Source organism: Episyrphus balteatus, chromosome 3 (assembly GCF_945859705.1).
Source record: "Episyrphus balteatus chromosome 3, idEpiBalt1.1, whole genome shotgun sequence".
Lineage (NCBI taxonomy): Eukaryota > Metazoa > Arthropoda > Insecta > Diptera > Syrphidae > Episyrphus > Episyrphus balteatus.
This window is the reverse complement of record NC_079136.1, coordinates 15,376,266-15,520,444: the sequence shown is the minus strand read 5'-3', so window position 1 is coordinate 15,520,444 and position 144,179 is coordinate 15,376,266. Positions and strand designations below refer to the sequence as shown.

Here is a 144,179-nt window from a genome sequence, read left to right as displayed (position 1 = left end):
ATAATTTTATGAACAATCTTCAATGTATATCTTTCTTTATTACATTAATCTTTTTAATAATTAAAATACAATTGTATACTACAATAAGTTAACACAATAAGAAGAGTCAATATTAGAAGAGTTATAAAATTCTTTTGTATTTTTACTATTTGATTTAAGAGATTCGAATTTAATTCTCCACTGGTCGTTGTCGCACCCCAAGTAACAATTTTACTTGCATAAGGTCCATTTTGTTCGATTCGACAAGCTATAGTTTGTATACGTTTAGTTTAAGGCTTACTAACGCAAGTCATCCATTTTGGGAAAAAAGGAGGTCTCTTTAAGGCTATCTGGAAGTGTTTAGAAGAAGCCTTGTAAATATAAGTTAAATAAGACCTTTATAAGACCTGTTTGAACCGTTCTTAAGAAGCCTTCTATTTTCAAGTGACAGAAGGCTTTCATAAGACCTGTTCCAAGAGGTTCTTGTAAGTATGCAATGTTTTCATCTTTCAAGTATGCAATGTTTTTTTACCAATAAGTATGCAAAGCTTTTATCCTGCAGATATGCAATGTTTGTATCGCTTTAGAAAAAAACATTGCAGTTTTATGTGAGGTTTCAATTAGGTCCTTTTTTTCCACTCATCTTTAATATTCGAGTATGGTCTACTGGTAAGGTGGTGGTACGTGGGATCGATTCCTGGCCGGGCCATGTGATGAAAATAAAAAAATTGTGTTCTTTTTCAATTAAAATAATATTCTCATCATTTCAGAACAATAGAAAAAGCAGTGGAATTTCCAAAAAAGGAAAAGAAACAAAATAGGAAAAAAATTTAAATAAATAAAATAATATGTAGAAAATACAAAACAGAAAAAATCAAAAGAAAATAAAAAAAAAATTGAAATAAAATAAAATTCAATTAATTCTTTTTTTTTATGCATTTTCTACAACACCAAAAACAACTTCTATAAGGCCTTATTATAACATCCTACGCAAGTAATCCGGTTTGTGCATTAGATAAACCCTCTGCAGAAAGACCTCCGTAAGGCCATTTTAAACTGTTTGTCACAAGCTATTAGCTTGTGGATTACCTGTGAAGGAAAGTCCTATGGTGATTCTTAAGGGTACCATTTTGCAGACTGTGCAACTTTGGTATCTAAATCGACTTTATATTTGAATTGTGTATTGGATTTGTATCTGCTAGTGAAGCTAGCGATAAAAAATTTTTCGTAATATGATCAATTAGGTGACCGGACGAATGAATGATGTGGCAGTTTGACTCATATTGTTTACAAAATCTAGCTATAATGTTTTATTTGGAAGAAAGAAATATACGACCATTAAATTAAAATAACAAAGGGCAATATTTTCAAATTATTTTCAAAGATTATGATTTATGAATCGTTAAAAGCGATCAAGTATACAAATAAATTTAAAGATTTTATTTTTAAAGGTTTCTAGGTGGTAGGCACCTACTTACTTCTATTGAACTTAACAGATCTTATTACTTCTCTACTACTGTGGTTTGAAATCCTGTGTCGTCAAGACAAAGATGATATTGATGTAGAAGTATGCTGAGGGTTACAGAGCAACGGATTTAAGGTTTTTTTTAACTTTCAGAATAAATTGATGATAAACCTTTTTCTCTTAGCTCCCTTTGAGCTGTCAAACTTTTGTTTAACTCAATAATGTTCAATAAGCTGGTCTATTTCCTGGTCAGCCTCTTCTGTTGTTTTAAGAAGGTGTTTCTCGGCTTCCTTACGCTTAAACTTGCTCTTTTTAAGCTGTTTCGTAAGTTCTTCTGCCTCTCTATTTTTTTTTTTTTTACTTAAGCGTGTACGGCTTTGACGTATTTAGTAACGATCGCGTCAGTCGATTCTACTTTAGTTAATCTACCCCACTGAAACGTTAACTGAAAACTGAAAAGTTTTTTAAACCTCAGGATTCAAAACTTCCCTTAATTCCGTGAAAAGAAATTCATTCACCGACTTAAATTGTCGTTTTTTTTCCTTTTTAAAAAACTCTAACTCATCTATTAGATCGTTAAGTTGAGTGTGGGCCATTAATTAACGCCAACCAACAGATCTAATTTTTGTAAAAAATCAAATAAAATCAAATACGACAACCTTAAGAGAAAAAAAAAAGAAACGAAAACTGTGGACTAAAAATTGAAAAACTAAACCGTAAGTAAATAAAAAGAAAGAAAAAAAAAATCAATTTGATAGGTACACAACATTGTTTTTTTTTTTTTTTTTTTATAAGCACTTATAAAGAATATAGGTACATTTTAGTCTCTTATGACCACAAATAATATTTTACACCGGTTTTTATATTAGATTTATAAAACTTTATTTAATAAAAATTACATTTACTATTAAATAGATTGGAGCATTTATTCCAAGCACACTTTTTGAAGGACGAGAAAACAATGGAAGAATAAAAAATATTTCTTAGAATGGATGATACTGAATAAAGAATAGAAGTTTCCTTAGAGAGAAACTTTGTAAATTGATAGTAACTATGGGGATGTGTTCGGTTTAAGAGATTTAAGATTTTAGAATAGCGAGTTGAAATTGATAAAAAAAACGAAGTTCGCGGACCGGCTGCACACGAAACAACCGACTTCTTTTAGTGTTTTCAAAAGACAAGTCTTATCGTGTCATTTCGGTGGTCGCAGACCCAAACATTCGCAGCGGATAATTTAAGAGTCAGCATAATTGAATTATTGTATTATTGCACTTTGATTGACTCAAAACAATATCCATAAGATGATACTGTATTGACAATCAAAGTGAACAATACAATTGAAGTGTGCTTTCTCCAACGGACGACGATTTCCTCTAGTAGGAATGGAAGGAGACACAACACATTGAATGTTGTAATACCATATAATTTGTATCGTTTACCGGCGGCGTACCTTAGCCAGTTAACCTCAGCATCATCGAGCTCTTCTTTAGACAAGAACTTCTCGAAACTTTGTTTGCGGTACAAAAACCGCAAGGCCCAGCTAATCACCCTCAGCTAAAACTATCACAGCTCACGATGGATTCCATTAGCTCTTTCTGGTTTTTGTCACTATTATCCTGTGCTACTTTCGACATCTGCAATGTCTCTACGATTTTCAAGAACAGGCCCATTTAGTTCATTGGTCCAAATCGATGATGACTGTTTTGAATTTTGTTTTCCTTTTTTTTTATTGAAAGTATTTTTATTACTTTCTTTTCTATTATTTATTATTATCTGGAAACGTGAAAACGGATCTATGGGTTTAGGTGGAGTCTAAGATGTTCGTAAAGTTCCTCAAATGATTTTTTATCGCTAAAATACTGTTAGAATAGTTGTTTTTTATATTCTTCAAAAGAACAGACGACGGAGAGTTGTTTGAAAAGAAACAAAGTGTTTATTTAAAGTAATTCTTTATTTAGTAGCTTTCCCTACGTTAAAGTAGCTAAATATCGTTTACTACCGCTTGGATAGTGTCTCATACTTCTATGAGCAACGAAATCTCTTAACGATTTAATTATATCAAGTGTCTCATCACATGAGAAAGAAGAGTTTTTGTATCTTTGTTTCAATTGAGATATGAAGGAATATTATATTCGTTCAAAGTTTAAAATTTTCGTTCAAAGAATGGACTCATCAATTTTCTCTATTTAGAGTAATACTTTTTGAAGGGATTGATTTATTTCCTTTTCTGATGGTTTGCCCAATATAGAGTGATCATTGATTTTTTTGTACGTCCCAAAAGTGTCTGCTTCGCTAAAGTTACTGATTTTGCGTTGGTATTTGATTTGATGCCGATGTGAAGACCTTTATATTGCATAAGCACTACATATAGGTAAAAATATTGCTGACGCCTTTTTTTGAGGAGCACTGCCAAACTTATCACCTATCTAGATTGTTTGAAAAGATATGTACGATGCCTCTTAGTTAGGTAAATTTATTAATAACCGCGTATTGTTCATAAGGTTTTTTTTTTTTCAGGTGTCTTGCTGTGACTAAGTGTTAAACTGCATATTCATTTAATAATAACATACAACAAAAACTATATTTGTATCTATAGGGTAGGATGGTATAAGAGTGCGCGGTTGATAAGAGTGCGCAAAGCGATTTTCTACGGTTTGAAAGGGAATATAAGACTGAATGCACTTATTTTGGAAAGATCTAAACGAGTTTGATCTGCTGTCAAAATTTCATGCAAATGTGTTTGTAAACAGAGGTGCTAGTTAAGTTTAAGTTTTTTAGCACTTTTTTTTGCAATTTTTCTTGCCAAATAAATTAAATTTTCCGCTTAACAACAAAAAATAACAATAAACAAAGTATGGGACATTGAAAAGTCGACAAAAAGAAACATTTGAGGAACACGTAAGATTGGTCATAAAGTGCATTGTGAAATACATATATATTCTTCGATTACATGTCTGAACGTGTAAGAGTGCGCACCATGATGATGTATAAGAGTGCGCGGGTTAAAAAAGCAGTAAATGCCATCCAAGGCTTCAAAATAACTGGCATTTGTCCATATACCAGCAAACAGCAGCTAGAAAAAGCAATTCCAACCAAAAAGAAACAAAATACAAATTTAAAAAAAAAACAAGCGAATGGAAATATTGAAATTTTCTCGGAACCATTAATCGAAGACTAAATTGATTGTTCCTCATGCAAGGAGGGATGGGTTGAAAAATACTCTGTTTATTTAAAGATAGGCAGTTTTATTTGCGACTTTTGTGCGAACTTACACCTGTACGCAGCTGCGCACTCTTACAAAATAAGCCGCGCACTCTTACACAATAGTGTGTATAAGAGTGCGCAAATGACCTAATGTGGTATTTTCTTTATAACTATTGAATTAACACATTTTTGTTACCAGTTTTAAGTTTTTTTCGTTGCTTTGATTATTAACTAAAAACTATACATAAAAAAAGTAACGAAGAAAAAATAACAAAAATAATAAAAAATTATTAAAATTATTTTTATTTTAAATGGAGTGATTGAACATAATTCAATATAAGTTCAAGTGACCTCAACTCCAAAAATTTATAAAGCGTTTCGCCCAGGTACGACAGTGGGCTCATCCGTTAGATCTGTCGTACCCTTACTAAGCAGTGGCGTATTGAGGGGGGGGCTCAGGGGGCTCAAGCCCCCCCCAAGCCTTCAAGATCATGTTTTTATTTAGCTGATTTCTGCAAAATGTACATGATTAACTGAAACTTGTTCGTAAATCTTAGAGATTTAGAGGCATCACAGATGCTCGAGCCCCCTCCAAATTCTGAAACGGCTGTTTGGGTTTGTTTGAGTAAGAGCCTTAGCTGACGATGAGGGTTGTAATAATTTTTTTTTTTTCAGATTTTAGTCCAATTCCGAATTCTTTAGATAATTTTCTTAGTATTTTGACGTCCAATTACATTACCGTTAAATTTTTGCAATACTTCTTATGCATTCTCAAAACGCCGTATTTGATCATATATTTACTTTTTTTTTAATAATATTTTTTTCAAAGATATTGGAAATAGAAATTTTTGATATCTCAAAATCTAAGTGGTCAACAGGTTTCTTTAAGAAAATTGCAGTTTGCGCTTCCGATTTGGATTAAAGAGCAACATATTACGAAAAAACATATATATTTCGAATTAAACATCAAAAAGACTTTCATTCAAAATTAGTTTTTGAGACTTTCACGTTCTGCATTTCACTTTTTGCGAATTCACTTGCCGAAAGTGAATTAGGTGTTCTGCATTTTTTCACTCATTTAGATTTTCTAATCGAATTCAATTCACTTTGTTTCTGTTCGTGAATTTGGGGGCCTTTTTCAATGAATCTGCAATTGCAGTAATTTCACTAGAAACAAAATAAAAATGGAAGATCCTTCAGTTTTGACAATTAGAAGCAATTTCGAAGTTTTCAAAACCGATCGAAATGAAGAATATTTATTTCATTTCACGTGAAATTGAAAAGTGATTTGAATTCACTTTCGTTCGAATTGCGGAACATGGCCGCATATAACGAAAATATTGGTGAGTTTAGCCCAAAAACTCTTGACGTGATAGGAATAAATCTGTAAACAGTACATGACAAAGTTCGAACGAAATAAAGAGTTTTTTTTTTTTAAGGATGACTCACCTCCTTGCTGTTTAAACTGTTTGGGACACAAGAACTTTGAAAAATACTAGGTACCTACTCTGAATGTGAAAGGGGAAGACAATAGTACGAATCTGTTTAGAGCAGTATAATGCTACTTTATCACTTTCAGTACCGCAGCACAGCGTTTAAAGGCTTGGCCACACCGGAGGGTATGCGGTAGAGGTACGGGTAGCGGTAACGATATTTGTATGAAAAAAATTCCACATCTGAACGTTGATATGTCAGTTTGGAATTTTTTTCATACAAGTATCGTTACCTCTACCCGTACCGCTACCGCATACCCTCCGGTGTGGCCAAGCCTTAACTCTCGATGAAAGATTAATAAAAAGAAATGAAATTTTTTTCGCACATTTACTTTCAAAAAATGTTTGAAACATTTTCCAGCCCCCTCCAACATTTTTTCTGGATACGCCACTGTTACTAAGACGCCTTATTTTGGTCGATGATTACCGACACTATATAAAACTCACAGCATGAATATACTGTGAATTATAATATTCTAAGGGAATTTATTTAAATTCAGACACTTAGAAAATGTATGCCCACTGCCGTACCTGGGCGAAACGCTTTATAAATTTTTGGAGTAGAGGTCACTTGAACTTATATTGAATTATAAAAAAAGTAGTTAAATTCTTTTTGTTATTGTTTTATTTGGTGTTTTGTCTAAAATGCGCACTCTTATACCACCTTACCCTATTTGACAATAATATGGGACTAACAAAATATCTCGTAATAGTTTAAATAATTGCTATTGCAAAAAAAAAAAAACAAATTTTACTTCAAAATTACATTCTAACACAGATGAAGAAATACGCTTCTTAATAATAACCCCAAAAATATATATAAAATGTCTATTTTATCCATTGTTTTTTTAATGACAGATGTTGGCTGACTATCAATACAATTTACTGCAGAAACCTGTGTGTCACTTTCGCAATTGTTGCTTATCCTTAAAAAAAAGACCATTACTTAATAAGACAAACAACAAAGGCCCCAGGTGGCTACCCTGTGGTACACCAGAATTAAGTAAAAAACATTTAGAATGTTGTTCACCTATAAAAAAAAAATGGTAGGAAGATAAATATGTCTATTTAATGACAGCTGTGTTGGCTGACTATCAATACAATTTACCGCAGAAACCTGTGTGTCTCTTTCGCAAATGTTGCTTATCCTAAAAAAAGACAATTACTTAAAAAGACAAACAACAAAGGCCCCAGGTGGCTACCCTGTGGTACACCAGAATTAAGTAAAAAAACATTTAGAATGCTGTTCACCTATAAAAAAAAATGGTAGGAAGATAAATATGTCTATTTAATGACAGCTGTGTTGGCTGACTATCAATACAATTTACCGCAGAAACCTGTGTGTCTCTTTCGCAAATGTTGCTTATCCTAAAAAAAGACCATTACTTAATAAGACAAACAACAAAGGCCCAAGGTGGCTACCCTGTGGTACACCAGAATTAAGTAAAAAACATTTAGAATGTTGTTCACCTATAAAAAAAAATGGTAGGAAGATAAATATGTCTATTTAATGACAGCTGTAATGGCTGACTATCAATACAATTTACTGCAGAAACCTGTGTGTCACTTTCGCAATTGTTGCTTATCCTTAAAAAAAAGACCATTACTTAATAAGACAAACAACAAAGGCCCCAGGTGGCTACCCTGTGGTACACCAGAATTAAGTAAAAAACATTTAGAATGCTGTTCACCTAAAAAAAAAAAAAATGGTAGGAAGATAAATATGTCTATTTATACATTATATTGACTTAAAATTAAAGCAAAATTCACAATTTTTTTGTTTTTATAATGGCGAAGGTAGAGACCAATGTTTTTACTCGTGCCAGTTTTAGATTCTTAAATAACAATTTTTAATTTTAAAATTAAAGTCCTATTATAACAATAATTTTAATTTGTAGCTTAATTGTGTAAATGTTGGTTGGAAATTCTTACAAGAATGAATTTCATTGATCTCTTTCAGTTCTTCTTCGTATTTATTAAAAAAATATCTGATTTAATTTTTCGAAGGCTTCGCCTTTGACTTGTTCTTAAAAATACAGTCTACTTGTTGAAATGCATCAATTTCTAGATCATAGTAAATTCCAGTAAATTTGTAGTTTTAAACTCTACTTTACAAAAACATGTTAAACAGGATGACATCATCCTTAAACTTGATGACTCTAGAAAAGAAAACTAAGTCTAAGGATTTAATTAATTTGGTTTTTGATCCTGCTTAGTGGATTTAGTTCAAAATAATTAAAACAATTTAAAGAAAAATACACTTCTTAATAATAACCCCAAAAATAACTTATGTCAATTCTATCCATTGTTTTTTTTAATGACAGCTGTGTTGGCTGACTATCAATACAATTTACTGCAGAAACCTGTGTGTCACTTTCGCAATTGTTGCTTATCCTAAAAAAAAGACCATTACCTAATAAGACAAACAACAAAGGCCCCAGGTGGCTACCCTGTGGTACACCAGAATTAAGTAAAAAACATTTAGAATGCTGTTCACCTATAAAAAAAAAATGGTAGGAAGATAAATATGTCTATTTAATGACAGCTGTGTTGGCTGACTATCAATACAATTTACCGCAGAAACCTGTGTGTCTCCTTCGCAATTGTTGCTTATCCTAAAAAAAAGACCATTACCTAATAAGACAAACAACAAAGGCCCCAGGTGGCTACCCTGTGGTACACCAGAATTAAGTAAAAAACATTTCGAATGCTGTTCACCTATAAAAAAAAAATGGTAGGAAGATAAATATGTCTATTTAATGACAGCTGTGTTGGCTGACTATCAATACAATTTACCGCAGAAACCTGTGTGTCTCTTTCGCAATTGTTGCTTATCCTAAAAAAAAGACCATTACCTAATAAGACAAACAACAAAGGCCCCAGGTGGCTACCCTGTGGTACACCAGAATTAAGTAAAAAACATTTAGAATGTTGTTCACCTAAAAAAAAAATGGTAGGAAGATAAATATGTCTATTTAATGACAGCTGTGTTGGCTGACTATCAATACAATTTACCGCCGAAACCTGTGTGTCGCTTTCGCATTGTTGCTTTTCCTAAAAAAAGACCATTACCTAATAAGACAAACAACAAAGGACCCAGGTGGCTACCCTGTGGTACACCAGAATTAAGTAAAAAACATTTAGAATGCTGTTCACCTAAAAAAAAAAAATGGTAGGAAGATAAATATGTCTATTTAATGACAGCTGTGTTGGCGGACTATCAATACAATTTACTGCAGAAACCTGTGTGTCACTTTCGCAATTGTTGCTTATAAAGCGTTTCGCCCAGGTACGACAGTGGGCTCATCAGTTAGATCTGTCGTACCCTTACTAAGACGCCTTATTTTGGTCGATGATTACCCACACTATATAAAACTCACAGCATGAATATACTGTGAATTATAATATTCTAAGGGAATTTATTTAAATTCAGACACTTAGAAAATGTATGCCCACTGCCGTACCTGGGCGAAACGCTTTATAAATTTTTGGAGTAGAGGTCACTTGAACTTATATTGAATTATAAAAAAAGTAGTTAAATTCTTTTTGTTATTGTTTTATTTGGTGTTTTGTCTAAAATGCGCACTCTTATACCACCTTACCCTATTTGACAATAATATGGGACTGACAAAATATCTCGTAATAGTTTAAATAATTGCTATTGCAAAAAAAAAAACAAATTTTACTTCAAAATTACATTCTAACACAGATGAAGAAATACACTTCTTAATAATAACCGAAAAAATATATATAAAATGTCTATTTTATCCATTGTTTTTTTAATGACAGATGTTGGCTGACTATCAATACAATTTACCGCCGAAACCTGTGTGTCACTTTCGCAAATGTTGCTTATCCTAAAAAAAGACCATTACTTAATAAGACAAACAACAAAGGCCCAAGGTGGCTACCCTGTGGTACACCAGTATTAAGTAAAAAACATTTAGAATGTTGTTCACCTATAAAAAAAAAAATGGTAGGAAGATAAATATGTCTATTTAATGACAGCTGTGTTGGCTGACTATCAATACAATTTACTGCAGAAACCTGTGTGTCACTTTCGCAATTGTTGCTTATCCTTACAAAAAAAAAGACCATTACTTAATAAGACAAACAACAAAGGCCCCAGGTGGCTACCCTGTGGTACACCAGAATTAAGTAAAAAACAATTAGAATGCTGTTCACCTTAAAAAAAAAAAAATGGTAGGAAGATAACTATGTCTATTTATACATTATATTGACTTAAAATTAAAGCAAAAAAAACATTTAGAATGCTGTTCACCTATAAAAAAAAATGGTAGGAAGATAAATTAGTCTATTTAATGACAGCTGTGTTGGCTGACTATCAATACAATTTACTGCAGAAACCTGTGTGTCACTTTCGCAATTGTTGCTAATCCAAGACCATTACTTAATAAGACAAACAACAAAGGACCCAGGTGGCTACCCTGTGGTACACCAGAATTAAGTAAAAAACATTTAGAATGCTGTTCACCTATAAAAAAAAAATGGTAGGAAGATAAATAAGTCTATCTAATGACAGCTGTGTTGGCTGACTATCAATACAATTTACCGCCGAAACCTGTGTGTCACTTTCGCAATTGTTGCTTATCCTAAAAAAAGACCATTACTTAAAAAGACAAACAACAAAGGCCCCAGGTGGCTACCCTGTGGTACACCAGAATTAAGTAAAAAACATTTAGAATGCTGTTCACCTATAAAAAAAAAAATGGTAGGAAGATAAATAAGTCTATTTAATGACAGCTCTGTTGGCTGACTATCAATACAATTTACCGCCGAAACCTGTGTGTCACTTTCGCAATTGTTGCTTATCCTAAAAAAAGACCATTACTTAAAAAGACAAACAACAAAGGCCCAAGGTGGCTACCCTGTGGTACACCAGTATTAAGTAAAAAACATTTAGAATGTTGTTCACCTATAAAAAAAAAAATGGTAGGAAGATAAATATGTCTATTTAATGACAGCTGTGTTGGCTGACTATCAATACAATTTACTGCAGAAACCTGTGTGTCACTTTCGCAATTGTTGCTTATCCTTACAAAAAAAAAGACCATTACTTAATAAGACAAACAACAAAGGCCCCAGGTGGCTACCCTGTGGTACACCAGAATTAAGTAAAAAACAATTAGAATGCTGTTCACCTAAAAAAAAAAAAATGGTAGGAAGATAAATATGTCTATTTATACATTATATTGACTTAAAATTAAAGCAAAAAAAAACATTTAGAATGCTGTTCACCTATAAATAAAAATGGTAGGAAGATAAATATGTCTATTTAATGACAGCTGTGTTGGCTGACTATCAATACAATTTACTGCAGAAACCTGTGTGTCACTTTCGCAATTGTTGCTTATCCTAAAAAAAAAGACCATTACTTAATAAGACAAACAACAAAGGACCCAGGTGGCTACCCTGTGGTACACCAGAATTAAGTAAAAAACATTTAGAATGCTGTTCACCTATTAAAAAAAATGGTAGGAAGATAAATATGTCTATTTAATGACAGCTGTGTTGGCTGACTATCAATACAATTTACCGCCGAAACCTGTGTGTCACTTTCGCAATTGTTGCTTATAAAGCGTTTCGCCCAGGTACGACAGTGGGCTCATCAGTTAGATCTGTCGTACCCTTACTAAGACGCCTTATTTTGGTCGATGATTACCGACACTATATAAAACTCACAGCATGAATATACTGTGAATTATAATATTCTAAGGGAATTTATTTAAATTCAGACACTTAGAAAATGTATGCCCACTGCCGTACCTGGGCGAAACGCTTTATAAATTTTTGGAGTAGAGGTCACTTGAACTTATATTGAATTATAAAAAAAGTAGTTAAATTCTTTTTGTTATTGTTTTATTTGGTGTTTTGTCTAAAATGCGCACTCTTATACCACCTTACCCTATTTGACAATAATATGGGACTAACAAAATATCTCGTAATAGTTTAAATAATTGCTATTGCAAAAAAAAAACAAATTTTACTTCAAAATTACATTCTAACACAGATGAAGAAATACACTTCTTAATAATAACCGAAAAAATATATATAAAATGTCTATTTTATCCATTGTTTTTTTAATGACAGATGTTGGCTGACTATCAATACAATTTACTGCAGAAACCTGTGTGTCACTTTCGCAATTGTTGCTTATCCTAAAAAAAAAGACCATTACTTAATAAGACAAACAACAAAGGACCCAGGTGGCTACCCTGTGGTACACCAGAATTAAGTAAAAAAACATTTAGAATGCTGTTCACCTATAAAAAAAAATGGTAGGAAGATAAATATGTCTATTTAATGACAGCTGTGTTGGCTGACTATCAATACAATTTACCGCAGAAACCTGTGTGTCTCTTTCGCAAATGTTGCTTATCCTAAAAAAAGACCATTACTTAATAAGACAAACAACAAAGGCCCAAGGTGGCTACCCTGTGGTACACCAGAATTAAGTAAAAAACATTTAGAATGTTGTTCACCTATAAAAAAAAATGGTAGGAAGATAAATATGTCTATTTAATGACAGCTGTAATGGCTGACTATCAATACAATTTACTGCAGAAACCTGTGTGTCACTTTCGCAATTGTTGCTTATCCTTAAAAAAAAGACCATTACTTAATAAGACAAACAACAAAGGCCCCAGGTGGCTACCCTGTGGTACACCAGAATTAAGTAAAAAACATTTAGAATGCTGTTCACCTAAAAAAAAAAAAAATGGTAGGAAGATAAATATGTCTATTTATACATTATATTGACTTAAAATTAAAGCAAAATTCACAATTTTTTTGTTTTTATAATGGCGAAGGTAGAGACCAATGTTTTTACTCGTGCCAGTTTTAGATTCTTAAATAACAATTTTTAATTTTAAAATTAAAGTCCTATTATAACAATAATTTTAATTTGTAGCTTAATTGTGTAAATGTTGGTTGGAAATTCTTACAAGAATGAATTTCATTGATCTCTTTCAGTTCTTCTTCGTATTTATTAAAAAAATATCTGATTTAATTTTTCGAAGGCTTCGCCTTTGACTTGTTCTTAAAAATACAGTCTACTTGTTGAAATGCATCAATTTCTAGATCATAGTAAATTCCAGTAAATTTGTAGTTTTAAACTCTACTTTACAAAAACATGTTAAACAGGATGACATCATCCTTAAACTTGATGACTCTAGAAAAGAAAACTAAGTCTAAGGATTTAATTAATTTGGTTTTTGATCCTGCTTAGTGGATTTAGTTCAAAATAATTAAAACAATTTAATGAAAAATACACTTCTTAATAATAACCCCAAAAATAACTTATGTCAATTCTATCCATTGTTTTTTTTAATGACAGCTGTGTTGGCTGACTATCAATACAATTTACCGCCGAAACCTGTGTGTCACTTTCGCAAATGTTGCTTATCCTAAAAAAAGACCATTACTTAATAAGACAAACAACAAAGGCCCAAGGTGGCTACCCTGTGGTACACCAGAATTAAGTAAAAAACATTTAGAATGTTGTTCACCTATAAAAAAAAAATGGTAGGAAGATAAATATGTCTATTTAATGACAGCTGTGTTGGCTGACTATCAATACAATTTACCGCAGAAACCTGTGTGTCTCTTTCGCAATTGTTGCTTATCCTAAAAAAAAAGACCATTACTTAATAAGACAAACAACAAAGGCCCCAGGTGGCTACCCTGTGGTACACCAGAATTAAGTAAAAAACATTTAGAATGCTGTTCACCTATAAAAAAAAAATGGTAGGAAGATAAATATGTCTATTTAATGACAGCTGTGTTGGCTGACTATCAATACAATTTACTGCAGAAACCTGTGTGTCACTTTCGCAATTGTTGCTTATCCTAAAAAAAAGACCATTACTTAATAAGACAAACAACAAAGGACCCACGTGGCTACCCTGTGGTACACCAGAATTAAGTAAAAAACATTTAGAATGCTGTTCACCTATAAAAAAAAAATGGTAGGAAGATAAATATGTCTATCTAATGACAGCTGTGTTGGCTGACTATCAATACAATTTACCGCCGAAACCTGTGTGTCACTTTCGCAATTGTTGCTTATCCTAAAAAAAGACCATTACTTAAAAAGACAAACAACAAAGGCCCCAGGTGGCTACCCTGTGGTACACCAGAATTAAGTAAAAAACATTTAGAATGCTGTTCACCTATAAAAAAAAAAATGGTAGGAAGATAAATAAGTCTATTTAATGACAGCTCTGTTGGCTGACTATCAATACAATTTACCGCCGAAACCTGTGTGTCACTTTCGCAATTGTTGCTTATCCTAAAAAAAGACCATTACTTAAAAAGACAAACAACAAAGGCCCAAGGTGGCTACCCTGTGGTACACCAGTATTAAGTAAAAAACATTTAGAATGTTGTTCACCTATAAAAAAAAAAATGGTAGGAAGATAAATATGTCTATTTAATGACAGCTGTGTTGGCTGACTATCAATACAATTTACTGCAGAAACCTGTGTGTCACTTTCGCAATTGTTGCTTATCCTTACAAAAAAAAAGACCATTACTTAATAAGACAAACAACAAAGGCCCCAGGTGGCTACCCTGTGGTACACCAGAATTAAGTAAAAAACAATTAGAATGCTGTTCACCTAAAAAAAAAAAAATGGTAGGAAGATAAATATGTCTATTTATACATTATATTGACTTAAAATTAAAGCAAAAAAAAACATTTAGAATGCTGTTCACCTATAAAAAAAAATGGTAGGAAGATAAATATGTCTATTTAATGACAGCTGTGTTGGCTGACTATCAATACAATTTACTGCAGAAACCTGTGTGTCACTTTCGCAATTGTTGCTTATCCTAAAAAAAAAGACCATTACTTAATAAGACAAACAACAAAGGACCCAGGTGGCTACCCTGTGGTACACCAGAATTAAGTAAAAAACATTTAGAATGCTGTTCACCTATTAAAAAAAATGGTAGGAAGATAAATATGTCTATTTAATGACAGCTGTGTTGGCTGACTATCAATACAATTTACCGCCGAAACCTGTGTGTCACTTTCGCAATTGTTGCTTATAAAGCGTTTCGCCCAGGTACGACAGTGGGCTCATCAGTTAGATCTGTCGTACCCTTACTAAGACGCCTTATTTTGGTCGATGATTACCGACACTATATAAAACTCACAGCATGAATATACTGTGAATTATAATATTCTAAGGGAATTTATTTAAATTCAGACACTTAGAAAATGTATGCCCACTGCCGTACCTGGGCGAAACGCTTTATAAATTTTTGGAGTAGAGGTCACTTGAACTTATATTGAATTATAAAAAAAGTAGTTAAATTCTTTTTGTTATTGTTTTATTTGGTGTTTTGTCTAAAATGCGCACTCTTATACCACCTTACCCTATTTGACAATAATATGGGACTAACAAAATATCTCGTAATAGTTTAAATAATTGCTATTGCAAAAAAAAAACAAATTTTACTTCAAAATTACATTCTAACACAGATGAAGAAATACACTTCTTAATAATAACCGAAAAAATATATATAAAATGTCTATTTTATCCATTGTTTTTTTAATGACAGATGTTGGCTGACTATCAATACAATTTACTGCAGAAACCTGTGTGTCACTTTCGCAATTGTTGCTTATCCTAAAAAAAAAGACCATTACTTAATAAGACAAACAACAAAGGACCCAGGTGGCTACCCTGTGGTACACCAGAATTAAGTAAAAAAACATTTAGAATGCTGTTCACCTATAAAAAAAAATGGTAGGAAGATAAATATGTCTATTTAATGACAGCTGTGTTGGCTGACTATCAATACAATTTACCGCAGAAACCTGTGTGTCTCTTTCGCAAATGTTGCTTATCCTAAAAAAAGACCATTACTTAATAAGACAAACAACAAAGGCCCAAGGTGGCTACCCTGTGGTACACCAGAATTAAGTAAAAAACATTTAGAATGTTGTTCACCTATAAAAAAAAATGGTAGGAAGATAAATATGTCTATTTAATGACAGCTGTAATGGCTGACTATCAATACAATTTACTGCAGAAACCTGTGTGTCACTTTCGCAATTGTTGCTTATCCTTAAAAAAAAGACCATTACTTAATAAGACAAACAACAAAGGCCCCAGGTGGCTACCCTGTGGTACACCAGAATTAAGTAAAAAACATTTAGAATGCTGTTCACCTAAAAAAAAAAAAAATGGTAGGAAGATAAATATGTCTATTTATACATTATATTGACTTAAAATTAAAGCAAAATTCACAATTTTTTTGTTTTTATAATGGCGAAGGTAGAGACCAATGTTTTTACTCGTGCCAGTTTTAGATTCTTAAATAACAATTTTTAATTTTAAAATTAAAGTCCTATTATAACAATAATTTTAATTTGTAGCTTAATTGTGTAAATGTTGGTTGGAAATTCTTACAAGAATGAATTTCATTGATCTCTTTCAGTTCTTCTTCGTATTTATTAAAAAAATATCTGATTTAATTTTTCGAAGGCTTCGCCTTTGACTTGTTCTTAAAAATACAGTCTACTTGTTGAAATGCATCAATTTCTAGATCATAGTAAATTCCAGTAAATTTGTAGTTTTAAACTCTACTTTACAAAAACATGTTAAACAGGATGACATCATCCTTAAACTTGATGACTCTAGAAAAGAAAACTAAGTCTAAGGATTTAATTAATTTGGTTTTTGATCCTGCTTAGTGGATTTAGTTCAAAATAATTAAAACAATTTAATGAAAAATACACTTCTTAATAATAACCCCAAAAATAACTTATGTCAATTCTATCCATTGTTTTTTTTAATGACAGCTGTGTTGGCTGACTATCAATACAATTTACCGCCGAAACCTGTGTGTCACTTTCGCAAATGTTGCTTATCCTAAAAAAAGACCATTACTTAATAAGACAAACAACAAAGGCCCAAGGTGGCTACCCTGTGGTACACCAGAATTAAGTAAAAAACATTTAGAATGTTGTTCACCTATAAAAAAAAAATGGTAGGAAGATAAATATGTCTATTTAATGACAGCTGTGTTGGCTGACTATCAATACAATTTACCGCAGAAACCTGTGTGTCTCTTTCGCAATTGTTGCTTATCCTAAAAAAAAAGACCATTACTTAATAAGACAAACAACAAAGGCCCCAGGTGGCTACCCTGTGGTACACCAGAATTAAGTAAAAAACATTTAGAATGCTGTTCACCTATAAAAAAAAAATGGTAGGAAGATAAATATGTCTATTTAATGACAGCTGTGTTGGCTGACTATCAATACAATTTACTGCAGAAACCTGTGTGTCACTTTCGCAATTGTTGCTTATCCTAAAAAAAAGACCATTACTTAATAAGACAAACAACAAAGGACCCACGTGGCTACCCTGTGGTACACCAGAATTAAGTAAAAAACATTTAGAATGCTGTTCACCTATAAAAAAAAAAATGGTAGGAAGATAAATATGTCTATCTAATGACAGCTGTGTTGGCTGACTATCAATACAATTTACCGCCGAAACCTGTGTGTCACTTTCGCAATTGTTGCTTATCCTAAAAAAAGACCATTACTTAAAAAGACAAACAACAAAGGCCCCAGGTGGCTACCCTGTGGTACACCAGAATTAAGTAAAAAACATTTAGAATGCTGTTCACCTATAAAAAAAAAAATGGTAGGAAGATAAATAAGTCTATTTAATGACAGCTCTGTTGGCTGACTATCAATACAATTTACCGCCGAAACCTGTGTGTCACTTTCGCAATTGTTGCTTATCCTAAAAAAAGACCATTACTTAAAAAGACAAACAACAAAGGCCCAAGGTGGCTACCCTGTGGTACACCAGTATTAAGTAAAAAACATTTAGAATGTTGTTCACCTATAAAAAAAAAAATGGTAGGAAGATAAATATGTCTATTTAATGACAGCTGTGTTGGCTGACTATCAATACAATTTACTGCAGAAACCTGTGTGTCACTTTCGCAATTGTTGCTTATCCTTACAAAAAAAAAGACCATTACTTAATAAGACAAACAACAAAGGCCCCAGGTGGCTACCCTGTGGTACACCAGAATTAAGTAAAAAACAATTAGAATGCTGTTCACCTAAAAAAAAAAAAATGGTAGGAAGATAAATATGTCTATTTATACATTATATTGACTTAAAATTAAAGCAAAAAAAAACATTTAGAATGCTGTTCACCTATAAAAAAAAATGGTAGGAAGATAAATATGTCTATTTAATGACAGCTGTGTTGGCTGACTATCAATACAATTTACTGCAGAAACCTGTGTGTCACTTTCGCAATTGTTGCTTATCCTAAAAAAAAAGACCATTACTTAATAAGACAAACAACAAAGGACCCAGGTGGCTACCCTGTGGTACACCAGAATTAAGTAAAAAACATTTAGAATGCTGTTCACCTATTAAAAAAAATGGTAGGAAGATAAATATGTCTATTTAATGACAGCTGTGTTGGCTGACTATCAATACAATTTACCGCCGAAACCTGTGTGTCACTTTCGCAATTGTTGCTTATAAAGCGTTTCGCCCAGGTACGACAGTGGGCTCATCAGTTAGATCTGTCGTACCCTTACTAAGACGCCTTATTTTGGTCGATGATTACCGACACTATATAAAACTCACAGCATGAATATACTGTGAATTATAATATTCTAAGGGAATTTATTTAAATTCAGACACTTAGAAAATGTATGCCCACTGCCGTACCTGGGCGAAACGCTTTATAAATTTTTGGAGTAGAGGTCACTTGAACTTATATTGAATTATAAAAAAAGTAGTTAAATTCTTTTTGTTATTGTTTTATTTGGTGTTTTGTCTAAAATGCGCACTCTTATACCACCTTACCCTATTTGACAATAATATGGGACTAACAAAATATCTCGTAATAGTTTAAATAATTGCTATTGCAAAAAAAAAAACAAATTTTACTTCAAAATTACATTCTAACACAGATGAAGAAATACACTTCTTAATAATAACCGAAAAAATATATATAAAATGTCTATTTTATCCATTGTTTTTTTAATGACAGATGTTGGCTGACTATCAATACAATTTACCGCCGAAACCTGTGTGTCACTTTCGCAAATGTTGCTTATCCTAAAAAAAGACCATTACTTAATAAGACAAACAACAAAGGCCCAAGGTGGCTACCCTGTGGTACACCAGTATTAAGTAAAAAACATTTAGAATGTTGTTCACCTATAAAAAAAAAAATGGTAGGAAGATAAATATGTCTATTTAATGACAGCTGTGTTGGCTGACTATCAATACAATTTACTGCAGAAACCTGTGTGTCACTTTCGCAATTGTTGCTTATCCTTACAAAAAAAAAGACCATTACTTAATAAGACAAACAACAAAGGCCCCAGGTGGCTACCCTGTGGTACACCAGAATTAAGTAAAAAACAATTAGAATGCTGTTCACCTAAAAAAAAAAAAATGGTAGGAAGATAAATATGTCTATTTATACATTATATTGACTTAAAATTAAAGCAAAAAAAAACATTTAGAATGCTGTTCACCTATAAAAAAAAATGGTAGGAAGATAAATATGTCTATTTAATGACAGCTGTGTTGGCTGACTATCAATACAATTTACTGCAGAAACCTGTGTGTCACTTTCGCAATTGTTGCTTATCCTAAAAAAAAGACCATTACTTAATAAGACAAACAACAAAGGACCCAGGTGGCTACCCTGTGGTACACCAGAATTAAGTAAAAAAACATTTAGAATGCTGTTCACCTATAAAAAAAAATGGTAGGAAGATAAATATGTCTATTTAATGACAGCTGTGTTGGCTGACTATCAATACAATTTACCGCAGAAACCTGTGTGTCTCTTTCGCAAATGTTGCTTATCCTAAAAAAAGACCATTACTTAATAAGACAAACAACAAAGGCCCAAGGTGGCTACCCTGTGGTACACCAGAATTAAGTAAAAAACATTTAGAATGTTGTTCACCTATAAAAAAAAATGGTAGGAAGATAAATATGTCTATTTAATGACAGCTGTAATGGCTGACTATCAATACAATTTACTGCAGAAACCTGTGTGTCACTTTCGCAATTGTTGCTTATCCTTAAAAAAAAGACCATTACTTAATAAGACAAACAACAAAGGCCCCATGTGGCTACCCTGTGGTACACCAGAATTAAGTAAAAAACATTTAGAATGCTGTTCACCTAAAAAAAAAAAAAATGGTAGGAAGATAAATATGTCTATTTATACATTATATTGACTTAAAATTAAAGCAAAATTCACAATTTTTTTGTTTTTATAATGGCGAAGGTAGAGACCAATGTTTTTACTCGTGCCAGTTTTAGATTCTTAAATAACAATTTTTAATTTTAAAATTAAAGTCCTATTATAACAATAATTTTAATTTGTAGCTTAATTGTGTAAATGTTGGTTGGAAATTCTTACAAGAATGAATTTCATTGATCTCTTTCAGTTCTTCTTCGTATTTATTAAAAAAATATCTGATTTAATTTTTCGAAGGCTTCGCCTTTGACTTGTTCTTAAAAATACAGTCTACTTGTTGAAATGCATCAATTTCTAGATCATAGTAAATTCCAGTAAATTTGTAGTTTTAAACTCTACTTTACAAAAACATGTTAAACAGGATGACATCATCCTTAAACTTGATGACTCTAGAAAAGAAAACTAAGTCTAAGGATTTAATTAATTTGGTTTTTGATCCTGCTTAGTGGATTTAGTTCAAAATAATTAAAACAATTTAATGAAAAATACACTTCTTAATAATAACCCCAAAAATAACTTATGTCAATTCTATCCATTGTTTTTTTTAATGACAGCTGTGTTGGCTGACTATCAATACAATTTACCGCCGAAACCTGTGTGTCACTTTCGCAAATGTTGCTTATCCTAAAAAAAGACCATTACTTAATAAGACAAACAACAAAGGCCCAAGGTGGCTACCCTGTGGTACACCAGAATTAAGTAAAAAACATTTAGAATGTTGTTCACCTATAAAAAAAAAATGGTAGGAAGATAAATATGTCTATTTAATGACAGCTGTGTTGGCTGACTATCAATACAATTTACCGCAGAAACCTGTGTGTCTCTTTCGCAATTGTTGCTTATCCTAAAAAAAAAGACCATTACTTAATAAGACAAACAACAAAGGCCCCAGGTGGCTACCCTGTGGTACACCAGAATTAAGTAAAAAACATTTAGAATGCTGTTCACCTATAAAAAAAAAATGGTAGGAAGATAAATATGTCTATTTAATGACAGCTGTGTTGGCTGACTATCAATACAATTTACTGCAGAAACCTGTGTGTCACTTTCGCAATTGTTGCTTATCCTAAAAAAAAGACCATTACTTAATAAGACAAACAACAAAGGACCCACGTGGCTACCCTGTGGTACACCAGAATTAAGTAAAAAACATTTAGAATGCTGTTCACCTATAAAAAAAAAAAATGGTAGGAAGATAAATATGTCTATTTAATGACAGCTGTGTTGGCTGACTATCAATACAATTTACTGCAGAAACCTGTGTGTCACTTTCGCAATTGTTGCTTATCCTAAAAAAAAAGACCATTACTTAATAAGACAAACAACAAAGGCCCCAGGTGGCTACCCTGTGGTACACCAGAATTAAGTAAAAAACATTTAGAATGCTGTTCACCTATAAAAAAAAAATGGTATTAAGATAAATATGTCTATTTAATGACAGCTGTGTTGGCGGACTATCAATACAATTTACTGCAGAAACCTGTGTGTCACTTTCGCAATTGTTGCTTATCCTAAAAAAAAGACCATTACCTAATAAGACAAACAACAAAGGCCCCAGGTGGCTACCCTGTGGTACACCAGAATTAAGTAAAAAACATTAAGAATGCTGTTCACCTAAAAAAAAAAATGGTAGGAAGATAAATATGTCTATTTAATGACAGCTGTGTTGGCGGACTTTCAATACAATTTACCGCCGAAACCTGTGTGTCACTTTCGCAATTGTTGCTTATAAAGCGTTTCGCCCAGGTACGACAGTGGGCTCATCAGTTAGATCTGTCGTACCCTTACTAAGACGCCTTATTTTGGTCGATGATTACCGACACTATATAAAACTCACAGCATGAATATACTGTGAATTATAATATTCTAAGGGAATTTATTTAAATTCAGACACTTAGAAAATGTATGCCCACTGCCGTACCTGGGCGAAACGCTTTATAAATTTTTGGAGTAGAGGTCACTTGAACTTATATTGAATTATAAAAAAAGTAGTTAAATTCATTTTGTTATTGTTTTATTTGGTGTTTTGTCTAAAATGCGCACTCTTATACCACCTTACCCTATTTGACAATAATATGGGACTAACAAAATATCTTGTAATAGTTTAAATAATTGCTATTGCAAAAAAAAAAAACAAATTTTACTTCAAAATTACATTCTAACACCGATGAAGAAATACACTTCTTAATAATAACCCCAAAAATAAATACAAAATGTCTATTTTATCCATTGTTTTTTTAATGACAGCTGTTGGCTGACTATCAATACAATTTACCGCCGAAACCTGTGTGTCACTTTCGCAAATGTTACTTATCCTAAAAAAAGACCATTACTTAATAAGACAAACAACAAAGGCCCAAGGTGGCTACCCTGTGGTACACCAGTATTAAGTAAAAAACATTTAGAATGTTGTTCACCTATAAAAAAAAATGGTAGGAAGATAAATATGTCTATTTAATGACAGCTGTGTTGGCTGACTATCAATACAATTTACCGCAGAAACCTGTGTGTCTCTTTCGCAATTGTTGCTTATCCTAAAAAAAAAGACCATTACTTAATAAGACAAACAACAAAGGCCCCAGGTGGCTACCCTGTGGTACACCAGAATTAAGTAAAAAACATTTAGAATGCTGTTCACCTAAAAAAAAAATGGTAGGAAGATAAATATGTCTATTTAATGACAGTTGTGTTGGCGGACTATCAATACAATTTACTGCAGAAACCTGTGTGTCACTTTCACAATTGTTGCTTATCCTAAAAAAAGACCATTACCTAATAAGACAAACAACAAAGGACCCAGGTGGCTACCCTGTGGTACACCAGAATTAAGTAAAAAACATTTAGAATGCTGTTCACCTATAAAAAAAAAATGGTAGGAAGATAAATATGTCTATTTAATGACAGCTGTGTTGGCTGACTATCAATACAATTTACCGCAGAAACCTGTGTGTCACTTTCGCAATTGTTGCTTTTCCTAAAAAAAAGACCATTACCTAATAAGACAAACAACAAAGGCCCCAGGTGGCTACCCTGTGGTACACCAGAATTAAGTAAAAAACATTTAGAATGCTGTTCACCTAAAAAAAAAAATGGTAGGAAGATAAATATATCTATTTAATGACAGCTGTGTTGGCGGACTATCAATACAATTTACCGCCGAAACCTGTGTGTCACTTTCGCAATTGTTGCTTATAAAGCGTTTCGCCCAGGTACGACAGTGGGCTCATCAGTTAGATCTGTCGTACCCTTACTAAGACGCCTTATTTTGGTCGATGATTACCGACACTATATAAAACTCACAGCATGAATATACTGTGAATTATAATATTCTAAGGGAATTTATTTAAATTCAGACACTTAGAAAATGTATGCCCACTGTCGTACCTGGGCGAAACGCTTTATAAATTTTTGGAGTAGAGGTCACTTGAACTTATATTGAATAATAAAAAAAGTAGTTAAATTCTTTTTGTTATTGTTTTATTTGGTGTTTTGTCTAAAATGCGCACTCTTATACCACCTTACCCTATTTGACAATAATATGGGACTAACAAAATATCTCGTAATAGTTTAAATAATTGCTATTGCAAAAAAAAAAAACAAATTTTACTTCAAAATTACATTCTAACACAGATGAAGAAATACACTTCTTAAAAATAACCCCAAAAATAAATATAAAATGTCTATTTTATCCATTGTTTTTTTAATGACAGCTGTTGGCTGACTATCAATACAATTTACCGCCGAAACCTGTGTGTCACTTTCGCAAATGTTGCTTATCCTAAAAAAAGACCATTACCTAATAAGACAAACAACAAAGGCCCCAGGTGGCTACCCTGTGGTACACCAGAATTAAGTAAAAAACATTTAGAATGCTGTTCACCTATGAAAAAAAAATGGTAGGAAGATAAATATGTCTATTTAATGACAGTTGTGTTGGCGGACTATCAATACAATTTACTGCAGAAACCTGTGTGTCACTTTCACAATTGTTGCTTATCCTAAAAAAAGACCATTACCTAATAAGACAAACAACAAAGGACCCAGGTGGCTACCCTGTGGTACACCAGAATTAAGTAAAAAACATTTAGAATGCTGTTCACCTAAAAAAAAAAAATGGTAGGAAGATAAATATGTCTATTTAATGACAGCTGTGTTGGCTGACTATCAATACAATTTACTGCAGAAACCTGTGTCACTTTCGCAATTGTTGCTTATCCTAAAAAAAGACCATTACTTAATAAGACAAACAACAAAGGACCCAGGTGGCTACCCTGTGGTACACCAGAATCAAGTAAAAAACATTTAGAATGCTGTTCACCTATAAAAAAAAATGGTAGGAAGATAAATAAGTCTATTTAATGACAGCTGTGTTGGCTGACTATCAATACAATTTACCGCCGAAACCTGTGTGTCACTTTCGCAATTGTTGCTTATCCTAAAAAAAGACCATTACTTAATAAGACAAACAACAAAGGCCCCAGGTGTACCCCGTGGTACACCAGAATTAAGTAAAAAACATTTAGAATGCTGTTCAAGATAAATATGTCTATTTAATGACAGCTGTGTTGGCTGACTATCAATACAATCTACCGCCGAAACCTGTGTGTCGCTTTCGCAATTGTTGCTTATCCTAAAAAAAGACCATTACCTAATAAGACAAACAACAAAGGCCCCAGGTGGCTACCCTGTGGTACACCAGAATTAAGTAAAAAACATTTAGAATGCTGTTCACCTATAAAAAAAAATGGTAGGAAGATAAATATGTCTATTTATACATTATATTGACTTAAAATTAAAGCAAAATTCACATTTTTTTTTTTGTTTTTATAATGGCGAAGGTAGAAACCAATGTTTTTACTCGTGCCAGTTTTAGATTCTTAAATAACAATTTTTAATTTTAAAATTAAAGTCCGATTATAATAATAATTTTAATTTGTAGCTTAATTGTGTAAATGTTGGTTGGAAATTCTTACAAGAATGACATTTCATTGATCTCTTGCGCTTCTTCCTCGTATTTTTTGAAAAATATCTGATTTAATTTATCGAAGGCTTCGCCTTGTAACTAAAATTCCTCTAAGAAACTACACACACATCTGCTTGACATTGTTGATTGAAATCGTACAATACGGTTTTTAACTCGATGTTGGTTATTAATTTTGGGAACGCGTATTGCAGCATTAAATTACAAAAATGGGCACCAGAACATTGTCTTTATTTTCGAACATTCTGTTTAAGTCCGATTCGATTGTAGCTAATGATTCTTGTGGATAGTATTTTTTTGTATGTTGTCTGGTCTGACTGATCATTTTATATAGTTGGTGGATTTGTTTAAAGATGATTATAGTCTTGAAATGTTGAATTTTTGCTTTAAAACAAGAACAAAAGAACGAATTTCTAATAAAAGAATGCTAATTTTTTATATGGAATAAAGATTTGGCTAGTTCTAGTAATCGTTGTTGGAATCTGGTCTTAATTGTCGAAATTGGTCTGGCTGATGATTGTTGTAGCTGGTAGTTTTTTAAATATGTCCCACCGATGATTTCTATTGTCGGTGGTCGGTTTTGTTTTAAAATTTTGTAATTTTCTTGGAATTTTATTAATCCGGTGCAATTATGTCTGATCTTGCTGATGTAGATATGTATGTACATGTGTAGCAACCTGATTATTGCAAACTTCCGACGGATGCTTATGGTTATTACTAAACACAATTTTGTAGATTTTACCAACAATTTTATTGCAAAATCACGAATAGGTTACACTTCACAAATAAAAACCGCCTGCTCTCTTCGATGTTGTCAACAGAACAATTTGAATGATGTTCTCGAGATCATTGATATATTGTTGGAAAGAACGTCCCCTATACCACTTTTTAAAGTTACTGCACTTATTTTTATTTATTCACTGTCACTCTGCGTTAAAAGTTCTAGACGAGTTTAAGTTTGATTATGCCACGGATTTAGTTTTTAGTTTTTTCTCGACATTGTTTTCTGGCCTACAAATATGTCACATTTCCTCAATAGCTTCAATTTCTGAGATTTGCTGCACATATTCCTGGTTGCCAACTGTCTGGGAACTATAAAAGTATTATTATAAAACTGTTGATTAATGAATATTAATCTGCATGTATGTACTTAATTGCTAATTGTGCAATACAATTGAATTGTTCTGCTTTAAAAATGTATTGACCGAAGAGTGGTATCATTTGATGGATTGTCTTTTTTTGTAAAGCATTTTCTTGAATTCATTTTTAAAAGCATTTGCATTCATTGTTTCCACTGATGCGAAATGTTTTTCTTCGAAATTCAATCGATGAAAAATAATAACTTGTCTCGGCCTATCCAGTTTTAAATGTAAATAATTTAATTTAACGAAGAAATAAATAACAAAAATAATAAAAATTATTATATTGAATTAATTTAATTTATTTTACTCACTTCCGCTTATTTAATTTCCCACACCTGAAACACTCTTTCTTGTCATTACTCGCGTGTAAAACTCTATTGACACCATATGACGAAGATGTTAACGCGGAGCCCTTGCTTCTGTTTGAGATTTAATTTGCTCTTGCACTTGACACATCTTGATAATATCCTGTAAAGAATATTTTTTTTTAAGCATCCTTTTGTTCAAACCTTCTAGCCCGGAGTCTACGCATCAATAAATTTTTCTTTTAGATGTGCGAGTTATAGGATTTTGACTCCTAGTCTATTGTAATATTTGATTGTCCTCCTTTAGTTGTCTACAATAACTTCGAAATTCTTTTCGGGAAAGATGATGGTAAATATAACTGGTCCAATTAATGACCAGTACCTTTCTGAGAGCTAATTAAATTGCTTTCTGAATTTGAATTAATGAATTCATTATTTAAGTGGTTGTTAATTGAGCTCAAGGGCAGCCTTATTTTTGCATCTGCACTAAAACTATCGTCAAATATGACGTTTAAATTATATATAAAAAAAATCCATTAAAAACTGGATCATTAGAATTACTAACTTCTAATGGTTAAGTAAAATCCGAAAACATGTAATTACAATGTCTAATTTTCTCACATTACTTTTCAATTTTTTGTATTGCAAAGCTATCGTCAAATATAACGTTTACACTTGCTTATAAAAAATCCATTAAAAAATGGATCATTAGAATTACTAATTTCTAATGGTTAAGTAAAATCCTAAAACATGTAATTACAATGTCTACTTTTCTTAGATTAATTTTCAATTTTTTGTGTTGAGAATTAGTATAATTTTATTTTATATAGAACTAGTATTTGATCCTTGAGCCTTTAAAGCTCTGATGCACTTCACTGTTGATTTGTAGTTATTCAGTTGTACGAAGAAGAAGACAATATTTCACTTTCTTATATCATTTATATAACGGTCCAGTACTCGAGCCCTGTTCACATTTACACTATTCTAAACACAACTGGCCTTAGAGTTGTTGAATGATGAACGTATACTTGAGTTCAATTGCGGCCAAAAAAATGATTTAAACAAACAATTCTGAGAGTTTATTAAATAGCTTTCTAAATTTGGACTTCTATGAATAAAAGCTAACATCGTATAAGTCTGCCGATATTATTAGGCATAGAATGGAATGCGAATATTCTGAGCCCTTATCCGAATGGGGATATAGAATTAGTATTTGATCCTTGAGCCTTTAAAGCTCTAATGCACTTTATTGTTGAAGTTGAAGACCTTATAAGAGGAGCCATATATTGGTTATAATTGCTCTGACTCGATCCGCAACGTTTTGGATAGAAAGTCTTTCTGCAAGTATATATTTCATCATTACTTCCTTGAGGATGAACTTGCTTGTTGCTTTTTTTCTATATCCAGTATTGTCACTTCCGCATTTTGTTGCCTTGTATAGTGGCCGCGTATTTTGTCTTTGTTCATATCCGTTGACCAAGATATTTGCTGTCTAAATAGTCAAGCGCTTATTGTCATAGGTATTTATTGAAGCCTGTTAAACAGTCAAAACTGGTACAGAGTTAGGTCGTACTTCCTTATTTATTCGGGTGCAATTCCTGCGTGTCTGCAACTTCACTACTGGCTCGCATGACTTATAACTATGTAGCCGCAATGAAACAGAAAAAAAAAAAACAATTTCTTTCTATAATTGAGCCACAAGCCTCTTACACTTTATTGATAAAATAATTAAAAATAAAATATGAGTATAGTTGAGTAAGTTGTTGACTCTTTGTTGCTCATGTTACATTTAGGTCCTTGTGAATTATTTGATAAATGTCTTTAGTTTACTGATTTTGTCAGATAGGCTTTTTGAGAGCGTAGCCAGTATTTTTGGCGGGGAGATATCAGGAACGTCAGTCTTACAGTTGTCGATTGATCCACGATGGATTTAAGTCGCCTCCTACGACTGGTATGCCCTACCACGGGAATATTCACAACCTTTCGCCGTAGGAGTAAATTATTATTATTTTTGACTTTAGTAAAAGTTCTCATCTCCTATTAAGCTGGAGACACACATATCCCGGGCTATATGGCAAGAGATTATGCTCTGTTGGGGCATAGATCTTGTTGAAGCCCTTAAATGGAAGTAGGAATCGTCTCGCAGGTTTCCAAGACTAATTGAAAGACGCGTAGTAGCAATATCGTATCACATTTTGTTCAAAATGGGATTCAGGTTGTTATTAATTCACGAGGGTGTCTTGAAGGTCTTGCAAACATAATATTCTTAACCGAGTTTGTTTTTCACGTCGAGTCAACAGATATAGAGAGATTTTCGTTGGCTATTTTACAGTTTTCTTCCATCACTCAATAGAAATTTTAAATTCATTAACACTTATAAGAATAATTCCTCTTCTGAGGAGATATTTTATAAACATACTGGAGTATACTCCAACAAATATGATCACAAATTAAGATTCTCTAACAAAGACGTTATGACAGGTACTATGCAATTGAAAAAAAATATCCGGTACTCAAACCTTGTATACACCTTTTTTTTTAACGAAAAAAACCTTATTGTCGCTTTGAATTGTTGATTGATGATTACTTGACGTTCAATGGCGGTCAAAAAGTTTAAACACAAAACTCTGAAAGTTTATTAAATAGCTTTCTAAATTTGGACTTCTATAAATAAAACATGTGTGGCGTTAATAGAATAATGCAACCATTTTTGCAAAACAGATGGAAATATGAGCTTTTGGACTGCTCTATTTTTGCAGCTTAATGTAAACAATTTTCTGTAAGCGCCACTTTTGCAAAGCATCAGAACTATCGTCAAATATGACGTTTACATTTGCATATAGAAAATGTCCATTAAAAAATGGATCATTAGAATTACTAATTTCTAATGGTTTAGTAAAATCCGAAAACATAAAATTATTATTTTCTATATAATTAAATATAACAATGTTTGCGTTAAACAAAGCTAACAACGTACTTTTTTCACCAAAGCAGATGGAAATATACGCTCAGACACTGCACTATTTGCCGTGATTTTTTAAAGTAGAATGTGCAGTAAAGACTATAAGCTACAATTTAATAAAAACTTTTGAATAATTCTGGAATTTGTCCAGATTTAGAACTTATATTTTTATGATGGGTGCTATCGTTGTTATTCAAGCTTAACCCAAGTATTTGTACCCCATAAAATCGTGTTACCGAAAAAATGTATTCGATTAAACATTGCTAAGTAGCATTGTTTGTTGATTCAGGGTATTTTTTAAAATCTGTTTTCATAACAATTAACAATATTAATACTTTATTTTTTTTAATTTTATCAATGTCCTGAGTGTGGTGAATAAAATCCTCATACATGAATCACTGCACTTTACTACACAATGATTAACTTTACCACACATACCAAAGCCACTAAATTACCCAGTTGACTTTTGCGACAAGTGTAATGGTTGCATCTTCTGTATTTATAAAGATTTTAAATCTTTTGTTATGTTACCTTAGAGTTATATATTTTGACGCAACTACGCAGCTGGCTTGAGTAAGAGTACAGTAGTTCAAATTGAACATCTTCCGACCTGTTATATATGTGTTATAAATGGAAAAAAAACCGACATTTCTATTACCATCACTCTTGCTTTCAAAACTTACCATTAGGGACTTTGGGAGAATATGGTTTTAAAATAAGTCTTTAAAGAGGAAAAGATTTTTATTGTGCTTGACTTTGGTCTATTTTTTCGCTTTACAGGAAGAGGTATTTCTTCTACCTGAAGAAGTCTATAAATCAACTCACTCCTTTACAAATCTTGCATTTCCATAATATACATGGATTTGACTTTTGTGGCTACGAACGCCCAGTTATGTACAAAAAAAATTGAAAACCGTCTTGTGTTAGTTGGTTTAAACTGATGGTAGAATGTGAGCTGAACACTTTGCCTCAGCAGACAACTTGTCCCATCGAAAATTCAATTGCTAATGCAAAAGAATATAATATAAATGAAAAGGTTTTCTTACAATGCAGCTTTATAAAGTCTGACTAGGAAACGTTCTTAATTTCTAAATTCACAAGTGCACATTGTCCCTCGGCTTTTAACACCTTTTTTTTTATCTCTATGTTTTAGTCCGCATGGTAAATTTATTGAAGACAGTCCATGTATCAATGTAAAATATGGCTGGAGTCACTTTTTCGAATACCGCTGGAGAGTTCTTGTAAAGTTTTTGGAGCTCTTTGGACTGCCTCTGAATACTCAGCGAGTATTGCGTCTGTAGTCTAGGCTCTAGAGCATTGTAAACCAGCTGCATTGCAAACATAATTTTAAGTAAAGGAGAAAGTATGTTTCTCTAGTTGTGATAGCCTTAAGTTTACGCAACAGATGGTTTTTTGAAAATTCGTAGTTTCTCTATTCTCTTTGTTGCTGGTGTCACGTCGTATTTACACGAGTTCTTGAAAGTTGGTACGTGTTGAAGAAGCTTGATGACGGAAAACAGCAGTGCTGTAGGAGCCTCCTGTCGTACACGTGTTTTATATCGAGTACTTACTTATCAGGTCTCAGTGCTGTTGTAAATTCACTTTTTTCCAATATAGTTTTTGTTTTTTCTTTTTATTTTTTTAAGTGCATTTATGCCTATTTCTTTATTGACACTAAATTTTTTCTGGTCATTTTCTAGTTATTTCACTGTTATTGTATATTTTGTCAACTTTTCTCACAATATTTCACTTATTCATAATATATCATTTATATAACGGTCTGGTACTCGAGCCTTGTTCACATTTACTCTATTCTAAACACAACTGGCCTTCGAGTTGTTGAATGATGAATGTATACTTCAGTTCAATTGCGGCCAAAAAAATGATTTCAACAAACAATTCTGAGAGTTTATTAAATAGCTTTCTAAATTTGGACTTCTATGAATAAAAGCTAACATCGTATAAGTCTGCCAATATAATGAGGCATAGAGTGAAATGCGAATATTCTGAGCCCTTATCCGAATGGGGATATAGAATTAGTATTTGATCCTTGAGCCTTTAAAGCTCTAATGCACTTTATTGTTGATGACGGGAAACAGCAGTGCTGTTGGAGCCTCCTGTAGTACACGTGTTTTATATCGAGTACTTACTTATCAGGTCTCAGTGCTGTTGTAAATTCACTTTTTTCCAATATAGTTTTTGTTTTTTCTTTTTATTTTTTTAAGTGTATTTATGCCTATTTCTTTATTGACACCAAATTTTTTCTGGTCATTTTCTAGTTATTTCACTGTTATTATATATTTTGTCAACTTTTCTGACAATATTTCACTTATTCATAATATATCATTTATATAACGGTCTGGTACTCGAGCCTTGTTCACATTTACTCTATTCTAAACACAACTGGCCTTCGAGTTGTTGAATGATGAATGTATACTTCAGTTCAATTGCGGCCAAAAAAATGATTTCAACAAACAATTCTGAGAGTTTATTAAATAGCTTTCTAAATTTGGACTTCTATGAATAAAAGCTAACATCGTATAAGTCTGCCGATATTATTAGGCATAGAATGGAATGCGAATATTCTGAGCCCTTATCCGAATGGGGATATAGAATTAGTATTTGATCCTTGAGCCTTTAAAGCTCTAATGCACTTTATTGTTGAAGTTGAAGACCTTATAAGAGGAGCCATTATATTGGTTATAATTGCTCTGACTCGATCCGCAACGTTTTGGATAGAAAGTCTTTCTGCAAGTAAATATTACTACATTACTTCCTTGAGGATGAAACTTCTCAGCTCCTATGGAGCTGCATTTATGAGTATGATTGAGTAAGTTGTTGACTCTTTATTGCTCATGTTGCATTTTAATAAAATTAATCTATTCCGTAGTTGTTTATTAGTATTTTTTGTACATGTCTTTGGCTTACTGATTCCGTCAGATATGCTTTTTAAGAGCGTTGCCAGCATTTTTGGAGGGGAGATCACAGGCACGTCGCAGTCCAACAGTTGTCGATTAATCCACGATGGATTTAAATCGCCTCCTACGACTGGCATGCCTACCACGAAAATATTCTCAACCTTTACCCGTAGAGTAAAATTATATTATTAACGATTATACCTATGATCTTTGTATTAACAAAGGCTTTAGACAAAAATTTTTGTGAAAAGTTGAAATAATTATCCTTCTTTGTTGCTAGTGGCAACAGAATCAATATTATTATATTTTACAAATCACCATTAAAAATAAAAAAAAATAAAAAAACAAAAAACAAAGCAAACTACTGCTTATCACAAACCAAGCTTAATCTTCTTCTTCTTCTTACAAAAACTGCTTAAGGGTGTTAACACAAAAATTAAAAAAATTCCTGCCTTACGTAAAGGTGTTTACAAACATTTTTTCCTGCACTCCTTGACAGCTTTCACCGTTTTATCAACACTTTCAATTTCACTAGATTGTTTTTACTTCACCCGCGGTCCCTGCTCGGGTCCCAAATAAAGATTATATTATATATTTTTACTTTTTAAAAAAGCTTTATGAGACAGAACTTCATAAAATAAGCTTTGTACCCACTTATTCTATTGTAAATGCAACTGACCCACATGGGTAATGGCCAGTACCTTTTGGGCCGGTTGAACTGTTGAATGATGATTAGCTACTTGATGCTCAATAGGCACCAAAAAAGATTTAAATATAAAATTCGGAGAGTTAAATAAATTGCTTTCTGAATTTGGGCTTCTATAAATAAAACACGTGTGGTCTTAAGTCATTAACGAACTCTGGCTCAAGTGATTTTCAATGTGCACTCAAGGGCAGCCTTAATTTTCACTTTGTTAATCAAAATGATTAAAAAACAAAAATACAAACAATTTACACAATAGTAAAATAATGAATTTATTGTTAACACCAGATTACGTCCTTTCACGATAATGTCTAACTAACTACTCCTCAAAAAAAAAATAAATAAATGTAATTATTATTTTCTATATTATGTATGTAATTAAATAAAATAATGTTTGTGTTAATCAAAGTTAAAATCAAACTTATTTCTACAAAGCCGATGGAAATATACGCTCAGACACTGCACTATTTGCCTCGATTTTTAGAGTAGAATGTGTAGAAACTTTTGAATAATTCTGGAATCTGTTCAGATTTAGAACGTATATTTTTACTATGGGCGCAATTGTTGTAATTCAAGCTTAACCCGAGTATTTTTTACCCCATAAATCCGTGTTACCAAAAAAAATGTATTCGATTAAACTTTGCTAAAAAGCATTGTTTGTTGATTCATGGTATTTTTTTAATACCATTTAACAATATTAACCTTTTATTATTTTCAAGTTTATCAATGTCCTAAGTGTGGTGAATAAAATCCTCATACATAAATCACTGCACTTTGTTACACTATGACAAAATTTTACAACACACACCAAAGTTGCCAAATTATGATTATCTATGTGAACATTTTCCACTGGTTGCAGGTATGTGTTGATATAAACATAACCCTAATTTGACCATCTTCCGTTGAAAGTTCATAGTCAACGGGTAACCTTTTCTTATGATACACTTTTTTAAATCACTACACTTGATTCTTGTACCTATTTGTTTGTCTAGAATCTATATTCTATACCTTACACTTTTCTTTTTTATCTCTTTCATCTATATACTAGCTTGCTTTTAGGCTGTTTGGACGGGGTTGTCGATTGATCCGGGTTGGATTTTGGTAGCCTCTATGAATAAAAGCTAACATCGTATACTTATATTCTTCCGAAATCGTGAGTTTTTAAGTGTAATGTGTAGTGGAGACTTGAAGCTACAATTTAATAGAACCTTTTGAATAATTCTGGAATTTGTCCAGATTTAGAACGTATATTAACGTATAGTTATTTTTAATTTTATCAATGTATTGATATTATTGACACAAGTAAAACTTCTCTGGTCCTATGAAGTTGAAACCCGGGCCATGACAAGGGATTAGGCTCTGATTAGGAATATACCATTTGGTCGGATTTGGTGATGATAACACGGTGTTACAAAAATGAGGTTTTAAAATATACGAGGGCGGAGACCTATCAAGTTTTGTAGAGCTAGTCGCACTGAATACGAAACGGTATTTGAAAATCCCCTAACACCCCCAAAATCTGGAGTTACGGGCAAAAAACGGTTTTTTGGACCTTCACCCATTGAAAAAATTCTAGCTTCGACAATTTTTTACCCATTTTCCATATTTTTACAGTTTCTGATAGAAGATAAAAATACCTTTTTAACAATGTCTGGACAAAAAAAGTATAAAATGAATTTTTAAAATTTTTTTTTTCACCTATTTTTAACTTTGAAATCGATTATTTCAAAAACTATTGGTTATAATATATTGATTTAAAAATTAGAATCAAATGTACAATTTTACCTTTCGGAAATGGTATCATTTATTACTGTAAGTGTTGCCGTTGTTTTTTTAATAATTTTTTTTTATTTTGATAATTTTTTTAGAAAAATGCCCCTCCCACCTAAACGGGGAGAGATAGACCCCCTCCCAAAGAAAAAATGTTTGTATTGAGCTCCTCTACAAAAACCCGTTATCAAATCCTGGCGTCCAACTTATCCTTCTACGTGCCGAAACAACATTTTTGTTCTATACCTAAAAGTTCGAATTTCTGTATCTGGGTTGAAATCGAAATTTTTTTTTTCTAAGCCAATTTTGAAGTGATTTTCATAAAAAATACCTCGATTAGTTGGGAAATAGATATAGTTTAAGAATATATTTTTTAAATAGCATGTTGCTTTGAAAACATATACTTTAAATTGATGCCGAAGTTGGGCAAATGACAAAAAAAAATTGAATTTTTGAACTTTGACATCTTATAAATTCTAAGTGGTTTAACCGAGTTACATGTTTTATACATTGTTAAAAAGGTATATTTACATTCTATCAGAAACTGTAAAAAAAATGGAAAATGGGTAAAAAATTGTCGAAGCTAGAATTTTTTCAATGGGTGAAGGTCCAAAAAACCGTTTTTTGCCCGTAACTCCAGATTTTGGGGGTGTTAGGGGATTTTCAAATACCGTTTCGTATTCAGTGCGACTAGCTCTACAAAACATGATAGGTCTCCGCCCGCGTATATTTTGACTGTTACACCGTGTAATTGGTATATTTTTTTTCATGTAGAATCAATATTTGATCCTTGAATATTTAAAGCTCTGATGCACTTTACTGTTGATTTGTAGTTTTCCAGTTGTACGAAAAAGAAGACCTATTTAGAGGAGCCTTAAATTGGTTTTAATTGCTCTGACTCGATCTGCAATGTTTTGGATAAAAAGTCTTTCTAGAAGTAAAGAAGTTCCTTGTTGCTTTTTTTACTATATCCAGTATTGTCACTTCTGCATTTAATTGCTTTGTAGTGGCAGCGTATTTTGTGTGAATTCATATTTGTTTACCAAGATATTCGCTGTCTAAGGAGTGCAGCTCTTGTGGTCGCAGGTATTAAAGTCTGACAACTTATCGGTTTAAAAATGAAAGATTATTCAATTCTTCTTGGTTTTACAAGAATAAACAAAAAAGAACAACTTAATTTATTGATAGTTACTTAAAGACTAAAAATAACACAACATTTAAACGACTTCGAATCAATGTATAAATATGCTGAATTGCCAAAGAGCAATATTCAGGTTAAAAAGTTTTTCTTATTATTATTCAACAATGTAGGTTGAGTAATGTAAGTTATTATTTAATAAGCTAAGTTATTGGAACACTGGATTGCATTTAATCAAACCAGGTCAATAAAGAATAAAAAAAAAAACAAAGTAAAAGGGAACGAGAACGTGAACTTTACATATTAAGCGTTGCTGGGTATGTGATCCCCCCTTCGTTAGACTTGACGTTCTCCTGAACGTCACTAGATTTTTAATTTTTATTTGTTACTTTGACATCGTCGGAGCTGGTGCAGAGTTAGGTGGTATTTTCTCTGCTACAAGTTCGTACTTCCTCTTTTCTTTGGGTTATCCGGGTGAGCAATTCTTGCGTGTCTGCTTTAGAGCATTAGATAGATATATTTAACACTAACTATTCCTTGTTTCGTGACCTTTTTGAGAAAGTAAAATTCCCAATGAATACCCAGGAAGTATATAATTTCCTTTGTTGTCAGGCTGTAAGCTTGACTAAGTTTTGGCAGCCCAAAAGTAAATCGTTCAAATAAATTTAAACTTGGACACCTTTGCTTTGAATAATCTTCAAGATTCAACAAGTTAGGGCTGAAAATAACCTGGGGGCTGACGACAGGCCAAATGGAAGGAAAGGCCGATGGCTTTCTGCTATTGGCACATGAAAGTACACCTGAAATAAGTCTATCTTCGGCCTGAAACAAAATACTATCCTAGCCTGAAACAAAATACTATCCTAGCTTTAGAAATGTTTTTTTTTTTTTTTTAGATGAAAAAATTGGTACCCATGGAACCCAGGTTCACCCAATTTTGAAAAATTTTAGTTGCCCCCCTGAAAGCTTCTCGTGAGTCATCTATTTTTCTTGGTGCTCTCCTTAGAGCTAAAGGAAGTCGCACATTTGGATCGAAAGATTGGGGATTGGTGTATCTTGTAAATTTAAGTAGATCTCGTTGCCTCTAATTAACTGGCCTCAGTACGCCTTTAAAAGGACAAACAACTAGTTTTCGGGATTATGTTTAAAATTGTAAATGAAAATATACTCCAAATATACTCCACTTGGAGAAAAAAATCAAACGTATGTAGCTAAATATATCGAGAAACCTACACTATCTCCAAAAAAAAAAATCTCAATCGGACAAAATCTCCAGAAAATTTTTGACCCCATGGACAAAATCTCAAATAAATAATTTTTTCTCCCATTTTCTCCAAATCCCCAAAAATCTCCAACTAGCAAAAACAAAAACGTAATAGAATGATAAAAAAACACGGTAAGTCAAAGTAAAATCAGAACTAAAGACGACAATTTTAAAATCATAAAGGTTCTTCTTTTAAAACGGAACAGAAAAAATAAATTATGTACACAACCGTGACTTGAACCTTCGTTGTTTGACCTACCATTCGTGTGCCTTAGCAATGATTCTAATATACTGGAAGGGTACAGTGAGTTGAACTAAGCATAATCTTTTGAGGCAAGTTATCACAGCTTACAATTAAATACATATCATGAAAAATAGGTCTTTCCAAAATGAAGATGCGCAAGTTGTGTATCCAGCAATCAAATCGCGCGTGCGATTTGATTGCTTGATACACAACTTGCGCATCTGAAATTTTGGGATTTTCGCTGAAAGATTTTTTTTTTTTGTGATTTTTTCCTGGAGATTTTGTCTATACCCAAGTTTGTCTTGGGGATTTTGGCTTTTGAGATTTTCTCTTTGGGATTATGGGTTTTGGTCATTCATCACCAACCCAAATATATATTTATTTAATTTGCTTTTTCCTATGCCTGCTTAATGACATACAGTGTAGTCGTTGTCAAAGCTGGTTTCGTATTTCAATATAGTAGATGTTTATGTTTGCATAGGTATTTGTTACTTTAAATTTAATTCAACTTTTTTTTTCTTTCGAAAAAAAAAAACAGTACAATATGATTAACTTCAAATTTCCAAAAGCTGACAATACAAAGTTATTGGTTATTTTGATTTGTTTAAATTTTCTTTTTTACGATTTTAGGTTCGCGGATCGCCTGCGCCAAAGTTATAACTTTTCGAAGTTATTCTTGGGAATTCGCAGCGAAATAAAAACACAAACTACCCGTTTAACGTTTAAAATTAGACTCAACTAGTCGTGTCATTTCGATAGTCGCGAGCCCAATTTCCGCAGTGGATAAATCCCGCGATGATTTCCTCTGGTAGGTATGGAAGAATGTTATGCTTGCTATATTTTCTTTCTGCTTATTATCTCTTTCAATTTTTTGCTTTATTGCGCTCAGGCTCCTTTTGAAGAGGTTCATGTCTATTACCTGTATCTTTTTAAAGATTTATGTTCGTGAACTTCGAAAACGTTGGGCGCCAATTAATTTTGAATTGCGTTAAACAAATTTTGTTTTAATCAATAACAATAAGAATACTGCCCATAATCTCGTAAAGGCCCTAACTAAAAAATTTTCGATTTTGATTTTTTTTTGCATATTTGGAGTTAAGGCATTGTCTCTGATTTATCCTCATTTATTTTTTTAGCCTAGGTCTTCAAATACGTCAGAAAATTCAAAATGTACTTTTGATTTTTGAAGATTAACTGCTTCCCTCTATAACTCAGAACTAAGAAAAGTGTAGATGGGGCCTTTACGAGATTATGGGCAGAATAGTATTAACGAACTCACTTTGAATGCATTTCGGAATACCTACATTTATTCCATCATCAGCAAACACGACTTGTTGTCTGAGCAATAGGGGACCCGCTTGGCCATGGAATCCTGTGCCCAAGAAGTTGATTCATTGTCTCACATTGATTTTGTTGTTGCTTTCTTTTCTTTTCCTAATTCTTTAAGATATATCCGTCTAAATTTATTCGATGGCTGATTAGGGCGTTTGCATGATAGAAAGAGTATCATCGAATTAATTCCGACTTGATCAAGCAAACAGTATAAAAATCATTAGTGCCACCGTCAAGTGCTTCGAGTGACGGAGTAAGTATGTATTAACTTGTCAAAGTTGTCGACACCAGTTTTTGTATTATAATCATGTAAGAACGGATAATTAAAAAAAGTTCTTAAAAATTTTCGCAAATTTCTTAAAGACAACATAGGGTGATATATGTATCACCCCAATGCAAGGTTAAATTCGACTACCGAGCTACACGTTGTTGGGCGTCAATTAAATTTTCTCTTGTTAAATTTCTTTAAAAAAATTATTTATTGCTCAGGCCTCGTCGCCTCATTATTAAATAACTTGCACCCGTACGCCTAAAACTGTAAAACTCCCATTCAAAACCCCTTTCTTCATTTAAATATCTCAAATGTTATTCGATTCGTTTGGGTCCTAGTCCCTGGGTCCAAACACCCCTCAAGTTGTGTATGAAATATTGCACAACACTGGCACCAGTGTGCCTTAAACACTTCAAATTCAACTTTCCAACTTCAATTTTCTTTTTTTGCGGATCCATTCCCATGGATGGGTAGTTAAAAAAAATATTTTATTTTCGTTTCGTTTGGGTCTGCATCTCTGAATCTGTGAATCTACATACTTGGTTTTCCACCTTTGTTATTATCTATTTCGTTTGGGTCCTAATTTCTGTCTGAAACCTGGGGTCGAATTACTGCATACGTTCGTTAACGAATGGTTGCTATGTGTCCCTATTGTTTTCTAATAACACTGGTCAACAAGGTTTTTGCCACAAGAACCAAAATATACTTTTCTATAAATGTTTTTGATGGGCTAAACTCGAATCTGAAGTTAAAAAATATTTATTGGCCTCCGTTTTTGAAATATTACCGTTAGAAAATGCCGAAAAACGTCATTTTGGCTGTTTTCGAGGTTATCTTTTTATGTGGGGTAATTCATTTTGAAAAAAAATATAACGGTGTTTATAATAACTGGTTTTTATCTTCCAAAAAATGTTTAAATCTTTCCGATATCTCTTTTACTGCCCGAGATATTAAAAATTTAAGTACCGTTCTTTGACTCAGAAGCAGCACTGGCCAACCAAATTAAACTTTTTTTGCCACAAGAACCAAAATATACTTTTCTAAAGGTTTTTGGGTTGCTGAACTCGAATCCGCAATCAGAAAAATTCTATTAGCCTCTGTTCTTGAAATATTACCGTTATAAATGCAAAAAATGTTTTTTTTTTTTATAACGGTTATATTTCAAGAACGGAAGCTAATAGAATTTTTCTGATTGCGGATTATAGTTTAGCGCCCCAAAAACCTTTAGAAAAGTATATTTTGGTTTTTGTGGCAAAAATTGTATGCCAAGGGAGTTAAACTTTAGATTAAATTTACTTTCTCTTTGGCTTACTAACTGAAAAAAAAAAGTTCAATTTTGTTGACCAGTGAATTAAATAGAGACATAAATAGTCAAAACGTTAACGTATGAGCGTAATCGTGTGCCGTAATTCGACCGTTGAATTGTGAAACTATAAATTAAGAGTTGCACGTAATATAACATCAGAAGTAGATTTTTTAAGGACTAAAGAAGAGCTAAAATACCAATGACCAAACAAAAAAATTTCATTTTTATCACTTTAATTCATAGAAATGAAATATTAGTCATTTTGTTTACAGGTTTTTAAAGTGTATTATTTATTTTGAAATCACACACAGTCTTAGTTTAAGTTTATTTTTTCAAAAAAAAGTTATCAGTTATGCTAAAATTTTCCAAATCCATATCACTCTTTTAAATCGAAAAAAAAAAACAAAAAATAAATTGAAGAAAAAAAAAAGATTAAAAATAAAACTAAAACTAAAAATTATTAAAAACAAAAATTACTTTATTTCGTTTTAACATTACCAATGTTTAGAATTGTCTGTAAAATTTTAAACTAACTTAAAATAAAATCATAAAATGATATTTGTAAATATTTTAATATTTTCAATAACAAAACAAATAAAAAAAAAAAAACATCATGATTCTTGAGTGCTCTTAAAAAATGACATAAAAAAATATATAAAAAATTATTATCAGAGATCCCTTATCACTTGGACCAAATACAAAAGGATAAAAAATGAAAAATGCAAAAATTCAAAATAATATGTAAAACAAACAAATTGTTATATTTCACAAATAAAGAAACATTTTTATATTTTGTAAATATGTAATAATAATAATAAATGAAAACAAAAATATAGAAACCTTTTTTACATTAACTATCCCAAAATCAATAAAGCTTTTAAATATTATGTTTTTATTTAACATTTATTTTCAAACAAAACAGAACGTAGTTTTTTTATAAGACTTTATTTATACAAAAAAAAAATTTTTTTAAGTAAAATATTGTTAAATACTAAAATAAATTTATGAATATAATAAATAAATACTCAAAAATTAATTGTGTCTTGTCTTGCTTAATAAAAATGACTGCATAATGGAATTAGTAAATGTATGTTTTAGATGTAACTTTTGTATCCTATATAAATAAAATCCTTTACAAAATAGAAAAAAAAAAAAAAAACTGTTAGAGCCTAGTAACTAATTATATATTAAGTAAAAAAAAAAATAAAAATTTATTTATATATGTAAATATATTTAGAATTGTAATAAATTATAGAATAACAAAGTGTGGTGTAATAAATGTCGAAATGATCCTAAACCAAAATTTAAAATCAGAAATGGTTGTTGTTTTCTCTACAAATGCTTATATGAATATGAAAACCATTTAAAGTAAGTATAAAAAATGCAGAAAAAAAGAGGCTTATTTATGAGGTTTTAAAAATACTAAATAATAATACTAAAATAAAGATCTTTGGAACGAGTTTAGTTGTTGGATGTGCTATCAAGGCATGCAAATGATTGGGTTAAGTAATAATGAAAATAGTGGTCCATTTCACAGAAATAAAAAATAAAATAAAATGCACGACGGGGTCGCACGAACTTGCTCTTAGAGTTAAAGTTGCTTAAATTTGGAAAAAAAACAAAATTCGTTTTTGAAAAAAAATAAAATAAAATCTGAAATTAAATTGCCCTCCAAAACAAGTATGCAGTTTTGATTGATATATTAACATGCATTTTTAGAAAAAAAATTTTCAAAATCGTTAGAGCCGTTTTTTAAAAAACTAATTTTTTATAAATATTTTTTTGGAAAAAAAGTTTTAAAATAAAATTAGTATGCCATTTGGTAGAAATCACTAATCAACATCTAAAAACAAAATTTCCAAAAAGTTCAATGTCCCGTTTTCGAAAATTTGATTTTTCAAAAAAAAATTTTCATTAAAAATCCAAAAATTATTTTTTTCAAAATTTTATTTTTGGCTTATATTTAAATTATATAAATGTTTCTTCACAAAAAGTTTCGTTGAAATCGAATAAGCAGTTTCGGAGATAATCGGATTTGAAAAAAAAACGGTTCTATGGCAGGTACCGTTAATAATGATTTTCAAAAAATTTTTTTTCTATTGAAAGATAGACTTTAGCTTAAAACTAACATTTGAATTTTTTAAACAAAATCGTTAGAGCCGTTTTCGAGATATTTCAATTTTACTAAAATCGGTATATGACAAGTACCGTTATTTTTGGTCCAAAAAAATTAATTCCAAAAACCCCTCTGGAGAGTCGCCAAATAACGCTACATACCAAGTTTGACATTAATCGGTCCATCCGTTTAGGCTGTAGCTCCTTATACAGACAGACTGACAGACAGACTGACAGACTGACAGACTGACAGACAGACGGACTTCCGGGACCCACTTTTTTGGCATTGTCTACCATCGTAATGTCATGGAAAAATGTTATCTCAACTTTTTTTTTTTGTACGAATGCATAACTTGATATATAGTACCTATATCGCAAGTAAAAAAAAAATGAGCATCAGTTGTATAATGAATCACATCCAATAAGACATAACATCAGACCAGTCATAAGACATGTCATCTCATCATAAATCCCAACCAACATGTCGTCATCCATGTCAAAAGCCATGAGACATGTAATATGATATCATGAGACATGCCTCATGGGACATGTCTCACTGGACATGTCTCAGGGACATGTCTCACGGCAAATGTCTCACGGGAAATGTCTCACGGTAAATGTGTCACGGTAAATGTCTCACGGTAAATGTCTCACGGTAAATGTCTCACGGTTAATGTCTCACGGTAAATGTCTCACGGCAAATATCGTCAGAGTCATATGCTCCAAAGCAGAAATATAAATGTCGACCATTTGAAACAGAGATTTTTGTAGCAAATCGAGTGACCCTTGTGGCAGGATGGCAGGGACGCTAGATGGCGCCCCACAATAGTTAAATTTTAAAATTTGATTATTAGTAGGGTCCAATATTTGACAACTGTGGCCGATGCCTGGTTCACAGATACTAATTAACATCAATACTATAGCAAATGAAAAAAAGTCAATTTAAAGAACAAAATATAAATTTACCAAACAAAAGCTCCAAAAGTATGCAATATATTATTTTTGCGGCCTGATTATGAGAATGCGAAGTCGATTTTTTTCATCAGAATAAGTAAACCTAATTATCTTGAATGTTATTTTTTGTCGTTTTCTGAAATCGAATATCCAAACTACTCACTTTTTGTACCAAATAGGGAATTTCTGATTCATTTATTTGAATATCAGAAAAAAAAAATAGAAGAAAATACATGCTTGACTCCACAATTCCACATGTTCCTTAAAGGAATGAGTGAAACTCTAGTGATTTAAAAACTTACTATACACTTAATTTAAATAAATACAATTCGTTCTTTAGTTTGTTATTGTTTTGTACATTATTTATTATTTCTTCATAATTTCCATTATTTTTATTGTTTTTTTGTTATCGTTAGCTGGCTCGTCTGGTAGCCGTTATATTTTAACAAACGCCAAATTAGCAGCAAAATCACCCACGCAAAATAGCATAAATGCAGGTTATTCAAAATATCCTAACGAATTTCTCTCTCTCTTTTTTTCACAATGCAACAATGAAGAAATGTTCCAAGAAACAAAAATATTCCGCTTTGAATATGTTAATAAAGTCAATTCAGTCACTATCATAGTCATTTTTGCCACCCGCATTTAAAGGTCGCCTTGATTCGTCTTCCGAACCGTAAACTACTTCCTCGTCTGAATCGTTTATCATTGAAAACGCTGGATTATCTTTAGTTACAGATAATTCTATTAAAAAAACATTAATTACATTAGAAACTGAATTTAGGAATTATAAAATGATTGTGTTACCTAAAGAAACACGTCCATTCGGTGAGTACACATACGCCATAGTGTACAGATAAAAATTTAAAAGTCCATAAAAGCACATAAATTGTGCTGAACTGTGATACGTAGTGTTCAATGAGGCTACAAAATTGTCTTCTAAAATACCAAAACCGAATCGACAAGTTGTAACGGTTATTGTTATCGATAGGACGAATAGCATAAGTAATGTTAAAAATTTAAGACGCATATCTAAAGAAAAAGAAAAAAAAATTACATAAGAAAGGTCAACCAAAAAATGGAAGTATAAATATTACCAAAATATGGCATTGAGCGTAATTCTGTGTACGCTCTTAGCACCAACAAAGACAAATACATGATGTACATTACACCGGCAATGTAGAAAAATAATTTGAATCCCTAGAAAAAATTTAAACAAAATTATCATTATTAAAGTAGTTTTCGTAAGGACTTGTAAAATAACTTACATTATAGTTCTTCGTATCTACGAAATGACTATATGTTGGATCTCTCAACTCGTTGCATTTTTCCCACGTTGCTAAAACAATAGCACACAGCCAAATAGGTAAAACTACAATTACTTTGGGTAGATAAAACCGCATAAAACGTCTTTCGTTTTGTCGCAGTCCATGATAAATACAAAGCCAAAACATTAGCAGAGCACAAAGAAAAGTTGCCTGCAGAATAGCATCTAACATTCCTGGAAACCAGGAGTTAAACAAGAATATCGCGGGGAAGAAGGGATCTGTAAATGAACAAAAAAAAAATTATAATTAAAATATTTTAAATGTATTATAAAATGATAACAATTTGAGATTTCATGGTAAAGAGCTTGTTTCGTGATATTGACTCAAAGAATTTAATTAGAATTTAAAGAGCACTATTCTATTTCAAAAGTGTTTGTGTGCGAATACTAGGCATAAATTAGTAATCCGCATTATAAATTTACAAATGAATTTCTCGTTTAATATCGCAGCGCAGATATCCCATTTATTAACACTTCTTCAAAAACTTGCCTATAAAAACTTTTTTTAATAAACCTATTCTAGGCTAAAGCCTCGCCAACCACCGCAAAATACACAATAAGCAAAACTTTAATATTAGTACGAAATTACCCCCAAAATGTGCAAAGTAAAATATTTCCAAAAAAATTGCTTCTAGAAATAAACAAATGTGATTTTTAGGCTTACACAAACACATTAAGGGCCATTTTTTCACTCGAAGTTCAACTTCGAACTAAATATTTTTATCTTCAACTTCCGAATTCGGTTTTATTCACTAAAAGTTGACGTTTTCAACTTTTGATTTTCAACTCTAGAGTTGATCAACTTGAGGTTTTCTGAACTTCCGGAAAAAGTTGAAGTTGGCAAGCAAATTCGAGATTTTGTATCAAAATGTGCAACTTTTGTGTTATAAACTCGAGAGTTGAGAAAAAAAAATATATTTTGAACTTGTGTTTCAACTCTTGAGTTGAAGAAGTCAACTCTCAAATTCGCCAACTTAACACAAGAGTTTTGAAAAAATGGCCCTATGTTTAATATACATTTTTCTAGGAATAAACGCTCAAAAGGAGGAAAACTTAAAAATTAGTATGAAATATGGAAAAATAAAATAAATTCTAGAAAAAAAAAACTTTATGATTTTTGACCTAACTGAACCAAAATTTATAAAATTTGATATGATTTGTCATAAGTTTCATTCTGAAAAATATTAAAAAGTTGAAAATTGTTGGTCAGTGTTATTTATCTGCTATTTATTTTCTGACTCCATTTTTATGTTTAATAAATCTGCTGGAGCACGAGGCGATGAACTGGTTAGTTTGGTAGTATGGCTTTAGACCAGGAAAATCCAAATCGACCAAATAATTACATTACGGCAGATCTTAGAAAAAACCCAGGAACAACAAATCGATGCCCATTACATATTCATTTATCTCAAGGCAAAAATGGGTTTCGGTCAACGACACTCAACATCATGGAGACGCTGATAATTTTTTTTTTTTTTTTTTCAAATAAAAATTTTAAAAATTTTTCAAAAAAGTAAATTGGTATACTTTACGGAAGAAATTAATATTCGACGCAATAACTAAGCTTCTTAGAATCTCTCCTTGTTTTGTCTGAGGCGGGGATTATAATATAAGTTCCTATAAGGAACTTACAATAAGTTGTAAAGCGAGGACGATTTGAAACTATTTAAAATGGAAATATTACAACTTACGTAGGCGAATCTATAAATGTTCAACTTACGGTGAGTTTAATTTTCTAGTTTTGACTGTGCGAAACTACTTTTTAAAAGCTTTTAAATAGTAAAATTTAAAGAGAAAAAGTACTTACTATCGTAAAAGAGAAGTAAAGGCAGCAATATTGCCATCCACTTCTGTTCAATAGACCAATCCATTACTGGATATCTTCTTAGTGTGTGCGCATACCAGATCTAAATTGATTCAAGAAAAATTTAATTAATTAAGATTCTATTCAACTAAATCCAAACTTACAATTACAATAAATGTAAACAACAGAAATATAAAACGAAACCAAATTTCAATTTGTGTAAATTCTGGACTGTATGTCTTGAACTGAAAAAGAAAGAAAAACAATTACAATCAAAAATGAACAAATTATTATAATTTACTCACATAAAATGTAATTTCTTTAATTGTATACTTCTGATGAAACGATTCCAATCCAAGGAATCTTACTGTAATGATGTAATGCGCGTAATCAATAAATCCCAAATGAACTACTGTGAACTCTTTGCAAATGTTCCTTTCACAGTGCAAATGTCTTGTTCGATTTCTCACTCTATCTTCGGTTAAAATACTCAAAGGAGTATGTTTCGAAGTAATACCTTCGATACCGACACTAATTTGAAAACTTTTGTCATAAGTTTCATCTGAAAACACACAAACATAAAAATGCTTAGTACTTAATTTTTTATTAATTTAATTAACCATACCATCATTATTATCTGTGACAATCTTGGCAATTAGCCACAGCTGCTGTGAGTATGTCGTCATAAGTGGTGTCTTCATAGCAAACGGACCCGTTCCCAGAATACTTGTATCATTGGCTAGTGATGTGTTAGCTAAGATGCCTCTATCTGTTATTTTTGAAGTACTGGTTATAGGCGGTCCCGCCAAACCAATAACAATGCCCAATCCAAAGCACGTAAAAAAGCCCAGGAAGACCATAACAAATTCACGTTTATGCATAGAATACAGACGCATATGAACGGATCGCTCACATCGGTCATGATGGTAAGCTGGAGCAATGTACCTGTTGAATTCGCTAAAGAGATCACTAAATTGCGACAGGGAGCTCTTAAGGCGTAGAAACAGTCCGCCAGATGGCATGTGGTAGGAATATCCAAGGCCAGAGGTATCTGTCGGTGGTTTCGACATTTCGAAGGAGGCTGAGGGGGTTGGTTTATTCTCTATCTAATAATCAAAGGGATACTCGGGGGGGATACTACTTAATTGCAATATAATTTTCGTAGTAATAAATATTTCATTAATTATAGTTAATTCTTATCAGAAAACGGACTTGGTATTCCGTATGTGGATTCCATTGGAATGTTAATTACATGGTTCAGTGGCTTTTCACACTTGATAGACATGTAGGTAAACACTTTGATAAGAGAACATCCAACTTTTAAAGAAAAAGGACACTTATTGCGCCTTACTATAATGCGAAATGATTAAATAACGTTTTCTTTAATACAATAAACGATTTAAATATTATTTTACGATATTTGTATTAAATTAAATTATATTATTTCGGAGTAAAAAATGACGAAAATATTTTTGCACTTGCTTTGTGAGCATTTGACTGTGCTCTGTTTTTTGGGGATGTGAAAAAATCGATTTTTTAAAAAATCGTGTAACATGATAAACAGAGTGGTGGAAATAGGAAATGTATGGTGAGTTTACGAGGTTGTTTTGATGTAATGCGCAGATGCTAGTTTAATGTCATGCTTGTTTACGTTCGTTACTTTTTAAAAGCATAAAAGTATCTGAGACGGAAAAAGTAGTTCTAGTTCCTTTTTGACGAATAGAGTTATAATTTTGTTTTTAAAGTTCATGCGATATGTTGTATTTACAAAACTTTTTTGGTAATTTGTTTAAAGGTTCTTTACTAATTCGCAACTCTGGATGATGATTCAACATTCTGCCCAAGCTTTCTAAAACAAGATTTAAAATGATAAATTTAAATTTCCTTTACGAGACTATGACAAAACTGCCAAGCTATGACCAGGAAGACGTCTGAATTTTGAAAGTTGAGGTTATAACCTTTAATTTGACACTAATATCCCTATTTAGCTCTATGAGATGCACAAAACACTTTACTATTCCAATCGTGCCAAAATATGGACTAGAAGACTGTGGTGTGCGTAACAACTTACAATCACTTTTTGCTTTTAAAATTGCTGCAGTGGCCGTTTAGATAATATACAATATTGCTATTCTCGTCGCTTGAATTTTCAAAAATTTTGAAAAAAGACGCACGAGACGACGATTTTTTGAAAAATCGAAAAATCTTAAGCAGGTTATAAATAAATGTTTTTCTTATTAAAAATGTCGTTTCAGTCTATGTGACAAGATAGTTGCTCCTACTGACCTAGGCTCTTATTCAAAAGAATGCTTACCTCTTATAAAACTTGAGTATACATTAAAAACTGGCTATATTCAATTTTTTCCAAGAATGAGATTTTGATGCACATTTATAAAGTACATTTGTAACATAGAACAGTTTTGTAAAATAGTTTTGTAGAAGAATTATTCAAATCCCTCACAAATTTCGGGTTTTACTACAAGCTTCATATAAGACTTAAAAAGTTTTTTTCGATTCGACTATAGCAATTTTGCTTCTCATCTACTCACTTAATTTATACCACCATATCAAGTTATAAACCTAGTTCCTTCAAGTAAAAAATTGCCTTGTGGAACCCGAATGCATTGAAGGAACATAATGTGGATTAAACGAGAAAACACGAAAGTAATTCGTGCGTTGTGAAACAGGACAGTTATAATTGTAATTTTCCAGTCCATAAAACTACATTATATCATTAAAAAAAAAAAAAACCAGCTGCCACTCTTTTCCAACTCATGTGACGTTTTCATAAGTCCAAATTTTTACTTGCGATATATGCAGGTACTATAGGACAAAAGGATTCGTAAAAAAAATCGATCCCCGATATTCTGTATGTATGTATATTCCTCAAGATCAAGTCGTTCGTTTTATTTTCTTAAATTTGAGGAGATGTATTTTGGGGTTCTAGCACTTTTATAAATTACTTGCTACTTGCAACGAAAGATTTTGTTGCTGCTACCAAGAAAAAAATCGACGCAAATCAGGCTCCTTTTTCTAGCTGTTGTATTTTGTTCCTGCTGCTACATGCTCCGATATTTATTTATATTTTTAAAATATTTCACCGGCACTTTAGTTTAATTCAGTGTAAAACTCGGCCTTTGGAATGCCCTATTTCCTCGTCAAAATTGTTTCCAAAGCGGGTTAACCTTATTTAATACCTCCCTGAGCCATTATTCCGGTTATATGATAAATTGAAATGATATATTTATAACAATTAAATTTAAATTGTGAGAAGTTGCATAATTGTGCTTATCACAGAACCAGAATAGCCCCCAATTTAATAAATTTTTTATTGATATTTTCTCAATATTCTAGGTAGGTACAAAATAAGCGGCCCACAAAAACCGAAGGTGCATAAATTATTTATACGGTAGAAATTTTAACATTCATTTGCAGCGTATATAATTTATTTAAATTTTTTAATACTATTAAATTCGCTTTTAAATATTAATTGTTTTATGATATCGGGCCCAGGATATCAAAACCTGGCAGGAAAGAGGGAATAAAGGGGAAGGAGATTTATAACGATTAGAAAGAAAACCTGATTAATCAAAACGAAATTTGAGACTTTGTGTCATCCATATGAACAACATTAATTCCTGCACCTCTAGAATAACTAAAACTACCAATTTTACTATGCTCATGCTCCATATTGAAATACAAAAAATTCGGACAGTTTTTAATATACTCACCAACTTTGGAATTCTTGAAACTTTTCAATAAAAGTAATTCGACCAACTTTGGAATACTTGAAATTAGTCAATAAAATTAAATCCGCACAGCTGATAAATTCTTGATTCATTAAAATATCTTCAAGTTGTCTTTTTTGAACTTCTTTTTCAATTCTTCACATTTCCTTATTCTAGCAAAAGAATAATTAAAAATAACATTCAATTCATTATTTAAATGAAACTTATTTAATATAATTTTTTTTAACCGTCCATATGCACAAAAAGAATAAAATTTAATTTAATCCCAAAACTTAAGCAATCCATCCCATCCGGCTGTGACCACCTTACTAGGTTCATGTGGATGCCAGAGCGTACTTATGCACACACCCTCATGTGCTTGCCATTTTTTGTACATTTTTGTCGTCTTCCAATCCCAAATATAACACTTGCCATCACCATCTCCTGATATCAGATAACTCATGTCTGGAGAAAAGTCCAAATTGCATGCATAACCCGATACCATGTGTCCCGAAAAAGACTTCTTTCGATTCATTTTGAATCGATTCAGAGCAGAGAATATCACAATTTTGTTATCTAAACTCTGACAGGCCAACCATTTGCCATTGGGTGCTAATGTGACAGCAGGCATGGAGTGCATTGTAGGATCGGCAATGTATTTCATATCAACAGGAATATCCCATTCCCAAATTCGCATACTCTTATCGTCTGATGTTGTCACAAATCGTCGATTCTCATCGACGAAGGTAATTGTATTTACAGCTCCTAAATGACGATCGTATTCTTGGACAATATCACCACTTCGAGTGTCCCACTAAAACAAAAAAATTATTTAGATAACATTCAAATATAAATTTCAAAATACTTACACAAATAATCTTCTTATCTGATGTTCCAGCAACGAACAAATGCTGCTTTCCGTTGTCAGGATGGAATTTAACACAAAAAGGCATTTTTCTAGCTGTAAACCGTGACACTACATCTCCAGTTTCGGCATCCCAGAGTTTTATGTAACGATCGTATGAAGCGGAAAGAAAATGTGTTCCCTTATTATTCCAGCCAACATCTTTGATGGCTTGTCTGTGGCCAAAATAGGTACGAATACAGCGACGTTCTCCATAGACTTCCCACAATTTAACACGACAATCCATACTCCCAGAGAGCAGAAGATGAGCAGTTTTGGGAAACCATCTGATCGATGATATACCCTTTGTATGCCCTTGCCATGTGTGAATGTGAGCTTTTGGCAGAAAACACTTGGTTGGTGGTACATTTGATCGTAGATTAACACCGACGTCATGAGGAGCGTGTAGGTAGGAGCGTCCTTGATAGTCAACGGCATCTTTAACTGAAAAATACAAAAAAATAAGATAAAACCGTCGATAATAGTAATTTGTGTTTTGCTGAATTTTTCTGACCCAGAGCTTGGACTTTTCACATAAACAGAGGATAAACAAATTATATTAATATCAGCTCGAGAACAATAACTTCAATATTTTTCAAGGCCACATTTCAAAATTTCACCCAAGAGTGCGGAAAAAAGTTTATAATTACGAAAAGCATTACGAGTATTCTAAGAGTTCCATGGCAACATTTATTAAGAATGCTCCAAAAACGACACTTGTATGATAACTCAATTTTAAAGTTCAAGTAACCTCAACTCCAAATTTATAAAGCGTTTCGCCCAGGTACTACAATGGGCATATCAGTTAGATCTGTCGTACCCTTACGTACCTGGGCGAAACGCTTTATAAATTTGGAGTTGAGGTCACTTGAACTTTAAAATTGAATTATATTCAATCGCTCCACTTAAAATAAAAATAATTTTAATAATTTTTTTATTATTTTTGTTATTTTTTCGTGGTTGAATGATAACATAAGAAAGAAAGGTGTATTTGAAATAACAACTTGCATACAAGGAATTTGGAAATAAAATCAAGACGGGTAATGAGCTAAGTGGGTTTAATAAAGAATCTCTGTGCATTCGATATTGGGCTCAGAAAGAATACACTGATGAGCGTTCTTTGAAAAGCAAGTACCATGATGAAATTGTTTTAGGATGAGAAATTCAGCTAGCCATTTCGCGTGAAATTGATACTCATCACTCAATATGTAAGTCACAGAGATGGTAGTTAACGAACACAAATTATTTTTTATTATAAAAAAATTATAAAAAAAAAACGATAAAAGAGACATTATGCATGTTCGAAAGAATTCATTGCACTATCACAAATCAGTTGAGGCTATGAGAACAATAGTGGCGTAACTCATTTTTTTTCAAAAATGAGTTTTTCATAAAAATTGGTCTCTATATCTATTTTAATACAAAAATAGATTTATGCAGCTAGCTTCACTCAAAACTAGATGGCACTCCAAAAAGCGTTGTTTTAAAAAACCCTGTTTCTTAAATCTATCGTAGCTCAAAACTGAATTTTATGTCTTACGTCACTTTTGTTCTGTTTTGCACTTATCTAGAAGGCACAAAGATGATTGGGAAGGGCCTGACCAAATATGTGAATTATACTCTTGCTTAAGATGGACGTAAGCTTTATAAATTGAAGCGAAATCGGAAGGACTAAGAAATTTACTGCTCCTTTTGAGAAAGCCGAAGCATTTATCTACATTTTTAGCAACTTGAAATATGTGGTCATTCCAGCGAAGATCATCGTTAGCACATATACCAAGTGCACATTCAACAGTTTTATCAACAAATGCTATTTCAACAGTTGAAAACTTTCTCCAGCGAAAGCCGTAAAGTAGTTTGAATTCCGGGAAAATCTGCATCATGTTGTACTCTAGTCAGGTCACTTTTGGATGCTTTTTTAATATGGAAGAAGCATTCGACATTCGTGTCGAGCAAATCTAGAAGCTCTACCAATTAAAAGCGTGCTAATAATTTTATTAAAATAATTTAAAACTTCATTAACGGTGTTTCAGAGCTTACTACATCAACTACATCAGCGACCTTAAAAATCATCGTTGAGTCCGTTTGAATCTGGGTAAATATTTTGTATCGTCTAATATTATATAGTGCTTCGAGAAGTTCAATAGACCTAGAATTTTTAATGTCGTTAATGTAGCTGATGTAGTAGTTGATGAAGGTCTCAGGTCTGCAAACTAAGAGCCGTGCCCTTTAACATGTTCCTTTGCGATCTTGATGATTATTTATTGATATAAGTATCTATTTCCTACACTTGCCTCCAGAAGAGTCGAAGCCCATACGCGCAGTCTGTTCGACTTCTACCAGAGTTGGGGCTTCCATTCCGACAAAATACACTCCTGCTCGAATTTAACGCATGTCCTTTTTAATATACAGTAAATTAATCTACAGCATCATGGTTCTTCTCTCAAATGACACAAGAGTGAGCTGGTATGGAATTAAATGTTTGTGAACAAGATTTGAGAGAGATTTACTGAAGCCTCTCTTTCCTCCCGCGAAACTTCTAGAAATAGTTCATGAATTTGCCTGGGAGTACAATCTGGGGTCTATTTCTCGTCGAGCTACATTTACTACATCAGCTACATCAACGACTTTAAACTTCAATATCTCCGTCCTCACGGTAAAATTTTTCGAATTATTCCGACCTCAAACAATGTTTCCCAATATTAAATGAAGAATTACTCTTGCAAACCGCTGCTACTTTGGTTTGAGAAGGCAATTGACCAGAAAAGCCTTCTCTCCAGCAACAAAGGTGTCACAGGGGTAGATCCTACCACATGCAGATGGATTCAACATATTCTTAGTCACAGGAAAATTAATGCCACACTGGGCAATGACAAGATCAGAATCACAGCTGCAAAAGGACGCCCTCAAAGTAGGGTATCTCCCCACTTCTGTGGTCCATTGTAGTTAATGAACTGATTGTCATACTTAGCAATGCTGGATTTTATGTTCAGGGCTATGCTGACGACATTGTGATTCTCATTAAAGGTAAATTCGAAGGCACGATCTCGAATCTTCTACAAAGAGCACTCAATCTAGTCGCAAACTGCTGCCTAAAAGTTGGACTTAACGTCAACCCTAAAAAAAATACCATAGTCGCCTTCACCAGAAAAAGAAACAAACACAAACTTATAAAGCCTACTCTATTCGGTGAAGCGATAGAATTCTCAAAGGAAGTTAAATATCTAGGGGTTACCATAGACGAAAAACTCAACTGGAACTCTCATATACAGAAAACCATTGACAAAGCCAGGACTGCCTTATGGACCAGCAAATGTCTAACTGGTGAAAACTGGGATGCCAACCCCAAAATCTCTCGCTGGCTCTATACAGCCATTGCCAGACCAATTATAACATACGCTGCACCGGTCTGGTGGCATAAAACAAAACAAAAAGCAATACAAGCCAAGCTCAATAAACTACAAAGACTAGCTTGTATAAATATTACAGGAGCAATGAGAACAGCCCCCACAGCAGCGTTAGAAGTTATCACAGACCTACCACCACTCCATCTCCTACTAAAGAAAGAAGCCATGGTCAACGGCTACAGGCTCATCGCAGAAGATAACTCTAATTCCAAGATAATTCACCCTGATATTCTCACTGAATTAAATAGGGAAGAACTACTTAAAATATCTCTAGTAGACAATTGTCTCCCAAGATATAACTTCACCCAAAACTATAAGGTCACATTCCCCTCACGACATGAGTGGGAACAGAACAGACCCATCTTCAATAGCGAGTCTCATGTATGGTACACAGATGGCTCCAAAACAAATGAAGGTGTTGGGGCCGGAGTATTCGGAATGAACACCAAAACTTATCTGCACCAGAGCATGGACAGCTTCAATTCCGTATTCCAAGCAGAGATATTCGCAATTGAACTCTGCCTCAGAGAAAACTTAAACGGAGCTGTAATAAACAAAAAAATTTATATTCTCTCTGACAGCAAGGCCGCACTCCAAGCTCTTAGGAGCAATGAAGTCACCTCAAAGCTGGTATGGGACTGTATACAACTTCTACACCAGCTTGCCAGTACAAACAGAGTTCAACTCATTTGGATACCTGGTCACAGCGGTAACGTTGGGAATGAAATAGCAGACACACTAGCCAGAAAAGGTTTCGCATCTGAATTCATGATGCCAAGACCATTCTGTGGCATACCAACAAGCACTGCAAAACATTACATAAATAATTGGCTAAGAGATGTGGCTAATCATTACTGGACGCATACGGAAGGTAACAGACAAGCCAAAAAATTTATACCAAACATCTCCCACGTCAGAACGAAACAACTCCTCACACTCACCAGGAGTCAGATTCGTATAACCACAGGCTTCCTTACTGGACACTGCTCAGTAAAAAAAAACACCTCAAGACCATGGGCATTACACAAGACGATACCTGCAGAATGTGTAACGAAGAAACAGCAGAACACATATTGTGTCACTGTAATTGCTTAATCAATACACGTCGACGTCACCTCGGAGGGTATTATCTCGAAGCGGAAAACATCGCCGCTAGTTCACCCAAAAACATACTAAGTTTTCTTAACTCAGGATTTCTACGTGAACTTTAAAAAGAGGAAATCACAATAGGCTCATCAGAGGCCGCAGTGATAAGGCGAATTATTCCCACCACACCCTAATCTTAATCTTAAGGTGTCCCTAGTCCCTATATAAGACCCCTATCATCCAAGTCCTGCTATATGGTACAGAAGCATGGACTTTAACAAAGGCGGATGAAACATCCTGGATTGTTTCGAGAGAAAATTTCTTCGTGCGATTTTTGGTCCCGTATGTATGGATGATGATTGGAGAAGAAGAACTTTACGGGTTGTACAAGGACACTAACCTAGCCAACAGAGTTAAAGTGGAGCGCCTGAGATGTCTCGGTCACGTGGGTCGCATTCAGTGGCGTAGATAGCTTTTCGCTAAGGGGAGGATAGATCTACATAGTTCGCACATTTTTTTTTAAGTTTTAATGCTTCTTTGTATTGTTTTTATTATCTTTAAACTGGAGAAAGTACTTTCGGTAGTTGACGTTAAAGCCAGCAGTGTAGCTAATATCTTTAATAAAATATATATGTATATTGGGAAAGCTTTCTTCGGGGCAGCTATCGAGCGCTTCCAATTAGTTCTTAGAGGAAGTATTATTCCTTCTGATCAAATATCTTTTCCGAGTTTTTAACACAGAGAATAATATGACCACCTAAAAACTAACATATTTTCTTATTGAACTGTTTTATGAAGAAATCTTATTAAAATCAAGAATTTATAAGGTTTTTCCATAGAGATTTTTTATTATTTTCATGGAGAAAAATCTTTTTAAAAATTTTAGTAAAAATTTAATATTTTTATCAACTTGGCACTAGAACAAAAACTGTGACCAATTTTTCTATAGTGAGTTAAAATAGGTGGCAGATGTGCAATAAGAGATAGAGAGTTGAAGTCTTCAGTTCGATGGCCGACATGAATGAATTTTTTTTTTGCCAAAACCCTACAAGTGCATATAAATTATTGAAAAATATTAAATACAAAATTCTTAATGTGTACTGATTTAAAGGCGCTTTGTGTTTTTTCGAAGTAAAATGTATGATTTCCTGAGAAAATTTGATCGTTTGTTTGGGAGAAAATAACAAAACAATTATATCACCATTTTCAAACACTTTCGAAAGTGAGTCGTCTTCTGCCCGTTTAATTTTAAGTTGATCGCTTAAATCTTTAGCGATATCCATAGCTTAGACCAAGTCTAAATTCACTCTTTAAAACTCACGACTTAATTGCAACGAGAGTTGGTAAACCATACTTAAAAGCTTTAAGCTAGTCAAGAGTACTAACTGTGAGTACTAACTAGACTTAATTCAAGTAGGAACTTTGGAACTAAATTTCGGAGTGCGTTTCTTTAACTTATTTGTTCATGACTGACTATGTTAAACAATTATCGATCCCAATGGGGGGGATATATCCCCCTGATCCCCCCCTATCTACGCCACTCCCGCATTGACAACAATGCTCTAGCAAAAAAAAGTTTTCGACTTCAACCCAGAGGGACGGCACAGTAGAGAAAGACCTCGTTTGAAGAGGAGCAACCAAGTAAAAGGGGACCTCAATCAACTTGGCGTCTAAAAGCTGGCTGGGGAAGCTTGTAAGTTGGGGCCCAAATCTATAGCGGATTGTAGCCGCCTTACGGCGCTGGTCACCCTAAGTAAGTAAGCCTGGGAAATGCTAAAGGGATGCGTTCGGGACTGGAATATATCTTAAACAGAGATCAGAAATAAATCTCAACCTTTTGAAAGGTTCCTTAATAACTCTTATTTGTCGCCATTTTCAATAAAGGTCATAAAATAACCTTTATTTTTAAAAAAGAAAAATTTCGGTCAAGGTCTGAGAGAAATCTTTATTTTGTATTTTTTTATGTTTCGGTCAACCAGTGAGATTTATCGCTGAGAGCAAAAATAAATCTCAACTGCAAATGTATCAATTCCTAGAGACATAAGGGGTGCCATATGAAAGCTTATAGTCTCAGCTACTCGATAGTGGTATAATCCGGTTTCTCGATTTTTTTTTAAATTCCGAGAAAATCGAGTTTGAAAGTTGGGGTAAAATTTTTTTTTGAAAAATCCCCGAATCTTTGAACGCTCCTGGAAGCTAAACCGCTTGAGAGCAATTTTTAAGAGTGATGCCAAATGATAGCTTTAGTCATGGGCCTACGCTTTGCACATTGTCAGATTTTTAAAAAATCATCTTCCATGTTAAACCGCCACATCATGCCTATTTTTTCAAAATCGGGCTTAACTTCTTTTTTACCTTAAAGTTCTCCCGGTTTGAGAACGCGTGCACTTACAGGGATGGGAGTTGTACCACGCTACCTTTTGGCATCAACAAATTTTTTTCAATTTTTTTTTTCAAAATTCTGAAATATAGCCGTTTGAAGTTGGGCGGGCGAAAACGCTTCTGGAAGCTGAACACTTTGACCTAGATATTAGAACATCGGTCTCCTGAAATATTCGAAATTGCATTGGTTGTATCACAGTGGAAAACTCATTTTCGTCTTTAGATTTTACTTTAAACGAAAAGAGATATAATCTTGGGTCTTAAGAACTTTGAGAGTCTATTTAGTTCATACATTATTTAATACATAAACTTAGAAAAAAACATCCTTTTCATATTTATTTTTGCAATATAAAGACATTCTTGACATATTCGACATTTTCCTTTGAATTGACCATTTTTGATTTGTTTTCAGCGAAAACGGTTAAAGGTTGACCTTTTCCATTTATTTTTTTTTGTAAAAATGTCAACCGATAACCTTTATTTTGTATTTTTAAAAATAAATCTCAAACCTTAACCGAAACGTATTTTAAGCAATATGGTAACTCTCAGAGAGAAACCAATTGAAAATAAAGGTTAATTCTGAAGGTTATTTCTGATCTCTGCTTAAAATAATTATTATTTAAAGGGCAAAGTTTATTTGAAATCGAAATTGCAGTAAATAAACTTCTTTATTGCTCCTCTAGTGATTTCATAAAAGAAATATAATTAAATCGTTATAAGAAAATTATTATGTAAGTTTTTCTTTAAACAATGCAAAAAGTGACTTAGTCCACTTTCATAATCATGGGCACATATCTTAACTGGTAGACCAGAATGATGTAGCTGTGGCTTGTGTCTTGTGTCGCTGTCAAAGTTAAAAAGTATGAAATTAGTATATTGGTGCCAGAATACGTAGCTGTGGCTGTGGCAAGGAAATTCGCTGTGGTACAAGTTGAGTCGACTTTTACTTCAAGCTACAAGCGCAATGACTTTTGACGTTTCTAATGTGGTGCTCAGTTAAAATTATTTTTTTTTCAAGGCAATTGACATTTTAGTGCGCCACATAATTCTGTTCATTTTTTCTACATTTTGAGCGAATTTATTTGAAATCTTGTACCACGACGTTTTTCTTTGCTACAAGCGAATTTTCATTCTGTTCAACCAGTAAAGCAATTTTGATAAGCCGAAAACTAAAGTGAAATAAGATTCGTAGAATATTTTACAGCCAGACGTTCAAAACTTAGTTCGTGGATTGAATGAATAGGTTAATAGGATATAGGTCGTTTCAAATCAAAAGTCCTGACTCTGAGTTTATTTTCTCATTGCGACAAATTAACTCAAAAATAACAACAAATCATGCTTGTTTGAATGAAAGAAATGCTAGAGAAAAAAATAAACAAACGAAAAATCTGAATTCGTTTATTCATGATTTCTATGGTGACGATTCCAAAATAATTGAAAAATAAAAATAAGATATTTACTGCCCAATTATACAAATGAAAAGATGTGAATGGAATTTTAAGTTTTGAATTGCTATCATATAAACTGGACATTTCTGGGCCATCTTCACCTAGTCCTATAATAATATCTTCGGCAAAGTTATCACGACTGCCTTCAAATGATAAATAATTAAATAATTGTATGTTTTTTGTATTGCCCGCGGATATGATGCAAGCCCGGGAGACTTGCCTCCGCTTTCTGAGGCTAACCCAGTGAATCTCACAGACGGATCAATTAATTAAAATAGGGATATCAAGAACTGTTCTTCATTATTTCATCGTAATTTTAGAAAAAGTTCAGCTGCCTCATGAGCGAATGAGTTTTTTTTTATTTTTGCTCAATTTTCCATGGGACTTTTGATTTGAAACGACCTATAATAGAATAATGTTTAATCAAGAACTTACTGTGTAAAATAGATTTCTCTTCGAGTGGTTTATCCTCAGGAATTCGTCCGCGTTTGTGTCGCTTCGCCAAAATCTCATCCAATTCAGCTTTCTCCTCATCCGTTGGCTTGGCAACACTCTGTTCATTTTCATACCTTCCCCATGGCCCAAGAAAACCTTCGATATCTTCAGGGCAATCATTTTTCTCTTGTTTTCGTTTCTTCTTCGGTTTGGGTGACTCAAAGACCGTTTTGCCATCGGTATTATAAGCTTCTTGCAAGTCACCCACATAACTTTGACCATCGGCAGTTTCATCAGTTGATGGATCCATGGCATAGCCATAAGTATGAAAAGTACGACGCTGATTTTCAAATTGAAATGCATTTATATGGGCTTTCTCCAAATAGCCACCGAGTGTATTTTTGGCGGCACGTTCTTGATTTGTTTGATTGGGTTTTTCGGGACCTTGCACGGGTGTAAAAAGTTCTTCATATTTAGGATTGTAGAGAACTTCTTTTGTAGATGGATCAACGACACGAGGAACAGCTACCGCGCCGTGGGGAATGACTTCGGGAGCTGCACAAACGGCGAGAGTTTTGGCAACGGAATTCGTTGGATCTGCCACTGGTTTGAGGTGAATGTTGGCTTCTTCTGATGCATCTTCATCGGAATCACTTGAACTTGAACTGTTGCCATAATTTTTTAATCCTAACATTGTATTTATTCTTGTATTTGTTATAAATTAAAGAAAAGAAATGATTTTTTGCGTAGCAAAATAACAAAAATAGTAAACGTTTTTTGTCAAGAATTTCGTTGACGTTTTCGATGACACTATTTTTTTTTTTTTTGTTTGTTTGACAAATGACACTGTCGGTATGGTTGTAGAAATTCACATTTGTCGGTAAGTAGAGTGGTTAATGTATTTGATAAATGTGCGTTGATATGCGGTGAATGTTTAAAATTTTAATTTGAGTTTAAGGTACTAGCACACTGGAAATGTTTATAGACTGTTTTCACTAAAGCCCAAATTAGATAATTTCGCAAATGAGGTCAGTTCAGATTTCAAATTCAATTTTCTTTTGTGCAAAGAATTTGACATTCGAAATGAGATGATTTGCGTTATTATTTCATTTGGGCTCTAGTGAAAATAGGCTATTAAGGCTTGACCACACCTAAGAGGATATAATAGGTGTGTTTTTTTGTTTATCTATATAGATTTTGTGCAAACAAACGACATCGAGATATTTGAAATCAAAACAATTTACGTGTTAAAAACAACAAAAACTTTATCTGTATAGATTTTTGAAAAATCCAGATAATTATCCAGATTTTACTTTCTCTCGATAAAAACAGTAGTGCCAAGGTAGTTTAATTGCACAGTACACATAATAAGGTAATATATTCCGAACGTTGTCAAAATTTGTTTGTCAAAAATGGGCACCAATCTGTCAGGTCGGCTTTTAATCGCAGTAAACAGGAAATTTGTTTTTGTTTTAATTTATAAAATGTCATTTAAAAATATTATAAATTGAAAAATAACAAATTTTCTTCGTGTTTCATCGCGGAAAAGGGTAAATAATTGTTTAAAAACTAGTGGTGTGCGTGGTTAATCAGTTTTTGTGCGTTTTTCGTCGGTATTTTAAACAATTAAGAATTCGGTAGCTGACATTGGTCGCCAAAGTGTCATGTTTTGACAATCTGGCGACCAATGTCAGTTCGGAATATATTACCTTTTTATGTGTACTGTGGTTTAAGGTACTAGCACACTGGAAAGGTTTATAGACTGTTTTCACTAGAGCCCAAATGAGATAATTTCGCAAATGAGGTCAGTTCAGATTTCAAATACAATTTTTTTTTCCCCAAAGAAAAATGACATTCAAAATGAGATGATTTGCGTAATTATTTGATTTGGGCTCTAGTGAAAATAGGCTATTAAAGCTTGACCACACCGGAAAGGTATGCGGTAGCTGTACAGGTAGTTGTTTGAAAAAATTCGAAACTGGAACGTCGAAGTTCACAAGTGGAACTTCTTTCACATAATTACCCGTACCGAGCGCTTACCTTTGCGGTGTTGTCAAACGGGGAAAGCTTATAAAAGTGTTAACGGTTTTTTCACTTTTAATTCATTTATTTCTTGTTTTCAAAATTATTTTCTGTTGATTTTTCTTTATTTTAAATTAATTTTGAATTTTTTATTTTGACTTTGACAGAATACTCGATGATATTTTTCATTAGCATTTTCGTTGTTGACTTTGGAGACTTGAAAATTTTTCGTTTAGCTTCAGCTGCGTACTAGGCTTTAAGCGAGAGTACGCGAGTACAAAAATAGCATAATGAAATCTTGAACGAAAAATTTCATTTTGCTCTTCGTTTTTCAGTAGGCAGCTTTAAGGAAAAATTGGAGAGTTTTCACTCATTTGTCAGATGTGTCACTTACTTTGTATTGTTCTGTGCATTTTCCTTGATTCCAAGAGCAGTGTTGACGGTTTTTTCACTTTTAGTTTCAGTTTTTTCTTGATTTAAAATTAATTTGGATATATTTTATTTTGAATTTGACATAATACTCGATGATATTTTTTCGTTAGCATTTTCGACTTTGTCGACTTTGGAGACTTGAAATACATACCAATGATTGTGTTTTTGAGTTTGGAATTTTATAATTTTTTAATGGTTTATCAAAATTGCTAAACTAAATCATTTTCTTGTATAAAATTGAACACTCTGCAAAAGAGCTCTTGTTAATTTTTTTTTCATAAACTGAAGTTATTCACCCTACAAACAATTTTGCTTCTATAAAGCTTTATAGAAGCAATGGTAGCATCTATAAAGCTTTATAGAAGCAAAATTGTCAGTTGGGCAACTTTATAATTTTTTCTCATATTTTTCCAATTTTTTGACGCAATATTAGGTATTAAAAATTTAAAAAATTTGTTTTTCATCATATTAAAAATATTTTCAATATAACTTTGAAGATTTTATTTACTACAAACAATATACAACACTTTATTTTCACCTTATACTGTAATCTGACACTTTCAAAATTAAACTGTCCCCCGTCCGTGTCCGTGTCCGCATCCGCATCATCTATTTATAACCTTATTTCAAGTTCTAGAATTACTGGGAAATTTCTCGTCCTTTGCTTCTAGAAATTTCCTTTCCAAGAAGTAGCGCTGTTTACTTCCCCTCCAGTGGAATATTTTATGATATTCAGCATTCAAGGGATATTCATCTTTCAAGGGAAATTCCAACGGATGTGTTAGTGTTCAGAAGGTAGGTTTATATTTCTAAAAGGTGCGTTCAGATGTTGGTGAGAGAAAAGAAGGTAATATCATAAACAGAAATCCTGTATCGAGAACTGTCAAATGACAGAAAAAAAGATGGCTTCCACAGATTTTGACAGCTGTCCTATTGGGCTTTTAGGCCAAACGTCAGTGTCGAAGACAAAAAAAAACAGAAAAAAAAACTTTAGACATTTCAATTTTGAGGAAAATTGGCGTGTATTATGCATGTATGCTTTTGTTTTCCTCAGAATTGATTTGATTTGATTGGTTGGTTTTTTCTTGTACTTCTTTAATAAACAGTTATGATAGAAAGGAAAAAGACAAAGACAGATTGCTTAAAAGCCCAATTGAAATTTTTGTTGTTTGTCTTGGAAACTGTTGGCTTTTGGCTTTAACATATTAAATGTCAAAAACTTATGTCTCCATTTTGTAAAATGGCGACTAAAATGATATTACCTTCTTTTCTTATACCATGGTACGTAGTATGTTCAGACATTTGTCTTAAAAGAAGTTCAGAAATTTGTTACAATACCAATTTGCATTTACCGTAATTAAGAGATTTCTCCCTGTATTTGCATTTAACATTTAGAATATAGGCAAAGGAATAGAATTTATTGTTTAAAAAAGTACGCATACGCCGTAGTGACCTGATTCTTTAAAACGTTTTTAAAAGGAGTATTTTTTTTTTTTTTTGCAAATATGATCACGGCCATGGTCATATAACGTTACATTGTACCTGTTATTTGCTCACTCCTGAAAAAACCGCAATGCTTTTTTGAACTTTTTATATAAAGTCTAATTACACTGGTCAACAAAATTTAACTTTTTTTTTGCCACAAGAACAAAAGTATACTTTTCTAGTAGTTTTTGAGGTGCTGAATCCGAATCTGAAGTCAGAAAAATTTAATTGGCCTCCGTTTTTGAAATATTACTATTATAAAATGATAAAAAATGTAATTTTGGCTGTTTTCGAGGTTCTGTTTTTATGTGGGGTAATTCATTGAAAACAAATTTGTAACGGTGATTATAAGAACAGATATTCTTCTTTCAAAAACTGTTTAAATTTTCCCGATATATCTTTTATTGCTCGAGATATCTTAAATTTCAGTTAATATGCCAAAGAGAAACTAAACTTAATCTAAAGTTTAAGTCACTGGTCACAGAATTTTTGCCACAAGAGCCAAAATATACTTTTCGGAAGGTTTTTGGGTTGCTGAACTCGAATCCGCAGTCAGAAAAACTCTATTAGCCTCCGTTCTTGAAATATAACCGTTTTGAAAAAAAAACCTTTTTTCTGCATTTTATAACGGTAATATTTCAAGAACGAAGGCTAATAGAATTTTTCTGACTGCGGATTTCTTAAAAAGCACTTTAAAGCAGCTGATAACGTTACATTTTTTTAGGGAAAAGTTAAATGTGTGTTTTATTGACTTAACCTTGAACACGGGTGTCTGTTTCCTTGGATCTATTTTTAGATCCTATGTCTCCAAATTTAACAGAATTGGATGCGAAGGCTGAAAATGTTTTTTTTTTTTCTGAATGCAAAGAAGAAAAAAAAAATACTTGTCATTTAAATTTTTCATAAAATTTTTATTTTTATCATTTTTGTATCATTTTTTTTTTTAATTTTTAATTTTTGTAAGTTTTGTAAATTTAATTAAGACATTGTTTATTTAATTTTAATTATTATATTTTTGTTTTGATTAAAATACACGTATTGAATGTATATAATATAACACTGTTTCATCTTGTTTTTTTTTTTTTCTTTAATTAATTTATCATTTATTTCTTAATATTTAAAATCAATCGTTCTTATTTTTTTTTGTTGTGTTTTTTCTTTATAATAATATAATAATGCATCTTAAATTTTACAATCATATTTATATATATATATATATTTATATTATTTTATATATAAAAAACAAATCTCCCACAATTTTTCTTTACATTTCTTCATATTTTTATATTTATTTGGCAAGTTTTTTAAAAAAATATTTCATTATTTTTTATAGTTTACAAAAAAGAAAAACAAAAAAACTTAAAAATAAATTGCAAAAAGATATTATAACTAACCTAATGTAGAAATATATATAATATGTAAAAAAAAAATGTATGCAATTATTGCACATCAACAACGTGTGTATTTTTTCGTGTAATATTGAGTATTTATAGTGTTTTTTTTTCAATGGCAACAAATAAAAAAAAATATTTACAATTATAAAAAAAAACATAATATGATTCATAAGAAGTAAAAAAAACATACAAAAATTGCTTAGCACAAATGGGGAGTAGTTAATAAAATTTTTATTTTATTTTTTTTTAAGAAATAATTATTAAATAAAATGTCATTTTTATAACTAACATTTGTTTGTAAGGCCCTAATGCATCATCTTTGACATATAATATATATATATAACTCTCTTAGTATTCATATTTTTTGTTTTGTAACACCATTTCAATTATATTTATAAAAACAAAAAAAAAACTTTAACCTAATATACTCTGCAAAAATTTTATATTTAATTAAAAAAAAAAAAAAAACATATTCCTTATAACTAAATTAGATTTTTTGTTTATATCTGAAATAAATTCAGTTTTATAGTACACATGTCTTTGGATTTTCTAGCTTTTCTTTTGTTTTAAGTTTTCTCTTTTATTTTATTTTAAATTTTAATTTTAAATCGAAACAAATTTACAATTTTTTTTTTTTTAAGAAATTATTAACAAAAAAATTTACAAACAAAACATTAAATGTAAAAAAGATAATAAAATAAAAAAAAAAAAAGTAAATGCATTTTATAGGAAATTCTTTCAGTTGTTTTTTTGTTTTCTTTATTTTTCTCATATAAATTGTAATTCTTCTTCTTCTTCGTTGTTTAGGAAACCTTAGATATTTGAATTTATAAACTGTAAGTGTGGTAAATTTTTTTTTATTGCACAAAATGGCGATGGTTCTGAATTTCAAAATTTTAATTTTACGAAGCTGAGTGTTGTATATTTTTGAGTGTTTTTTTTTTCGTTGTTTGATTTGTGTTTTTTTATGTGTGTTCAAAACATTCTGTGTAAAAAATTTAATAGAATATTATTTAAATGGAAACGAGATATACCATACATATGACAGAGAACATTTTTAAAACTTTTAAAATTTTTAGGTCATTAATTTAATTTTATTACGATTTTATTTGAAATTTTATTTATTGTCCATTCAAAAACTTATATAATTTTATTTTTTACACATTTTTTTTTTTTTTTTGATAAGAGATGAAATTTTGTTTTGTAATTTAGCACAACTCAGCTTAAATTTTTTATATTTTTTTTGTTTTTTAATTTTTACAATATTTTGTTATAATTTTGTTAAAGAAAATTATTTAAATTAAGGCCAAATGAATTTTTATTTTACAACTATAATTTTTGTTTAGTATTTTTTTTTCTAGTTGTGGAATGATCGTTCTTTTTTTTATAATTTATTTTTTTTTTAAATTTTGTTTAAATTTAATTTGTTAAATATTTTCCATGTAATGAAGAAAATTGTTTAATTTTTAACGCGAATTAATTGTATTTTATTTTAATTTATTTTACACTATATGCAAGGAATTTTTTGTTTTTGATTTATTATAATTTCTTTGGGTTAGAAGCTTCCATTTGATAAGAAAAAATTTACAATTTTTAATATAATTAATTTATCAATTAGTATTAATTATAATAATTTTATTTTTTTTTTTTTAACTAACCATACGAAAAAGACACTGTAACACAGGCTGAGATGTTATTTTTTTTAAATTTACTTTTATTTTTTTTTATTTTTAACAGGATTCTAAATTTTTCCTAAGGACCGGTGGGTGGAAAAAGGCTTTTCAAAAAAAAATTAATCTTTAAAAAAAAATTAAAGTTTTATACTGATAGATTTATTAATTTTAATTTGTTATACTGTTTAGCTATTGTATTTTTTGGTGCGTAAAATTGTTTCCATTGTTGTTTTTTTTTTTTTGTTGTAAAAAAAGTTATAAATATAAATACAAAATACTTCTATTTCTGTTGGAGTCCTATCAAATCCTGTATAGTCGTTTTTATTTATTAATTTAATTTCATCCCAACACTGCCTGATTAATAATAATTTAATTTATATTTTTTGTTTTTGTCTAATTTAAGTTTTATTTTAATTTATACATTTTTACAAGAACAATTTTACAATTATTTATTAATTTATTGAATTTTATGTGAGAACAGATATTAATTTTATTTTGTTTTGAGAGAGAAATAAAATGAGATTTTTTGTTCAATATTTAAATATTTAAGTATATTTTGTTTACTTAAATTTAGTTTCAAGATTTTTTGTGAATAATTTATTGTATTGTCATGTTAACACCTTGTGGTCCAAGAATATCTGCTCTTTTTTGAGTATTTTTTTTTTTTAATTTAAATATCTTTGTTTGAAAAATTCGAGAGAAGTGATGATTGAGATAGTGATGTTTTTAGTTCTACATAAATTATATACATAAATAATAATAATAATAAAATGAATAAATTTTTAATTTTATTCTATTGAAAATTAATAATTGCGAAATGACCCAGCCTGACTTTGTCAAGAAATTTTGAAAGATTAAATTAAACTAAAATACAAATAAACCAAAAAAAAAAAATTTAAAGCGGCTGCTAAAAAATTAAATAAAATAATAAAAAAAAAAAACAAATTAGTTAAAATTAAAAGATTTATTTTTTTAATATTTTTGTTTTAACGAAATAATATATAAATAATATACATATTAAATTATGGCACTTTATAGTAAACGCAAAATTTGAGTATTTCAACAGGTACCCAAAGGATGCTGGAAGATACATTTGGTTCAACTTAATTAAAAAAAAAAAACATAAATGTTAATGTTAAATCATAAAATAATAAAAAAAATAAACTAAATACTAAATAAAATGATAAATTCTTTGAAGAAAGGTTTTTTTCATTTCTTAAACATAACGAAAATAAAAAAAGTATTTCGAGTATTATTTTAATAAATTAAAAATTCCAAAAAAATTATATTAAATAACTAAAAAAAATAATAAAAATTCTACTGCACATTCTTTTTTTAAAAAAAATACTTTTCTCGATTTTGTTTTTTCATGTTTCTTGATTAAGTTTTTTTGTGTGAATTTTTTTCTTTTAAGTACGCTCTCGAAAAGCCTGGCAAATATAGTTTAGAATTAATTTTTAAATTCTTTTCTTTTTTTTATATAAATTTTGTAGGTATATATATTTTTTATTTTGATCACAATCCGTTTTATTTTAATTTCTTTTTTTTTTTTTCTGCTCAATTCTCTCACTCTATAGGTTTTTAGAATTTGCGATGGAAACCGCTTAATGCAGCAAAATGCTCTGCTTGTAAACGTTGCTGTTGTTGTTGCATTTGTAATTGTTGAAGCGGGTGTAAGCTATTTAGATGCGTTTGTTGTTGTTGTTGCTGTTGCATCATTGGCCAGAATGAAGGTGGAATCGTTGGTTGGGGTGGCGGTGGTGGTGGTTGTACCGTTTGTTGTGGTACACCTCCTCCCCGTCTGGCATTATTATTATTGGTTAAGTGATGACGATTAAAAAACGTGCCGAGCTGCTGTTGTTGATGATTTTGTTGCGACGATGACGGATGTTGCTTACGAAAATCAAGATTCAGCAGGGCGGACGCCTCGCTTACCTATTCCCTGTACGGTTTGCAATACGAGTACCTGTGGTTCATGTGCTGGCTATATGAGCCGGAATGTGAGAAACGTTTTAGGCATTTCGAACACTGGAAAGGTTTTTCACCACTGTGCAAACGTTTATGTTCGGTTAGATGGTGTTTGTGTTTGAATGCTTTGGGACAATCGACGCATTTGTAAGGACGTTGACCTGGAAAGAAGGAGAAAACAAATTTAATATAAGTCAATTTGTACCTATGCAAAAAAAAAAAATGGAAAAAAATGACAGCTGTGGTGAATTTAGACTAAAAAAGGGAAAAATGTTTTGGAAATGATTTTAAAACAGTCTATTTAACTTTTTCCACTTAAAGTTTTGAAATTAATCTCTGAGAAGAAATTCTTAACACTTTGCAAAAAACAAGATTAAAAAAAGAAAGCTGTGGTGAATTTATATTAAAAATAGGTTGAAGGTCTTGGACATGATCAGAAAAGTGTGTTTTACTTTTTTGCAAAAAAAAATATTGAAATTAATCTCTGAGAAGAACATCTTAACAAGAAAATTGTGAAACTCACCACACCCAACATTTCTAGAGAGAACATTTAAAAACGGGAAAATGAGAATTTAATAAGAGAAGCCATTTCTCTGATGATCAATCACCAAAATGATAAATTGTAAACTCTTGTGGTGAAAAGTGGTGAAAAGCTAAGTTGTTTTTGTAAGAATTTTTCTTTTCAGAAAAGAAAAAAAAAAGAAATTCACCACATAAATATTTCATTTTTTTTAACAAAAACAATTCTATGAACTGTGGTAAGTATGAACTGATAGACTGCACAAAAATCTTATTCACCTCATTTGAGCTATATGAACTCTAAAACAAAAAAAAACCTGCACAGCATTTGAAACATAAAATTACTAAAAAAAATTATTTAACTCACCAGAATGTTCATATTTATGTCTCGCCAGCGAGCTCTGTTTAGCAAACGCCTTATCACATTGATCGCAAATAAATGGCAAATCTGGATCACCGGCATGTCCATGTGTCTCGATCTTTGGTCGCTTCATTTGCGGTGGCATTAGACTCGAAGCCGCTGCAGCAGCAGCTGCCGCCGCCGCCATATAATCATCTTCATGTGAAATTCTCGATTCATCATCACGCCACGATCGTTTCTCTGATCCCGGACTCAAACTAGTACCACGATCACTACCCAATTTCATACTACCCATCAAATGACTACGTGCATATTCGGGAGCCATTTGAAAAAGACACTCCATCGGGACCATTGCACGCGGTGGTCCATTACCATTTGGCATCATATACGGATTAGTATTAGTGGGATATCTTGGCATCGGTGGCATTGCTTCATTTGGTGATGGTGTCTGACGAATGTGATGATGTGGTGGCACTGGAATGTCTGAAGGACGTTGATTTGGCATTGTGGCGCCATAGTAGAAAGGTTGTTTGTACAACGAAGTCGGCGGACTCGGTGAGAGTTTTCGACTCAAATTGATTGCTTCGTTGGTATCCACCTGCATTGGGACACTACCATAGAGTGGTGAATTTCCCGGTTGCTGGGGACTATCTTTTTTAAGTGACAAATCAAGAGGTTGATCTTCTCCAATTGGAAGTTTATTCATTGATTCGTCCACAGCTGGTGGTGGGCTATTGGCTTGAATTGGTTCAGGAATCATTGGAGGATAACATTTATTGATTCCATTGAAACCATTATTAATTTTTCTTTCGCGAGATCGATTATTTTGGAACCACACTTGAACCACCCGGGCGTCAAGTGACAATCGATTGGCAATCACACGGAATTCATCACGACTTGGTCGAGCATTTACCGCATAGTGTTGCTTTAGGACTGCTTGTTGTTCTTCTGTGATTGCTGTTCGAACTCGAACTTTTCGCTCACCAGCTTCACTTCCGTTCTTTGACTCCCGATCTTCGAGTTCTTCTTCACTACCAGAATGAAGATACGAAGAATTTCCAGCATCGGATTCATTTGACTTAAATTGATTTTGCATTTGCTGATGTTGTTGTTGTTGTTGTTGTTGCTGTGTTTGCTGTTGCTCAAGTTCTTGCTTGATCAATCCACACAGGATCTTTTCATGCTGGACCAATTCGGTTGGGTGATTAAATTGTTTATCACAACGACTGCAACGTAACTCATTTACCGGTTCCGATTGTTCAACTTCTTCTTTAGGAGTCTTCACTTCTTCTTCTTCCTCCTCCTCCTCTTCTTCTTCTTCGACTTTGATTTCCGGTGAATGGGGACGGTCTTCTTGCACCGGTGGTGGCGGCGCAGGACTAGGACTTCGAACACTTGGCATTTTTACATCTTCAGCATTTGAGTCTTCAAAGGTTTGTTTAACTGGCGAACTGTTATTACTATTACGGCTATCATCACCTTCATCATCTTCATCATCACTGCGATTATAAGTACGAGTATGATCCTCTTCGGTATCTTTTTCACAATCATCCAAGTCCATCACAAGTTTTGGCTCATCGGCCACATCTTCCGTAACTTCTTCAATGAGATCTTCCGGATCCGATTGTAGTCTTTGATTACCGGCTGCAGTTAATTCCAACAACCGATGTATACTATATGGATGGATATTTGGATTCAATGCAGCCATATTGTAAAATGGATTTTGGAATGTAGCCAATAAGGCGGCATTCATCGCCCCATAGTCACTATATTTTGGCAACATATTGTAAAACGAATTGCTACCATTTGGTGGATTCGTTGGTCCTTCGGGACTTCCTCCAACACCACCCAAACCATGTGGGAAGTAATTTAAAGGATTTGTTCCGATTGGTGGTTGTCCGATACCGGGACGTTTACCATTCGGACTTCCTCCTAATATACCACTTTTTTCTAAACTCTTTAACATTGCTCGATTATTGTTCAATTTGAGACCCATACTGATGCATTTTTTCGAAGTCATATGACTCGAAAACGAACCGGAATGTGAGAAACGTTTACCGCAATTATCACAACCGAATGGTTTTTCGCCGGAATGGATGCGTACATGCTCTTTGAGATGATGTTTAAATTTAAAAGCCTTATCGCATTGGGTGCATTTGAATTTGCGTAGGAGTGCTGATTCATCATGGCTAATCATGTGCCGTTGTAAGCGGTAGACATTAGCGAATGCTTTGTGGCAGATTTTACAACTCTGGAAAGATAGAAAGAGAGAAGAAATTTGGTTAGAAAACAGTAAAAACTTGAAAAATGTTAATAAAATAGTGAATTTGACTGTTTGTGGCAGTATAACTGCTGTAATACTTATCGGATTTTAATAAAACTTGGTAGGGATATAAATATAGTCTCAGGGGTGAACATAGGGTACTTTTTTATTTTTCAAAAACATGAGAAGCAACGTCATCGTCAAAAAATTATTCCAATGTTCCCTTAATACAAAAGCGTCTCCCCCCAAAATTCAAAAACACAAAACTCAATGTAGATCAATGAATTTTATGCATATTACCCAAATTAACACACTTTCAGTAAGCATAATTTAAAATTATGCGATTTCAAACGTGGAAACACACAAATTCTAAATAAATTTCAAAAAACATTTTTGCTCATATATTTTCGCTAAAATTTGGAACAAAACGTGCTTCTGTCATAATTTTTATTTCTCGCTCCTCTTAATCTCACCGAGAATAAATCTTTTCCTGGATATTGCAAATTTACACCTACTTTTTTTGTTGCCAAAAAAAATCAAACAACAAAATAAATAAATTTTTGAAAATTAATAAATAATTTTTGTTTGTGCTAAATTAACAATATTTATCATTTTTAAAATTTTCACCCCAATTTCTTATAATCTATAGCGAGAGAGGGGAATTTCGCAAAAAAAAAATATGAATTTAATTGGTTCGCTGGATCAAATGCAGGTGTTTGAAAAAGATACGCCCCTTTTTTGTATTATAAATAATTTGTTGATAGACATACAAAGAAAGATCGTTAATTATAATACGTATCTGTCAATGTAAACAAAATAAAAAGAAAAAAAAAAAAACCGAAAAGATTCATCATGGATTCAAATCCCCAGAAAATATTAATTTATTGAAAACAACACACGATTAGGTACTATTTTGTATTTCCTCTTTTTTCTTGTTGTTGTTGTTGTTTGGTCTTGTTTATTTATTGATATTTGAAATTTGCTTGTGTGTCCGTTTCTAATGGACTTCATAGAAGAAGAATTATGGAAAATATTAATTTTTTAAGTGTTTTCGTTGATGGGTTCTATAAAAAAAAAAACCGATTCTGATCTGATTCATAAGAATCATATAGATGTACCTATGTAACCTACCTATGAGTAACTTTGCTGGAGAAGATTTTTTAGATGAATTTATTGAGGTTATTGGGTGTTTTTATATACATTTTGAAATATGGAATGTTTATGGTGTTGGTATACCTATAGTGTATGTGGTGAATATTGAGGGCAATTGAATTTATTTATCTAACCTTGAGAATATCTGGAGTGGATTTAAAAATGTATTTCTTTGTTTTCAAAATATTTAAATAAGATTAACATGAATGTTTTCCAAAAAAAAAAAAAAAAACGCCCTAGTTCAAGATTATTTACTGTGTTAAGTACGTAAATATTGAGATAACTCAGGGTATTGTTGAAAGATATAAATTGCTAAGGATTTTCACTTATTTTTTGTGTTTATAGCTTTTTCAGGTCAACCTACCTCGGTTTTTTTAATCTCTCTTGTATTCACCACACTTGACCGAATACAACACTCCGACAATATTTTTATAATATCATTGTTATATTGAATTTATAATTTTAGGTATATTTGATTCTACGAGGTTAAAATTGTTAAAATGTTATTTTTACCACACCTCTTAAAAACTTTTGACAACTTTGATTTGAATCGCTCAGTACACTTTTATTTAAATTTGGACCTAAATTCAATAACCGTATAAAATTACATTAAGAATTCTTATTAAAGAAATTTGCTCTATTGTGGTGAATGTAAAAAATGAGCATATTTCTGATCTTTCTGGTAAATGGAAAAAATCCGGAGATTATTTTAAGTTTTAAATAAACTCCAAAGTTTAAATGGGTTACTTCATAATCTTAAAGGCACTAGTTGTAATGCTGCTTACAATGTTACATGTCAAACATTATGAAATTTTGTAGCTCAAAAATCAGTTTTTTTTTTGTAAATTTTTTTCTTTCTAAATTTAAAATTTAAACTTCTAAATTTAAGAAAATAAATGACGAACAATGACAAAAACAGAATCACACACTTTTTTCGCCATTTATGACTAGATTCGTATAAATAAAAACAATCCAAAAAGCAGGATCACTGTTTAAAAAAATACAAATTGCTCTTTCGTGGTGAGTTGTAGAATATTCTTTTCAGCATTCGTAATATAATCGCTTGGAATAACTCCGAATCTTAACTTATATGAGTTTTTAAAGAATATCGGGTAAAATTTATTTAAGCAATCGGGAATTAGTTTATAAAAAAAATTTATTGAAAATTTAACTTTTAATTGAATTGTTATTTTTTTTTTCAGAGTCAAAACATTATTTGATGAAACTGATCTACACCTTCAAGCAAACGAGTCCGACCTCGGTCCGAATCGGCTCCGAATGAGTCCGACCTCGACTACTAAACGGGTCCAACGGCGGCGGCTCAAATTAGTATGGAAATTATAATCACCGCGGAGCATATGTATTGGTTTTTTCACCACGATTTCTCCCTCGACTTTGTGTTCCTGTTCATACACAAAAGGTTGCAAGTGTGTGAGTGCAACACCGTTTTTCGCGTTTTGAGGTCGGAGTGTCTTTTCTGAGCTCAGTTTTCTTGCTTGAAGGGACGTTGTGTTTTGGCTCTGTCAGATTCGAAAGTTTTTTAAGTATCATATCTTTCACTTAAGAAATGAAAAAGGGTGATTTTTTCTGAGCCAGTTATAATTTTGTTTTGTCTTCAAAATAGCATGTACAAATGTTTTAATGCGTTTAAAGCTCAGAACCAACTATTTTCAAACTCAATTTGTAAAATTACGATTAAAGTGAAAAAAAATTATTGCATAAATATGTCGCTGACAGTTGTTCATTGGTTTGACAGGCATATAAGTTTTAAGTTGAAAAAAAACACCCTTTGAAATGCAAGTAGATATGTTAAACTAGTAATTTAAATAAACTAAATCTGAGATAAAATCGCGGAATAATGCCTAATGTTTAAGGTTTTAGTAATTTGCCATTCCAAACCAACAAGACGAGTTACACTCTGGAATGAACAACACAAAACCCATTAAAAGCAAAATTTGGTATTTTCGAAATTTCTTTACATTAATTTCACTGCCTTCGATGTTCTAGTCTCCTATTTATTAAAAAATCCTTCTCACTTGACAAAAACAGTTTGAATTATAAGAAAGTAAAGAAGTCTCTAACAGGTAAATTTGCACCTTGCTCTGTCTGTTAAAGGTGACACCAAAATAAATAAAAACAAAACTATATTTACCAATCGAAAAGAATTCAAAGTTCTCTTTTCTGTTTTCATCTTAACACAACGATTTTCTTAAACATTAAATAAAATTTAAAATCAATTTAAATTAAATATCATGTAGAAATAAAAAAGAACTCCACATTAATTCGGTACATTCATTTGCGATTTAAATGAAGAATCAAGAACACCATATACACTAAAAGAAGCAGCGGCGAACAAAATTAAAAATTCCAATTAAAGTTATCACGAAACTGCGAGTGAATGTGTATGGGTACGTACGATTTCCAAACCAAAATAAGAAGAAAAAACCCCGGTGATAAAACATCCGCTGCCATTAAATCATTGAGACTAATCAACTGAGGTGTGGTTGCAGATGCGCGCCGCTCATTTAAGTCGATCGAGACACGATCGCCATCCATAAATTTGCTTGTGTAAAAGCGAGATAGAGATACCAAACGATCACCTAGACTCTAGATGTACCTTACCTTGTATAGAGAGTGTTTTTAGTTGATTGAGCAGCAATATAGAAACAGAAACAGTTTGTTTGGTGGATGTGCACACCGCTAATGTGTTCTCCATCCACCATCATCATCATGGAGAAGGTTTCAAAAGAAAGAAGGGGCAATAATGGATACTATACCTATACTAATTCTGGAGAGGTGTGTGCTAGCTACACACCGGCTCCAAGCATATGTTTGTATGTCAGCACTTGATTCAAATTGGATTCTTTTTTGTTGTTGTTGTTTTACTGTGTCCGTTATTTTCTTCGTGTGTTACAGAAGCAAACCGTTAGGACAAGACGTGTATTTTAATTTTAAGTTCTTTTTCATTTGAATCTAAACCGTGCCTGGTACCTCTGTGTGGCACTTAAAGGTGCCCCATGATGATGATCGCCATCATACCTCTCATACGTCATTTTGACTGAGGAGCCAAAAGCTTCAAATTACACCTCGATCACACTGTGGTAAATGTGTTTTGAATACAAAGAAAAACAAAATCAAAAGAGAACAAGATCAAAACAAAGAAAAAAGGGGGACGATTCAACCAAGTGCAACGTATCGAATCTCTTTTGCTCTTTCTGCAAGAGCGACCAAAAACTACCATGAACAAGAGATGAGTGATCCAACATTGTTGCACCTTGCCATTAATGGAGAAAAAGGAGTTCCAGGAATAAAACAAAAACACAACATACCGCACTCAACCACAATAACCTAAAAGAGAAGGCTAATAATTCAATTATGCATTAGGGCACGAGCGCTGAATGAAGAGTTTTATATTATTTTTCTTCTTCATTTTTTTCTATTTTTTTTTATTTTTGATTTCTAAGAATTTGAATAGAATCCACTTTATACGCCCAGGTGGATTCAATTGAAATTTTTCTTTTGATTAGAAAAAATTTAATAAGAAAAAATCATTGTGTGTGGATGGATTTTTCATTTGAAAATGGCGATGATCATTGATGTAATCTTAGAACTTTGATTTTATTATTAAAAATAAATGAATAATGCAGTTGTTTAAATGACAGATTAAAGACCGATTGGCAACTTAATTTTGTAAGAAAGTTCATATTCGTGAATATGATTGACAGATGACAGTTCTTACAGAAATGTCAAAAATGTTATCGATTTTTAAAATTGTTTTGCTTTTTGTTTAAATATGGCAAAATTTACCTTTTACTCATTTTGACATTTCTTTGTTGCTTTCTCACTTGCACTTCATAATGAGAAACTAAAAAAAAAAACTCAATCTTGCGACTCTTTTTAACAGATTCATTTTAAGTCCACCGTTTTTAACTTAGAAAACTATTTTAATCAATTGAAGTTTGATAGAAAGCGTTCAGTTTCATGAAAATTGACATATTTGACAGGTGTCAGAACATAACATCTTGATAACTGTCAACTTTCTATTTCATAAAATTCAATCAATTCGGCTTCGCTTAATGCTATATGAAGCTCCAATGTCGCTAATTATACAAAAAAAAACTGTGCAAAAATATAACAAAATGTATTTAATGACATTCATACGTTAAAATTAGAATACCTACAATTTTTAAGATAGAAAACAGTTTTACAAAATAAACAATTTGGGGCTTGTGAGATTGTTTTGAAGTTTAACTCCTTTTTTGGAGTTTTGATTAGGGTAAAAATTTACTATTTGACATTATATCAAAATGACATTTACCTATATTAACCAAGCTGCTACATGTGCATTATTATAGTGTGCAACTTTCATACATAAATTAATTGATTTAACAAATATGTTTCTATTATTTTTCAATTTATTCTAATTCCATTGAAAAATAGTTCTAATTTATCGAAGTTACAAATACAGTTGTACCCGTTTAACTGTCTTTTTCTTAGAAATATACCATTATTATTTATCAATTTAAAAACCCTTAATTAACAGCAACCGATAAGCGATTTCTTCATCAGTCTATAATTTATACCTAGATAAAAACGTCATCATTTCTATAATATCTTATCGCCATTTTGATTCTCTTCCTCATTCTTTATAAAAAAAAGGCGGTTAATTTCTTATATAGATTCAATTCTTAGTCATCCAATAGATAAAATAGATAAAACTATCAGTGCGTCTGGCTCTATCTAGATAGCAGGCCAGATACGATAGAAGATTTAACTATGTATATAAGTTTTGCATTCAACCATCATCATAAAAAAACTGAGAACTCGAAGAAGACTCAAAACGAACAAGTTGGTGATGATGTCATTTCATTTCACTCTGTAATTTAAAGTAGTGTATCTCCCTCTTCTCCAGTCAACCAGTCAGTGAGATGTGCCTGAATAATGATGTTTATCTGTGATCTTTTTTAAAACGCATAAAAATATGTGTATGTAGATGTCCGCTACGTTCCATGTAGGTTTTTTGTTTTCTTTTGAAAGGATGACACCTCAAGTGTCTTTTTTTTCCATATGTGGGGATAAAATTCGCGTATACACAGAAGACAGAAGCCATATTAAGTATAGAAGATATACAAGAACAATCTTAGCTTGGGGTCTGTCGCTCTCACTCATGGATGGATGATGTGTGTGGATCTTAAGTGCCCTAACTGACAGTGTGACTAACAATCATTAATTTGCAGAAATATGTATCGCCGTTGTTTTTCTTTATTTTTTTTGTTGTATGATGAAGGTATTACCTAGCTATAACTTAAGTATATAGAAGCAAGTAACCAAGGATGTAGCCACAACAGAACAGATATCATCATTTCAATTTGTATACATGCTACATATGCCACATATGAATATGTAATGCTTGTATAGTATGCTATAGAGATACTTATAGGTATGAACTTTTTTTTAATAAAAAAGATGCAAAAGATGACGGCACAGATATTCTCTGTTATAGTTTGTTTGTGTAGATAGTTTTTGTAGCGGTTCACTCGTGATTCATCCATCATACAATTAAAATCTACGGAATAACTTCAATTAAGCTCAAGTCAGGGTGTGACTCGTTGTGTTGTATGGCGAAAGACTCTTGAGATGGTTATAAGGGGGTGAATTTGACAGTCGTGGACGATGCTGAATAGTTTGTCACATTTCACATATTCTCGAGTAAGAAATATATAAAAAAAAGTCATAAAACCAATTATGAATTTGAATTTTAAAAAGTGTGATAGACAGCGATGTGTTTTAATTAATACGCAAAGCAATCAACCACTTTGTAAGGAATGAAACTGAGAAAAAAAATAAAAGTAATTTTTTCTCAGAACTTGATTACATTGTTTGATATTGTAATTGACTTTGTAGGTTTAAACTTTAACTTGAATAAATGACTTTGATCGTAAGTGGTGAAAATGGAAGTTTGTCAATTTAGAGACAATTTCACCAGGCAAGACACTTACTTGACAAAATGATAATGCAGTGCATGCTTTAAAATAAAAGTGTCAACAAATATATCAAGAAGTAGGATTGCATGATTTAATACATAAAATTTGACTTATGTGTTACCTAGTCGACTCTTTCACACTCCTGAAACTATTAGACCCAGTTCAAATTGGCTTCACTCCGCCTACTCAATCTGACAGCTCACGGGTCGTTTGAACGCGACACTACTCGAAGTGTCTTGCACTCCATATGTTTTGATGCAGAAATGTTCCTTGGGGTCTAAATAGTAAGAAAAAAGCTTTTTTAAAATTTTCTATCGAGCTATTCGTTTTTTATGAGCTTAATAAGTTATGAAAAAACGTACTTTTACGTACTTTTTCACACGTTTTTGTTAATAACTCTGTTAATAATAATGGTAGAAACTCAAATAATGGCTCTATTTTTAGAAGAAATATGCCTCTTTTTACCGGCATTTCAATCAAATTAGTGGCATTTTAGATCTTCAGATATTCGAATCTAAGTCCGTTCATTTTTTCTGCCCAATTCGATTTCACTAATCAAAAAGTTTTTTTTTTATAGAAGTCAGGGTATACTTTTCTAATGGTTTTTCGTATGCTGAACTCGAATCCGAAGTCGAAAAAATTCCATCACATCAAGTTTTTGAGATATTACCGTTAGAAAATCAAAAATACCCTTTTTTAACAGTTTTTGAGGTTATGTCATCTTGCGTGATAATTTTTTATAATTATATTTGTAGCGGTTTCTTAAAGAACTAAGTTTCTTCTTTTAAAATCCGTTTAAATCATTTCGATATCGCTTTTCTTCTCCGAGAAATCTTAAAATCAATTCAACATGTTTGGTGAATATTCTCTATGAAAAAAAATCTTATGTTCGTTTGGGTTTCATGGCAAATCGCTAAAAATTTTTGCATTCCTTTAAGTTTTTTGGTTAGTTTATGGGTAAGAAAATTTTTGACTAACCAAAAAACTTAAAGGAATGCAAAATTTTTTAGCGATTTGCCATGAAACCCAAACGAACATAAGATTTTTTTCATAGAGAATATTCACCAAACATGTTGAATTGATTTTAAGATTTCTCGGAGAAGAAAAGCGATATCGAAATGATTTAAACGGATTTTAAAAGAAGAAACTTAGTTCTTTAAGAAACCGCTACAAATATAATTATAATATATCACGCAAGATGACATAACCTCAAAAACTGTTAAAAAAGGGTATTTTTGATTTTCTAACGGTAATATCTCAAAAACTTGATGTGATGGAATTTTTTCGACTTCGGATTCGAGTTCAGCATACGAAAAACCATTAGAAAAGTATACCCTGACTTCTATAAAAAAAAAACTTTTTGATTAGTGAAATCGAATTGGGCAGAAAAAATGAACGGACTTAGATTCGAATATCTGAAGATCTAAAAATGCCACTAATTTGATTGAAATGCCGGTAAAAAGAGGCATATTTCTTCTAAAAATAGAGCCATTATTTGAGTTTCTACCATTATTATTAACAGAGTTATTAACAAAAACGTGTGAAAATGTACGTAAAAGTACGTTTTTTCATAACTTATTAAGCTCATAAAAAACGAATAGCTCGATAGAAAATTTTAAAAAAGCTTTTTTCTTACTATTTAGACCCCAAGGAACATTTCTGCATCAAAACATATGGAGTGCAAGACACTTCGAGTAGTGTCGCGTTCAAACGACCCGTGAGCTACATATGTAAGTCCAAGGATTTTAAATGAGTTTAAAATGTCCAGCATCTTTTGACTATCTCTTTCTCACCACTAAGTGCAAGTGAGGAAGCAAAACAGAAATGTCAAAATAAATCGGCGGAGTGAGGCCAATGAGAACATCGTATTATGGTTTTTGCAAACTGGGCCTCAATCTGTCAAACCTTCATATCTTTTTAACCTTTACCTTTGCAAATGTAAATCCTTTAAGAAATTTACAAAAAAATTTAATAGATAAAATTAATTAAGAAAAAAATTAATTTCACCCTCAAAATAAGTTTTAAAATGTAAATCATTCAAAAACTAAAAACCCTCAATAAATTAATTTTTTTTTTGTTTTTCTTTTCTAATATATCACATTTCATTTTATGTGGGTTGTTTAATTACGCGTGTTGGTAACCCAGAAAAAGCCAAAAAAACAAAACTAGAACACTTCAATATTCTACCTACCTAACACCTAAATTTAGATAGGAAATAATAATTCATCAGCATTCCCCCACACAATCATTATAATTAAATTAATCAAAAATATAAAGACAGCTCTACTATAAATGTAGCACATATTTTTATAAATTAAAAATAAAATTTTCGCACATAATATTGTACCAATAATATTTTATATTTATTCGACCACCTTTCCAAAATTTTGAAATATAAATTGAGTTTAAACGAAAAAAAAAAAAATAGTATTTGTATATATTTGTGGCGCCCGACAATATGGCCCATTCACTATAATAAATTATATTATCTTCTAGGATTTATTATTTTTTTTTTTTTCATTTATTGTAAATGATGTTCCAAGTTTTATATTAGTTTATTTTAACCCAAATAAAATAAACTAAACATTTGTTTTTCCATTGTCATTTAATTTATCTTTTTTTTTCCCTTTGAAACTGTATAGTAAAAAAAATTTGGCAAACAAACATTTTTATTTAAATCAAAACACAAAAAAGATGTGTATAAAACTTAATTCATCACGCATGTGTATGAGGTTTGAAAGTAAATTAAAATTATTGAAAGTAATGAAAACCAAAGAAATCTAATTTGGTAGTGGGTGGGTATAGGTGGAAGTGTACCTCCGTACTAAATGTGGTAGGTACTTTAAATCAACAAAAAACCGCGCACACGGAGGAAATTAAAAACCGACAGGCAATCAAAACAAGAAGAATAATTGAAGAAATCCACTTTCAAGGCAGATTTCTGCTTTGGGATTTTTTTTTTCTTTTTGTGGATTTTATTTTTAATACATAATTGTGCGTTTATTGTTATTTTGAATAGAGTTACCATTATTAATTTTTTCTATAATTTACTATTTATAAAAAGAATAGTAAAATTGCAGAAATTTGACAGCTTTATGTCACTGAATCAGTTGATTGAACTTTTAATTTCAGTCATAAAAAAAAAAAAAATCATGTGTGCAATTCACACGTGGTAGAAGTGAAACCTTAAAAAATTATTTTTCTTGAAAAAAAAATTGAAAAAATCTACCTATTTTTATTCTATCACCTTCAAATCCATGTTTTTTATATGACAACCTATATAAATTTTATATCATCTGAAAGCTTTGTCTTAGCTCAAAATATATATATCGATCAGGTCTATGAGACATCCACAAAAAGAGCTAGAATTTTTTGAACTCGATCAATTTCCATAAAGAAAAGCGAAAAACACGTATTTTTATCTTCTCACGCTATTAAATCCATTTTCTTCCCTAACAACCTATAACAACCTACACCATCTGAAAGCTTATTGTCTTAGCTCAAAATATATGTGCCCTTGATTATGAAAGTGGACTAAGTCACTTTTTGCATTGGTTAAAGAAAAACTTACATTATAATTTTCTTATAACGATTTAATTGTATTTCTTTTATGAAATCACTGAAGGAGCAATAAAGAAATTTATTTACTGCAATTTTACGTTCAAATAAACTTTACCCCTTAAATAATAATTATTTTTAGGCTAGATGTGATGCCATTTTTAGGAGTGACTTAGTCCACTTTCATAATTAAGGGCACATATATATCGATAAAGTCTATGAGACATCTACAAAAAGAGCTAGAATTTTTTAAACTCGATGAAATTTCATCCAAAACGCAAAAAAAACATTTATTTTTATGTTCTCATGCTATTAAATCAATTTTTTTATTTGAAAACCTATAAAAAATTTTATACCATGTAAAAACTTATTGTTTCACCTTGTATAATGATGTATAAATCTTATTTCAAAGATGTCTACAAGAGAAGTTAGAATTTTTTAAAGTCAACCCTGTCGAATTTCCAGACTGAGATTACGGTACTTCCTACACTGGTAGCTGTTCATCGCCAACAGATCTCCACAGGTGTTTTGAAGTATTTTTTTCAATTTAAGATTGTGTAACTTGTAGAGCACTTAACCTTATGTGTATATATCAAATAAAAGGTTATGTTATCAGCATGCGTATTAAAGTTAAATCAAATTTGTATGTGCACTAGATCAAAAGATATAACGTGTGTTGGAAAAGAACATCTTTTTACCGTTATCTCCGAATTTTGAATATGAAATTAATTGAAATTTTGTACAATTATAATATATTTAATTACCTATCTACAGTACAAATTTCATTCATCTATCTATTAAAACAAAAAAGTTATAACAAGTTGAAGTCGTGTCGCGTTTTCGTTTCATCTTGTTTCAAATCACTACGATACTAAAGAAGTTTTCACTTCAAAAAAAAAATAGCGGTCTTTAAACCTTATGATTTTTTAAAAGTTTTTTTTTAAGGCTGGTTTCAAATTCAACACAGCAATTAAGGGATGATAAGGTAAAGCATGAAAAGTGGCACTTAAACGATAGTTAGCATTTTGTTATGATTTTTTCGTTTCCTTCAGCAATGGTTTGAGCGCCTGGCAACCCTACTTCATGGCACACGCAACAAAAGAGTTCCTCCAAATCTCCCCCAGAATTTCTCTTGACTAAGTTTTAATTGTTCATTGGTATAAGTTTTGGCTAGTTCCCCTCTATCTGTTTTTTTTTTGAGCGTTCAGTCTATCATAAATTTGCGTTCACCTATAAAATGCTTGTGGTATTGGTGCACAGATGATCGTTCTTCTATTTGTAACAAAAAACAACTCCCTGTGCATAAAAGACGTGCGCTATTATAATTGTTATTCATTCTGCTCATCATAATCATCATCATTATTATCATCATCACTATATGGCTTAGTCGGCAAATCAGCATCATCATCGCGCCAGTGGAACACTATGTAGTATAATAGAACTAGCTGGCTTGCAGCCCTGCCACATCGTCGATTGTGGTCGAACGTGCCCACACTTCTTGAAAAAAATAAATCGCAGACTATAGAACAAACAAAAAAAAAATTAATATTTTTATTGAGAAACAACCCAGCTAAGAGAAGTAAGAAAAAATTGAATTTTTTCTTCGAAGAGGAAAAAATATAATCCAGTCAAATAAGGGTTTAACCTCGGAATGAATGTTAGTAGAAATTTTTTTTGCTCAATATCTTCCTTTTGCCATTCTATAACATATCTCAAAAGTCTAGAAAAATCTCATGTTCGCTTGTCGCGATTTCAAGGTCAAATCGCGAAATGGAGATTTTCAAAATTAGCAAAAATAGGCTATGGTATTATATACACATATGATACATGATTTCAAGGTATTTTTTAATGCTGATTCCAAAAAATCTAAAATCAAGACAATCTGACGTCTCTTTAAAAAGTTATACCTGTTTTTCATCTGTCAACTCATATTATTATAGCAGTTGCAAACTTACTGCCGACAAACCCTTAAAAGTTATGGTAGATGAACCAAATTTTGCATGAAGATTTTAGAATCCATCATTATTAAAAATCAAAACAATCCATTACAAAAAATATATATACCTACGAAATAATGGTATTTTTTGATGGAGCGGCAAATTTTAGGATATGCACTAAAGAAGATTCTTGTTCATCTAAGGAATAAGTGCTAATAGGCTAATTTTTTCATTTTAATCTTTGTTTGGATATTCTTTAACTACCCTCAAAAATCTAAAAAAATCTCATGTCCGCAAGTCCTAATTTTCTTGGTTTGAAAATAAGGTGCAGATTTTAAAAAATAATAAGAAAAGTTTAAATTTGTATATGTATACCAACATAAGCGACATGATTTAAAGGTATTTTTTAACACTTATTCCAATAAAACTCACAAACAAGTCAACCTGACCATCCCTGAAAAGTAATGCACCTTATTCATGTTGATCTGACACAAATATCTGAAGTGAAGTTTCTCAATCTTTTAAAATCTGCACCTTATTTTCAAACCAAGAAAATTAGGACTTGCGGACATGAGATTTTTTTAGATTTTTGAGGGTAGTTAAAGAATATCCAAACAAAGATTAAAATGAAAAAATTAGCCTATTAGCACTTATTCCTTAGATGAACAAGAATCTTCTTTAGTGCATATCCTAAAATTTGCCGCTTCATCAAAAAATACCATTATTTCGTAGGTATATATATTTTTTGTAATGGATTGTTTTGATTTTTAATAATGATGGATTCTAAAATCTTCATGCAAAATTTGGTTCATCTACCATAACTTTTAAGGGTTTGTCGGCAGTAAGTTTGCAACTGCTATAATAATATGAGTTGACAGATGAAAAACAGGTATAACTTTTTAAAGAGACGTCAGATTGTCTTGATTTTAGATTTTTTGGAATCAGCATTAAAAAATACCTTGAAATCATGTATCATATGTGTATATAATACCATAGCCTATTTTTGCTAATTTTGAAAATCTCCATTTCGCGATTTGACCTTGAAATCGCGACAAGCGAACATGAGATTTTTCTAGACTTTTGAGATATGTTATAGAATGGCAAAAGGAAGATATTGAGCAAAAAAAATTTCTACTAACATTCATTCCGAGATTTACCCCTTTTTTCTCCTTATTTTACTGTATTATAAATAAATATTTTTTTTTCTAAAACGGATGTTACCCCGCATTATTGTCATAATTTGAACAGGTAGAATAACAAAGTACCTACTCGTACAGCGGAAATGGAAACATTTTTCAAATCGATAGACGGTTTCTTTCATGCGTTGGTTCTATTGAACGGTAGTGTATTTAAATTAGACTAGGTATAAGGTTTTTGAACTTTTTTTGAGATTAAGGTTTTCTGTATTTTTAAGTTAATTATCTCTGCCTTTAGACAGCGTCATATTCATTTTAATGCGCCGTCTATTAGCTTATAGCCAGCGGACAAGTTAGGCGCTTCCAAATACAACTCATTTGTCAGATTAAGTTAAGTGGTTTAAAAGTTATAAAGGAACATATGAAGTATTAGTTCAAAATACTTTTAAATTGGAAATTCAAATCAGTTACACAAAACTTTGTTTTAAAATTATTCAAGCTACAATAAATAGATAACCAATCAACTTGTTTCGACTTCTGGTGAATGGTGATTTGATGAATCACAGTCCAGATGTCATCGAGAGTTTGTTGGAAATCGGTTGTTATGCCGAAATTTACCGATAACTTACACTAGCAAAGTAAATTAGGATCATTTAAGCATAGATCGTAGTATTTTTTTTGGATTAGAGAAAAAAGTGTGTTTGGAATTTGATTTTTTTGAAAACTAGCCGCTATACTATTCTAAGACCAAAAATATAACGACTGGAAATTAGCTATTTCATATTACCTAGTAGTCAAATTTAACTTAAAGTTTTGTACCTTAATATGCTTTTCTAAATGGTAGAGTTATTAACCGATGATGAGATAAGTGATCTTTTGATCCCGCTTCTAAACTATCAAATAAAGTATCTTTAAAATGATTTTTTTAAATTTTTTTTCATTGAATTGTTTTGAACAAAATGAGTTCAGGATTTTACGCCGTTTTTTTTATTATCTTTATCGATTTGTTGTGGTTATTTTTAATTGCCTATTTAATTAAAAAAAAAAGAAAATAATAATTCCGGGTAGGTGTTTGTTGTTTACTTACTCAACAAATAACAAAAAAGAACTCAATTTAATCATTCTTATCTCTATTGTTCTGACGTCAATCCTTTTCAATTTTCTTATTAAAAAAAAAAAAGACTTCAAAAATCTTTTCCCCCAAAAGCAATAGAATCGAACACCTTTTTGCTTTTCTCAACAATAACTCAATCTGTCATGTCAATGTCAAATCAAAATATTTAGTCATATACCTAATCTCGTAAAAAAAGATATCCCCTGTCTGAAATGAATTCATCCGACAAAAAAAAAACAGAAACTCATCGACAAATTAGTACTCTTCTGGCGCTAAGTTTGATTTTTCAATTTCAAGAAATTTCAAAAAAAGTTTTTTGAAACACTTATCCTAAAAGTCTTTTGACACATTCCCAATCGTCTCGCCTAAAAGAAGGTGAGATATTTAAAAAAAAAAACTGTCACACCTGTTAATGATTTGACAGTCTGATATTTGAAAAACCAAGGTATATTAACAATTAGGTATATAATATTTTTGGATACTAAAAAATACACAATCTTTTAACGTCACGGACAGTTTTTTTTGTTGTCTTGCTTTTAACATTTCAATATCACAAAAAATGCCCCTCGCACTCAGTCAAAATACAAACAGGTATGTAGGAATGTATTCAAATGAGAAATAGTTTTCAAAATTCAACAAAAAGCATTGTGACACAAAACAATACGTCTTTAAAATAATAATGTTTACTTTTTAAAGCAAAGTATTTTGTACAGGCTTGGAATTAGAGAACTGATATGGCCTATATGGAGAAATTAACAGTCTTGAAAGTGTTAAGTGTTAAACTTTCGCTTTCTTTAGTAGAACTAAATAAATAATTATAATCGACTGTGCCGATATTTTAGTTTAAATTTATCGATAAAATTTTTCGAACATCGATAATTGATATCATCGATATTTAAATTATCGATAGTATTTTTCGATCTTCTTCTTCTTCCTTTTTTCTCGGCGCTGTTATGATCTCGATGTCGAGGGGATCATAACCTTCCCACGTTACTGCTTCACACTAGTGATCCGCCTGTGGGGTTCGCCGGGTTTAACATTTTAGTTTAAATTTATCGATAAAATTTTTCAAATATCGATAATCGATATCATCGATATTTAAATTATCGATAGTATTTTTCGATATACCGTTAAAACTGAATGTGAATTCGATTTCAAAGAAAAACGTATTTAAACGAAGGTATGCATTCTATGTGAAACACAGATATTTTAGTTCAAATTTATCGATAAAATTTTTCCAACATCGATATCATCGATATTTAAATTATCGATAGTATTTTTCGATATACCGTTAAAACTGAATGTGAATTCGATTTCAAAGAAAAACGTATTTAAACGAAGGTATGCATTCTATGTGAAACACAGATATTTTAGTTCAAATTTATCGATAAAATTTTTCCAACATCGATATCATCGATATTTAAATTATCGATAGTATTTTTCGATATACCGTTAAAACTGAATGTGAATTCGATTTCAAAGAAAAACGTATTTAAACGAAGGTATGCATTCTATGTGAAACACAGATATTTTAGTTTAAATTTATCGATAAAATTTTTCCAACATCGATAATCGATATCATCGATATTTAAATTATCGATAGTATTTTTCGATATACCGTTAAAACTGAATGTGAATTCGATTTCAAAGAAAAACGTATTTAAACGAAGGTATGCATTCTATGTGGAAAACAGCATGATTGGTTTATTACCTACCAAATACAAACAAGCTGTGGAATGAAATGCTTACAAATTACGGTAAAGTTTGGATGTGAATTATAAATTCAAAGAAAAATGTGAATTTTTTATACATTGCGATAAAAAAAATGATCACAATATCCTGAAAAAATTGTACCAAAAGTTAGAAAGTGTTGCAAATATTCACCTAAAAGTAAATATGAGCATATAGAAAAAAATGATAAGAACTTAAAAAAAGTTATTGCTATCAAAGATTCTATAAAAATCGAATCTCTATAATAATATCACAACAAAAACATTACTGTTAAAAAAAGAGCCAAGTTCTCCTATGTTGAAATTATGCTGGCACAAAAAGTACTGAGATGTAAAAGTGTACCAAGTTCTAAAGTTGGGGTTCAAATTCGTATCAATAAAATTTTGATTGTTCTCTTGACAATTTTTCTTTAAATTTCCGATTTTTAAAGTTATTTCAAAAATTGCCAAGTAAACAATCAAAATTTTATTGATACGAATTTGAACCCAAACTTTAGAACTTGGTACACTTTTACATCTCAGTACTTTTTGTGCCAGCATAATTTCAACATAGGAGAACTTGGCTCTTTTTTTAACAGTAATGTTTTTGTTGTGATTTCACTACTTTTTGCAAGGTAAGGCTGTAGAATTGAAAATCTCTATATTTGATGAAAATTCAGTGAAAATGGGCGGTTTCCACGCCCCCTGGCTGAAATTCTCAAATTTTAAATTTTTTCCTTTGTATAAACTACCAACTCTACCATTCTACCAAATTTCAAGATTCTAAGATAATCAGAAGTGCTCTATAATATTTGATGAAAATTCAGTGAAAATGGGCGGTTGCCACGCCCCCTTGCTGAAATTCTCAAATTTAAAATTTTTTCCTTTGTATAAACTACCAACTCTACCATTCTACCAAATTTCAAGATTCTAAGATAATCAGAAGTGCTCTATAATATTTGATGAAAATTTAGCGGAAATGGGCGGTTGCCACGCCCCCTGACTGAAATTCTCAAATTTAAAATTTTTTCCTTTGTATAAACTACCAAATCTACCATTCTACCAAATTTCAAGATTCTAAGATAATCAGAAGTGCTCTATAATATTTGATGAAAATTCAGCGGAAATGGGCGGATGCCACGCCCCCTGAATTGAAAATCTCAAATTTTCGATTTTTTCCTTTGTATACACCACAAGTCCTATCACCGTGTAAAATTTCAAGTTTCTACGATAACGGGAAGTTCTCCATAATTTTGATGATCTGTCAGTGAGTGAATCAGTCAGTCAGTCAGTCAGTCAGTCAGTCAGTCAGTCAGTCAGTCAGTCAGTCAGTCAGTTACGGTTTTTGAGATTTTCGAAGCCCTATATCTCAGAAACTACTCATCGTAGCAAGCTGAAATTTTGTGAGGAGTTTTGTTTTGACTAGCTTAACAAATGAAGCGAGTTTGAAATTTCTAGTATCTTTGGTGTGGAAGTTAGAGGGGGGTCGAAAATGGCCTGAGTTGTTTCCTGTAAATAAGGGTGTAGTGCCAAAGTTGCTAGAGAACTTGGCTGGGCACTACCGTGCCCCTTGATCTAGTTCAATGAGTCCGAGTACCTTGCCTACATGCGCAAAATATCATCTAAAACAACAACAACCCATTATCAAGCTTCTATAAACGTGTGATTTTTTTTTCTAAATTAAAAAAAAAGAAAAACATTTTTTGTGGTTAACTTTATAATTTATATATTTCTCAATAGGGTTTTAAAGAGCTTATCGCATTAGAAACAAAAAAAAAAAAAAAATAATAAAAAAACATTTTGTTTACGTTTAATGAAAAAATTACGCGCACCTAACTATAATACCACAAACCTGCCTACACACACACTCTACCAATTAAGCGACCTAAATCATTATCAATCTCGTGCAAGATGGAAATAAATATTTCTAAATAATAATTTTTTTTTTCTCAAGTCATCTTAAATACTTAGTGGCGGTGATAGTAAAAATTTATTTTGAATGAAGTTTAAGTGTTATGACTGGGCGGGAAAGGAGAGAGAGAGAAAAAAACCTCAGGAATGTGTTGTAGAGGTTATCAGTTTGAGGGCAGCATTTCAAAGCTGAGTTTTTTCAAGAAAAACGCGGTGAGAACTCTGAGGTCAAATACCTAGCTTTGATTTTTTTTTCTTGATACTCGTTAATTATAAAAATATATTCATAATTATGTGGTAAGAATTTCTATAAAAAAATTGAATAAAATCAAACTGACGGAAATGAGGAGAAAAAAAACGCCATTAATAAAAAATCAAACTCATTACGATTATGTCGTGCGATGGAATTAAGTAGAATATATTTTTGTCGTTTTTTTTTTCTTAAGCAGAAAAAAAAATTGTCCAGAGAAAAAAGATATAAAGATAAAAATATTTAATCCATATAATCACTCACATCCGTAAATTTAATATATTTAACATTAATATTCCCACAGACCCGCACTGGGCAATTAAGCAGAGTTATAATATATCTTATTTTTCTTTCAAGACTCTTCCCCGCACATATTCATTTGGGTGGTGGAGGTGGTACATTTTTTTTTCTTTTCATTTTATTTATTTATTTATATCGAAAATTTATGACAAAAAGCAATTCTTGCATTCAGATACAAATTGAGCAGATCGTTGATGTGACAACACGAATTTTGTGTTGTGTAAATTTTGATTTTCTTCTTTTTATTTCCCCATTTTTTGTATATTAAAGATAATATTTTTGAATGAATTTTTATTTGAATTTTTTTATAAAAATTAAAAAAAAAAAACACCTTTGACTTTTTTGAACTGACGACATTAATAAAAAGTGATTTTGGGATTATTCCTTTTAATGATTATGGTGCCAAAGGAGCTCTCTCTTGTAATTCTCAAAGATATCCATGATATAACCTTGTGATTATGTTTTGAGTGGCACATAATATCGACGTGTTTGTGTATAGCACTAGCACCCCCACGTGAATGTGCTGATCACATAATGCACTCAGGTCATAAAACTGCATGTGTTCTTGAGCATATCATATTGTATGTAGGTACGAGTATGTTGGATGTATAAAACAAAAGGGGACTTTTTGAAAAACTGAATCCTGAAAAACACATGACGATGATGACAACGACCGACGCCGACGGACGACGACGACGTGAAAAAGAAAAATCACCTTTTTCGTGTCGATACACATGTGTGACTAAAAGGACACCTATGTTACACTTCGTATGGGTTCTTTATTCTTACATGAAGATTCGATATAAGAAATAAAAAAAAAAAAAAAAAAAAAACATTTAGAAAATGTAAAAATCTATTTGTTAATATAGGTATGAAGGATAAGAACATGAGAATATTTTTAGAAAACATCACATGTCCCTTTGTGTATCGTCCATGGTCCACTATAGTTTTATGTCCTCTTTTTTTTTTTTTGCATAATCTTAGGTAGTTATATGAGTTCTATCAATATCTATCTACACATCTACATATAAGAAAAAGTTCTTATTTTTTTAATATGATTTTTTTTAAGGACACTTTTTTGTTTCAAAAGTAAAAACAAAATTTAGATTCTTGGGCACAGGAAGTGTGTTGGGACATTTTTTTTTTTTTTGACAGATGATACCTAGAAAATGTATAATGTTGTACCTTTATTGGGAATAGGTATAAATGAAAAAAAATATGTACATAAACATGAGTTTTATACCTTAGGAGAAATCTTGGAGTTTTATTTTTAGAAAAAAAAAAAATACCTGGGTGTTTTTGAGTATGTGTAAGAGGAATATTATAGTATATACATAGGTTACCTAAATTTCAGTTTTGTAATAATGTTATTTGAGAAATCTTATCGTCAATTTAAAATAGATTTTTATATCCATTGGAATTAATTTACTTCAAATCATAAGTAAATTGAATGGTACCTATAAAAAAACAAAAACTGAACTTCATCTTTAGTATAAGAGATTTTGAGATTTGATACTTTTTGAGCACATACGAATACATTACTTTAAAAAATGTGATTTTTTTTAATGGTATAATCTGGTATAAAAATAAACACATAATTTATTTACTCATTTTGAAAAAATCTGTTAATGGGGACGGAGGGCTGATTTTGTGAAAAAACTTACCAAACATTATTGATTGTTTTACCCCCTCCAACTGGTATAAACTGGTCTAATACATTCAGAAAGTAAGCTGATTTATTAGTATCACTCTTTTGGAGCATTTTTTTTTCGTGTTTTTTCTTCCTACAAATGGTTCCCCTCTGATTGGTATAAACTAATCAATGTTTGATGTGAAAGCTTACATGTTGAAAAGTATCTTTAAGCATCAATGGTGATTTTATATGTATAAATATTCAAAGGTACGTTAGTAGAAAAAAAAGACAAAATATTTTTCTATAACTACTGTCTATAAACTGGTCTAAAAATATTAGTTAAAATGATTAACTATTTGACAAGGTGATTTTGGTTAAAACGTTGTGACCTTCATTGATTTTTTTGACAAAGTTTACAGCATATATTAATATGTGCATAAATGGTATAAATTTTGTTGTTATAAAAACAGTAGGTATTCAATTCGCACTAGTTAAACAAATGAAATTTTTGATTATTTCTTAGCTCTTATTTGTTGTTATTTTCAGTAATTTCTGTTTAAAAAAATATGAGTTCAAAAATATTTATTGCATCATTTCAAATTGAAAAAGTTTTTCTATTTTTTTTTCTTTTTATACCAGACAGGTTTTTTTTTGTAATTTTTTAAATATACCTTCCAAAATTAAAAGAAAATTCCCATCAAGTTTCTAACTAAAAGATAATTTTTTTTTATATTTTAATATTATGTCCACAGAGATTAGTCAAAGTCCTATTAACATAGACGAAGACAAGGTCAAAATGCTTAAGCAAATTTTCTTCAGACAAAATAAAACAAAAAGATTCAATTTGTCTTCACATTTTTTTTTTTTTTTTGGTTTTCATTTCACAATTTTGAGAGACATTTTTTTTAACTTGCCGAAGCACTTAACCAGGTTGACATACTTACATTTATATATTTTTTTTTACAATCCTACCTCTATATTAAAAAAAAAAAACTAATCTAATTATAAAATTTTTGGAAGAAAAAAAAAAATTTGTTTTGACTACTTAAAAAAAATGCTTATAGTTTATAAAAAAAATAAACGAAAATATTTCATTTCTATTTGATTTATTATTTTACTTAACAGCTAAATCAATCAGCTAATTTTTTAACACCATTAGGTAATTTATCCACATCAAACCAACAAATGGGCCTGCGGGGACACATTCATTTAGATGTATCTTCACGATATAAAAAAATAAATATATTTTTATCTTTTATGAGATGTATCTTTTGGAATTTGTTTTTTTTTTTATTTTTTCAAATTTACAAGCAACTTTATGTTTTTCGAAGCAAGTGTGTATATTAATCTCAGACGCAACAGACTTTACACCCTTGGGAGACATTTTTTCAAAAACTGATTTCATATTTTTGAACAAGAGGGTATAAGTGTCAATCTTATATTTTTTTTAATTAATTTTACCCTATACCTATTTGAAGGACATACACGCGCATTTTCCAATAGAGTCAACAAACTAACAGGTGGAATTCCCATTTTTCATATCAACAACAAACTGACTTAATAGATACGGATATCTCTGTTGTTTTTTTTAATTTTTTATTTTTATTTTACTTTCGTTTGTTCATTTAAATTGATCATAAAATTAAACAAAAATTCGTATAAATAAAAAAGCCAACACCAAGTTGACCAATAATTTATGGGCAGCCGAATGTTTACGTTGAACTTTTGTTATATTTTTTATATATTTTTTTTTTTATTTTGGTTCCTGGTTGGAGGATGTCTGAGGCAACAAATTTGTTGATTTTTTTTTTTTTTTTTTTTAATTCAACTTTCAGTCCTAGTTGTTTATTCAGTTTATTTGCTGTTTAAACAATGGCTCCGGTGCAAAATAAAAAAATTGCCAACCTTTAGGTCTGTCGGCGGCATGGCAGGCAGGCAGGCAGGTCATTCCCCATTATTTCCCATCCAAACAATTCAAATGCACTTTATTTTACCGCAAAAAAGCCGTGCATCACGTGCCTCAAAAGATGACTGCCTCTGTACCAAATCTACATATGTATGCGTATATGGAAATGGAAATCCATCTATCTATCCGATGGATATTGCAATTTACCAACTCTCCTGCGAATACGAAATCGTTTCCGGCTTTCGTCTAAAAGCTTCCTCTCCCAGGACAAGCGACCTATAGTACAGTGGTCTGTTGTGCCGAAACCCCCACCAATGAAAATGATTGTTGACAAAAATAAAATACAAAAAAGTTATCCCAGAACCCAACTCTCTGGGCTTTTTTGTAGAGGCATTTTTCCAGGACATACACTCTATATAACGTCCTCGTCACCTACCTATACCGTGCGTAAGTATATGTGGGTCATTTAATGGTTTAACAGTCGTCCAACAATGTGCGGTGACAATTGAATGCAGAACTTATAGGAAAAAATATATATAAAAATAAAAAAAAGAACAAAACCAACACAAAAAGGCAAAAAAAGAGCATATCCCATCACAATCTATGGACATGAAAAATGCTTTCATCTGTGAATTTATTATTGTTGACCAACTTTGACCATTTTGTGTGGAGTCCTTTTGTTTTAATTTTTATTATTTTTTTTTTTTGTTAGGTGCTCTCTCTCTCTGTTGAATTTACACAAAGAGTTGAATTGTTTTATGGAAAAATAAAAGTTTTTTTTTCTCTCTTCTATTTATTGTGTATTTTTTAAATAAATAAATAAAAAAAAAAACAAATACATAATATATTTTAATTATTATCATCAGTGGTGACAAATGGATATGACCTCTTCAATTTTGTATATATATATTTTTTTGTTTCTTTTAATTGAGTACGTAATTAATCAGACTTAATGGTAGAAAAACTACTTTACCTACATAAAATTAAAAAAAAAAAAAAAAAAAAAAAATATATGTATTTTTAAGTGACGTTTGTTAATTATAGTTTAATTGTTAAAAAATTATGTTAAAATACAAATATGTACATCAAAGCAGGAAAACAGAAATACCACAAAGGAAATTTTAACATATCCCTATTAACGTTTTTTTTCTTTTTATTTAATATATATTTTATTTTTATTTAATTTAACTTTTAAAAGTGATAATAAAGTTTAAATAAATAATTTTCTTATTCAATTTATTAGACTTTCTATTGAAGCTCTTAAAAGATTGCGCACTTGGGCTCATTTGAGCTCATTTTAGCGCATTTTAGCTCACTTTTGATTTCTTAGTTTAATTAGTAATTAAGGTACATAAGTTGAACTCATTTACTATTTGAATTAAATTGTGCTTGAATTCAACTGTGCGGACCTGGGTTTTCCAGAGCTCATTTTAGCTCACTTTTGGTGTGTGCGATTTCTTTGGGCAACCATTAGTTTAATGGGCTCTCTCTCTTTTTATTGAACTCACTTGCTAGTAATTTGACTACCCTTTTATCATTTGAACTGAATTGTGTTTGAATTCAACTATGGCGCCTGGTTTTACTTGAGCTCATTTTAGCTCAATTTTGTTGCTGAAAATTTTTTGAGTTTCTTGATATGGCATGGGATAACTTGGATTACTTAGAAGTTGCGAGGGCCCTCTAAGGGGTAAACTGAACTTGATTGCAACTGTGTGCACCTGAGTTTACTTGAGCTCATTTTAGCTCACTTTTGGTAGGTACGTGCGATTTTTTTGGTAAACTATAAGTTCAATAGGCTCTCTCAGCCGGCTTTGTTTGAACTTAATTGTAACTACTTTGACTACTTGATTTGAATTGGGTTAAATTTCAACTTTGGGCAATTGAGCTTACTTGAGCTCACTTTAGCTCACTTGAGATTATATACCTAGGCCTTTTTTTGTGAATATGTACTTAATTAATTAATTATTGAAAATTTTAAGTAATTTTGGTATTAACAACCGATCACTTTAAGGCAGTCGTAAGAATTAGAATACTTAAGTTTTCTTGCCATTTAACTGGGCTAACTTCGACTACTTTGTGCTCAATTGAGGTGAATAAAAACCTACTCTTTACAGTATTGCTTCTAAAGTAACCTTTTTCACTTAAAAAAATTTCAACCAATCATCTCTCCCTAAGCACCTTATCTATTTATACCTGCCAGACTAAGTTGAACAAAAAAAATAAAGATAAACAGGTAGTTTTCCATTTTGTTTGCCCCTTAAATTCGTTGTGTGGTAAACAAAGAAACTTATTTGTTTCTCAATATAATTCCAACTGGCATTCTCATAAAAAAAAAAAAAACACATAAAAGAAACCAAAACCAAACCGATGAAAAAGATAACCAAAGTCGAAAATGGCTGCTGCAACTGTTACCATTTCCATGCCACACACATACACAAAAAACAAATGAACAAACAAACAACATACAAAAAAACAACAACATCGAATGGACAAAGCAGCCATTGTGGCATTCAACTTCATTTTTGATTAATTCCACTCTTCACTTTCGTTTTTTTTTTTTTTTATTTTTTATATTTTTTTTTTATGTTTGTATAGTGAAATTGATGGTATGTCTGTTATTATTATTTTTTTTTTTTTGTAAATGCATTCTCCATTTCTTTTCATTCGTTTATCCGTGTGATTACTGCAATTATTATAACTGTACCTACTGCATAAAAGTCAGAACTCAGAATACCACAGGTTTTTTTTTTTTTATCATTTAACTGAAGAGGTAGATATTGAAAAAAAAAAAAAAATGGTGGAGAGTAAAAGATAAAACAGAAAAAATACACAGAATTATCGGCTGGAAAAAAAAGAGGCGGACCACAACAACACACCGGATGTTACCAATTGAATTCCACCTTAATTCTTATTTGTTTTTTTTTTTTTTTTTTAATAAATTTTATGAGAAATTTAATTCTTTATAGCTCTTATTTTAAATTTTATTTTTATTATTACTTCTTTTTTTTTTGTGTGTTAAATTAGTTGGGTTGTTTATTACAACGATAAATGAAAATAAAATACACATGTGTGTGATGGGGAATGAAATTAATGAGAATAATTAATTCAATTGAAATGAGAAGAGTATAGAGCAGCAAATTAAACAGATAAAAACAAGCAAAAAATAAAATACAATACATATTTTCATCGGTAAAGTAAATCTCTCAAGTGCATAATATAAATCTTTCTCTTTTACAAAACAGACAGTATGTTAAACATGTCAGGATCTTCTTTTTTTTGTCCTTTTCCATCAGTGGCGTCAGTCTGCTTTTCTGTGTGTGTGATTCTTATCTAAAGGTAATTAATACAATACAGTGGGACGAAAATCCTATTTAAGTAAACAAATTATCATAATACCTCAGGTTACTTTTTTTTCTACCTATGCAAGCAAAAGATACGCTGGACGAGTATTTAATTGCAAATAACAAAATAAACAATAAATAAATTAACGTATCTTATCTGGGGTTTTTCTGACTTCATATTTTGTTTACCCATCTATGGTCGCACCAGGGATGGACTTAGAAACGAGGTTTTAAGGAATTCCACTAGAGGGCGTTCATTAAATATCAATAGGATTGAAGACAAAACACACGTAAAAGGTGCACTTCCCGATAGAAATCTTAGTAATATATTTTATTGGGAACTTTTTTTTTGGGTGTATGTGGCAGCTTGTACCCTATAAACGTTGTCTGATATTAATGAAATTTGGTGGAGACATAGATTTTGATGTGGGGAAGAATATAAGCGGAACAACGAAAACCCGGGTCTGATATTTTTTAATAAAACAAGGCCCTTTTTCAGAGGGCCCAAATTCAAGTATTTTCTATAGGTATTACCGCTCATCACAGGTCACGTTATAAGTAAATAAAAAAAGAAAACCATGATGAGTAAGAAAATCGAAGTTTATTGATCAATATGTACCAGTATTTATAATTACATCGGACTTCGGATTGGACAAAGTCAGAAAGGTACAACTACGCACATTGTTATAAGAGATAAGAAGTCATATAATTTATATAAGTTTGCTGACTGTAGATATAGGTATAAAAAAGTAAGTGGCTAGCAATACACTTTTATTTTTTTTTTTTATTTAGATTAATGAATAATAAGAATAATAATATTAATTATTCTTATCATTACCTTCGTCATTGGTTTATATATTATACCGCAACAAACAAAGTGTGGTCAGCAAAAAAATAAATGAAAATTAAATAAAATAAAATATAAAACCACGGCACATCCGTTCCTGTTAACGGAGTAAAAAAAAAAAAATAATAAATTCATTTTAGTCAATATACCTCATTGCCATTTATACTGTTATACGTAAAAAAAAAGATGATAAGAAAAAGTGTTTTATGTTTGAAAAAAAGTCGTTTTTAATGATGTGAAGGTTTTTAACCTCATCATCATTCAGCTCATATAACCATTATCACTTTGGAATTTGTGATAATTTATTTAAATTTTTTTTTATATAGTTTTGTAGGCAGGCACCTTAGCAGATGAATAAAAAAAATTATTTTAAACTTATTTCATCATAGAATGAAATTCTTGGCTATATCTTCATTATATAAGTTATTTTACGAAAATAGATTTTTTTTTTGTAATCTTTATACATTTTTGGGCCAGTTCTGAAATTTATTTATTTGTAACGGTGAATATTTTTATTTAAAAAAAAATCCAGTTTATTTTAATAACATCTAACATACACAGAAAACAACGACTTAGGTATTTTTGTTTCGCATTGGGCGCCACTTTACTCATCTTTCCAAATTGGAAATTAGGCTCGATTCGAGCTGAAATCCGTTTAAAGTATGAAAAAAATGCTTCAATCATTATGTAATTCATGCGTAATCTTAAAAAAACATAGATTGGTTACAAATTGGGCGCCACTTAACTTATTTTTTTTGGAAATAAAAGACACTATTACTATTATGTTTGTTTAAATTGCTCAAGATACATCAGTTTGAATGATTTTTGAATAGAAATATAACTTTTGCGATGAAATTTTAAGAATACAAAAGTAAATGGCGCCCAACAAAAATAATTCCAGAGTTTTCTCATATGAATCAAAATATTATTTATTTAGAATAGTTTTGTAAGTTATACCTATTAGTTGTAAAGAAATAGAAAAAAAAAAACATTAAAACTGCAAATAAAATACAATAAATTCATTACAAGGACACGAATTGGGCGCCAGTTTCATTAAATTAATGCCATTTAGAAACATGTTTTTAAATTAATGAATTAGTCATGGTGATAGCTTTAGCGTCGTTCCTTGTGGTTTTAGAAAAAATTAAAAACATTTAACAGAATGTGAAGACATTTTTGAAAAAAAAACAAAAACAAAATGGCGCCCAACATGAACAATTTCGTTGTTTTTTTTTTATTCTATAAATTCGTGGTTTCAAATTGGGCACCAGTTGACCAATATTTATGACCAGTATTTCTAAAATATTTTAAAACATTTGAAATTGACTATAAATTCCGTTGTTTTCTAAAAAACTGAAATTTAGTGTTTCGGGTAAATTAACCCTACCAAAAACCACATCAAAATTTTTTTTGTAAACTTCTAATCCTTAAAAATATATTTTTAAAAATATCCTTTTGCCACAAATAAAAAAAATATTTATGCACCTAACAAACCGCGTTTAAAATAAATACAAAAACTTATTCGCAAACTTCCCTCATACATCCTCTGATTTAATTCCAAAAAAAAATTCTAAACTGAAAACTAAAACCACGTAGCCATATGTGTGCATCTGCCTGTGAATATATGATTTGCTTAGACTTTAATAAGCCTTCGCCATATAGATCATCATTCAGGGGCTGCTTCGTGGCTTATGGGCATATAGCGGAAAGGGGGGTTTAGGTACTATGCGGTTTCTCTGAAAGCCGGACATTGTTAGTCGCGGTTTCTTTCTGGATGAAATAACATCATAAAGACTAAAAAAAAAAAAATAACAACAAAAAAAAATTCAAAATTAAAAGTATATCTTTTATGTGAATTGATTCTCAGGATAAAATAACTTCAAGAATTCACTTGTAGAAGATTGATGTGTGGGCATATGAGCCATCAGACTAAAGTCTGTAGATGAGGAACGATCTTCTTCTTTATTACGTTTGCCCTTTAGTCCTATATAATAATTTGTTTTTTCCTTTTCTTATAGTCGACTTTGATTTCACTGGAAATTCTATACCTACACACTTATCTTGAGAAAAAAAAAGATGCGTTTGTGTGAAAACGTTTTTATAGGTGAACAAAGAAAAACCATTGTTTTTAACCGAGGCTCTTGTCCATCATCTTACAAAAAATACTCCATTCTCCATAGACGTATGAAAAAAAAAAAAAAAATTAAAATGTATCTCTTGAGATTATGATTGAAGTTTTGACATTTTTGACGAATGTGTTTTGTTTTTTTTTTTTTTTTCAAACGCGCGCGCTGCTGTTCTGTGTTTCCACTGTTTGTTATAGCTTATTAACAGATAAATAGAAGATGAATAATAAACAAATAAAATATGTAGAAAGCTGACTTGCGTTTCCTGTTGGCACAGAGGAGTAATCATTTTGTTTTTATTATTTTTTTTTTTTTATTATTTATTTGTATCTAGATATCTACTATAGTTTATGATTTTTTTTTCATTTTTATCTTCTATCAAACTAAATCTATTGAGCATATAACATTTTTTATGCCATTTTTTTTACAAAAAAAAAAAAAAAAAAAAAAAAAATAGAAAAAAACACATCATTCTCAAAAATAAACATAACAAAAGATACAAAAGTATCTATCTATCTAGGTATAGATATTTTGTGCAAAAAAAAGAGACCTATATATGCAGAGGATACCTAGATAGATACCAGGAAAAAATCATTTCCTCTTGGATATATTCATTCAGGCGTATCCGTAAAAAAAAAAAATATTAAACTATCATCCTCTACCGAAAAAATATGCAAGATACCTACCTCGCTTTTTCTATATAGAAGATACTTTTGTATATATGTTTGATATTAATATTTTTTTTTTCATATTTTTGTTATGCCTGCGATTTAGTAGGCGTAGAAAAGTGCCTACAGGCTACGAGAGGAATATGAACAAAAAAAAAAAAAAAAAAAACGAAAAAACCCACCGATAAGAAGTTTCTGCCCCAATCCCAACTACTGATAAAATGTATAGGCATAAAAAACTCTGTTTTGTTGAGGGTTTTTATTTGTTTCTCTCCATCCATACACATTTTACCGTCGTCAGTCGTCTTACCTCTCGCCTCGTATATGTCACAGGGGGTTTCTGATATCATAACTTAACAAAACATTGACGACCTCCATTTTTTTTTTTTTTTTTTTTTTTTTTTTTTTCTTTCATATCTTATATGTATGTATGTATGGCAAACACATATCTCTATCTCGACAGAGGTATAAGGTATAACTAATAAATAAGACAACACCCTTTTCTTATTACCAAATCGTAGATAAGTTTTTTTTTTTTTCATTTTTCTTGCTTTCTTTTCTACTGTTTTTTATCACCACAGGTTAAATGAAAGAAAAACCGTCACTCTCTCAAACTATATGAAGATTTTCTCAAAACGAATATAAACACCATAGAGCCCTTTTGGAGTGGTGTGGTCAATTGGCTACGGTTGTTAAAGAAATGTGAGGGTGCAGATAATAATAATAATTTCATATCTCAAAAAATTGTTGGCAGATATGTTGAAAAAATATTAGATTTTTTTTACTTTCTTCTCTTGTTACCTTTTGTTAAGAAAATAAAAAAAAAAATTATATCTTAAGGGGTCTTAGTTTTTGATATATACAATGTATAGATATATTTGAAGTCAGTGTTCATATATAATATGAAGTGAAGAAAATCCCCAAGAGGTTGACCATATCATCAAACACAAATTTTATTATCAAAAAATAGGGGGAAGTTGTGTGTTTTTTTTTTTTTGAGTATTTTATTTTTAGTTTATGAGGTTAGAAGCAAAATGGCAACTTAGGTAGGTTTTTTTTGTTTAGGGGAAATCAAAATGTGGGCTTTTATTGTAAGGTCAGTTTTGATAAGAATTTTAAGTGCATATGACTAAACAGAATGTGATGAAATTGCAAGAAAACAAAAAAAAAAAAAACTTACATAAATGGCGCCCAACAAATACAATTTTTATATTTACTCACTTGAGACTGCAAATTGTTTGCTTTGAATATTGCTGTTTGTAATAACAGTTGGGAATAAAAAAGAAAATATTTTATTTTCCAAAAAATACATGGTTCTAAATTGGGCGCCAGTTAAAAGCAGGTAGTTATTGTTTTTTTTTTATGAAATTATTAAACTTGGCTATGTTCTCACTAAATTAGCTTACGATACCGTTAATCTAACGATTTTTGTAAAACAAATGAAACTTATTAATACCTAATATATGAAGAAAACTAGGTTCCGCATTGGGCGCCATTTACCTACTTTAAAAACGAAAATAATAAAACCTTACCTTTGAACTGTTCTTAAATTGAAACTGCAGCAGTGAAATTGATTTTAAAATTAATAAATCAATTCATATTAAAAAAATAAATGCGTTTTAATACGTATAACGATTTTTACAACACAGAATTTTATCTTATTACCATTCCTAGATTATTGCACTAAATGGTCTTTAAAGCGAAATTTATTCATAATCAGTTCCTGCTAAGTTTTAATTCACTACTACTTCTCTCATAAATATTCAGGAAAACTTCATAATTCGTTGGCTTCGCGTTGGGCGCCATTTAATTTTATTTTACATATTTGAAAAATATGTTCTATTTGAGCTTCAAAACCGTTTAAAGTATGTTAACAAGATGTTCTAATATTGTAATTCATTCATTTACAATTAGTTATTTACGTTTAATTTATATCGATTAGTCACAAATTGGGCGCCAGTTAACTTTTTCTTTACTAAATAAAAAACACTTAGCTATTGGTTTGATTTTTAATACATCAGTTACAATAATATTAGAATAGAAATATCACAAATATGTTTTATTATCCGAAAACTATTTGATAGGGTTCGCATTGGGCGCCAGTTAACTTTTTTTTCCCCCAAATCGAAAATGTAGTATTTTGTAAGCTTCGAAATCGTTTTTCATTTATAGTAACTGATGTAAAATATTACCTACTAGTCCCTGCGTGTTGTTAAATGAAACAATTGGTTACACATTGGGCGCCAGTTAAGTAGCCAATTATATTGAAAAGGCTGTATTCGTTAATGTTTGCATCTTAACTAATCTATTATTGGTGAGTGTTTAAACTGATTTTTTTTTTTCATACTTATTATAACATACAAATCATACAAAAATTGTTTAGCTAGATGTAAAAAGGAAGCCTTACCGGAACGTGATTATATTCAAACAAAAGTTTTTTCCTAGTATGTAGGTAGTTATAATACGAAGCAAACAAATTTCATTAGAATGCTTCATTAAATTTATGAATCATGATTATTCCCAAAAAAAAAAATCATAATCTCTGCATCACTTGGTTCAAATGTATGCTTCATAAAACTATAAGGTATGTGTATTGTGTATACGACCCCCGCAAAGTCTTGTGTCTGGATAAAAATTGAAACAAAATGATTCACTAAAACAAAGCCAGTCACATTCGAATTTTCTGTATACGATTCATCTTCACTGATTTTTTTTTATGTATAACACAGAGTCCAAATTAAAGAGGGGTTATTACCTTTTTTAATGAAGGCCAGTGGAGGACTGAGGATGAAATAAAAAAAATTAATTTACCGCTCGATTTGAGTGTCATGAACGCACAAAGAAACTTGATAATTAAAGAAATTTGAGACATGAACCTTAAGAAAAAGATTCTTTTCAAGAGTTTTCAGTTGGGCGCCAGTTAATTCTTTTGTTTAATATTTCATCCCCATCTGTATTATTGTAAATTAAATATAAATATTTTAACTAACCTGATTAACGCCAGATGAATTCGGCGAATGCAACAGCTCGTGCTTATCAAGGAGATCACGATTTGGGAATGCAGCCGAACACTGAGAACACTGGTAAGGACCTGCCGACGAAGATGATAATCCCAACGACAACGACGATGTAGACGACGATGATGATGCCGTTGATGCACCACAATTGCCATTACCACCACCACCACCACCAACAACACTTCCACCATTGCCAACATTATGACCATTCAATGGACTTGTAGTTGACCGACTACCAGCCATGGCCATTGCCTCCGCTGCGGCCATGGCAGCTGCTGCACTCGCATCATAACCATTCGAGACGGCTGCTGTGGCCGAAGTGGAAATGCCAACGGCCAAAGCGGCCATTGCCATTGCATGATGATGATACTGCGAACTGAGATCGGTGGGTGGTGTGGTGCGTTGTGATGCGCTAGCTCCCGCCAGGGGTGAATGCGACGATGGTGCTGGAGATGTAGTTCGGCCACCAGTTGTTGGAATCAATGACAATGACGATGACATGGAGGAGGACGATGATGACAAGTGACAATTATTATTATTGTTGTTGTTATTGTTGTTGTTGCTAATACTATAGATTTTTGAATTGTTATTATTTTTATTGCTATTATTACTGTCGTTGTTGTTGTTGTTGTTATTGTTGCAATTGGTTAAATTGTTATTATTATGATTTTGTTTTAAATGTTGTGGTTGTTGTTGTCGACTGCTATAGTCAATTTCACGATCTATGTGATAGCCATTTGGTGGTTGATTTTCAAAGGCGAACTTTTCATGAGAATGTTCATTTTCTATATGTTCATGGAGGGCCTATGTAAAAAGAATAAAAAAAAAAACAACAACAATTTTTGTAAATTTTTCAAAGCAATCCAAGTGTAAAAAATGATAAATTTTTGACAAGTAGTTTATTATACTAACCTGAAAGCTCGATAACCGCTGATGACACTGCGGACATTTCATTATGTAGTCACCAATACCAATTCCACTACCGCCACTACCCTGCTGGGCTGTTGTGGCGGCCGATGATGCTTGACTGCTATCATCGTTTTTAATTTGGCTATGATGGTGTAAACTCGATGCCAGTGATGGAACTGTAAATAGAAAGAAAGAAAAAAATAAATTAGAATCAGTGTAAAGTTCGTAAATAAAAAAAAAAAAAAAAAAAAAAAAAAATGGCGCCCAACAAAAAAAATTTTTTTTTCTAAAATAAAAAAATCATATTTTGTTGGGCGCCATTTAAGTCCGTTATAAATAAACTAATTTAAGGCTAGTCATGGGTGAGAAATGGTTCACTTAATCTTAGTAAAAGTAAGAAGAAATGTATTCAACATTATGTTTAGTTCTTGGTTGGGCGCCATTTAGTAAAATTCAAAGAAACTGTTAGCCATACTCTGATATCTAATTTGAAATGTGAAAAAGGATGTACGTTTATCTTTATCAAATTCACTTGAAAAAGTATGAACACTTCGGTTAAAAATTTAAAATGGCGCCCAACAACAAAAAAAAAATTGTTCTAAATTGAAATAATTCATAGTTTTTTGGGCTGTTAATCTGTTAATTTGACAAACGTATAGGTCACTAGTTCTTGGTAAAAGTAGGCACTAAGCAGACATGCATTCGATGTTTTGTAAGGTTCTTAATTGGGCGCCATTTAATGAAAATTCAAAAAAAAAAAAAACTATGACTCCTATTCTGTTTTCTGATTAATGTAGAATGTTTACTTTTATGAAAACTATTTGAAAATGTAATAACCACTTTGGATAAAAAACATAAAATAGTCAAAATTGTGCCCAACAAAAAAAAATGTCTAAATTAAATTAATTTTTAGTTTTTTTGGGTGCCATTTAGTTCACTTTGAATAAACTTATTTAAATTTATTCACTGAACAAACATAGATCACTAATTCTTGGTAAAATTAAGTAGATTATAAGTAGGTTTTGGATTGGGAGCCATTTAGTAAAAAATAATAGCAACTATGTTTACCTTCATTTGATGTAAAAAAAAATATTCAAAATGTCGCCCAACAATGAACTATAATAATTTTTAATATAGAAAAACCTTCTCGTGATGATAATAATACACTTAACAAATAATCAAACAACATAACCTCACCGCCATCATCAATTAAGCACATCACACAGAAAAAAAAGGCTATCAAATATGAGAAACATTTCAGTTAATTGAACAGAATTATTTTATCTTTTTTTATTAATTTTTGTTTTTTTTTTTTTTTTTTACTTTGAAATGCTCACATTTTTTTTTCCTCGCGGCATTAATTAACTTGAAAGCCGGTAAAAGATATCCCCCATCATCATCAGGGTAACTATATCCCTGGCGGTATATATAGTTTTTTTTTTAAATGATTCGAAAACACACATAAAGTCATATTCCAGTGAAGGAAAAAAAAAAGAGAAGGGGTAGAAAAAAAAAGTAATCATCACACAAAAGATACAAAGATACGGTGATCTCATCGAAAAGCAAAACAAAAAAGAAAAAAACGAATCTCACATACAAGTCTGGCCTTAAAGTCTGACAAGACAGAGATCTTCACTTTTATATTCACTCTTGAGGCAGACAAAAAAAAATTTCATTTATTTTTTTTCTCAAAAAAAAAAAAAAAAAAAAAAAAAAAAAATTAAGAAAAAACGAATCTTTTTCGAGGTTCCGCGCTTATCTCGCAAAAGTATCTGTTAGATTACAAAAATGCCCTCGAATGGGCTTTTTTCTCAATTTATATACATTTTTTCTTCTTTCAAGAGGGCAAAAATTTTCAATTCCGATTCCTTCTTGATTATTATAAATTTTTTCAAGACTTGATTGTTTATATGGAGACTATAGATATGCTACTATATGGGCTGAAAGGCATGACAGCCACCATACGCGCCGCATGGTGTGTACCTTAATTTACGTCAATTAATCGCTTATTGTTGTGTTTTCTCTGTTGTCATGTGTGCTTGTACGGGCCATATACACCTATGAAATATACAAACACAAAGAAGAACTCGAACGCGAACAAAGTACACACTCTATATGTCATTTTGTGAGGGGTCATGATACGCGGACTCTTGTTTTCATTTCGCTATAAAAACGAACGCGCTACATATTTATTGGCGAAGGGGGATGTTTTCAATTCCATCCCATCATCATCATCATCGCATCGTTGTTGTTGTTGTTGTTGTTGTCGTCGTCGTATATTGCATATTACAGTGCAGTGCGTTGCCAGCGCCGCCGCCACTCTTCGATCGCCTGTATGTTTCATTAATTTTTAACGGCTGAGAACGTGCGGGTACACAACACTATAAGAGGAGACCTTAGATACAATTTATGAATATTTTTTTTTTCATTCTTTTTCTTCTTTTCAATTTGATGATGATGATGATGATGATGATTATGATGATGATGATGATTATTAAGGTAAAAAACTATGACATCGTCAATGATTTTAGTTCGTTGACAGTAAAGATATACAAACAATCAACGCACCGCTACATCATCATCATCCCTTGCCTTTTGCCTTCCTTTCCTTCTGCTCGCATTTTTCTTCATCAAACTTCTCTTTATAAGATATAACGAAAGTATCTTGAAGATGTATAATTTTATGAGATAAATGTTGCTTCTTTACTTTCATATGAGTGTATTGGTGTACCTATCCTATAGTGAATATGTGAGTACTTTATAAGATTCAAGAGTGAGATGAAAAGATATAAATTAATTGAAGTCTATTAACTTGCGGTGAGTAGTTTTTGTTGCGGGTTAGGTATATCTTTTATTATAAAGATATAGATATTATAAGTTGTGTTGTGTCGCGACAAAAGTTGTGCGTCTCTTTTGTACTAGATGTAGAATCTGTAGTAAATATTCACAGACTTTGTTAGTAAAGAAAAAAATATTACAATAAATACGTGATATGATGTGTTGAGAGATACATTTTTTTTTTGCATGACAAAGATGATTTAATAGCGATTCCTTCTTTTTTTTTGCATTTATTTTTGTGAAAAAAAAAAATATCTGAGTTTCCAATCAAGTGTATGGAAAAGATCACTTGGATGGTTAAATTTTGTTTGATTTGTTAAACCATGTGATGGTTTTGATGGAAAAGAGGTTGCTTAATTGGTCTTAACAGAAAATTTTAAATGATTTTTAGATGAAAGTTTAATCACTTCTTTATTCGGAAATGATTAGTTATCCGGATCGAAGGACCAATTTTTTTTTTAATTTTACTCATTGAAAAGGAACACTGTTGAGCTAAAATGACTCTCCTTTGTTTGTATTTAGTACTAAAAACAACTGCAAAAGCCAATTATAACCGCCTTGGAAATGATATATTATCCGGCTCGAAGGACCAATTTAAAGAAAATTACATCAATTGAAAAAGAGTTGCATGAAAAGCTGAATAGACCCTTTTTAGTTTGTTTTTAGTACAAACAACAAATTTTAAAAGTTTATATCATCCGATTTGAAGGATCAAACTATTAATATGTGATTTGCATCTGGATCGAAGGACCAATTTTCAGTTTTTCATTTGATTTCGATTTTGAAAAGTGGCGATCACTCGCATATTTTAAACTTTATAGTTTAAATCACTTTAGTTATAAGTGATATACCTAATGAACCTGGAAACCAAATTATTTTAAAAGTGATTTGAATTCGGGTCAAAGGACCAATTTTTATTTTTTTTTTCTTAGATTTTGAACTATTTAGTAAAACGACTTCCGCAAAAGTTAAAAAAAACTACAATTTTGAATATAAAACAATTTATAAAATGATATTTATCCGGCTCGAAGGACCATTTTTTTTTTGGTTTATTAGGTACCTATATTATTTTGGATTTGAAAAAAATTGATAAGACTCTTTTATTTCTGACTTTTTAGTACGAAGGACAAGCGTAATACAACTCAAAGGATCAACCTACTCATTTGATTATCAAGAATCTGCTCGAAGGATGATTTTTAGTTTTTTTTTTTTTACAGCGAAATGGATATGACTCTTATATTTTAAACTTTTTATGTTCAAACGGCTTTTGTAATATTTAAAAGGGATTAAGATCCAGCTCGAAGGATCAATTTTTTTCTAGTTTTAATTTTTAATTAGAAATATGGCTTTGGTTTGAATTTTAAAGATGTCTTGTTCAATAAAAAACTTAAAATCTTTGCTGGATGTTTACAAGAATGGATAGAAAAACTAAATAGTTTCAAAAATGTTTATAATAAGTCCGGGGATCTATGAGCTGATTAATATTTTTTTTAATTATATACTAAGAAATTATTGGAACTGGAGCTTATGAACTCAACACTTTCAATTATTTCTCACATAATTCGGGTCAAAAGGACCAAATTAAATTTAACCAAGAAGGACAATTTAATTTATATTCTCTATAAGCATAGAGTCGTTAAACTTAAAAACATTATTACTTAATTGCATTTTCAAAATATTTCTAATTACAAAAAGACCATAAATTCTGCAATCCTTCATTAAAATAATCATAAATAATAATAATGAAAATATATTATGTAGAACCGCAGTTAAAACTCAAGAAAAAATAAATAAAAAAAAAAAAAAAAATTACGTCAATGCGTTTTATATTTTATTTAATTTTCACCAGATGTTATAGTCCACCTATATCACACAACTCACTTAACTACAAAGTTCCTGAGATCGTAAAAGTCCAGGCAGAATGAGAGTCGTAATATTTTTTGAACGATAAAATCGTAAAAAAATTTTTTAGATGCTAATTTTAAAATAAGAACAAAAAAACAAAATGGAACACCCAAAAGGTGTATGCTGTCTAATTAAATGAGTTTAACATTAATTTTTTTTTTTATTCTTAAAATGTTGACAAGTATTTTATTGTTTTTTGTTATTTTTTTTTTTTTTTTGGTGTCATGTTGACCTATTAGATGTTTTGCAAAATAATGCCAAGAACAAGAAACACAAAATGTATTATAAAACATCTAAAGAATTTGTATTTTTTTTTTTCTTTTATTTTTTTTTATTTTTCTTTGAACAAAATACTAGATGTCATTCAAAGTTTTATTACTAAATGAGTATCTTGTAGTTTATTGTTTTGAATATGTTTTTTTTTTTTTTTTTTAGTTTTAAAGAAAATTTATATCATGCACAGTTCATAGGGCACATAGCTTTCATAATTTTAAATGTTATTATTATTATTTTTTTTTTTGATATTTCAAAAACAATAAACTTAAATCTTGATTGTTTGCGTCTATTGCGTTGAAATTTTAATATCATTCGTGTGTAGTTATATTATAACAGACAAATATACACTGCCGCTCATCTGAATAGGTTCACATTTTAGTTCATTTTACATTTGGCCTGTCTTGGTATTTAATGCGATGGCACATCTTTTTTATGTATGTAACGAGAGAACATCTTTATGCGCTTAGTTTAGGAGAAAAAAAAATGTTTTGGGGCCTACCGTTCTTCTCACACGGTAGCTAGACCAAATCTAGTCATAAAATCAAGCATATTTTTTGGCTCATCTGAATAGGTTCAAAAGCAAAAATGTTAATAAATGATGAGTTGCATGGGTCTGTTGGACTCAAAATTGTGTCTGTCAATAAATCTGATTGTGTATAACCTGTAAGGATGAAAACGGGTCGTGAAAAATCTTAAGGCGCGGAAAAAATGTGGAAAATAAAAGAATAATTTGAATTAGACTGAAACCAACGATGCATTGGGACAAAAACAAACACAAGTTAAAATTTAGTAAGCAGTTATTTGCGCAATATCCAAGGGTATAGAAACAACATTAAAAGTCGATGTAACTCAGTCACAACATGGGCCGATAGATGTGCAATGATCAGAATAGCATGACTTCGAGCTAAAAATTAAGCTGAAAACCGGTATAAAATGCAGTTTAACGACGGCAAAACGGGTTGTCAGAAGTGGTAAACATTTGAGGAGAACAAAACCACGCAAAAATTACCACTTTACAAACCACGAACAGAAACTCACCTCCATAAAAAAAAAATTGTCGTGAAAGTCGAATTTGCTATTTCCTCATACAAAACTTTTTATCTGCAATTTCAAACAGAGTTTTTTTACTATTGGAGGTGAGTTTCTGTTCGTGGTTTGTAAAGTGGTAATTTTTGCGAGGTTTTGTTCTCCTCAAATGTTTACCACTTCTGACAACCCGTTTTGCCGTCGTTAAACTGTATTTTATACCGGTTTTCAGCTTAATTTTTAGCTCGAAGTCATGCTATTCTGATCATTGCACATCTATCGGCCCATGTTGTGACTGAGTTACATCGACTTTTAATGTTGTTTCTATACCCTTGGATATTGCGCAAATAACTGCTTACTAAATTTTAACTTGTGTTTGTTTTTGTCCCAATGCATCGTTGGTTTCAGTCTAATTCAAATTATTCTTTTATTTTCCACATTTTTTCCGCGCCTTAAGATTTTTCACGACCCGTTTTCATTCTTACAGGTTATACACAATCAGATTTATTGACAGACACAATTTTGAGTCCAACAGACCCATGCAACTCATCATTTATTAACATTTTTGCTTTTGAACCTATTCAGATGAGCCAAAAAATATGCTTGATTTTATGACTAGATTTGGTCTAGCTACCGTGTGAGAAGAACGGTAGGCCCCAAAACATTTTTTTTCTCCTAAACTAAGCGCATAAAGATGTTCTCTCGTTACATACATAAAAAAGATGTGCCATTGCATTAAATACCAAGACAGGCCAAATGTAAAATGAACTAAAATGTGAACCTATTCAGATGAGCGGCAGTGTATTACCTACATATTTAAAAAAAAAATATTCAAAAAAATATATTTTTTTAGCTTAATTTGTAGGCTACTAGCGAGCTATTTGAAATTTTTTTACACCCACTCGGAACAGGTGAATTCAAAGGCGCAAAAATATACAACAGATTTGATAGGTAGAATAGATAGATAGATAAATATCTTGGAGATGAAAAAAAAAAAACACTGAATGAGTTTTATTAATTTTCTTTTAGGTGAAAGTGATAAATTATTTGCCATTTTTTTGGTTTTCAAGTTTTTTTTTTAGCTTTCAAATGTAACAAAAGCTAATTTTTTTTTCTCTGAGTTTCATTGTCAACTTTAACGACTTTTATTCGGTTGTTAAACTGACATTTTAATTAATTCCAGTGACATATGATTTATTTAATAGATTAAGACTTTGATATTTTTTTTTTTGATAATATATGTTGTTGGATTTTTGTTTGTGTTGCTTCTTGTTGTTGATTAAATTTTTTTGAAAATTTTTAGGACATGCAAATTTTTTATGTAAATTTTTGTGGTATTTCAACTAATTAAAAATATTAATTTAAGCATTTTGTTTAAGAAAGTCATATTTTTTTAATAAAGATTTATTATCTAGGTTGCAAATAATATAAAAATGCATTTTTGCTTTATTTTTTTTAATAAAATGTATTTATTTGTTAATTAAAGATTTTATGGCTTTTAATCAAGATAAAATATTAAAATGCACACAATATAAACAAAATAATACTGATCAATAGATTTTGAGACTTTTTCTCGAATTTTTGATGCAAAAATAATCAATTATCCGGTTCGAAGGACCAAGTTTTTAATAAAAAAAAAAAAAAATTTAAAACAGATGTTTTTATTTAGATATAAACATTTTAAAAATTAAATCAAACAAGAACTAAGAAATGTTTAAAATATTCGGCTCCAAGGACTGAATTTCTTTCTTTCCAGAATTTAAGATTTTAAAGATTTAAAAAAATTTGATCCTGAAAAGTTCTGAAAATATTTAATTTTTAGATTGCCTAGAGATATTCCAGTTAGCTTTATCCGGGGCGAAAGACCAAATGAAAAAATGGAAAAACACCTTATATTTTCTCTGTTTTCGTTTATATGTTGAAAGAAGATATCCTTCGATAAAAAAAGACTGAATTCTGTTCCTCAAGGAATCAATTTGGAACCACATAAAATCCAGAAGCAGACAACAGTCCAAAATGAGCATATTCAATGATCCACTCACTATGAATCATTTAATTTAATTTTACTCATCGAATCTTAAGGCACAAGCCGTGTCTCATCATATCTATTTTAAAACAACTTTTGAAATAATTATTAATTTAAATTGATGAGTAAACAATATATTTTTACTGTTATTAATTTTTTTTGTTGTTGTTGTCTTAACAGTTCCATCGAATAAATAAACCATCACAATTGGAATAGTAAACAGAATGTAATACGTGTACTCGCATATGTGTGGAAATTGTATCTCATTTGTAGAAATTATAGGCAGATTTTAATTAACATAAATGAAAACAATATCTTCAACTAGTAAGGGCCCCAATAACAATACAAAAATTAAAATTTTCACGCAGTAATTTTAATACTAAAAGTCAAGCTTTGAATGTATGTAGTTGCTTTACACTTTAATGATTGAGGGTTAAACTCAATCTTGTAAATAAGACTAAAATTCTTAAACGTTGATTCAAATACAAAAAGACTGAAATTTCTTTCAATCGGTGATTTATCCGGCTCGAAGGACCAAATAAAAAAAGTTAGTTGTTTTAAGATCATTTAAGTTTTCTTCTGATATAAGTTAAGTAAAAGTCCAAAACATCAGAACTTAAGGAACAAATATTGGTATATTTGGCTCGAAGGACCAAAAACTGCAAACTCTCTTTTTAGTGACTTTATTGAAAATTAATGGTTCTGCTGTTAAATTCTCAATCATAAGCTATTTATATAAATCTAACAGATTATAGTACCTAAATAAATGTGTGCATAAAAAATCTATTGAGTAAGTCCACTTAAAAATAGCTCACTCAGTGATTTTTTTTTTTTTCAAAAAACCAACATCAAATTCACCTGAAATTTATCTACCACACATCCTCATATTGATATATTCAGGCTATCTAATCAATCTAATTTTTACGACTACATCATTTAAATACATTTTTGTTTCATTTTTTTTTTTTAGATGCGCTGCGATAGATGTTCATTCATCCCACACAATTCAACACCCCTCTTCAATAGATCATTTAATAAAACTTAACGTCAGCATGATTGTCGCGCTTGTATATTGTAATAGTTTCAATGTTGTTGTTGTTTTTTTTTAATTTTATTCCTGATGACTGCTTGTTAAGAGAAAACAAAATACATTCATAGATATATATTTAGTGTGTGTAACGATGCTCTTCAATCTAATTAATTGCCCTTTCATTGAACACCCAACACTAAAGTCGTTCGTCGTCAGTCGGTCGGTTGTATCTATATTTTGTCACTATATGTTATAATTTTTTCTATTTTTTTTACCGGTATTTTGTTTTTACATACACCTTGATCATCAATTGGGAACAATTTGATTTATGCATTTTTTATAGTTTTTATTTTTTTCGCCTTGTTTAACCGGGATGATGCAGTAGTACTTTTATAGGATACGCAATCTACACACAACAAAAAAAAAATACTATAATGCGTGCATGTCCCAAAATAAACTTCAAATGAGTTTAAAAATTTTCAAGGTAATCATCATTTTAAAAATGTAGTATCTCATGTGACATAGAAGTTGTTTTGTATATTTTGTTGATTCTTGCAAAACATCTGAAGTCAAGTAACATCAGACATCTGAGGATATGTTAAGCATCAGAAGCTATAAAATTCTCACACACTGAGAGAGAAGAGTTTTTATTGGGATAGATTTGGTGCGTCAGTCGTCTATAAATGTATCTTCTATATCTATACTGTGTATCCAAGCTGTGGCATCCTTTGAATGCCACTTCGACCCGACACTGCAGAAAAATCTAAAAATATCAACCAAAATGCACCTTTTCCCTTTGGCAGACTGTATTGACTGCATAAGGCAGCCGCCATACAGTACCTACTTTTTTTCCCTGCACCATCACCGTCGTCATCGTCATCGGCTGGCCATCACCACATCATCTGTTATCAAGGGCGCACTATGGTGAAGGAAAGGCCCAATATCAAGAAAAATTTCATTGATTTTAAGATAATTTTCGAAAAAGACCCAATGTTTTAATGAAATTCGAAGTCTTAAACCTCGAAATTTCGAAGATCAAACCAATTTTCTGGAAAAACGAAAATCAACAAAAATTTGATTAAAGAAATTTTTGAATTTGAAATTTCGAAGATCAGGTATATTCTTCTAAACAAAATAAGTCAAAAATATTACATATTTTGAAATGCGATCCTAAAGTCAATCAAATTAAAAGTCAAAAAATACTTTGACTTGGAGATTTCGAACAACAGGCTAATTCTTCAAAGAAACAGTTGAATTTTCAGTATTTTTGAATTTTGATTCAAGTGTCAAAGAAATTTTTGTAAATAATGTCATTTGTTCAACAAATTTCGAAGTTAGCTATTTTTCGACTTCAAAATTTCGAAGAAAATTAAAAAAAATAAAAAGCAAATCTTCATCAAATTTATATTCGAAAAATGTTTAGCTTCGAATTTTCGAAGATCAAAATATGTGTAATTTAATATCTTAAAACAAGTTTTAAAAAATAGCAGTCTATTTGAAGTTCGATCAAAGTGTCAACAAAATTCTAAGTTAAAGAATTCTTTTACTTGGAGATTTCGAACATCAGACTCTTTTCTAAAAAAAAAAAATAAAACAAGAAATGAGCCTTTTCAGTGTTTCTTAAGTTCGACTCAAGTGTTAAAAAAATTCGAAGTCAAAGAAAATCTACACTTCGAAATTTTATAATTCGATTCAGTTGTTCAATAAAATTCGATGTCAAAATTTTAAAATAAACTATTTTTCAAAGAAAAATTAACAAAATGTTAAGGGTTTTCGAATTCCAATTTAGTGTCGATTAAATCTTTAATTTCGAATTTTCGAAGATCGAAATATATGTGTTATTTTATAACTTAAAACAACTTTTCAAAATTAAAAAAATTCTTTTTAAAATTATTTGTTGTAAATTGGAGTTACCGCCTTTTCATATTGATACCAAATCCGCCCCTGTCTATATACCTACTCTGATTTTGTGAAGTTCTTCGAAACATCGTATATTTTTATAAAAGAAGAGTATGGTATTTAGTTGGAAAAAGGTGTAAAGTATCTAAAAATACATCTTTTTTTTTGTGTGCCGTTTTGTGCTCCAGCTGCGAAAATCTATAGACACACATTGATTGCAATTGCAACACACAACATATGCTAAGTTAACATACGTAAATATCTCTACACACACATGAGATACGTTTATTTGTGTATATTTGTAAGTATTAAATCCTTTGCTTGTCACGATAAAGTATCTAGAAATTTATTACACTTGGATTGGTTTTAAATAATCAAAAAATAAAACAAAAAAAAATCCCCAGTTGATACAACATTTTCTAAAGCCATCGCAATAAAATCATATGAAAAGCTGTTGGTTTTGATTTTTTTTTCTCATTTTTTTTTTGAATTTAAAATTTATGATGTTTTAAGCGAAGAAGACAAAATTTAAACGATCGTTCTTTGGACAGACTAGATCGGTCCCATGAGACTGAAGATAGATCATGGAAAGACGCCATACACATTCAACCAAAAATATATACACATCCTATATCTATTAGATTAAAATACTAAAAGCATTTTTGTTCCACCTCATTTGCATTAAAGGTATAATTTAATTATAAAATATACAAAAATTCATGACGAGAAATTATTATAATATTCTTTGTCAGGTGAAGTTTTTTTCTTTTTTCTTTCTACTTTTTTTTTATTTTAGAGGAAAATTCAAAAGAAAAGCCAACATCCTTAATTGTCGACGTAAAATTAAACGATAAATATTAATTTTAATTGCGTAAATTTATAACACTTGGGCAGGTAAGAATATGCAAAAATCTTGGCAACAAAAACTGTCTTCGTCGTCGTTGGCCGGAGACGACAAAATAGATGATAAAATTTTGTTTTATTTTTTTTGTTGTTTTATAAATTTGTAAGTCATTTAGATGAGAAAATTCAAATATGTATATATAAAAAAAAATTATAACTGAGAGGAAACTGTGTGTGAACATGTGTCATGGGTGTGAAATTGTGAATTAAGTTAAAAGAAAGGTGATTTTTTGATTTTTTTTTTTTATTGTTTGAGTTGAAATAATTTTTGCAATATTTGAGATTTTTTTTTTGTTTTTGGTATTTGTGAATGATATGTTGTCAGGTGGAAAATGACTTAGTAAATAACTGTTTAATGTCATGGGAAATTACTTTGTTGAAGGATATTTTAATGGTAGAATTAAATGCGATAGAATTTATTTGTTAAATTTGGCAATATAATATTAAATTTTTGTGAAATTCCAAGACTTTGAGTCACAGGACTAATAAGACAGGATTAATAAGACAAACAAATACACATAATAAAATGGTATTATTACCCTTCTATTGACAAGTGATTTGGATTTCTGTAGAGTGTATTCATTTAAACTGACTTGTCACACCCGTAACTGTGCTAAAACTAATATTTTCATAGTTGTCACTGTGGTAGGGTCTGGATATTATTTTTCAGATATATTTTCTGCAATATTTGTGCCTTATAAAAAAATAATTCCTCATTCGGCAATTAGATGTTTTTATGTCACGCCCGTAACACGACTTGATTGGATATTGAAACTTAGTTAATTTATTATGCTATGACGATTTCTTAATTTATAATATAGATAGTTTTGAATAAAGGATAAATCCCTAAAACTGTCACATCTGTAACTATGGGAATCCACTTAATGATGATGTTGTAAGATTATTGTATAGAAATATGACGATTTCAAGAATTCTGATACGATCCAGGCGCGGATCCAGAAATTTTGTTTGGGGGGGGTCATAACTCTTTAATCTCACTGACCGAGATGAAAAAAAAAGACAACCAAATTCAAATTTTTATAAATATGTTTTTAATTTGAACAAAATCATTTACATATAAATCATTTACATATAAATTATTTATGTACATATAAATTATGAAAACTTAACAAAAAAAAACAAAAAACTTAGTTGAGATTGTGTATTGGGCTGGAATTGTTTACCATTAAAAGGTCACTAGAGTTGGTATTGTTTTTACATTTGAATAAACCTTCACTTTTGGCTTCGAAAGATATTTTTTGGTATTTTAAAAAAAATGTAGGTATTCTATATTTATTTTAAAATATGATAGGTAAAGGTAATTAGAAGACATAACATAGCTTTAAATTTTCTTAAAAAAAAAATAAATAAATTAAAGAGAGATAAACTAAACAAATGTGATGTGTTTGTTACGTGGCTAAGGCAAAAAAGTGACAATATGATTGATGTTAGGAAAGTTATGATTTTTATCTGCATATGCATATGCATTCAAATAAATCGAAATTATTTTTTTTTTATTTTGTACTCCAAAAAATCGATTGCTAGACACCTCTAGAATATGCACACCAAATATGAACTCTTTATATTAATGGGAAGGTCCTCTGCTTCGCAATTTTCCATTTTTACATCAAGCTTTTACAAAAAAAAATCATTTTTATCATTATCATTAATGACTTTTTAGCAAATTTCTTTACAAATTCTTGAAGGAAATTGAACGCTCTAAAAAAGGCGCCTTGAACAATTTTTTGTTTATCTAACCGTTTAATATATATTTGAGGTCCAAATATCGAGAAAATCTTTAAAAATTCGTATTTTGTGCTTAATTTTTTAACAAATTGAATGAATATAATCAAACGCATAAGACATATTCTTGTAAGAAACAGATTGCTCCACAAAAAAGGTCTTGGTAACTTTTTTCATTTATCTAACCATTCTAAAGATGTTCGAGGTCAAAGTTAAAATAAATTATAAAAACATTTTTTACTTTTAAAAATTTTCCAGTTCACTAAAAATTTATTATTTTCAAATTACCAAGATGTATTCTTGTAGACGATTCAACGTTCTACAAAAAATTCCTTAACATCAAATTGATTGTTTTAACTGTTTAGAAGATATTTGGATGATTTGGATACGTAGAGAGCTAATTTTTTTTTTAATTGTAGATAATTTAAAGGACTACAATAATATTTTATTTTAATAGCCAATACTTGCAGCGTTTGCAAAATAATAAGGCAAGAATTTGCTAAACAAAAAAACGACTTTGATTTAATATTACTTATTTTTTATTTGTTTCAAAAAAAAGATTGTGCACTAAATTGATAGAAAATGTTGTAACGAACAATTCATTTCTTTATTTTTTGCCGTAGGACATTCTGAAGTCGAGTTATTCCCAAAAAACAATATTTTTGGGTGTTTTTGCACCGGTTTTGCATGCGTTCATTTATCAATAGTTCGGCTATCGTTCATTAAGTTATTAAAAAAGCAAAAAAAAAAAATTTAAGAAAAAAAAAAACCTTGTGCATTTATACATTCCACATGTATCCACTTTAACGCCCAATCCACCACCACCGAACGTCAGCTACCGCAAATGTGCACTTCGAACATCAATCATTTTATTCACGGATGACAAGTAGTTGTATTCTTAATTTTTCATTATGAAAATCACTCATTACACGGTGCAGTTTTCCTTCCTTGAACAAGCAAGCAAGCAAGCGCACACACAAAAATATATAAGCACTCATATTATACCCAAGGATTTAAAGTGAAAGAAAGAAACGAGTGATAGAGATAGATAGATAAAATACAATCTATGTGTACCTAACTACTATAATACAAAGCCCCATAAGATGATTAATTATACCCGCCCTATATTCATTCAACTTTTTCCTCTCCAAGGAATATACAACAAGAATAAAGCAGTATAATGAATCATATTGTACATCTTGGCTTGGCTCTGATGCTGATGGCTGCTCTGCACTGCATCAGATTAATATATACAAAAATATTTCCGCTTAACACTTAAAAATGCTTTAATAAATTAATAAAACAATTTACAAAAACAAATTTTTAAGTTAAATTTTAAACAAATAATAAACAAATTTAATTATCAAGTTAACATGAACTCATACATCATTTATACATTATAACAACCATAAAACATGTTGATATTGGTGTAGTTATTCGGTTTTTATTTCGTTCAATCAAATACAAAAAAAAAAAAAAACCAACAAACATAATTAATTATCAAACACAACACAAAACAAAACAATTCACACATAATTTTTTTGTTGTTTTATGTTATTCATATTCTTATTAGATTCTTAAAAATAATACAACAATTTTTTATATATTAGAATGAAATGTTTATTAAAATTTAAATAAACAATCTCGACATTAAACTGAACGAAGCATTTTTCTTCAAAAAAAAAAAAAAAAAAAAATAAATTTTTATGCAAAATTGATTGCTTCAAATTTTGTTTTGTTGATTTGAAACCAATGAAGTCGATAAATCATAAAACCGATTTTTTTTGTTTTTAAAGTGAAAATCATTTATTTACGTCATATTTAGTTATTGTTTTTTTTTTTTGTATTTGTTTATTTAAAATAAAACCAATATTAACTGTCAGGTGAAGAAAACATAAAAATACAAGACAAGTTTTGCTAACGATACATTTTTATGAAGTTGTAGATATTTTGCAACATGCGGAATTCTTTATCCTCAATTTATGATAAACAATAAAAATCCAGACAGACAACAACAAAATACATATATACAAAACAAGAAAATACAGAAAAAAAAAAAAATAAAATAAAAAACAAACAAAACAACATCAATGACAAATGAACGAAAGTAAATAATTCTGAACGGGGAATTTAGTTTTGATTGATTGGACCACTTGCAACAACTTAAAAAAAAATCCAAAGCAGAGGGCACCAGCATCACACAACGAAGCAAAATGTGAACGAACCATAACGAACAATGATGGCGGGCAACCACTCTCTGGCTACCGTTACAATATAACCAAAGTCATAATGGGTGATGGTGGTGGTGATGACGCCATCGGATTATGAAGTCGTAAAAACATTTAGTTCTGAGGTGATATTTGTTAAAGAATTCTTATTCTGTCAACGTTTTTTTTTTAAATTCATTCTTCGAAAATACTGCGTAAACTAATCGTTGACGTTGTTTTTGTTTGGAGTTTTTAGTAAAGATATGTGAGGAGCAAAATTTGAAAAAAAAAATGTTAATATGTTTTTGACTTAAGTTGTCGCAAAACATTGTAATTAATTTGTTTGAATGTTTAATTTTTTGTGTAATTCTTGGGCTATATTTGTGTGGAATGTTTTAAATTGAAAATGCTTTCGAGCCTTAAATTAAAAAAAAATTGTTCATTAAATTTCATTTTCATTAAAAAAAGAGGTTGTCTGTAAAGCCGGTTTACGGACGATAATTTTACGTGATAACGTCGTTAGAAAACAGGTTGTGTGCTTTTAAAATGAGCCATTTGAAGGGTTTACCTATTTATTTCAAACAATCATAATTTACAAGAAAAAGCTAAAAATAATACCTTTTTTCTTTTCTCATTACCTATATTAATTTTTTTTTTATTTTAAAAGCTCACAAAAAAAAATTATACCATTAAAAAGCCAAATATTTCTTCTAAATAATAAAACCATTTTTAAATTTTTACAATGAGCAAAAAGTATTAAAATAATTTATTTAAAACAATCATTTTCATCAAAAAAAGCAAAGAAAGCATGTAAATTTAGCTTCTCACGCTATTAAATCCATTTTTTTTTTACAATCTTTTACACCATCTGAAAGCTTATTGTCATAGCTAAAAATATATATATATAGATCAAGTCTATGAGGCATCTACAAAAAGAGCTAGAATTTTTTAAACTCGATGAAATTTCATCAAAAAAAGCAAAAAAACATTTATTTTTATGTTCTCATGCTATTAAATGAATTTTTTTCCTAACAACCTGTATACCATGTGAAAGCTTATTGTTTCACCTTTCAAATGACGTATCAATCTCATTTCAAAGATGCCTACAAGAGAAGTTAGAATTTTTTAAAGTCAACCATGTGGAATTTCCAGACTGAGATTACGGTACTTCCCACACTGGTGGCAGTTCATGGCGCAACAGATCTCCACTGGTGGTATGATGTTTTTCGCAAGTTTCTTGATTTAACATTGTGTGACTTGTAGTTAGTCTAGCGTTGTGTGTGATATACCAATTGAAAGGTAATTGTATCAGGATGCTCATAAATGTTTAATCAAATTTCTATCTGCTCTTGGTAAAAAGTTATAACCTGTTGAATTCTAAAATTTTATTTCACCGTTATCTCAAAATTGTGTTCACGAAAATGATTGAAATTTCGCACACATATAAAGAAAAAAAGGTAAAAATAATAAACGATGAAAATCAGTTAAAAACGGCCAAAAAACCTGTTTTCTTAAAATTTATTTTTCTCCGTATTCAGTCAAAACTCTTTTAACGATTCCAATTTTTTGCACATGTATGTGCATTTATCAGCCCTACATGTCCCATATAACTTGAGATTTTTTGAACGCTCCAAAAAAAAAGCTAATAATCAAAAACTGCCCAAAAATACCCCTAAAAAAGTAGGTATTTTTCAAAAATTCATATTTCGAAACGCAGTGTGTTGGAAAATAATCCGTATCAGACGCCTAATTTTTTTTTTCTTCATCTCACCTGGCACCTTTAGAATTGTTTAAAACAAAAAAATATAATAATATGTAGTACCTACAGTCTGTTTAATTTTAAATTCTTTTCTTCAAGATCCAGCTCGAAGGACCAAAATAAAAGATATCTTCGTTTTTACAAAAATATTTAGGTATGAAGATTAGATTTGCATTTTAATTGAAAAAAAAAAACAAAAGCTCTATCCGAAAAAAGAAGACGTTACAAAAATGTTGTTGGAATTGAAAAACATGAAAAACGTAGAAGTGCATGGATCATCACCTTGGTGGCTCCTGTTACGGTATTTATAGCATTTGCAGCAAATGGTAATGCAATTACGATGAGTTCGTCTACTTTCATTTTTTTTTTAAAGTGAAATACGTGGAAATGTAAAAATGCTGGCATATTACTTTTGCAAAGCCTTGTTTCACTTTCTTTTATTGAAAAACTTGGACTAGAAATATTTCGGTTCTATAAAATCAAAAACTAAAATGCAACTTTAAACCTTTCAGACTACCCATTTTTTATATCTTAAAACCTCCTACCCATATCTTCAGGTGTAAGTAAAGGTATACAAAACTTACATCCGTATATTCCTTCCCTTTATATTTGATACGGGATGATGAAATGTTTTCTTTTCCTGTCATCAAATTAAAAAAAGATTGTTTAGACCACACATGAGTTTTTATTGTATACCTTTGCTTTATTTTTCGATGCAAACAAAAGCCCATTCTACCCATCCTTATAACCATATCGACACACACGTCGTCGACGGCGTGTCTCATCATTTGCTTACTATTTCGCCGATAAACGCTCATATTTCGTTCGGTGGAAAATTTGCGCGTCAGTTTCAATAAAAATAATTTAAACGAAATCAAATCACACCGCAACAGCAGCAGCATCAGACAAAAAAGGAAAAGAAATCAACGTACACCTTCTTGCAACTGAGAAAAAAAAAAAACGAAATAAAGCCAATCCAGCATTTTACACACCGCCTGCATCCATATGTTGGCTCATTTATGACACAAAGGATGATGATGATGATGGGCCCGCCGCCGCCGATGAACGATGCGGCGATGATGTTGATGATAATGCATCTTATTATTTTTTACGCCTTTGTTCTCACCTTATCCTTTTTTTTTTTCGTTTAATTGCTTTAATAAATTCAAACAAGATAAAAAAAAAGGAAAACAAAAAAGGATTGATTCTGATGGCGCGTCGTCGTCGTGTGTAAATGATGCGTGTTTACACAATTTATTATAAATTTTTTTTAATCTGTTTGTATCCTCTGTAGGGAATTAATTTATAGGAAACAATCATCAAGTTTTTATACCTTTAAAACCCGCCATCACAAAGATATGATGATTGCTTATGTACACAAAAAGAAATAAAACAACAAAAAAAAAAAAGAAAAGAAATAAAGAAATATTTGCAAATAGTTTTATGTTCCCTCCCATGATTTTTTTTTTTTTTTTTGTTAGATAACTATTTCTTTTGGCACGGACGCACAATATATGTATTTTAATTTAGCTAATTTTAAAAACAAAAGCAACCATTTGATTGGTTTAAAAATTTATCTTCTTGTTGTTTCTCTCAAGTCAAGTTAACACGTGTTATCTATTTCATTGAATACAATTCATAGAAGACTACTGCCAACTTCATGTTGGGAGGTGACATAGTTTTTTTTGCTTGTTTTTATTTTTGCATTGAAAATAAAAAAAAAAATCACATCTCTAAGAGATCTCTGATATTTTTTTAAATTTTTTTTTTATTTGTGCCTGGTAACACCGACGCAGCTAATAATGAAGATATTTTTTCGTTAAATTATAGTTAATCGGTATAATTTTATTTCGTTCTTTCGTTAATTGTCAGCTGTCATTTTTGTATTCGTTCTTTTTTTAATCGTTACTTTTATTGTTTAGAGATGTGTTAACTGGAATCTCCAACAACTCGTTATTTATATTTTTTTTTCATTAAAAGTCGTTATATGATGTAGTTCCATTAAAAATAAACCTAATTTGAATATATCTATAATAATTGTCAAATACAACACAATATATTGATATTACTATGGTATTTTTTGTCGTCCAAAAAATTCAACACTAAATATCAACGAGTGCCTCTCTCTGTCTGTGTTGTAAATTTCAAATTCAACAAGAACTTAATGTTAACAGTTATTGGTGATCAAAAATAATTATTAATTGAAGGTGTCCACAGTATAATAAATTTTTCTTTGATCACACCCAAAAAATAGTGTGCTTTAACACACACAAAATATCATCGACATGGAGAAATAGATAAAAACATTTTCCTCGAAAGGAAAGAAAAATGTTATTTTTGAAATAAATTCAAATGTAAACAGTTTGTTATGTTTCTTTTTTTTTCTTGTTGGAAAATGCATACGCATTTTTTATTGAAAATAGGTGATACAAAATTATTATAGGGATTCGTTGTGTGTCTCTCTATTATACGCACGGACATTCAAATTTAACACCTTTGGGAAATAGAAATGGAAATGGAATTGGATACAAAATTGAAATGAGAACTGTTTAGTGATAGGTTTATGGTTTGTTTATATTGCTTGAGTTTGGAGGAGTTTGTTTGTTAGCTGGGGGTAAGATTTTATTGGAAATTGGTTTAAATCATCATTATGTGGTGAAAACAACTATCAGGGAGGTGTTTTGAGAATGATGTGTGGATGTGGGGCTTAATGGGTGATTGAACAAAAAAAAAAAAATAAAACAACCTCATTGAAAGTTTTAAAGTAACAGTTTTCAATAGAATTTTTAACAAAAAAGCAATTCTGTAATAACTACTAAGTGGCGCCCAACACCGAACGAACTTAGTTTTAATTTTAGGTGTTACGTAAGATAAATTCAAACAGGGTTCGAATACTCTGGGCATTTGAACAATAATTTAACTGGTTAAAAAATAAATGGCGCCCAACGCTAAACCAATCTTGAACGTTACAAAGTTATTTGGGAAACTGTAACCAATCATATCAGAAGATAAAATTTCCAAGAATAACATAATTGATCTGAATACAAGAGTAGATCCAACTATTGATATATTTGAGGTAAAAGGACATAAGCAATACTTGAAAAATTTATTTGCAGAATGTCTGTGGAGACGAAAAAAACCCTTTTTCAAGAGCTGCTAGCAATTTAAATTTTGAAGTGAAACAAAACCTCATTTAACTCAATTACAGCACGGTGTTAAAATAATTGGTAAATGGCGCCCAACGATAAGTCCTAATATTATCTTAATTGAAGTTGTAGCTGCTTTTCCTAATAGAAGGTTCCAAAGTCCTTATAACCATTGGCTTACATTCAATAAATTTTGTCTTACAGAGGGTCTACTTGAGGTCTAGCTTGGTGTTACTGACCTGACTAATTGAAGTATTTCCAGCACACAGGTAATCTTAAGAACTATTTTATCGAATGGCATGACATTTTAAAGTGTTAAAGCTTTTTTTTTTCAATCAAAATACCAATTAAATGGCGCCCAATGCCATATATTTAGGAGATAAATTTATCAATTGCTAATGCAATTCCAAGTTTAAACCATTACTATACTTTTAAAAGCATGCTGAATACCATCGTCCATTAGGATTTTAAACAAAATTACATGGCTCATAGATGGCGCCCAATGCAAGTTATGTGGGGTTACTTAAAATCAATAAATCGATAAATTATCCATTTTTAACAGCGATTCCGAGTTTAAAATCATTACTTTAGTTCTCGAAGCAAACTGAATTGTTACCTATCAAACTTCTTTAAAAAATAATTTCAAAGGTTCAAAATGGCGCCCAATGTAAGATATTTTTTTACGTAAGTGGGTCTACTTAAAATTTAAGTAAGTTCTTGGTTATTTAAGAACACTATTATTGCAATGCTATCATAAAACAACAAATTAGTTCCACCTTTGGACCCAACTTTCTACTAAATGGCGCCCAACGCACTACCTAATTAAAAATTAAATTCTATGAATATTTGCTTCTAGTTTCGCACACAAAATGACTAATTCATTATTTTCTATCATCGGTAAACATTCAAAAAGTCAGTTTTATCAATAAACAAACATATCCCTACAAATGGATCCTAATTAACTTATCTATTACCACTGTACAACAATAGGTTAAATGATGGTCTGGCACCTTTTTTTTCAAATAAACAAAAACAAGGTAAACAGGTATGTGTCACTTTTGTAAACCAACATACAAGTGTGTGCACTTTTCACCTCTAAACAATAACAATAATTTCTCTTACCTCAATTATCCCACCTACACCACAACCTGCACCCTTATTTTGGTATCAATTTAGGGTATCAACAAAAAAAAAATACAAACATTTATTGTTGTATCTCAATAGCATGCGCCATGATAAAGCCACGACAGGTATTCTATACCAAAGCCTCCTATAACAGGTAGATTTATATAGTCCCTCCTAAAGGATAATAATAACACAAGGACAGACCGCCCTATTTGTTGACTCTTTCCCTCTCTCTTAACAAACAAAAAAACAACATTGGAAACAAAAAATACAGAAGTTACGGCGCACAAACTGTTTAGACATGCTGTCGGCTTTTTTTTGGTAAAATGATTTGTGTTGTTATCATGCGTCGTTGTCGTCGGTGTAAAATTTTATACCTACCTACCTACAATAATTGTGGTTTCACCTGTGTTAACTGTATCCATGTTGGTGTATACTGGGTAACTTTTATATCTTCTCAGGAGAGACTACGTGTTTTGTTGATGGTTTGGTGTGGTTGTAAAAAGAATGATTCATGTTTTGTTTTGACGGGATGAATGTTTTTATGGTAAACAGTATAATCTAGTACAAAAACGTGATGTCTGGACGGACGACAGTAAACAACAACGATGATGATGATTATGATGGTGATTTTTGATGAATGGCAGTCAGTAGCAGGTAAAGATACTTACAGGTGATAAGTTACTTGTTTGCTGATTTATGACTGCCGTTACGATTGGTTGGGTTTTGTTTTGTTATATGGCGGCTTTTGATTTGTGACCTTTATGGAGTAGTTACTTTTTGTTTTTTTGTTGACATCAGAGACTGGAAATCCGGATGAAAATGAGCGTGGTTTATGGTTTAGGAAGAGGTTTGTTACTTGAAATTCAAAACTTTATTGTTGGGGACTGTAGTTCCGTTCAGATCAGAAGTGATTGTGATTTACCCATATTTTGATAGAAGTTAGTATTTGACAATCATGCGTTGGGCGCCATTTGATAGTGAATTTAGTTTAAAGAAACATGAAAGGTGTGATTTAATTTGAAAATTAGCTTGAGCTTGGTTTGTGTAATCGGAAGAACCAGTTTAAAAGAGTTCTGCCAACGTTTTGGTGAAAATTTAATTGTTGACTATCTTGCGTTGGGCGCCATTTAGTTAATTTTAAAGGAGATTCAACAGTGGAATGGGTCTGATATTTATAATGAGTAATGAGAAGAATTAATATAAATGAGTCTAAGCCAAATTGCAGTTTACTCCAATTTTCAGCTATCATTCGTTGGGCGCCAGTTAAATAATTTCAAAAGAGCTTAAAATATGTGATTGTGTTTTGCTTAAAACAAGCCTATTTTTTAATTACAAAAAAGAAATATAAATTAGTCTTACTCATATTTTGATAGGAGTTGATTTTGAAGCGTAATTCGTTGGGCGCCAGTTAAGTTGATGTGAAAATCATTCATCATTTGATATCTAGTAGAAATTCGTATAAAAATCAGCCTGGTTTTGAAGGTACCTTTAAGGGATTTGGACACATTTTTATGGAAATCGATTTTCAACTCTTTTGCGTTGGGCGCCATTTAGTTGGATTCAAATAAGCTTGAATAGTGAGATACGTTTGATGCTTACAACGGTTTGTAAAGAGAGAAGAACTAATATAAATGAGTTATAATCAAGTCGATAAAAGTTATTCTTGAATCATTACGCGTTGGGCGCCATTTAGTAAGTACTTAAGCTTAAAAAATCTTAAAAACTGCTACTGAAAGTACGGGTTCCATTGACCATCAGAATGGCAGATAAAGAGACATAAAAAAGATTTACATACATAATATTAGAAATTAATTCTCAATTATGTGGCGTTGGGCGCCAGTTAACTTTCAAAATTCTACAAATGTGATATTTTCTAAAGTTTTGATTACGAGGTTTTCTTTCGTTTACTTATTGAGGTTCGTGGACTAAGAAAAACGAGGTTAAGTCACATTAAGGTACAATTTAACTTCAATTGTCATGCATTGGGCGCCACTTAGTTTCACATTGGTTTAAAAAAAAGCTTCAAATGTACTTGTTATTGAAGGAATGTAGTCTAAGAGTTGAATAAGCCTTATTAACTCGTCTTATTAATCCTCTTACCCATTCAGCAAAAAAAGTTTCATCTTAAATGAAGTAAAATTCAAAAGAATTCATTGTGTAAAGAAATTTAACGAATTGATTTTTATTTAAAATTCACTTTAAATACTTTTTCATCTTACCTATCTCCTGTCAACTTAAACCACAAAAAGAAAAAACTAAGTAAAAATGTATACATTTGATTGAAAAATATTCACATCTGTGTAATTTTGTTTTCCACAAAAAAAAAATAACATCACTCCATTTACATATTCGTAAAAGAAAACGTTCCTACACTTTTCTTCCTTCTTTTTTTTTTGCAATTTAATTTATCCGATTGCCGAACAATGTGAAAACCAACATCTCATTCTTCAGCACTCTCACTCTTCTCTCACTCCCATAACATCCTCAGGACAATAAATCAATTGCAATGCCTCTTTCTGTGGTTTCAAGAAAAAAAGTTAAAAAAAAAAAATCGTGAAAATCCCATACCCAATTCCCATCTGGTCGACAGATATTCCCGAAAACGAAATTTCAACAAAAAAAAGAAGAAAAAAACGTTGGAAAAAATCGCCTCTTCTTTGACTTGTATGTTTCTACAACCACAATATGTCTTAAAAGTCCTTGTTTTAGTCCCCACGGCGGCATCTGAGCAAATTCAGGGAAGAGAGACTGCGATTTTGATTTCAAAAAAAAATTTTTTTTTTCTTTTTTTTACGAAAAAAAGTGTAAAAATTATCTTTGTTCTACCATTTTGTGTGGGAAAAAAAAAACAAAACACAAATAAAATTCATTAAAATAGGTGTTGCATGTTAAGCAAAAGTAATTTTTTTTTCCTGCAAAAAAAAAAAAAAAAAAACAGAAACAGAAAGAAAAATTGGAACCATACAAAGGAATCGGAGTATTTTTGCCAAAAATTTTACAAATAATTGAAATAAAACAAAACAAGAAAAAACAAAAAAAAAAAAAAAGATGAAAACTTTGCACCTACATCGAATTCGAATGCCCATTCTGATGCTGCTGCTGCTGGATATGCTCTGGATGGATTCGTATCTGTATCTTTCCATCTGCAACTCGCTTTTGTGTGAAGTTTTTTTCTTTTGTTTTCCAGTATTTTCAGCTTAATTTTTCAACTGTGTTTCTGATAGTATAAAACAAAGGAATTCCGGGATTATTTTGCTATTTTTGTTACTGTTTTTTTTTTTTGTTTTCTATTTTATTTCTTTTGGTCATGCGGCGTATTCCTGTATTTTTTTTTGGTTATTTTTGTTTTGTAATTTTTTCAGTATGATTCCCCCTTGAAGGCATTTTTTTTTGTGTGTCTAGATCAGAAGAGAAGGCGATATATACATATATTGGTTTTGGACCAGATGAGTTCCGGATACTAGAGGTGGTGTTACACATATAATAAAACAAATATCGAAAAAATTACAGTGCAACACAAAAATAACGAAAAAAAAATGTGAAAATAATATAAATATAAATGTAAAATAAAATGTTTAATCGCACGTTGCATTGGGTTTTAAAAATTATTTTTATTTTTAAAATAAATACACACGTTTTTCTATGGAGGTACATCAGAATGTTGCAATGATATATATAAAGAGTTTATAAGGAATGAAGAGTATTTTTGGGAATATATACCTACTAACGAAAGTAAAACAAAAAGTTTTTGCATATCGTGGAAATGCATTCAGGAAATTGTAAAGCAAAATTGTTTAAATTCAATCGAAATTTATTTTATTTGTGTAGGTATTGCACTATGTTATGTTTTTACATTTCCTTTATTGGTGTTAATACAGAATTAAGATTAAGAAACAGTAATTTGTGATTTTCAATTAGGTACCTAGTTGTTTAACAGAGTTAGCAAAAATATGTCTTTTGCAGGGTGTTTAGTATTTTCATTTTTATACCAGAGTCATTCCGTCAGAAATTGAACCATGAACAAATTTTGACATGCATATTTGAACACAGGGAAAAGTGATTGGAAGAAGAGAACCTAAATCCGTTTTTATTTCATCTTATTTCAATTGAAGCTCTGAAATGTTTTTTAGAGCTTTCATATTTGTGCCCATGATTATGAAAGTGGACTAAGTCACTTTTTGCATTGTTTGAAGAAAAACTACCATAATAATTTTCTTATAACGATTTAATTATATTTCTTTTGTGAAATCACTAGAGGGGCCATAAAGAAGTTTATTTACCTACTGCAATTTCGCTTTCAAATAAACTTTACCTCTTAAATAATAATAATTTTTAGGCTAGATTTGATGCCATTTTTAGCAGTGACTTAATCCACTTTCATAATTAAGGGCACATTTAATACCTATATTCAATGTTTAAGTTGTTTTCCGAGGTTTTATTTTTAGAACCAAGAATATCTGTAATAATTAACCTCCTAAATTTGAATTATGTTAAGTCCAAAATAAATTTTCTACTGAGATTAAACTCCTTAAAGTAACAGGTCAATAATATTAAATTATGTAGGTAGTTCTAACAAAGAAAAAATTATAAAAAATAATAAAAATTATTTCAATTTTAAGTGGAGCGATTGAACGTTAAAATTGAATTAAATTAGTTCTTATAAAATCACAGGACTCTGGTAGATATAAGTTATATGAAACATTTTAAAAATATTTTATTTTGTTTTTTATTTTTTTAATAAGTTATGAAAAAATTATTTAGTGAAAAGCGTTCAGAAAATATTCTGGTATTGGACTCGACCCGAAAACATTTTTTATGATTTATGCTTTATAAATTAAAAGTAAAAAAAAGTAATGCTGAAAATGAGGTACAAATTGGACTCAAAAGTTCATAAATTGATATAATTGAACTGCACTACGAGTTGAGAAAGTGAGTAAATTTTGAAAAAAAAAAATTAAGTTCTTGAAAGAAAACTTAAATAAAGTCATAATTTAGAAAAAAAACAAAAACTCTTCATTGAAGAAAGTATTTGGTTGGAAAATGGATGGTGCGAAATAATATCAGATGAAATAGAACTTGATTGTTGGTACAAAAATTTACTTAATGAACGCGGCTATTTTCCAAAAGCGATATCGCTAAAAGGTGAGTCCTCTTTTGTTAAATTCTAGTTTTGAATATGTACATACATAAAAAGGTGAATTTTCCAAAATCAAATTTTTAAAAGTTAGGAAAATAAGTTTTTTTTCGGTATGAGTGAACTGAATATTATAAAAGCTCTTATATTATTTAAAGAAACGCAGCAAAACTCGTTTTTTTGTTGTTTGTATTTCAACTCTCCCTGATGTTGATGAAAAAAAAAAAAAAAAAGATGTAGAATTTATGGAAATTTAAAACTTCAGCATAAGTTTACTGATTTCGCAAATTTAGTCGAAATCGGTGAAAATTATCTCATTTCAAATTTGAATTTTGTTTGGAGCATTTGAAATGAATCGTAATATTGTACACCTTTATACTTTATGATAGAAATACACTTATAGGAGCAAAAAAATGTAATCAAATTTTGCGCTCTGTAAAAACAATAATTGATCGTGAAGTAATCGACATACATGAATGTTAATGGTACCATTGAAAAGCTTGAAACAAAAGCTTTAAGTCAATGCTAAGACTTCAAAAATCCGTTCGTTGGTTCCATCCATCTAACATAAATGAAGTACGTAAGGAAAAAAAAACTGAAATTAAAACACAAATTATCTGGAAAATTTAACATTTAAAAAAAATTAAGTGCAATTCATTGACAGACAACGCTAATACTATCGTTGGAAAAAAAAGACTGAAATTGAAACAGAGAGTATCTGGAAAATTTAACATTAAAACAAAAATGAAGTGCAATTTATTGACAGATAGCGGTAACACTATCGTATGCATTTTTATGTTTTTACCAACAATTCAAAGTAAAAAATACAAGCTTTAAAATGAGACCATGAGACTTTGAATAAAAATATTTTATCCAAGGCAATTTTTGTTTTTAATAAAATATAATTTATTTGATTCCGTTTTTTTGCTCCTAAGTGTAGAACGGAAGTTTATAAAAGTAGGTACCTACTTTGTACAGTGGTAGACACCTATTGATATTTGAATTCGTCAATGAATTATTTGACTGTGGAGACTTAAAAAGACTGAACAAGTTAACTTTATCGAGGCAACTTTTTTTGTGAGTGAAATCTAAATACCTTTTTTTGTAAATTAGAATTTGTTTTTGAAATATTCTGATACAGAAGTGCCAAAATACTGAATATTTGAAAATCAGTTTCGATTTTCTCATCATTGTAATCGGCCTCTGAGAAATTCTAAGTTAGAATTTGTTAATTCTTTAAAGGTGGTAGGTACCTAACATCCTTTTTATGGGTGAATTTATCGTGAGATGTAAAATTAATGTGTTCAACACGTTATCTTACAAACCGTCTTGAAAGGTGAAAGTGGAAAGCTTGAGATTTAAAAAATAAAGTAGTTCTGTAATTGTAAACAAAAAGTAAACAGCACCAAATATTACCTTTTTGACAAAATGAATGAGATTACATATATCTTTAGGTATTCAAAAAAATTGTTTATGAAGGCGTTTAAATTTCATCACTTAAACGCCTTAAGTCATATTTTTCTTCCATCACAGTTGAAGAGCCTTCATTGTCCCAATTTGAGCAAAAGGAAATCGAGTCAATTTAATATAGCAATATACTACCTTTAGCAATCAACTATTTATTTAATTTTCATTACCTGGAGGAAAGTAAAAACCTCTGTATGAATTTCTTTCATACAAGTTTCAACTAAGCCACTTTTCACCTATTCGTCAATTTTAAAAACAAAATTTACGATTCAAAATATGAGCTTGAGGCCCATTTGCTCATACTAGTCATAAATTCTAATCTTAGATAGGTCGAACATAGCTCTAAGGTTTTACTTAGTTTATTCTAAGTTTCTAAAAAATATTTATGTTCATCCTAGCAACGATTTACTTTCATGCGAGAAATCGCTGAGAACTTCAAATTAAAATGTCAAACGACACAAACGTCAGTTTATTTGAATTGTTTTTGAGCAATTTACAGGGAATAATTCAACAAATTTGTTTGTTTTGGCAATTTTAATTGCAGAAAAAAGTGTAAAATAGTGAAAGTGGCAATTAAAGTGTATTTAATTTAATAAAAAAAAATATTTATTTGACAGAATTTGTTTTGTAAATATTTTTGTTTGTCAAAAGTTAATATGACCAATATAAAAACAAAAAGTGAACAGTGTTTCAAAAATGTGTGTTGTAAATTTTACCATCGGTAAATGGTTAATGCTAATGAATGTGAGTAAATTTATATTAAATTGAAAATTTATTTCCTTTTTTACCACATGCATACATTTTTCAAGCCGCGTTCATTCTGTTTTGGTCAATAAAATACTTTAAGTAAAACATAAAATCCTTAAGTTCTACTATTTCTTCCCTCTAAGTTATGTCAAACTTAGAGCAATTTATGACACAATTTTAAGTTCGTGCAAACCACTATGTAGAATTTAAGGGTTTATGTTTCACATAAATATTTAAGACTAGTTTCAGCAAATGGGCCTGAATAATTTAACCTTATGCTTAACATAAGACACCACAAAATTTGTTTTTCACAAAATAACCTACCTAAGTAGCTTTTTTTTCAATTCAACTTTTATTTATTGTTAAAAATTTGTATGTTCTTGTTTTCCCGATGAAAACTGAATTTTTGTGCACGCTCAAATGAAAATCACGAAATATTACCAAATTGACATTTTCTGATGCATTTTCCTGATCGTTATAACTGTTTTTTTTTTTTTTTTTTTTTTTTTAGTTAAGTTTGAATGCTGAATAACAAATGAAAACTTAGGTTATTCACATGTCGTGACCAGTGAAACAAAGCATGAGCCATTTTACAATTTAGTGAAATCGTTTCCAAAGAACTTTTTGAATAATAGATTTATTGAGTTATTAGAACTCGACTCGAGTTATGACTAATGATTTGACTTAATTTTAGTAATGATTTCTTAGGCATGTTAAGCCTATTGAGTTTTAGTACCTTTAGATTAGATTTAACCCTAAGTTAACTAAGTTATTAATACATATGTAAGACTTTGAAGAAACTCTATTCTGTAAAATCTAGTTTTTTGGGTTTGGGAGTCGAATTAGCTAGTTTACAGGATTAACAAACTCTGAGTTATCTCCTTGAGTTAACACTGAAAGCTATTGTTTTTGGTAATGAAACTTTTTCTTGTTTATTTGTAGACAGGTAAATAAGGCAGATAGATTTAGAGAATGCTTAATAGTCCGCACCACACGAATGTCATTTTACAAAATCGTTTACATTAAAAAGGATTTGAGAATGTTTTAAGGTAAAATGGGTGTAAAAAAAAATAAATAAACATCACTTACACTGCATTGAGAACGCTGGTGACGATGGCATACTACTAATTTTATCCTCTGGTCCAAAACGGGGTGGTACCAAACAAGACAACATTGGAATGATCAATATTATTTAATTATTTCCACTTGTAATTTTAATTTTCTTCAATTTTTTTTTTTTAATTTCACTTGAATAATTTTTTATAATTTTTATTCCCACATTTTTCACTTTCTTTTTTAATAATTTTTCTTTCCTGTGCCTTATTCACTTTTGAAATTTTGTTTCCACCTTATCGAAGAAAACCCACAAGTGAATTAAAAAATAACAACAACACTTGTGTGCGTATTCAAGAAACAAAAAACACAAAATGGATGAAGATTCAAAAAAAAATTAAGGGAAGTGCGTTTTTGTTCAAAAATGAATCTGTAAGATTTTTTGTGTGTTGTTCGGGAGGAGTGTTTTTTTGTTGTTGTTGTTGGTGGGGTAAATAGTGCAGCAGGTTGTATTAATTTTTGTGTTTTTTTTTATCTTCAAGGATCACTTAACGTTCTTTAGTTGATTCCATTGATTTATCCAAAAGGAATCTTTTCATAAAACTTTTAACTTTATCCAATGAATGCATATCTTTTAGATATTTCCTTCAATAGGTATAATTCACAAATTGTATATTTTCATTTACAGAGTATCCGACAGGTGCGCGTCTTCAATATAATCAAGTTATATTCACATTTGTAGGAAGGTGTGAACGTACCTTTATTCTAATCTGAATCACTGTTATTAACTAACCGCTCTCGATTAACAAAAAAATCCCATTTCAACAAAAAAAAAATCTTTTTCATTCATTCAAAATTTTCTTTGTTTTTTTTTGGGATAAAAAATCGTTTTGAAAATGTTTTTCTTCTTTTGTTTTTATTTGTTTTTTTATTTTAAATTTTTTGCGTAAAAACCGCTTTGTTGAAAAAGCACGTTGTTGATGCCGCGACGTTCTGGTCGCTACTATATTCGTTTGGTAATTGTATTGTGGAAAAAAGCGCCCGCCGCCACCGTCGTCGACGACACCGTGTGTTTTCCCCGAAAGTATCTGAGTATCTCTATCTGAATAAACACAAAAGAACAGCAGCAGCCAGCCAGCAGAGCAGGAGGACGACGACAGACACACACACGAAACACACTCTAGTCCGAATATGAAATGAATATAAAAACAAAAAATCATACAAAACGCTTTTTCTACCCTCTACAACTCTGGTGGTGAGTAGAGTGGATGAAATTCTCTATATTCCGTACGATAAAACGGAGAAACGAAAACGTAAATAAAAGAAGGAAGCAGCAGAAAAAAAACAACCGTTTTTAACAGAGAAAAACTCCCGTAAACTCGCTCAAATATGTTGAAAAAGAAGAAGTCTTCTTCTCATTGGTATAACGGTGTGTACCTCTTTACGTACGTTATGTACCACGTACGTACTGAGAATACCTAGGATAGATACTTTAGATTCACAACAAACATCGCATCTCACAGAATCTCGAAAAACTATAAGAACGAAGAACCCATAGAAAAAACAAACGCGCTCCAGGCTCTGGCAGATCACAATTATATGCGTGTGTGTGTGTAATATTACCGTAAGATAGAGAGATTACACTCCAAACGGTATTCTCTCTGTGAGTGTTATTTTGTTCGAAGTGGATGCGAATTATGATGATGACGATGACGACAACAAAAATACACAAGTACCGTTAAGAAATTTGGATGGGGGATGATTATCAGAAGATGCGTACATGCACAAGTGGAGTGTGTGTATGTTGTTTACACGTAGGTAGATTATGTACTTTACGGACAGTGTACACTCCTCCTTATGAACTGCGTATTCGTATGGAGTTGAGAATAGTCTTGGAGCTTCAAGATACTCACGGTATATATATTTTTTTTGTCTACCTCTATAAAACCTGAAGATGTGGAAACTTTTCGTGAGTCTATCGCACAGGGGTGGTTAAAAAATGTGACTGTAGTAGTTGTGTGTCTCTCTTATATACAGAAAATTGAGTGAGTTCTCCATTTTAAAGTTCTATTGGGATTTAGGGGAAGTTGTTTGGATTTTTTGAGTGAACATGTAGCAAGTTCGTCGTTGTAGATTGTCAATTAAGCGCTGGTACTCACTCGTTCGAAATTGGAATCAAATTGTACAACACCTTTAATGATAAGGTGCTTACTGAAGGGGAAGTGTATTATGAATGTATTGGTGTATTTTAATGTGTTTATATGGTAAAAAAAAGCTCAAGTTGAAATTGAGAGATTTGTTAAGTAGTGTAGGTATGTATATTGGAGAGCCATTGGAGTTCATATTAAGTAGATAACGTTTAGGTACTTTTGGACTCTTTAACAGATTATGTTAAATAGTAGTGGGGCGGAATAGGTACAAGGGAGTTCATTTTGGGGTGATGAATTTCATAGAATTTAGTATTTGAGTGAAATGTGGTTTTAGTAAAACTCATGAGGATAGAATCAAGTGTTTTTTTTTTTGTCTAGTGTTTTTTGTGTTTTGTTTTTGTCTGTACAACAAATGCAGCATTCGTGCGTATATAGTTGATGTCATATATGAAGACTGCCTGTTGATGAGTCTGTTTAAATATTCTTAGTGAAAAAGGGAATTTATTTTTTCTTTGTCTTTCGTTGTTGAGACTGTAGATTTTTAATAGAAAATAGAACAGAGAACATCGATTAGTTGAGAATGTGCTTAAATTAACTTAACATTTTCAATATAAAAATATTCTTGTAATCTTATCTGAAAAATATCTAGGTAGGTACCTGCCTACCCTCCTATAGTTCAAAAACTTTGTGATTTCAAAATTAATAGGTTTTCTCATAAGGTTTCTACATTTAGGTAATAGGTATTTAGGTACTAAACAAATATCCAAAACTTAAAATCAAGATTTTTTTTGGTACCTTTGCACTAGGTATAGAGACCAGGTAGCCTGATAACTTAAGTTGTGAAAATCTCAAAAAAAAAATTTTTGACTGACGAATAAACTACCGACAAAAACACTTCACTTACTTCTATTTTGTCTGATTTTCATTTAAACTCAAGTCTTGTTGTTTTTCAACGTAGTCTCTTAAAACCTAAAATTTGCAATTTATCATTAAAAGTGCGAATGATATTAACAGTTTTGTTTGTACATTCAAATTGTTAAAATGTTGACAAATATCAGTTAAAAACATAAATTTTGAAAAGCAAATTCATCAACAATTAGAGAATAATACTCAATCTTCATTTTGTAAAGCCAATCTAATTTCTTCCAAAGAATCAGCAAATCATTCAGAAACGTTAATACCGCGGCTTTTGCGGCCTGTTTTGGACTTCCAAAGCACTTTTTTGAACGTTTGCACCAGTGGCGTACGTTGAGTCGCTGAGGCCCCAGGGCAAGACTAAATTTTGGGGGCCCTTTGATATTTGGGGGCCGCTTAGATACAAAAACAAAAGTACGTATATGCCATACATGTTTTTTGTATGGCTTATTTATTTTTAAGGTTTATTTTAATGTTTTAATATGTTCGTAATGCACTTTGCTATACTTACTTAAATTTTCTATCATAAAACTAAATAGTTGTACTAGGGGACCCCAAAATTAAATAATGTTTCGAGACCCCTAAAATACAAATTTTTTTAGCTTAGAATTGATAGTTCTTGGGGCATCTGTTCTGAAGTAATATGTACATGTACATATTTGATTTTCCATCATCAGACATATTTTATTTTATTTTGGGGCCCCTGAAAAATTATTTTTGGGGCCTCAAAATTGAGTGCTTAGAGGCCCCTAAAATATAATATAATTTTTTTGGAGCCAAGAATTAATAGGTATTGGAGCCTCTGATCTGAAGTAATATTCGGAATGCCACCAATAAAATAATGTTTTTATTTTTGTTCCTGATTTATTTATGTTGGTACCCCGGAATTGATATTTAATTTTCTATTTGATTGTTTTGAACCACTGAAGTAATAGCTTTTGAGGATCCTCAAACAATATTTGTCATGCCATCAGAAAATTTGATAAATATTTTTGGGCTCCTTAGTAATAGATTTTTGGGCCCCAAAATTAATATTTGATTGGCTCTTAACTAACGGGGTTCCTGAAAAATTATTTTTAGGGACCCTTCATATAATTTTTTTGGAGCCCCGAAGTCATATTTTTTGAGGCTCCTAAAGTAATATTTAGTAATCCATCAACAAATGTAATTTAATTTAAAAAACAATTTTTTTTAATTTAATTTTTTTTTGCGGCCCCGAAGTAAAGGCTTTTGGGGCCTGAAGTTGTTTTTTGCTTTTTTGAGGCCCCTAATGTATTATTTGTGGTTGCAAAGATTTTTCAAGTAATATTTTTTGGGGCCCTAAGATAAAATTATAATTTTTTCTCAATATGTATTGTGTGGCTACCAATGCATTATACATTACACTGAATGATATAATTTGGGATTCAAATACATTTTAATTTACTTCGTAGCTCAATTTATGCTAACAGTTTTCTTCTCTGCATTGTCTCCAGTTGGGGCCCTGGGCTCAGTCGGGGGCCCCGGGGCGCCGCCCCGCTTGCCCCAAGAGAGTGTACGCCCCTGGTTTGCACTATTTAGACCATAATAAATATTTCCCGAAATTCAATCGAACTTAACTATTGATTTTTGAGGTTGCTGACGCAGTTGATGTAATAAGCACTGAAACAGGCTCCAGATCAGTTTTAATAAATTGGAGTCTTAAAAGTACAAACCAACGACTTTTTAATGAAGAATCTTCTTCTACTTATCCAGCAAAAAGTCTTTCTATTGTACAGAATGACCATCATTTAACTTTCTTTAAATCATCAAACCTTCAAAAAGCTTATGAGAACCGTAAATAGAGTGCTAGTAGGATTCTACTATTGTTAAGGTGCTAAATTTGTTCTTTTCTCCGGATCAATAAATTTAAGAAACATGGTCTGCTCATACGATTTTAAATTAATTATTCATATCGATATCTCAGGTTCAAATAAAAAATTTTGTACATCAGGAAGACTTAAGTACCTGTCTGTAAACTATTAATTTGTTTTCTGTAATAATGTTTTTAACAATTCTTTCACTATAACGTTGGCTAATAAAATAAGAAACAATTAATTGATCAAAATATTTTTTATTTCTTACGCCATTTTGCTGCAAATTAGTTAAGAGTTCCAAGTCCCTGTATTGCAGTTATCAAAAAAGTGTAAAAGTTTTCAAAGTTCAAGTTAGATCGAAAAATATTACAATTTGAATTTAACAAAACAGGGTTTTCAGAGCAAAAAAAAAACAAACAAAAATAAATCCTGTACTTTTTTTCGAATTGTTAAAAACAAAAATCAATTATGGGCGGAGGAAGCAAAACACTGTTACAAAGTAGGGATCTTTCGAAATTTCACAAGAACTGCATTCAGTCGAAAACCGTAAAGATTTGGAATGAACAAGTTACCAGATTCTGAGAGCCCTTAAGTTGGTCTATCAGCATATTTCGTTTGATCCATTACTTTTGGGACACCCTGTATTTTGTTAATCATCATTTGCATTTCTTACATACGGCTTCTATTTTTATTTTGATAATCCTTCGGATTTATTCTGCCTATTTTGAATATGGAACTCGAGAAGTATTAATGAAAACTGGTAAAAATAATTTTCGTCCGAAAAAAGCTGTTCTTCTTGAAATTTTAATAGAATCCTTCGTCCGGAATTATGCTTTGTTTAAATTTGAGATTTTCATGATGAAATTCTTTGATAGTAAAACTTGGGACACTTCCAAAAAGACCGCTAAACAAATTTTCTTTTATTCAAGAGATTATTCAATGACATCAGAAATTTTCTGAAAATGTTCAATTGTCGAATATTTGCCTCTAAAACCGAATTGATTCTTGGGTATGAGGTTTTTACTTCCAATATATAAGCCGTTTTTTACTATATTAGTTTAGCAGACCACACCAAAATTTTTCTATTTTTATCCTAAGCAATCGCTAAGGTCTTAAAAAAAAACTCTGGTAAACAGTATCTCATTTTCATACAAAGAATTGTTTTCGATGAAAGAAAAAAATGAACAAAAACTACTTCACTCATTCAGAACAATACTTTTTCAACAGCTCTGAAGCAAAAAGCTTTCTTGCTTGAAGCTAGTTTGGTTCACGCAAAATTTACAACCACCTGTGAACGATCGCGTACAGCATTGTTGCATGGTTGCTGCGCTTTGTTACTATAATCAGTTGTAACACCGCCAAAAGCCACGTCACAAATGGAAACAATTTGGAGCATTAATGCTCCTCTTGATGCTTGTTTCTTTCTACCAAGCAGCCAAACACACATTTCATTTCATTGTTATTATTATCGTAATCACAGATACAGGTTGTTTATTTTTCTTCTTTTTTTATTATTAAATAAAAAGCTTTTTTTCTTGAGATAATATTTTCCACCACCACTATTATACAAAAGTTACCATTTTTAAAAAGTAGGTGGAGCTTGTCTTTGACCTCTCTCAATACAACAATCAGCAGGTTATTCTGGTTTTCTATTTTGTATGCGCCATGTTCCTGAGAGATTCACCCACGTGAATGTAAAAATAAAAAGATACCAAAAAGCAACAGACACACCACACAAAACACTATTTTTGTTTCATCTCTTTCCTACCTTTTAGATAGTTTTTTTTTTTTTTTTTATTTAAATAAGTTTTTTTTTTTTTATTCAGAGACAAAATGTGCGCACCTGCCATTCTTGACTCTTTGTTCATCAAATTGTTACAAAGGTGGAAAGAGATGTAATATTAAATGGGGGAAGACATTTTTAACAAGTGAAAACAGTGGCGTAGAATGGAAATTTTATTTTAGGGAGCAAGTAAGATATTTCAATTTAAACGAAGAAATTAATTAAAAGTTTAATAATTTTTAAAATAAAGTTAAATATTAAATTAAGTAAAATAAATCAAAACGAAATAAAAGAAAATAAAATAAAATAAAATAAAATAAAATAAAATAAAATTAAATAAAATAAAATAAAATAAAATTAAATAAAATAAAATAAAATAAAATAAAATAAAATAAAATAAAATAAAATAAAATAAAATAAAAGAAAAGAAAAGAAAAGAAAAGAAAAGAAAAGAAAAGAAAAGAAAAGAAAAGAAAAAAGGAACAGAAAATAAAATAAAATAAAATAAAATAAAATAAAATAAAATAAAATAAAATAAAATAAAATAAAATAAAATAAAATAAAATAAAATAAAATAAAATAAAATAAAATAAAATAAAATAAAATAAAACAAAATAAAACAAAATAAAACAAAATAAAACAAAATAAAATAAAATAAAATAAAATAAAATAAAATAAAATAAAATAAAATAAAATAAAAAGAAAATAAAATAAAATAATATAAAAGAAAAGAAAAGAAAAGAGAAGTAAAGAAAAGAAAAGAAAAGAAAAGAGAAGAAAAGAAAAGAAAAGAAAAAAAGAAAAGAACAAAATAAGAAAGGAAAAGAAATGAAAAGAAAAGCATTCGCGAGAAAAATGAGAAATTTTTTAACATTTTGGTAAAATTTCTAACATGCATTGGGCGCCATCCATTCAGTTAAGTTCAATTGTTAAATGCGTTTAATTTTAATTTTCGGTCTCTGAAACAGTAATAAAAATGAGTCCAAGTCAAATTTTGATTGACATTAATTTTTAACTACCATCATGAGTTGGGCGCCAGTTAGATATTTGTGTTTTAAAAAGGTTCAAATGTGAGATTGTATACAAAACTGAGAATAAGATTGTTTTTTGGTCTTGAAATAATTAACATAAACGAGGTTTAGAAGCATTTCGGTTGACTATAATTTTTCAACATTTTGTGTTGGCGTTGGGCGCCAGTTCGAAGCTTCAAATGTGAGATTGTGTACA

General features: G+C 30.9%; 3 protein-coding genes across 3 annotated transcripts; all 3 read right to left on the bottom strand.

Annotated features, from left to right (window-relative positions):
- Positions 1-44,080: 44,080 nt before the first annotated feature.
- Positions 44,081-48,718, bottom strand: LOC129916103 (transmembrane protein 181). Its single transcript, XM_055995889.1, has 8 exons — positions 47,603-48,718; positions 47,283-47,539; positions 47,142-47,222; positions 46,981-47,080; positions 45,115-45,392; positions 44,944-45,046; positions 44,654-44,878; positions 44,081-44,590 (listed from the first exon to the last, which is right to left on the bottom strand). The coding sequence occupies exons 1-8, from the start codon at positions 48,045-48,047 to the stop codon at positions 44,457-44,459; spliced, it is 1,623 nt and encodes a 540-aa protein (XP_055851864.1). The 5' UTR covers positions 48,048-48,718; the 3' UTR covers positions 44,081-44,456.
- A 2,192-nt stretch (positions 48,719-50,910) lies between these two features.
- On the bottom strand, positions 50,911-61,171 carry LOC129915239 (pre-mRNA-processing factor 17). Its single transcript, XM_055994718.1, has 3 exons — positions 60,368-61,171; positions 51,575-52,053; positions 50,911-51,519 (listed from the first exon to the last, which is right to left on the bottom strand). Exons 1-3 carry the CDS (start codon positions 61,059-61,061, stop codon positions 50,986-50,988), a joined length of 1,707 nt encoding a protein of 568 aa, XP_055850693.1. The 5' UTR covers positions 61,062-61,171; the 3' UTR covers positions 50,911-50,985.
- Positions 61,172-68,872: 7,701 nt separating this feature from the next.
- LOC129913232 (zinc finger protein 1) lies at positions 68,873-137,802 on the bottom strand. The gene is made up of 5 exons (XM_055991815.1): positions 136,306-137,802; positions 105,986-106,158; positions 105,047-105,877; positions 70,228-72,472; positions 68,873-69,502 (listed from the first exon to the last, which is right to left on the bottom strand). Exons 1-5 carry the CDS (start codon positions 136,388-136,390, stop codon positions 69,309-69,311), a joined length of 3,528 nt encoding a protein of 1,175 aa, XP_055847790.1. The 5' UTR covers positions 136,391-137,802; the 3' UTR covers positions 68,873-69,308.
- Between the last annotated feature and the right edge of the window lie 6,377 nt (positions 137,803-144,179).

Coding starts and splice junctions, on each gene's coding strand:
- LOC129913232 (XM_055991815.1), bottom strand. CDS start 136,390: ATGTTGTCTTGTTTGGTACCACCCCGTTTTGGACCAGAGGATAAAATT. Junction 106,159..136,305: donor ACCAGCGTTCTCAATGCAGT/GTAAGTGATGTT, acceptor TTCTATTTACAG/TTCCATCACTGGCATCGAGT. Junction 69,503..70,227: donor ACATAAATATGAACATTCTG/GTGAGTTAAATA, acceptor CCTTCTTTCCAG/GTCAACGTCCTTACAAATGC.
- LOC129916103 (XM_055995889.1), bottom strand. CDS start 48,047: ATGTCGAAACCACCGACAGATACCTCTGGCCTTGGATATTCCTACCAC. Junction 47,223..47,282: donor TTAAAGAAATTACATTTTAT/GTGAGTAAATTA, acceptor TTTCTTTTTCAG/TTCAAGACATACAGTCCAGA. Junction 44,591..44,653: donor GAATGGACGTGTTTCTTTAG/GTAACACAATCA, acceptor TTTTTTTAATAG/AATTATCTGTAACTAAAGAT.
- LOC129915239 (XM_055994718.1), bottom strand. CDS start 61,061: ATGTTAGGATTAAAAAATTATGGCAACAGTTCAAGTTCAAGTGATTCC. Junction 52,054..60,367: donor AGAGAAATCTATTTTACACA/GTAAGTTCTTGA, acceptor TGTATTTTTCAG/TTAAAGATGCCGTTGACTAT. Junction 51,520..51,574: donor CAGATAAGAAGATTATTTGT/GTAAGTATTTTG, acceptor TTTTTGTTTTAG/TGGGACACTCGAAGTGGTGA.